Source organism: Cololabis saira, chromosome 11 (assembly GCF_033807715.1).
Source record: "Cololabis saira isolate AMF1-May2022 chromosome 11, fColSai1.1, whole genome shotgun sequence".
NCBI lineage: Eukaryota > Metazoa > Chordata > Actinopteri > Beloniformes > Belonidae > Cololabis > Cololabis saira.
The window spans coordinates 26789442-26933620 of NC_084597.1; the positions used below are offsets into that span (position 1 = coordinate 26789442).

General features: G+C 39.7%; 8 protein-coding genes across 12 annotated transcripts; 7 read left to right on the plus strand and 1 right to left on the minus strand.

Moving 5' to 3' along the window:
• The first annotated feature begins 14745 nt into the window (after nt 1-14745).
• Nucleotides 14746-17700, plus strand: nfkbil1 (nuclear factor of kappa light polypeptide gene enhancer in B-cells inhibitor-like 1). The gene is made up of 2 exons (XM_061733181.1): nt 14746-14824; nt 16762-17700. The coding sequence occupies exons 1-2, from the start codon at nt 14746-14748 to the stop codon at nt 17325-17327; spliced, it is 645 nt and encodes a 214-aa protein (XP_061589165.1). The 3' UTR covers nt 17328-17700.
• Nucleotides 17701-19804: 2104 nt separating this feature from the next.
• atp6v0a2a (ATPase H+ transporting V0 subunit a2a) lies at nt 19805-36193 on the plus strand. Its single transcript, XM_061734235.1, has 20 exons — nt 19805-20521; nt 21462-21540; nt 21743-21840; nt 23264-23401; nt 27171-27268; nt 27358-27484; nt 28147-28229; nt 28313-28406; nt 28495-28707; nt 30451-30601; nt 30712-30851; nt 30942-31099; nt 31189-31279; nt 31352-31470; nt 32811-33021; nt 33110-33229; nt 33315-33428; nt 33720-33837; nt 33955-34126; nt 35231-36193. The coding sequence occupies exons 1-20, from the start codon at nt 20411-20413 to the stop codon at nt 35331-35333; spliced, it is 2538 nt and encodes an 845-aa protein (XP_061590219.1). The 5' UTR covers nt 19805-20410; the 3' UTR covers nt 35334-36193.
• A 3595-nt stretch (nt 36194-39788) lies between these two features.
• On the plus strand, nt 39789-58182 carry osbp2a (oxysterol binding protein 2a). 2 transcript variants are annotated; one of them, XM_061734236.1, is made up of 14 exons: nt 39789-40202; nt 42272-42477; nt 45846-46096; nt 46215-46383; nt 48844-48964; nt 49072-49132; nt 49286-49423; nt 49556-49801; nt 49970-50090; nt 50226-50329; nt 52331-52426; nt 52808-52992; nt 53116-53336; nt 55006-58182. In XM_061734236.1, exons 1-14 carry the CDS (start codon nt 40042-40044, stop codon nt 55146-55148), a joined length of 2223 nt encoding a protein of 740 aa, XP_061590220.1. In that variant the 5' UTR covers nt 39789-40041; the 3' UTR covers nt 55149-58182. The 2 variants fall into 2 exon arrangements, with proteins under 2 accessions (XP_061590220.1, XP_061590221.1); XM_061734237.1 differs by lacking the exon at nt 39789-40202 and having other exon boundaries at nt 42280-42533.
• A 4349-nt stretch (nt 58183-62531) lies between these two features.
• slc35e4 (solute carrier family 35 member E4) lies at nt 62532-70236 on the plus strand. Of its 3 annotated transcripts, none has more exons than XM_061734239.1 (3): nt 62532-62570; nt 64258-64865; nt 68678-70236. In XM_061734239.1, the coding sequence occupies exons 2-3, from the start codon at nt 64277-64279 to the stop codon at nt 69208-69210; spliced, it is 1122 nt and encodes a 373-aa protein (XP_061590223.1). In that variant the 5' UTR covers nt 62532-62570; nt 64258-64276; the 3' UTR covers nt 69211-70236. The 3 variants fall into 3 exon arrangements, with proteins under 3 accessions (XP_061590223.1, XP_061590222.1, XP_061590224.1); XM_061734238.1 differs by lacking the exon at nt 62532-62570 and adding an exon at nt 62585-62901; XM_061734240.1 differs by lacking the exon at nt 62532-62570 and adding an exon at nt 62585-62746.
• Nucleotides 70237-74274: 4038 nt separating this feature from the next.
• On the plus strand, nt 74275-76919 carry smtna (smoothelin a). Of its 2 annotated transcripts, none has more exons than XM_061734241.1 (8): nt 74275-74428; nt 74972-75073; nt 75257-75332; nt 75420-75548; nt 75633-75687; nt 75877-75991; nt 76108-76259; nt 76406-76919. In XM_061734241.1, exons 2-8 carry the CDS (start codon nt 74987-74989, stop codon nt 76551-76553), a joined length of 762 nt encoding a protein of 253 aa, XP_061590225.1. In that variant the 5' UTR covers nt 74275-74428; nt 74972-74986; the 3' UTR covers nt 76554-76919. The 2 variants fall into 2 exon arrangements, with proteins under 2 accessions (XP_061590225.1, XP_061590226.1); XM_061734242.1 differs by having other exon boundaries at nt 75880-75991.
• Nucleotides 76920-79608: 2689 nt separating this feature from the next.
• On the plus strand, nt 79609-97092 carry LOC133455284 (phosphatidylinositol 4,5-bisphosphate 5-phosphatase A). Its single transcript, XM_061734243.1, has 13 exons — nt 79609-79706; nt 81218-81793; nt 89646-89753; nt 89918-90026; nt 90120-90236; nt 90646-90821; nt 91200-91311; nt 92534-92643; nt 92767-92977; nt 93061-93198; nt 93289-93354; nt 93437-93541; nt 94421-97092. Exons 2-13 carry the CDS (start codon nt 81222-81224, stop codon nt 94907-94909), a joined length of 2313 nt encoding a protein of 770 aa, XP_061590227.1. The 5' UTR covers nt 79609-79706; nt 81218-81221; the 3' UTR covers nt 94910-97092.
• Nucleotides 97093-99062: 1970 nt separating this feature from the next.
• mat2aa (methionine adenosyltransferase 2Aa) lies at nt 99063-111737 on the plus strand. Its single transcript, XM_061734244.1, has 9 exons — nt 99063-99359; nt 102739-102816; nt 103450-103572; nt 105013-105125; nt 105215-105358; nt 106577-106795; nt 108058-108240; nt 108532-108665; nt 109199-111737. Exons 1-9 carry the CDS (start codon nt 99263-99265, stop codon nt 109299-109301), a joined length of 1194 nt encoding a protein of 397 aa, XP_061590228.1. The 5' UTR covers nt 99063-99262; the 3' UTR covers nt 109302-111737.
• A 96-nt stretch (nt 111738-111833) lies between these two features.
• On the minus strand, nt 111834-116522 carry LOC133455287 (prosaposin). The gene is made up of 10 exons (XM_061734245.1): nt 116394-116522; nt 116238-116293; nt 115727-115801; nt 114502-114624; nt 114265-114378; nt 114076-114156; nt 113799-113982; nt 113016-113074; nt 112855-112920; nt 111834-112765 (listed from the first exon to the last, which is right to left on the minus strand). Exons 1-9 carry the CDS (start codon nt 116443-116445, stop codon nt 112864-112866), a joined length of 801 nt encoding a protein of 266 aa, XP_061590229.1. The 5' UTR covers nt 116446-116522; the 3' UTR covers nt 111834-112765; nt 112855-112863.
• Between the last annotated feature and the right edge of the window lie 27657 nt (nt 116523-144179).

Sequence of the window (144179 nt, forward strand, 5' to 3'; positions counted from 1 at the left end):
TATATATATATATATATATATATATATATATATATATATATATATATAATATATATTCATTCATTCATCTTCTCCAGCTTTATCCGTTACCGGGTCGCGGGGGCAGCAGCCTCAGCAGGGATGCCCAGACTTCCCTCACCCCAGACACTTCCTCCAGCTCTTCCGGGGGGAGTCCGAGGCGTTCCCAGGCCAGCCGAGAGACATAGTCTCTCCAGCGTGTCCTGGGTCTTCCCCGGGGTCTCCTCCCGGTGGGACATGCCTGGAACACCTCCCTAGGGAGGCGTCCAGGAGGCATCCGGTACAGATGCCCAAGCCACCTCAGCTGACTCCTCTCAATGTGGAGGAGCAGCGGCTCGACTCCGAGCTCCTCCCGGGTGACCGAACTCCTCACCCTATCTCTAAGGGAGCGTCCAGCCACCCTGCGGAGGAAACTCATCTCGGCTGCTTGTATCCGCGATCTTGTCCTTTCGGTCACTACCCAAAGTTCATGACCATAGGTGAGGGTAGGGGCGTAGATTGACCGGTAAATCGAGAGCTTCGCCTTTCGACTAAGCTCCCTCTTCACCACGACGGTCCAGTACATCGACCGCATTACTGCGGACGCTGCACCGATCCGTCTGTCAATCTCACGCTCCATTGTTCCCTCACTCGTGAACAAGATCCCGAGATACTTGAACTCCTCCACCTGAGGCAGGACTTCTCCACCCACCCGGAGAAGGCATGCCACCCTTTTCCGGTCGAGAACCATGGCCTCGGTCTTGGAGGTGCTGATTCTCATCCCTGCCGCGTCGCACTCGGCCGCAAACCGCCCAAGCACATGCTGGAGGTCCCGGTCTGATGAAGCCAACAGGACAACATCATCTGCAAAAAGCAGAGATGAAATCCTGAGGTTCCCAAACCGGATCCCCTCCGGCCAGATGAAACGACAACAAAGTCGATCATTGACCTCCGGCCTAGGGTGTAGGGTATAAATATATATATATATATATATATATATATATATATATATATATATATATATATATTCAATTCAATTCAATTTTATTTATATAGCGTCTAATACAACAGAGTTGTCTCTAGACGCTTTACAGAGACCCATACCCAGAACATGACCCCCGAGCAGTTATTACATAAACAATGGCAGGTAAAAACTCCCCTAGTGGGAGAAAAACCTTAAGCCAAACAGTGGCAAGGAAAAACTCCCCTTTAGGAGGGAAGAAACCTTGAGCAGGACCAGGCTCATCAGGGGGGACCCTCCTGCCGAGGGCCAGACTGGTGGGTCAGGGACGGCAACAGCACAGCAGGCAGGTGGAAGCAGCAACGGGATGACCGGGGGTGGGGACCGCAGGCCAGCACACAGCTCCCGAAGCTCCGGCCCAATCAGCAAGTCCCAGGTTGGGGTGCAGGGTCAGGAAAAGACTTGTGCTCCGTAATGCAAGCTACAAGCCACCCACGGCCACCTGCAGGACAAAAGAGAGAAAAGGGAGGAGAAGGGGGGGCCAGCAACGGGATGACCAGGGGTGGGGACCGCAGGCCAGCACGCAGCTCCCGAAGCTCCGGCCCAATCATCAAGTCCCAGGTTGGGGTGCAGGGTCGGGGAAAGGTTGAGAAGGGGCAGGGCCAGGGAGAGGAGTCTTGAGGGACGAACATTCTCCCCCGCCCAAAAGGGGCCGTTACCCTGCCCCCCTCACTCCCACACTGCAGGTTCCGGTGTCCGGCAAAGGATGCTGCAACATGGACAAAAGAGAGAAAAGGGAGGAGAAGGGGGGGCCAGCACAAGAAACCACAGGAGCGACTCTGACACACTAAAGTTTACACTACCTAGAGATTTACCAACACCAGCTAGAGGTTTACTAAACACTAACTATAGGCTTTACTAAACAGAAATGTTTTAAGTTTAGTTTTAAAGGTGGAGGTGGTGTCAGCCCCCTTAACCCAGATTGGAAGTTGGTTCCATAGTAGTGGCGCCTGATAGCAGAACGCCCGCCCTCCAAATCTACATTTAGATACTCTAGGAACTACGAGTAAGCCTGCACTCTGAGAACGGAGAGCTCTGACAGGAACATAAGGCACTATCAGGTCTTGCAAATAATGCGGAGCTAAGCCGTTTTGGGCTTTATACGCAAGTAATAAAATTTTAAATTGGATTCTGAATTTTACGGGTAACCAATGGAGCGACGCTAACACTGGAGAGACGTGGTCTCTCCTGCTAATTCCTGTCAGTACTCGTGCTGCTGCATTTTGGATCAGCTGGAGCCTATTCAGCAAATTACTTGGACATCCTGCTAACAACACATTACAGTAATCTAGTCTAGAAGATACAAACGCATGAACTAGTTTTTCTGCATCACTCTGCGAGAGGATTTTCCTAATCTTTGCAATATTACGGAGATGGAAAAAGGCTATTTTACAAACCTGATTGACATATGGTTTAAACGACAAATCCTGATCGAAAATAACACCAAGATTTCTCACAGTTGCACTGGAAGCCATCGCAACACCATCTAATCCCTTCCTAAGATGCTCTGGACCAAGAATGATAACCTCTGTTTTATCTGAATTTAGAAGCAGGAAATTTCTGGACATCCAGTCCTTGATGTCCCTAAGACATGCCTGAAGTTTAACTAACGGTTCTGTTTCATCCGGCTTCATAGACAAATAGAGCTGCGTATCATCAGCATAACAATGAAATTGTATGCCGTGATTCTGGATTATACTTCCCAACGGCTGCATGTATAAACTGAACAAGATTGGCCCTAGCACTGAACCCTGCGGAACACCATAACAGACCCTTGACTGTTCTGAAGAAACCTCATGTACATGAACAAACTGGAACCTGTCAGATAGGTATGATTTAAACCAATCATACTGCGGACGCTGTATGATTGTACAATTGACTCATAGTACAGTACTATGTACATACATGTATGTATGTACATAGTACTGTTCAGTACTATGTACATACATACATACATAGTATGTATATATATATATATATATATACATACATACATACAGAGCTGGGTAGTAAGGAGGTGTAGTTTTGAATCACTATACTTTTGAGTAGTTTTTTGAGTAGATTTGTGAAGAAGAAACTGTTACTCTTACTCCGCTACATTAGGCTGCGTTGAGCTGTTACTTTTCTTTTATCCCTTTTATCCACGTACGCGTCAATCTCATGACATCGCAGAGTGATTCTTTGGGAAAAATGTTTGTTTTTGCATGTTTTGTTACATATACACAGACTCAAACACACACAGAGTTTCATGGGCTTGGTTTATTGACTTAAAATCAGTGTTGGATCATAGTACTACTCGGGTTGCATGAGATACGCCTCTTGATTTTTAATTTCAAATCTGTTCATAATTTTTATTAATATTTATATGTATAGAGGGGTATTTCATATACAATATTAGCATTTTAGCTCAATAGCTTCCAGGTAATTTGGTCAATTGGCTCAAAATCAGTGTTGGATCATAGTACTACTCGGGTTGCATGAGATACGCCCCCTGGTTTCATATTTCAAATCTGTTCATAATTTTTATTAATATTTATATGTATAGAGGGGGATTTCATGTACAATATTAGCATTTTAGCTCAATAGCTTCCAGGTAATTTGGTTTATTGACTTAAAATCAGTGTTGGATCATAGTACTACTCGGGTTGCATGAGATACGCCCCCTGGTTTCATATTTCAAATCTGTTCATAATTTGTATTAATATCCAATGTATAGAGGGGTATTTCATATACAATATTAGCATTTTAGCTCAATAGCTTCCAGGTAATTTGGTTAATTGGATCAAAATCAGTGTTGGATCATAATACTACTCGGGTTGCATGAGATACGCCTCTTGATTTTTAATTTCAAATCTTTTCATAATTTTAATTAATTTTTATATGGAAATAATATCATTTTAGCTCAATAGCTTCCAGGTAATTTGGTCAATTGACTCAAAATCAGTGTTGGATCATAGTACTACTCGGGTTGCATGAGATACGCCCCCTGGTTTCATATTTCAAATCTGTTCATAATTTTTATTAATATTTATATGTATAGAGGGGGATTTCATGTACAATATTAGCATTTTAGCTCAATAGCTTCCAGGTAATTTGGTTTATTGACTTAAAATCAGTGTTGGATCATAGTACTACTCGGGTTGCATGAGATACGCCCCCTGGTTTCATATTTCAAATCTGTTCATAATTTGTATTAATATCCAATGTATAGAGGGGTATTTCATATACAATGTTAGCATTTTAGCTCAATAGCTTCCAGGTAATTTGGTTAATTGGATCAAAATCAGTGTTGGATCATAATACTACTCGGGTTGCATGAGATACGCCTCTTGATTTTTAATTTCAAATCTTTTCATAATTTTAATTAATTTTTATATGGAAATAATATCATTTTAGCTCAATAGCTTCCAGGTAATTTGGTCAATTGACTCAAAATCAGTGTTGGATCATAGTACTACTCGGGTTGCATGAGATACGCCCCCTGGTTTCATATTTCAAATCTGTTCATAATTTTTATTCATATTTATATGTATAGAGGGGGATTTCATGTACAATATTAGGCTTTTAGCTCAATAACTTCCAGGTAATTTGGTCAATTGGCTCAAAATCAGTGTTGGATCATAGTACTACTCGGGTTGCATGAGATACGCCCCCTGGTTTCATATTTCAAATCTGTTCATAATTTTTATTAATATTTATATGGAAATAATATCATTTTAGCTCAATAGCTTCCAGGTAATTTGGTCAATTGACTCAAAATCAGTGTTGGATCATAGTACTACTCGGGTTGCATGAGATACGCCCCCTGGTTTCATATTTCAAATCTGTTCATAATTTTTATTAATATTCATATGTATTGAGGGGGATTTCATGTACAATATTAGCATTTTAGCTCAATAGCTTCCAGGTAATTTGGTGTATTGACTTAAAATCAGTGTTGGATCATAGTACTACTCGGGTTGCATGAGATACGCCCCCTGGTTTCATATTTCAAATCTGTTCATAATTTTTATTAATATTTATATGTATAGAGGGGGATTTCATGTACAATATTAGCATTTTAGCTCAATAGCTTCCAGGTAGTTTGGTTTATTGACTTAAAATCAGTGTTGGATCATAGTACTACTCGGGTTGCATGAGATACGCCCCCTGGTTTCATATTTCAAATCTGTTCATAATTTGTATTAATATCCAATGTATAGAGGGGTATTTCATATACAATATTAGCATTTTAGCTCAATAGCTTCCAGGTAATTTGGTTAATTGGATCAAAATCAGTGTTGGATCATAATACTACTCGGGTTGCATGAGATACGCCTCTTGATTTTTAATTTCAAATCTTTTCATAATTTTAATTAATTTTTATATGGAAATAATATCATTTTAGCTCAATAGCTTCCAGGTAATTTGGTCAATTGACTCAAAATCAGTGTTGGATCATAGTACTACTCGGGTTGCATGAGATACGCCCCCTGGTTTCATATTTCAAATCTGTTCATAATTTTTATTCATATTTATATGTATAGAGGGGGATTTCATGTACAATATTAGGCTTTTAGCTCAATAGCTTCCAGGTAATTTGGTCAATTGGCTCAAAATCAGTGTTGGATCATAGTACTACTCGGTTTGCATGAGATACGCCCCCTGGTTTCATATTTCAAATCTGTTCATAATTTTTATTAATATTTATATGTATAGAGGGGGATTTCATGTACAATATTAGCATTTTAGCTCAATAGCTTCCAGGTAATTTGGTCAATTGACTCAAAATCAGTGTTGGATCATAGTACTACTCGGGTTGCATGAGATACGCCCCCTGGTTTCATATTTCAAATCTGTTCATAATTTTTATTCATATTTATATGTATAGAGGGGGATTTCATGTACAATATTAGGCTTTTAGCTCAATAGCTTCCAGGTAATTTGGTCAATTGGCTCAAAATCAGTGTTGGATCATAGTACTACTCGGTTTGCATGAGATACGCCCCCTGGTTTCATATTTCAAATCTGTTCATAATTTTTATTAATATTTATATGTATAGAGGGGGATTTCATGTACAATATTAGCATTTTAGCTCAATAGCTTCCAGGTAATTTGGTCAATTGACTCAAAATCAGTGTTGGATCATAGTACTACTCGGGTTGCATGAGATACGCCCCCTGGTTTCATATTTCAAATCTGTTCATAATTTTTATTCATATTTATATGTATAGAGGGGGATTTCATGTACAATATTAGGCTTTTAGCTCAATAGCTTCCAGGTAATTTGGTCAATTGGCTCAAAATCAGTGTTGGATCATAGTACTACTCGGGTTGCATGAGATACGCCCCCTGGTTTCATATTTCAAATCTGTTCATAATTTTTATTAATATTTATATGTATAGAGGGGGATTTCATGTACAATATTAGCATTTTAGCTCAATAGCTTCCAGGTAATTTGGTTTATTGACTTAAAATCAGTGTTGGATCATAGTACTACTCGGTTTGCATGAGATACGCCCCCTGGTTTCATATTTCAAATCTGTTCATAATTTTTATTAATATTTATATGTATAGAGGGGGATTTCATGTACAATATTAGCATTTTAGCTCAATAGCTTCCAGGTAATTTGGTTTATTGACTTAAAATCAGTGTTGGATCATAGTACTACTCGGGTTGCATGAGATACGCCCCCTGGTTTCATATTTCAAATCTGTTCATAATTTTTATTAATATTTATATGTATAGAGTGTGACAGGCTCACAAGGAGGAACCCAAGAGCGAGACAGTGGTGGAGTGAAAAATGAATTTATTTTAGGGAAGGGGAAAAAGGGGGTCCGGTGGGGGCAGAGGTGGTTGCTGGCCCGGGGAATGGCTGGCGTGGGGAGGAGAGGATGATGGAGGACTGAGTGGAAGCCAGGGGTCGCTTGGAGCTGGAAGGTGGCTAGGAGAACAGGCTGGTTGGTAACTGGAAGATGAGAATGGTCCTGGGGGAACAGCAGAAAAGGCAGTCAGTAACAAGATCAAAAAATAGCAAGAAGCTTTCACGAGGGTTTTCACTGGGATCGGCCTGAAGTGCGCACCACGGAGGTTTGACAACAATCTGGCGAGGAGTGGTGGAAAAACCAGTGTAGATATACTGCAGTGGAGATGAGTTGATGGCAGGCAGGTGTGGAGACTGAGGGAGCTGATGAGCTGATGGCAGACAGGTGTGGAGGAATCCAGGAGCTGAGTGTGAGTGGCAGATGACCACACAAAACAAAAACACAGGGAGTGACACAAGGAAACACAAGGGAGGGGAGAACACAGGGAAACACAGGGGAAGAGGGAGGTACAGCCATGGCTGTAACAGTACCCCCCCCTCAACGGGCGCCACCAGGCGACCCACCAGGCTTGTCAGGGTGCTCACGGTGGAAGTCCCGGACCAGGGACGCACCAAAAATATGCCGACGAGGAACCCAGCAGCGCTCCTCAGGCCCATAACCCTCCCAGTCCACCAGATACTGGAAGCCCCTGCCGCGGCGGCGCACGTCCAACAACCGCCGGACAGTGTAGGTCGGATGGTCATCGATGACGCGGGGGGGTGGGGGGGCCGCAGCTGGAGGAGACAGTGGGCTAGTGGAGACCGGCTTCAACTGGGAGACGTGAAATGCAGGGTGAACCCTCATGTGAGGAGGAAGCTTGAGCTTGACAACGGTGGGATTTATGACAGAAAGTATCTCATAAGGGCCAACATAACGGGGTGTGAGTTTCTTGGAAGAGGTTTGCAGAGGGAGATCCTTAGAAGAGAGCCATACTTTCTGACCTGGTTTGTAGTTAGGGGCCGGTGTCCGATGGCGGTCAGCAATGCGGCGATTGCGGTCAGCAGTGCGGAGCAAGGCAGCACGGGCATCCTTCCAGACCTTGCGGCAACGGCGAAGATGAGCTTGGACCGAAGGGACGGAGATGTCCTCCTCCAAGGCTGGAAACAGAGGTGGTTGGAAGCCCAAGGAACATTCAAAAGGTGACATACCCGTGGCGGCACTTGACAGGGAGTTGTGTGCATACTCAATCCATGGCAGGTGGGTGCTCCAGGAGGAGGGGTTCCTAAAAGCAACACAGCGAAGCGCAGCGCCCAGGTCCTGGTTGGCCCGCTCCGTCTGACCGTTAGTCTGGGGATGATAACCGGACGACAGACTCACCGAGGCGCCGAGGGCCTGGCAGAAGGCCTTCCAGACCTGCGAGATGAACTGGGGCCCACGGTCAGACACAATGTCGGAGGGTATGCCATGGAGGCGGAAGACATGGTACACCAACTGGTCAGCGGTCTCCAAGGCTGTAGGGAGCTTGAGGAGAGGCACAAAGTGCACAGATTTAGAGAACCGGTCCACAATGGTTAGTATAGTGGTATTACCTTGTGAAGGTGGAAGTCCAGTAACAAAGTCGAGGGCTATGTGAGACCAAGGACGAGCTGGGACTGGCAAGGGACGGAGTAACCCGGCAGGTGGTTGGTGAGAGGCCTTGGCACGGGCACACACCGTACAGGCGGACACAAAGGCACGGGTGTCAGAATCCATTGAAGGCCACCAGAAATGCCGCTTAAGGAGGGACAGGGTACGGGCAGTTCCGGGGTGGCAAGCAAACCGGGAAGTGTGCCCCCACTGGAGGACTTGGGAACGGGCAGAGCTAGGCACAAAGAGACGATTGGGAGGCCCGTTACCTGGGTCCGGCTGAGCCTGTTGAGCATCCCTGACAATGGATTCGATTTCCCATGTAACTGCTGCCACCACACACGTCTCAGGAAGGATGGTGTCCGGAATAGAGGGCGTCTCCGCCGAGGAAAATTGGCGGGAGAGAGCATCTGGCTTCAGATTTCGAGAGCCTGGACGGTAGGTAAGTATAAAAGAGAAACGGCCGAAGAACAAGGCCCAGCGAGCTTGACGGGAGTTGAGGCGTTTGGCTGTCTGGATGTAAGCCAAGTTCTTGTGGTCAGTCCATACGACGAACGGATGTTCGGCCCCCTCCAGCCAGTGCCTCCATTCTTCCAGAGCGAGTTTGACAGCCAGCAGTTCCCGGTTCCCAACATCATAATTCCTCTCTGCCGGTGACAGACGGCGGGAGAAGAAAGCACAAGGATGCAGCTTCTGGTCGGTGGCAGAACGCTGAGAGAGCACAGCCCCCACTCCAGAGCTGGATGCGTCGACCTCCACAATAAACTGACGAGTGGGGTCTGGGTGGATGAGCACAGGCGCAGAAGTGAAGAGCCTTCTGAGACCAGAGAAGGCTGCCTCGGCCTCAGGGGTCCAAGAAAAAGCAGTCGCAGTGGAGGTGAGTCTGGTTAGGGGTGCGGCCACCCGACTGTAGTCTCTGATGAAGCGGCGGTAGAAATTAGCAAAGCCAAGGAACTGCTGGAGCTGCTTAACAGATGTGGGTTTGGGCCAGTTAGTCACTGCCTGGATTTTAGCAGGGTCTGTTCTCATTTGTCCACCCTCAAGGATGTACCCCAGGAAAGAAACTGAACTGGCATGAAAATCGCATTTCTCTGCCTTCACAAAGAGTTTATTCTCTAGGAGCCTCTGGAGTACTTGTCGGACATGTTGGATGTGTTCTCCTGGGTCTTGGGAGAAAATCAGAATGTCGTCAAGATAGACAAACACGGTTCTGTTGAGGAAGTCACGGAGTACATCGTTCACTAGGGCTTGGAACACAGCGGGGGCATTAGTCAGACCAAAAGGCATCACAAGGTACTCGAAGTGTCCAAGAGGGGTGTTGAAGGCCGTTTTCCACTCGTCCCCTTCCTTGATCCTGACAAGGTGGTAGGCGTTTCTCAAATCCAGTTTTGAAAAGACAGTGGCTTTCTGAATGGGTTCGAAAGCTGAGTCGATGAGGGGTAAAGGATACTTATTTTTGATGGTGATGGCGTTGAGGCCTCTGTAGTCAATGCAGGGGCGGAGAGTGCGATCCTTCTTGGAAACAAAGAAGAAACCTGCTCCAACTGGGGAAGAGGATGGACGGATGATGCCAGCAGCCAGCGATTCATGAATGTATTGCTCCATTGTCTCTCTCTCTGGACGGGAAAGTTTAAACAGACGACTAGAAGGCAGGGGAGCCCCAGGGAGGAGGTCAACAGAGCAGTCATATGGGCGATGAGGGGGAAGGGAGAGAGCACGCTGTTTGCTGAAGACCTCACCCAAATCGTGATAAACAGCTGGGACTGTTGACAGATCTGGGGGTTCCGAGGGGGGAGGGGAAACAATGGCCTCTACTGGGGCAAGAGCAGACTGCAAGCAGGTTGAATGACAAAAGGGACTCCAGCTAACCAATTTGCCAACAGACCAGTCGAGATGGGGATTGTGTTTCTGGAGCCAGGGGTGACCTAAGACAATGGGGGCACTGGGAGAGGAAATTAGATGGAACTGGATGTACTCATGATGATTACCAGACAGGATGAGATGTACAGGTCTTGTACGGTGTGTCACAAGGGCGAGGAGATGGCCATTGAGGGCATTAGCCTTCAGGGGAACGTCCAGGGGCTCGCTGGTGATGCCTGTTTGAGCAGCTAGAGTGGCATCCATGAAGCTCTCGTCCGCACCGGAGTCCACCAAGGCGGGTAGAGGCAGGGACAATTGGTTCCAACATAATGTGGCATTGAACTGCATTCGGGGTCGGGGTTTAGGAGGGGAAGAAGTTTGGCTCGACAGAACCCCCACTGCTACTGACGAACCTGTTCCTTTTGGCCGATGGGGACAAGAGGCAAGGAAATGACCCTTTTCGCTGCAATAAATGCACTCTCCAGCTTGCATTCTCCTCTGACGCTCTGTTGGGGAGAGACGAGCCCGACCCAACTGCATGGGTTCTTCAGGGGGTAGAGAAGAGGAGGAGCTGGAGGAATCACTGGAGCGGGACCTGGCACAGGGGATGGCTCGGGGAGCTAAGCTGGGTTGAGGCACAGGCAGAGGGCATGACATGGGAATTTGTGGACGGCCTGCTTTCTCCCTGCGGCGCTGCCGCAGACGGTTGTCAAGACGAGTAGCCAGGGAAATAAGGGAGTCCAAATCCTCCGTTTCATCCCTCGCCGCCAGCTCATCCTTGATGTAATCCGCCAAACCATTCATATATGCTCCCTGCAAACTTAGCTCTCCCCACCCACTTTCTGCTGCCAATATCCGGAACTCAATGGAATAGTCCGCAACAGACCTGGAGCCTTGACAGAAAGAGAATAGCTTGCTAGAAGCTTCTTTGCCTTGGATGGGGCAGTCAAAAACTTTCTCTAACTCCGCCACAAACTGAGGGTAGGAAGAGAGCACGGGGGACGCTCTATCCCACAGCGCTTTAACCCACTGCGCTGCTCTCCCGGAAAGCAAACCCATAATAAAGGCAATGCGTGACTGACCTGAGCTATATGTTGCCGACTGCTGCTGAAACACTAGAGCACACTGGAACAAAAACTGTCCACAAGCTCCCGGCTCGCCAGAGTATCGCTCCGGGGTCGGGATGTGAGGTTCCTGGGAAGGCGGAGCTGGAGCGGCCTGAGCTGGGGGTGAATCAGGGTGAGCAGTGACTGGAGGAGCAGCGGGTGATGAAGCAGGGAGTTGGGAAATACTGGTGGTTAATGCCTGTAATGACTCCCCTACTTCACGAAGAAGCTTGTCATGTTGTCCAAGCAGGGTCCCCTGGGAAGCCAGAGCACGACGGAGTGAATCCACGTCCGCTGGGTCCATACTGGCCATATTGTTCTGTGACAGGCTCACAAGGAGGAACCCAAGAGCGAGACAGTGGTGGAGTGAAAAATGAATTTATTTTAGGGAAGGGGAAAAAGGGGGTCCGGTGGGGGCAGAGGTGGTTGCTGGCCCGGGGAATGGCTGGCGTGGGGAGGAGAGGATGATGGAGGACTGAGTGGAAGCCAGGGGTCGCTTGGAGCTGGAAGGTGGCTAGGAGAACAGGCTGGTTGGTAACTGGAAGATGAGAATGGTCCTGGGGGAACAGCAGAAAAGGCAGTCAGTAACAAGATCAAAAAATAGCAAGAAGCTTTCACGAGGGTTTTCACTGGGATCGGCCTGAAGTGCGCACCACGGAGGTTTGACAACAATCTGGCGAGGAGTGGTGGAAAAACCAGTGTAGATATACTGCAGTGGAGATGAGTTGATGGCAGGCAGGTGTGGAGACTGAGGGAGCTGATGAGCTGATGGCAGACAGGTGTGGAGGAATCCAGGAGCTGAGTGTGAGTGGCAGATGACCACACAAAACAAAAACACAGGGAGTGACACAAGGAAACACAAGGGAGGGGAGAACACAGGGAAACACAGGGGAAGAGGGAGGTACAGCCATGGCTGTAACATAGAGGGGGATTTCATGTACAATATTAGCATTTTAGCTCAATAGCTTCCAGGTAATTTGGTTTATTGACTTAAAATCAGTGTTGGATCATAGTACTACTCGGGTTGCATGAGATACGCCCCCTGGTTTCATATTTCAAATCTGTTCATAATTTTTATTAATATTTATATGTATAGAGGGGGATTTCCTGTACAATATTAGCATTTTAGCTCAATAGCTTCCAGGTAATTTGGTCAATTGGCTCAAAATCAGTGTTGGATCATAGTACTACTCGGGTTGCATGAGATACGCCCCCTGGTTTCATATTTCAAATCTGTTCATAATTTTTATTAATATTTATATGTATAGAGGGGGATTTCATGTACAATATTAGCATTTTAGCTCAATAGCTTCCAGGTAATTTGGTTTATTGACTTAAAATCAGTGTTGGATCATAGTACTACTCGGTTTGCATGAGATACGCCCCCTGGTTTCATATTTCAAATCTGTTCATAATTTTTATTAATATTTATATGTATAGAGGGGGATTTCCTGTACAATATTAGCATTTTAGCTCAATAGCTTCCAGGTAATTTGGTCAATTGGCTCAAAATCAGTGTTGGATCATAGTACTACTCGGGTTGCATGAGATACGCCCCCTGGTTTCATATTTCAAATCTGTTCATAATTTTTATTAATATTTATATGTATAGAGGGGGATTTCATGTACAATATTAGCATTTTAGCTCAATAGCTTCCAGGTAATTTGGTTTATTGACTTAAAATCAGTGTTGGATCATAGTACTACTCGGTTTGCATGAGATACGCCCCCTGGTTTCATATTTCAAATCTGTTCATAATTTTTATTAATATTTATATGTATAGAGGGGGATTTCATGTACAATATTAGCATTTTAGCTCAATAGCTTCCAGGTAATTTGGTCAATTGACTCAAAATCAGTGTTGGATCATAGTACTACTCGGGTTGCATGAGATACGCCCCCTGGTTTCATATTTCAAATCTGTTCATAATTTTTATTAATATTTATATGTATAGAGGGGGATTTCATATACAATATTAGCATTTTAGCTCAATAGCTTCCAGGTAATTTGGTTAATTGACTCAAAATCAGTGTTGGATCATAGTACCACTCTGGCTGCATGATATACGCCTCTTGATTTTTAATTTCAAATCTGTTCATAATTCTTATTATTTTTTATATGTATAGAGGAGTATTTCATATACAATATTAGCCTTTTAGCTCAATAGCTTCCAGGTAATTTGGTTTATTGACTCAAAATCAGTGTTGGATTATAGTACTACTCTGGCTGCATAAGATACGTCTCTTTATTTTTATTTCAAATATGTTCATAATTTTTGTATACATTATGATATTTAATAAATATAGCTTGTTAGCTCCTAATCAACTCTAAACACAGTATCTATGCTTATATCTCACATCTACATTTTGAAAACATGAAGTCAGGACAGCTTCAGCCTTTTTCTGCGTGCATGTGTTTACTGTAAAGTCTGTAATACGTGCGCATTGGAAATGTTCGCTCAGAGCCGCGCAGAGCCGCCCTGGACCCGCGCAGAGCCGCCAGAGCGCAGAGCCGCCCTGGACCCATGAGAGGTTTGCGCAGAGCCACCAGAGCGCGGTTTACCCAGAGCGCAGACCCGCCAGAGCGCAGAGCCGCCCGGACCCATGACAGGCGAATGTCTGTCGAATATCCAACGAATATCCAACGTAAAACTAACTTCACCGCGGTATATTTTGGTATGATAACCCTTCCTGAGTGGCAGCTGTATCATAGTTATCAGCTCATGAAGTTACCACCCCCTTCAGAACATTATATATTAGCTGCTGCTGCATATCCTGGTTTAGACTCGTGTACAGGATATCTGTCAATGTTTTACAATATTGTCTTTGGTATCATTTTAAGCATTCATTCAAGCTAGGATGTGAATCTTTCTGACCAATATAGAGGTCACTGCAGCTCTTTAAACTATAAACAACACACATTTTTACACAATGATATACTATATTTTATCCCTGTGTCATCTAGGAACAACAGAGACACACAATACAAAAACTGGAATACTCATAGGACCATAAGGATTCAGGAAATGTATCACATCTTAGCTTGAATGAATGCTTTAAAGGTCCCCTTTAAAATGATACCAAAGACAATATTGTGAAACATTGACAGATATCCTGAACATGAGTCTAAACCAGGATATGCAGCAGCATCTAAAGTGTAATGTTCTGAAGGGGATGGGTAACTTCATGAGCTGATAACTATGATACAGCTGCCACTCAGGAAGGGTTATCGTACCAAAATATCATCTGTAGACATGGATATTTTCAAAAATTATAAGCAAGTTTGGTCACCTTGAGTGGTACTGACAAGTGAAATTTTGGGCTCTGGCCCATGGACTAACGGGGCCAATGTGCTCCCCGAGGAACCGCGGAGGAGACACGGTGCTGCACGTAGCGGCGAGCAGGGCGCTCAAACACGGAGAAGCTGGTGAGCAAAACGGGGCTTTGATAACAGCTGCAGGTTGTTGATGCACGTTGTTTTAACTGCTGTTTTCTCCAGGCTCACGATGATATGGTCGTGCCTCTCCAAAAAGTATGTCCTGAAGCTTTAATGGCCCCAAACAGAGCTGGAGTGACACCACAAGACCATAATTTTCTCCTTTGTGATCTTGTCATTAAACTCATGGTTATACTGTTCACCCAGCATTTCTTCGAGTTTACACACAGAGATCCTGTTCACCATAGCCAAGGGAAGCTCCGCCTCCGCAGCACCACTGGTTCCATTCAGTGGACCATTATCAACCCATCCCAGCACTGTCTTGATGGCATATGGGTCTTTCCCGCAACTGTTAATAACCTCCCAAGGTTCCAGTATCTTGGGAGCGTTGGTTCCAATTAACAGGTCGACATTTGCTTTTATGCTTGGGATGTTCACCTTGGACAAATATGGCCATTTTGCCAGTTCTTCTGATGTCACCATGTTATCAATAGTGACTGGCATTTTCATCTGGGTGAGAACTTCTGGGAGACCATGAAAGTTATTGCTGTCCAGATCAGATACCTCCAAACCAGCCAATGAGTAGGCTGGAACAACAGTTTTTTGCCCCATTGTGCTCAACAGGAAGTTGGTTCTTCTGCCTGTGACATTCAGCTTCCGCATTAAATGCTCTGAGCAGAACGTGACTGAACTACCTGGGTCCATAGGTTTTTATGATCTGATTTCCCTTTGCACTTTTAACCTTCACCGGGAGAATGGACAAAACACACCGGTCCTTACCGGCCCCTGTATGTCCACATGTTTTGAGTAATGTTGTCTGGCTAGATGCATCCAACGTATCCTGAGCTGGTTGTTTTCTGATGTGAAACACAGTGGGGTGAGTTTGACCACATACCTTGCATGTTAAGCGTCTCTCACACTCACGACTCATATGACCAACACCTAAGCATGCAAAGCAAACCCCCTTTCCTTTCAGAAACTGAATTTTTTCCTTGTGTTTCTTTCCCTTGAACTGTTTGCACTCTTCCAAAGAGTGGCTACGAGCACAGCAAAGGCATCCAGCTCTATCAGCCTTCCCCAAGTCTGATATCGGTGGCATTTTAACTCCTTAAGGCACTTCCATAGATGTTACTGTGAGTTGTGATTTACACCCGGCGATGGTCTTTATCTCAGCAACACCAGATATTGGATCCTGTATCTCCCCAAACAGAGGATCAGAAAGAATTCTGACACAACACTCAATAAATATTACCAGATCCTTGAAGTGAGCTCTTTGGTTGTTCTCCATTATGTCATGAGCTAAGGTTCTCCATTGCTCCCTTAATTTGAATGGCAGCTTTGACATAATGGCTCTCATATTCACTGGCATATCCAGCTCCCACATGTACTGGAGCTCCTCCATTGCATTGCAGCATCCACACAAGAACAAAGAGTAGGCTTGTAGAGCTTTGACGTCCTCAGACTTTATTGTTTGCCAGGCCAAAGCCTTTTCCATATATGCACTTGCGATTTTGTAGTGATTTCCAAAGTGTTCCTGCATAAGTTCCATTGCCACTGTGTAGCCACGCTCAGGTGCCATATGCTGGCAGCTACGCACCCTCAGTGCAGGGCCCTCTCAGGGTCGGTAGAGGATGGCAATGCCCAGGACTGTCAGTAGGTAGGAGCACTGGGTGATAAAATGGGGGAGAAAACCGGGATAAAAAAATATTTAAAAAAAAAATATTTAAATAAAACGAACTGTTCTCTATACATTTCAACAGACTGCAGACAACACCAACCGTCCAACAGAGAGGGGATGGCAGGAGAAGCTGTTTGTCGAGTGCGAGGATTCATTTTTTGAAACTTTTGTATATGATGGTAAATTCTAAAATTCTTCTTTACATTTGATTTACATTTGATTTTAACACTGCCACATTCTGTTTCCACAGCTGATGATTTTCTCCCTGTTGATGAGGATGATGAAGGGTTTGGAGACCGGGCTGATCGTATCAAAAAAGAATACTTTGAAAAGAAACACGCTGAAGCTCAAAGACTTGCATCGTTTTCGAGATTGAAAAAGTTGAAAAGGCGAGAACAGGAAAAGGAAAGCCATAAGGAGCTGCATGAACGACTGCAAAGAGCAGCACGTAAAGATGAAGAAACTCTGCAGGGAAGGAAACGTCAGTATGATGAGAAGTGTGCTGCTACTTTTAATGGTTCTTCCTCATCAGAGAACACAAAGCTGAGCTACAGTGACATCCCCTGGCCAGCTCCGAGAGGCACAGTTCAGGAGATGGTGGATGTGATGCTGCACGGCCTGGATCGAAAATATGTGTGGTTGTTTCGCAAAGCTCTAAGGAAGCAGCAAGTGCTTTGGCATCCAGATAAATTTGCCCAACGTTGTGAAGCTCGGTTATTGGAGAAGGACAAACGGCACATCCTGGACACAGTCACAGCTCTGTCTCAGGAGCTTAACAAACTGGCTCAGAAGTGTCGGGCCACAGCCCTGTGTTGAACATGGAAAGACTTAATTTAGATTCTGAGGTCTAGGTCTGAGGCCCAGCATAGTTAACATATTTAACTAGTTTAGTTTTACGTTGTGAGCCAGACAGCTGATCCCGTCAAAACTGTGTTTATTACCTAAGTGTGTTTGTTTATTTTACTGTTTGTCTACTGTTGCATCCACGTTGCTGGATCTTGATGACATGTTCTTCCTCTCCTACTAACCCATTTATTCCAAGTGTTGTTTCACTATCTTTTAACACTTGTGTAAACAAATTCTGATTCATTTGAATTAGAGATGTTGTCATACATTTCTTTAGAATAATCTGATTCTGATTAACTATTTCCAAGAAATTCATCTAGAGTGTGGTTCTTGGTTCTTAAAAGCTGAGTGAAAAAATTTAATTTTTTATATTTATTAAAAAAAAGAAACAAATATAAAACCATGGGTGGCCTTTGTGTTGAGTCATGTCTACTAAAAAAAACATGCTGTTACGCCTTTATTGCAACATCAAAATAAGTTATCCCAAGTGATGTTTTAATCCGATTGCCTTAAAATAAACAAAACACCAAAATCACATTTAAATTTGAAGATTTTTTTCACAAAGAACAGAAGATGTTCGGCCTTTTTTCACGGATGAAACAGAATAAAAAGATGCGGTGGTTGCCAGGTTTGCAAGTTAATCCCCATAAAGAGAAAACAAGGATGCCATTCGCGCTTAATTTAAAAACAAGAAAAAGGGTAACTGAGTTGCTAATACACTAACATATATAGGCTATATTTTAACGAGTTTTAGTCCAAATAAGAAAACATACAATCATTAACACACATGAGTTAATTAAAGCAAACTAGGGACATAATCATATTTCTGCAAATTAATTGGTTACAAATGTTCAACTCTAAAGTGAGTAGAAACATTAACAGTCGATATTCCTCAATTATCTCCTGGTTGCTTCTTTAATCTATCTGTACCGTTTCGGTTTCGTCATAAATTACTTTTTTCCCTTCTCTGCGTCACAAAAAGGATGTGATGTGTGAAAAAACGTGTAAACTACGTGAGTCAAGATGAATACGTGCCGCAAATGCCCTCATTTTTATAACATGGTTTTATATTTCACCTGCTTGGGCCACTAAACTCTCGTATCCTCAGTTCATGAACATGTTAAGAAACGTTGAATACTTAACGATACCTATAAATGATTAAGTGATGGGCATGGGTCGAATTACGTCAAACAAACCTATTTATGGACAGATATACGCAACATTTGTTAACTCGACTGTTTGCTGTAAAATGAGTATCTAAATGGCCACAGGTTAAATTATCGCCGCTCTAATGCCGCGTTCCATTTGTCCTCGGAAGTGGGGATTTCCTAGTTCCCAGTCGGAATTTTCAACTGGAACGCCCCTTGAAGTGGGATTTCCCACTGGGAAAGTGGGAGAGCAGTCTTCACCACCCCCGAGCGAGTTACCATTCCAAGATGGCTGCCCCGGTTGTAAACAGTAGAAGAGAGCTCTGTAAAAATCCGTAGCACTTCATTCTAGTTTTGGTCACACTAAATCAGTCGTATACAAGTATTGTTTGGCATATGCTGCTATAGTGTAATTTACATTTTTCATGTGGTATAAGTACTCGAGTTGTAAAAAAGAAATCAGGGGGGATGGTGGATTTTATCATATGGGGACAGATAATTTGTGCTGATTACAAATAATATAATATATTACAAATAATAGCAGTGACCAAAACACCTGCAGAAATACTGCAGGAATGACATAGCAGCAGTTAAATGCAGCATTATGTAAGCTTTAAATATCCACTGGGCTTACATCAAATACATCAAAACACAACAATAAAAAACACTTTTCTGAACTTATCAATATGACTGTCCTTCACAGGATAAGTAAAATGGATCACTGCAAAAACTCACAATCTTAACAAGAATATTTGTCTTATTTCTAGTTAAAATGTCTCATTTTAGTAAAAAAAATCTCATTACACTTAAAACAAGACTCATCACTGGAAAAAACAACAATTTTCACCTGTTTCAAGTAGATTTTCACTTGAAATAAGTAGAAAAATCTGCCAGTGGAACAAGATTTTTTTGCTTGTAATGAGAAGATAAATCTTGTCCCACTGGCAGATTTTCCTACTTATTTCAAGTGAAAATTTACTTGAAACAGGTGAAAATTGTCAAATAAGTTATTTTTCTGGTGTTATTTTTCTGGTGATGACTCTAAATTTTGAAATAGCAGTAAAACGACATTCCTTGAGGAAATGAAATAAGGGATGGAAAGGGGGGGTAGCAGTTTTAGAGGGGGGATGATTTTGACCGTTTTTATTTCAGGGGGGATGCCATCCCCCCCTCATCCCCCCTCAACTCCAGTACTGGATATATGCAACATTTGGTTAACTCGATTGTTTGCTGTAAAATGAGTATCTAAATGGCCACAGGTTAAATTATCGCCGCTCTAAATGAAGAAAAACCCAGTCGTTTTCCGTGGACGCGACAAGATCTGGCAACACGCGGACGCAATCTGTGTCAATTGCTGGGCGACGAAGAGCGAATAAAGGCCGTAGCCTATTTCTGACTGGGGCTTATTTATAACGTGCAGACTGCTTTTAGGCAGACTTGTCTACACGGCGGGTTGATGATTTATTTTCTAGCGTGCATGTCGGTCGTTTATTTCCCCTCGACGCATAGCCATCGTGTGTTGTGCGCCGCACTGACAGGTGTAAAGGTAAAGCTCCGACAGGATGACGCCTTTCTCTCCGGCGGCTCCACGGAAAAGCAGCATCACTGAGGGCTTTCTCTTTGTGTTCAAACGCTTTATTCAATAGACACCAGGAGACTCCAGACTGTGGGAAATAAACCCGGCGCGACGCCCACTGACCGACAATGAGGACAATTACCCCTCTGGAAAGCGTTATTTTTAAAAATAGACAATAATAATCCTCGAGGGGAAAGTTAATTGGATAAAGAGGTGGTTTGATTGAATCCTGTGATGTGCTGCTCTGGTTTGGAGTGAACGGCTCGTCGTCCAGGTTCATTGGGATACACAGATTATCAGGAGGAGCGCAGTCTGTCTGGTGGATAAAGATGGTGTTTCGGAGTGAGGAGATGTGCTTGGCGCAATTGTTTCTGCAGTCCGGCTCTGAATATGACTGCATCAGTGAGCTGGGAGAGCTGGGGCTGGTCGAGTTCCGAGATGTAAGTAGAGAGCCTAATTCGCCACAGAAATACGAGTTTTTCTATTAAAAAAAGACAATGAATTAATGTTATCCCCTTCTTTGCCAGGCGCCCATGCATTTTTACATTTTTTTTTTTTTTTAATGGAGGGGGTGAATGGGCTATCCCTCCATCCATACATCTATTCACCTGGACAATAATGCTGAAATGTTAAATATCTGCTTGAAAGATAAAAACTGACTTCATATTATTCATTAAGAGTACATATGAATGAATGAATGAATGAATTGTTTATTTCGGTTACATTACATTATTTGCAATTCAAACTGTGTGTGTGTGTGTGTGTGTGTGTGTGTGTGTGTGTGTGTGTGTGTGTGTGTGTGTGTGTGTGTGTGTGTGTGTGTGTGTGTGTGTGTAAATGACAAAACACTTTCATACAAGTTTACACTCATCAGTTTCACACAAAAAATAATAAACTCTGTAACCGAAAAAGGAATAGGCTGAAGCCAAAGCTTATATTTGCCTACCCTGTACTTCCCAACAGAAAACCCAGATTATCTGCAATATGAAAAGAAACAAAAAGAGAAATTTCCCTTTAAATTGTTCTGCTTAACCAAATTATACTCCAATCATTTAGCATTGTAATCCTTAATTATTTTACTTTTCAATATTTTTTTAAAATTCAACAGGGATTTACTCAGTTTCAGTTCATCACTAAGTTGATTCCATAATTTGACTCCCAAAAATCAAACACATCTATATTTAACATTAGTCCTCACACGACATCTTTCAAAGACCCACAGCCTTCTTAAATTATAATTTGTTTCTCTTAATTTAAAAAAATGCTGAAAACATAACAATATCAGAACTACTTAAAGGCTGTTAAATCCTGCCACTTGTTTTCCCTTTTGGACATGAATTGGCAGCAGCCACCTGACTTATGATGCTCCTCTGGTTTCAGCTCAACCCCAGTGTCAGCTCATTCCAGCGGCGTTTTGTCAGCGAAATCAAGAGATGTGAGGAGATGGAGAGGATTCTGGGTAAGACAGCATCCGCCACCTTGGATGTGGGTGTAGCCCGAGCATAACACCTTGATAATTAATCATCTGCATTGTAGCAATGTATCCCTTTGCTGGTTACATTTTCTAAAATGGTCCCTCAGAGACAGGGATTTCATGCAGTTCAGTCTGAATTATGTTGTAATTAGAAGATACCGCACTATCAGCTATTTCTTTGTAACAGGCTACCTTCTGAGAGAAATCCAGAAGGCTAAAATAGCTATTCCAGAGGAAGATGAAAGCCCACTTGCTCCTCCACCCAGACAAGTCCTTGAGATCATGGTAGGTGTTCAGAAGTGCCCATAATGTTTGCTCCTTTTTGTCTTTAACTTTGTGCTTTCATATCTGTACTGAACAGATAATATTGTTCAGGTTTATGTTTGACAATATCTTGGGGGCAGCAGCCTAAGCAGAGAGACACAGACGCCCCTACCAGCCCGCCTCCTCTCTTCCAGGGAAATACACAGGCGCTTCGAAGCACGTCCGAGAGATGTCATCTCTGCAGCATGTCCTGAGTCTGGCCTGGAGCCTTGAAACACCTCCCTGGGGAGGCGTTCTAATCAGATGCTTCATTTTTAATCTTCAGTTGTTTTACAGCCAATGTGATTTTCACAGCAATGATTTGTAGGCATTAAACTAAATGAATGACTCCCACTTTCAGTGAAATGTTTCCAACAAGACTGACTGATGAACATGTCCAAAACATGCTCAATCCACCCATGTTTGACAATTTTTTGTTCGTTTTTTTGGTACTACTGTGCCACAAGATTATGATTATAAAGGTTATTAACAGCATATGATTAGGTACAAAATACTGATTAGTAAGCCAAGAGTTAAAAAGAGGAGTGGTGGCGATGCACTTGCCAAATAGTGATCCCACCTGTCTTTCACTTGTCTGTGTTACTAACATCAGTGCTTACTTTCTGTTCTCCGTCTGCCAGTATGTTCTGGATTTTGGTTTTTCAATGAGACGACTCATCCTCATCAATGCTGATGTTTCATAGGCATTCCTTGTCATTTATCATTCACATATGTGTTATTTCCATTCCATTTCCAACAATCAAGGCTAGGCTACTTTTGGGGGGGGGGGGTTACTATCTAAGCCTATTGTAAACTGTCCATAAACCCTTTCTAAAAGTGGTTTCATTTTCATAAAATAATGAAACTGTTTTGTTCTTGATAACCTTTATATTGAGATTGACATTTTCACATGAGTTTCTGCAAACGGTGCCATCTCTCTACGCTGATTCATCTGCTGTCTTTTGTTGTCTTTTGCATTAATTAGATTTGTTTTTCAAGCAAACAAACAATTATTTCTACATTTTCTTAGTTCTCCAAACCTTTACTGTTTTGGTGAACTGTAATTTCTTAATTGCATCACATACTGAGAAAATAGCTACCTGGAAAATCAAAGATGTCTTCTTAAAACCCTTCTCTGGTTTGTGACTATTGATAATTCTAATTTCAGAGTGCAAGATGTACTGCTGAGTGTATGGGTAGTAACATTTGAAGAGTAAAAAAGAGATTGTCCCAAATGTTTGCATGCCACTGTAAATGGCACTAGTCTAGAGTTCATACTGTGGAGCTGTGACCATACTCTGGCATCTGTAACATGGCCCTGTTTTTACTTGACTTCCAAAGTCACATGAATGAATTATCCTGCTCCTGAACTCAAACTGAGGCTAGTGTTGACTGTGATTTCCAGGAACAGCTACAGAGGCTGGAGATGGAGCTCAGTGAGGTGGCAAAGAACAAAGAAAAACTGCAGCGGAACCTGCTGGAGCTCACTGAGTACACACACATGCTGAAGATCACGCGGACCTTCATACACAGCCGCTCCAGAGTGAGTATTAGGCGGGTGCAGTTATGGTTTGACCCCAAAAAAATTGCAACAAAAGGTTTCTCAATGGTTTATTGTAGTATCAGGTGTACTTAATAACATATCAAAAGTCTGCCAAAGTCTGACCACTAGAAAGGTCCGATTTTCAAAATGGCCGCCGCCAGTCTCTAAAAATACCATTATTCCCTCATTATTCATCCTAGACAAGCAATCTTGGTGTCTAACCCCATGATTTGATTATCTAGAATTAAAATAAGCATATACAAATCATAGTGAAGTGATTGAAGTACAATTATGTATAAAAACAATTGACTATAAGCGAATATGTAATGAAATATGCAGTACATAGACATGAAAAAAAAACAAAGAAAAACATTTCAAACATAATCTCCTTTTTCCACATGCCATAAAAAAAGATGTCACAATGCATGGGGAAATGAGGTTTCTCTCTATTCACATTCTGGTGATTTCTGGAGATTAATTTTTATACTAATGAGGAATAAATCAATTATTACTACGTGGTACTGTGAAATTAGTCTAAACAGGGCTGCAACGTGAAGGCTCAGTACCGCTAGCCCCTTTTTTATTTTATTTTTATTTATTTTTTTAGTTTTTTTGTGTTTTTTTTTTCTTTTTTGTTTTTTTGTGTGTTTTTTGTGATTTTTTTTACCGTCTTACTTATATTTTTTCATTTCCTTTTTTCCACTCCGGAATAACAATTAGTCATCATCACACTCTTCCTCCCATAATGCTTGATTATGTGGATTCTCACAATTTTCCACTTGGCATGATCCACAGGCAGGCATGCAGGGCAGTCCATATCTTCTACAACTACAACGTTGTGTACGGCAAGCAGTTGTGCAATTACAGTGGACCATCTGCAAGAGGCTCTCTGGGGCAGCAGCTTTTTTTGTCATAACTGGCAGAAAACGATTGTCCTCCAATTTCCATCCCCAATCAACAGGATTCATATCACTATCCATTTCAGTCCACACCATGATCTGGTAATAAACTCTTTGGCAATGATATGTCGTTGAGGACTCTGTAAGAGGGAGATGTTCTGGGGTAACAAATGCCTTCGCAGACACAATTTTCTTGCTGAGAAGATTGTAGCGCAAAGATGCAAGTGCATCGGTATTCTTGCCACCAAACATGACTGCCATCGCCTTGCTCCCAAGGTCCTCTATGGCAGCTTTTGCTTGCTTTGGTAGTGCAAATCCCTTCGCACATGCCTGGATGGTCGTTTCCCCATTCACAAGTTTCTGGAAAGCAGTTTTCTTCCCAACACCAAAAATGCGTGATGTTGTATCACAGCCTGTGATGGCATGAACAAACATCAACTTGACAACACAAGTCTTTACCCAGGACCTTTTGCATCTCGCTGATGTCATACACCTTGGGTACTTTTGACTTATCTGAACGAAAATAAAGGCCTCTATTGCTCGTCTCACCATAGTAGAGAAGAAGAACAAGTAAATCTGTATATTCTTCTCCCCTTGTGGGCTGATGTTGTGACGCTTGTACTCCAGCCTTGATAATGTCCACATCTGCATCCCCTGGTGCATTGATGACAGTACAGCCCTTCTTCTGCAGTTCCTCAGTGACAAGAAGAATAAGCCCTTGTTTGTTACTGGATCTGGATAGGAAGTCATCCTTTCTTCCCACAAACTCAGTATTTGCATCCAAGCTAATAACCGGGTGTGCATGTTGCCCGCGCCGCTGATGTGTATTGTCTTTGATAGAAGGACCTTCACTATAACCATCAAAGACAACAGTTGCTTTATCATAATGCTTTATCATAATGCTTTATCATAATGCTTTATCGTAAAGTCTGCATATGACTGTGCAATGGCACCATAACTGTCACCCCTCTTCCATGGCAAGCAATGAATCAGGGAGCCACCATCAAGGACATACTGTTCAGTTGGTGGGATAGAATCCAGGACACTTTTCTTTGACTTCTTGCCTGTAAATTCAGCGACAGCCTGTGCCAGTTGGGGCTTGTTGGCTTTACGGAAGATTTCTTTGGCTTCGAACAGTGCTGCAGGGAATGGACTGAGCTCATAGCCCATGACATCTTCAAGAGAAAGTTGTCCTGTTTTTGACATAATCAGAAAACGTTGGAACAACAGAGCAGGATCAATGGTTCGGTCTTGGGTGATTTTGATGCTGCAATCATCTGCAAGAGTTTTTGCCCTGTCATTGCGTTTGAATGAGATTCCAAAAACTGGTTTCCCAACCATTTTCCCAATGATCTCATTCCCAACAGACTCAAACTCATGAACATTGACATCAGGTTTGGCGACAACACCGGTAACAATGTTTCTCAAAGGTGGTTCTTGAGAGAATGGTTTGCAAAAGGAAAGTTTTTCCTTCATTCTCTCCAGGTCAGCATGATCTCTTTTGATCCTTGCCTCTGTCGATTCCTTGTGTTGCTCACTGGTCGTGTAGGTCAGCTCATTGAATTCCTGCATGGCATCGTTGTACTCGGACATGATGGGTGTGGACATGGTCCACAATGCACGCATTTCCTCCGTCATTCCACTTCCATGAGTCAAGCCTCCACTGCCCTTCAAAGACCGCATCAAGGTCTGATCAATGACAAGGTCAGAGCTAAGTCCTGCCCAGAATTGGTTGCTGCGGCGTATAACATGGAACCCCCTGGAAAATGTGTCATGTACATCAGGGTGTGTTGTTTCAAGTTGGCTCATTTCTTAGACATATAAATATGCTGATTTAAGATAATTATAGTGCCCAGCTGCAGCGAATATTGGCAGGCAGTCCAAGATTGCACGTAAGTGCAACAACCAAGATCCTGTGCGATCAGCTTTAATCAGAGTTCGTGCTGTCTGCAGCATTTTCTGGTAGCTTATCCACAGCTGACTGGTTTTTGACTTTCCGCTAAGTTCTGCCTTCTTTTCATCAATCTTGTCTTTGATTTGTCCCAATATCTCCGACCCTAGAGCACTGTCCAATGTATTTTCTTTTACTGCTAAAGATGAATACATTTCTCCTGCCTCGTCCACCATTGACTCAAACTGGGGATTATCATCCAGTAGTTACAAAGATACAAAATATTGGATTTCATAATTATGTAAGTGTATCTCTGCAGTTTGGACAAGACCAGTGGATTCCCAGGCCTCATAAACATAGGATTAGACACCAAAATTACTTGTCTAGGGTATATAATAAAGGAGCTATACACATTTTAGGGTGATTTTGACCATCTGGGACGCCATATTGAAAATGACACCTTTCTAGTGGTCAGACTTTGGCAGACTTTTAGTATGTTATTAAGGACACCTAATGCTACAGAAAACTGTTGAAAAACCTTTTGTTGCAATTTTTTTGGGGTAAGGTGCTTTTTTTTCATATCTGCACCCGCCTATATGTTTTTGCTGTTTGGCTGCTCGTTTTTCCTCATCACTTGTCATGTATACTGCATTTTCTGGTCCTATTCTCTCGGTGTGTTTCCTGAGACGCCTCCCCTCACCTTGTTAGTTGTTTTCTACTCCCTGGCATGCTTAATTTCCCTCGCTGACAGAGCCAGGACTGATGCTGGCTTTAATTAATGACACGGTCACATTACAAGCACCACCTGACTCATCCCCGCTGTGACCACTGCAACAGTTATGTCTGTGTGGGACAGGCAGTTGGCTTGATAAACATTACAGTCCCTTTATGGGTCAGTTGCATCATATTTGTGTAGTAGAGCCATGCAAGGAATGGTTAGTGGCAGTTGTTTATGAAACATGTTCTTTTTTATAACTAGCATGAGGCTCTCGGTCCCCAGTACGAAGAGTTCCCCACTATGGACACAGACTCAGTCACTGGATGCACTGGTATGCAAAGACTTGGAGCCAAGCTGGGGTACGTTGCAGTATCAGCTACAATGCTTGGACTTCATAGTATGTTTAGAAAACACATCATAGACCTTATCTGATTTCTTCTGGGTGCAGCTTTGTTTCAGGACTCATCCAGAGGGTGAAAGTTGAGGCCTTTGAACGCATGTTGTGGCGAGTGTGTAAAGGTTACACCATCCTCAGCTACGCAGAGGTGGACGAAAGCCTTACTGATCTTGACACTGTGAGTTGAAGTGTAAAAGTCTTTTTTTTCCCCAACATTTTATGACTGCTTATTAGGGATGGGCGGTATGGACTAAAAAATGTATCACGATAATTTCTGGCATTTATCCCGATTACAATAAAAATGATGATAAAAAAATACCAATTCAACTCCACCTTTTTAACTATAAATCTATCTCGCTCTCAGATGCACCATGTTTGTTACACAAAAACGTCAACAGGAATTTTTCATCCTTTCTTTCTTTCTTTCTTTCTTTCTTTCTTTCTTTCTTTCTTTCTTTCTTTCTTTCTTTCTTTCTTTCTTTCTTTCTTTCTTTCTTTCTTTCTTCCTTCCTTCCTCCCTCTTTTCTCCCTTCCTTCCTTCCTTCCTTCCTTCCTTCCTTCCTTCCTTCCTTCCTTCCTTCCTTCCTTCCTTCCTTCCTTCCTTCCTTCCTTCCTTCCTTCCTTCCTTCCTTCCTTCCTTCCTTCCATCCATCCATCCATCCATCCAAAAATCAGCTTTACACAAAAACATCATCAACGGGAATTTATCGTTTTTACCTCGAGATAACAAATTCTTATCGTGAGGATTTTTTTTTACGGTATATCGTGAACGGTAAAATATCGCCCATTCCTACTGCTTATGAAGTTTCATGACAACTTTACTGAACCATGTGATTTCAGGGTGAAATAAGCAAAAGTGTTGTATTCCTCATCTCATTCTGGGGAGACCAGATTGGACAGAAAGTTCAAAAAATCTGCGATTGGTAAAAAATACCTTCATTGTATGATTTTACAGTTAAGTGCTTAATGTATTCCCCTTCATTATAAGTGTCTTTGTCACCCTTAGTTACCACTGTCACATATATCCTCACCCCGAGAATGATGAAGAGCGCGCAGATGTGTTGGACAGCTTAAGAACACGCATCCAAGATCTTAACAATGTAGGGCTGAAGCACATTGGCTTACACAGGAGGACGCAGCAAGCACACAGAGTCTCAGTGGGTTTTTAGTAATGGTTTTATCTTGCAGGTGCTTCATCGCACTGAGGACTACTTGAGGCAGGTTCTGCTGAAGGCCTCAGAGTCAGCATACACCTGGGTTCTCCAGGTGAAGAAGATGAAGGCCATCTATCACATCCTTAACCTCTGCAGCTTTGATGTTACCAACAAGTGTCTGATCGCTGAGGTTTGGTGTCCCGTCAGTGACTTAGCAAACCTGAGAGGAGCGCTAGAGGAGGGGTCGGTGAGTAGGATGTTGTCAAAATATGACTCTCATCTTTTGGAAAACTGTAAATAATAATTATGGAAGAGATAATCTCTTCCATAAGCACACCAACGAGAATAATTCTGATAACTAGTCAAGCTAAAAACAGAAACATCTCTTTCTAAGTTCACTGTCTTGTGTATTCAAATCAGCTATGACAAGGGTGTTGTTTCTACTAAAGGAAAGAATAATGATTTAAATGAACAGAATAATATAATAAACCCTCTTGAAAAGTGAACATATTTCAAAAGAAATAAGTGGCTTTTGGCACAATGTACCTTCTGAAAAACCTTTGTTTCTATGTCTACCTGTGAACTTCGAGGGGAAATCATTCAAGAGCAGACATTATCTTTGTGAATATGAGAATATTACTAAGCAGCATACATTTATATCAAATTACATCTTTCTTATGCGAGAGGGAAGACACGGTATCTCATATCTTGTTAGTTCAGTTACAAAGTGTTCGGGTAGAACAAAGTCACACAGTAACTCTAGGTAACTGATTATTGTAGCAGTTGACCTGTAAGTTTCCATGTGCAAGGAGGTAAAATCACTGTCTGTCAAATCAATGGGATGACTTTAGAGAGTGCAGTTAGGCTTCACCCATGTCAGCATTTGTTTTTGACAGGATGCTATCCGATGAAAAGTGTCTGACAGCATGTTTATCTTGACAGTAAATTACCTTTTATAGTGAATTCAAACAACACATCAAATGGTGGATTACTTCCGAACTGCCTCCCCGTCTGCAATTTTAAACACACCTTTTAAACACACGGCAGTTTGTTTAAACTTTAACGAGCTTTGGTAAAAGTAGCTGCAGTTGTGTTTGAGAAAACAAAAGACAACTTCTGAGCTTTCTTCAAACATTTGTGAATATTTGAAAGTTTTTGAATTTGAACAGTTCTTCTGATTGAATGTTAGTAGGGAAGTGAGATTGGATTTTTCTTTTTTTATGATTCAGGCAAAGGGGGGCAGATGGACATAAAGGGTTTCACTGCCTAGCCTAAAAAGCATACACCACACTTTTAATGTAATTGATTGATGCATTTTATGACACTTCACATTCTGTCTTCTCACAGAAAACCTTTTAACCCAGTTTTTTTTTTTTTTAAAGCTGTGTTGATATAGTTTAGGTTTTCAATCAGTAAACCAGACTCCACGACACTAAATCACTGACCTTGCTGCCAGTAAAGTTTAATTTTTTTAGGAGCTGAAATACCAAATACACTTAGCAATTTACTGATTTACTTACTTACTTACTTTAATTACATAATAATTGATTTTATATTAGAGTAAGATATTAAAATTAAAACTATTAAGATCAAACCTTTGTACTAGGTCGGATCTTATTGTTTTCCATTGTATGAAAACTTGCATCAGTTTTGTGGGTGATTCCCTATCCTGGGTCACTTTCATGTTACTTCTTTTCTCATGGTTAACTGTAGTATTTTTATGCAGTTTGCATCAATAGGATTCATTTTTTTTGCTGTACATTATGTGTCTGATTGAATCAAAAACAGGATAAATTGGTTGTTTTCAGCTGTAATTCTTCTTAAAGAATGGACTGGAAATAGGAAAAACCTCATGATCAAAAAAACAATAACTTACTTTTACATGATATGCTCTAAAAGAACCTCACAGTCCCATGTTGCCTAATGTAAATATTTGCGAACATGCCCATCCACAGTAATTCCTTATTTTGCTACATCTATTCATCATCAGAGAAAAGGTGATGCCACTGTGCCATCGTTTGTGAACCGCATCCCAAGCACTGATACTCCACCTACCCTACTAAGAACTAACAAGTTCACAGCTGGGTTTCAGAGCATTGTGGAGGCTTATGGGGTGGGGGACTATCGCGAGGTAAGCCCAGGTAAGAACTATGTTGGGTTTTTTTTTTGTTAAAGGAACATTGAAGTATCTCTCTGTTTACTTTGGAGAACGTATAAAAAACTTGTACTGTAATATTTCCCTTTTTGGCAGCTCCCTACACCATCATCACATTCCCCTTCCTGTTTGCTGTGATGTTTGGGGACCTTGGACACGGGATGATAATGAGTCTCTTTTCCTTGTGGATGGTGCTGACAGAGAAAAAGGAGAAGAAAAAACGATCCAGTAATGAGGTGGGGATGAGTATGTGGTTTCAACCATAAAGCAGAGTTGGATTATTGTAAATTAGTTTTATCTCATAGTCATGCTCCTGTTGGTCTCAGATATGGGCAACATTTTTCCACGGCCGTTACATCATCCTGATGATGGGGATTTTTTCTATCTACACTGGGCTCATTTACAATGACTGCTTCTCCAAGTCTCTGAATATATTTGGCTCTGCATGGAGTGTTAAGGCTATGTTCACAAATCAGCACTGGACGTAAGTATCAGCATAAAGTATGCTTGCTCATAAAAGTGCACGTGGCGATTTAGTGCTTTCTGACGTGTTCGAGTGGTTTTATACTGCAGAAACAAAACACTCCGAACAAATGCTCTGCTCACATTGGACCCTAATGTGAGTGGTGTCTTCAATGGACCTTACCCACTTGGCATTGATCCTGTAAGTAAATAGACTCAGGTCAATACAATTCTCAAATAATTTTGCCTAAGATACCTTTTAATGCCTCACCAGATGTGGAACATGGCGGTGAACCGGCTGTCCTTCCTCAATTCATACAAGATGAAGATGTCTGTCGTCATTGGGGTCATTCACATGAGCTTTGGAGTGGTGCTGAGTGTCTTCAACCACTTGTAAGTGACTAGAGCCCACCTTTTCTCTTCCATAATTATTGTAATTGTTAGGGGTGGGTATTGGGAAGGACCTCACGATACGATACGCATCACGATACTTGAGCCACGATACGATACACATTGCGATATCCCGATTATGCGATATCCCGATTATTATATTCTACATAGTTCACCGAAAAATTTAAAAATGCATTACACATCTTAAAATCCAAGTTGTATATATGTACATCAGATGATAGTGATGGATCTTAAAATCCGAGTTGCACGTTCATCAGATTATAGTGACAATTCATGGGACAAACTGAGTCATTAACATTAAATTAACATTAAATTTAGTATGAGGTTGCTTTAATTATGTGGCAAATGATAATAAACACAAGAAAGATGGGTACTAAAACCAAGGACAGGCACAGTGATCAGTCAGTATAGATATAAATCCATAAATAAATAAACCTCTGTCCATTATTTTTCATTTTTTAAGGACAGGCAATTGTGTTATATAAAAAATAAATTATAAAATGAAATAAAACGTGAAATAAAACCTGAGCTCAGTGCAGGGCCCTCCCAGGGTTGGTAGAGAGTGGCAATGCCCAGGACTGTCACTTAGGTAGGAGCACTGGGTGATATAATGGGAAATAAATCGGGGATAAAAAAATAAATAAAAAATCGATATTCAAATTTTGAATATCGATATTGAATCGGCTGGAAAAGTATCGCGATATATTGCCATATCAATATTTTTGCCCACCCCTAGTAATTGTCATTAAAAAGATGTTGATTTAATTAATTAATTTATTTTTCATTATACTTTAAAACTGATGGAACATCCATGTTCCTTGGTCTGAAATAAAGAGTGAGGTTCCTCCAACGATCCATTGTTGTTTTATCTGTTTGTTGTAAAGTGTCCTTAGGTTTCATGAAAGGCGTTTATAAATAAAATGTATTATTATTATTATTAGTAGTAGTAGTAGTAGTAGTAGTAGTAGTATTAGTAGTAGTAGTGGTAGTAGTAGTAGTATTATTATTGTGTTTATTAAGGGGAATAGAAGATTTTAAAACAACTACCACCAGGAGAGAAACAAAAGCATGTCTGGCAGTCTTGTCTTTCAAAGTTGGAATTCTGACCTCAGGGTGCTTTCTAGTTGAAATTTACAACTTTGAACTCTAAGATAGATTTTGACTTCTGAGTACAAATGTGATAAGTTTAATGGTCTTCTGTGCCAAGATGACATTTAGCACCTTTGTTTATTATCTATCGCTCAAAACATTGTCACTCTCCTTATCATTCTGCGCATGTCTTATCATTTTCTTCATTCCCAAACTCTTCTCTCTCCCTTCAGGCACTTCAGACAGAAATTTAACGTCTATTTGCTATTCGTTCCTGAGCTGCTTTTCCTGCTCTGTCTCTTTGGCTATCTGGTATTTATGATTTTCTACAAGTGGTTGGCATTCGGGGCCCGCGACTCCAACCAGGCTCCCAGCATCCTCATCCACTTCATCAACATGTTTGTCATGCAAGGGAAAGATATGGCTCCTCTCTACCCAGGACAGGTATCTGTTGACAACACCACCTGCTTACCAGCTGCATTCATGGTGCTTGCTAAACCATGACTTTATATTTGTTACCTTGATTCCACAGACTGGGCTGCAAATATTTCTACTTGTGATAGCTATGCTGTCCGTCCCTATACTGCTGCTAGGCAAACCCCTTTATTTATACTGGCTGTACCGTGGAAGCAAAGGCCTGCGAAGACGCAGAGTAAGTTGATTAAAAAGCACAGCAGTTGTCTTTTTTTTTTATTTAATTATCGATAGTTCACTGTAATTTTTCTGTATCAACCCAGGGTTATGAGCGGGTTAGGCGTGTAAGTGAAGATGACAATTCCATCACACCATCCTATGAAGATGATGAAGAAGAAGGACAAGAAGAACTGACCAACAGAGAAGCTCCTCCCAAAGTCAGAGCACAGTCACCTCTTTCATCAGAAAATCTGTCTGTGGTCCTGCATGTGTTCATGTTTCTGTCAGCCTGAAATTTTTAACACTATTTACACATTAGGAAGCAGAAAGTAGGACAACACAAAAAGAGTCTGCTGTGGAGCAAGTTCAGTGTCATGTGAACATGCTGCAATGTTCAGAGACACTGAAGCCTGTATTAAAACTGGAGAGACAGTTTATTTTAACTTCATTTTCATCATTATGAATTATGAAAGTGTGATATCTTACGTTCTCTTTAAACTTTTTTGCAGTTTGACTTCGCAGATGTGCTCCTGCACCAGGCCATCCATACTATAGAGTACTGCCTCGGCTGCATTTCTAACACCGCGTCCTACCTCCGACTGTGGGCACTCAGCTTAGCTCATGCTCGTAAGTGCAGCTTGGAAAAGTAGTGCACACTGTGCCTCTCTGCTTCCACTGACTCATCAGTTTTTTTTTAGACTTAAAGCACTTCATTTTCTGTGTCTCTGTGTGATTTGTTTTTAGAGCTGTCAGAGGTGCTGTGGGCCATGGTGATGCGCCTGGGTTTCAGGATCACTACAAAAGTTGGGGTAGTCTTTTTGGTCCCTGTGTTTGGTCTCTTTGCCATCCTCACCGTGTCCATCCTTCTGGTCATGGAAGGCTTGTCGGCGTTCCTCCATGCTCTCAGACTTCATTGGTGAGTATAAAGTTAAGGGAATCTCAAAGAAATACTGTGATGTGACGGTTTAAACGGTCTTGAATTGTTGGCACGACCTTGAACGGTTGTGCCAATGCCCCACATGTGGAGGTTCAGGTCCTGGCCTGGTGGTCTTTACTGTGTTTTTTATCTTTCTGCCCAGGCCACTTTAGCCTAAAAATCTAAAAAAAAAAAAAAAAAAAAAGCTTAAATTGGGGATTCATATTATGTCGCATTGATACTTTTCTGAATGAACATTTTAGATACAGGGGATGGGACGAAACTGGACATGGGGCAAATTAAACACAAGTTGGGATGTAAAACACAACACATATCGAGCAAAAGAACAAAACAATAAATTGAAAGACAAATGTTCACTTAAGAGAAGCAAAACTACACATTAAGCAACATTTAGGGAATACAAAACCCCACAAAAGGTACAAAGTGATTAAACAAAGATTTAAAGCAAAGCAAACTCTTTTGTCTTTTTCTCTTTTTAAGGGTCACCACAGCCAAAAATTAAATACTTAATGAAAAATCAAAAGTACTACAACAAAGAGGAGAAGAGAATGTCTCAAAATGGAAGCAACATTACCAAAATAGGAAGGGAAAAAAGAGCTGAACAAAAATCAACCAAAACTGGGTCAAATAGTGACAACAAATAGAAAAAAGTTTCACAAGAATCTACTGAAAAGACAGCTTGACACAACCAAAAATTGCATCTGCGTGATTTGTGGCCCTGCATATTTTTTCCCTCTGTGAAATCAGTGAAGGGTCCTTTATAAATCTGTGTCTGGTGCACATTGTTTTATTTGCTGTTCAAGTGAAGCTGCAAAACACTCCACTTGCTATGATGTAATAATAAAGGATTAACGCTAATTATAATAATAATAATAATAATAATAATAATAATAATAATAATAATAATAATAATTAAGACTGCTGTGGAATGGACCTGTTTACTTTTGTTTAAAATGTTCTCTGATTACATTTTGATATTTGTTTGATTATAAATGAAGATTAATTAAGCATTAACTGAATGCTTCTTTTCAAAAGTCTTACATTCATTGAGATGCTTTTGTTTGCTTTACCGTTTATTTTCAGGGTGGAGTTCCAGAACAAATTCTACCATGGGACTGGCATCAAGTTTGTGCCCTTTGACTTCTCCCTTCTGCCCTCCGTTTTTGAGCAGGATGGCTTGCTTTAAACCCTCTTAAGTAGTGCATATGCTCGGAAGTGCGGATTTTATAACAGGGCAGGATGCTTGGAGCTGGAACAATAGACACTGTGATAATGACAACAAACCTTCAAGACGCAGAAATGAAACTCATTCTTGTAGCAACGTTTTTCACCTTGATGGTTTTTAAATGTTATCGACTCTGCTGACTGCCTTACTGCTGTACCCAGCGAACCTCTGAAAATACAGAGGTGTAAAATTTTTCTTCCATTAATTATTTCCTTTTGTCAGTGAGATATTGTTCAGCACTACTTGTCAAACCAGCTGGGTGAAATTCAACATTTTATTTGCATTGTGCTGTGTAACTTAGTTTTGTATTCTTTACAACATTGTATTAAAACAGTTATACAGTGCAATTTGAAATCAAATTAAAATCATATAAAGCATCCTAATGTAGTGCCATAGAGATATATTTCTGATGATGATATGGGGATGACTTTTTTTTCTCCCTCATGGGATGGAAGAAAAAAAATAGCTGGCATCATTTGAAAACAAACATTACAAACCTTTTGTGAGATGTATTTTCACAAAGCACTTTGCAGAAATGATTGTACAATTTCAAGTTTTCACTAATGACTGTGATGATGCCAAATAAAATTCAAATGTTTGCTCAATTACTTATTAATGCATTTATTTACTTGTAACCTACCCAGTACTCAATAGAAAAGCATCAAATACTCCAGAATAGGTCAAAAAGCTCTTGCTCTTTCTTTGATTATTCTGCTTATTGTATTTGTTGATACCATTTCATTGTATTTATCTAAATGATCGTCCGCAAAAGAGTCCAATATTTTACCATTCTGATGTGTTAAATAAAGGTTTCGAGAAATGCAAGCAAATAAAGCATTCATTGTGGTTTTATTAGCTATGTCAATCATCCATGCACTTATTATTTATACCCACGCTTTCCTATTCAGGTTCACAGGGATCTCCTGAAGTCTATCCTAGCTCTCTTCAGGTGAAAGGCAGGCATACACTCTAGACATGTTGCTAATCAGGGCCACATTTAGACAAACAACCACACACACATGCTCACACATAGACAACTTGCAAAAAGGCTCCTAGCTGTATTTGAAACAGGAACTCTCATATTACTTTCTTAATACTAACTTTATCAACAATAATGTTACTTTTCAGAGACTATGAAACAAATTAAACTATTTAAATTTTGTAATGTATTTATTTAGATACTAAAGAATGAACTGTTTAGTGTATAAGCTCTATTTCCTGCTCTCGGCGAAGGCGGATGCTTTTCTTCTCCTGCTCCTTCCCCATCTGCCCTGCTGCTGCTCTCTGTCTTCACTCTTTTGGAGCCTCTCTTTTCACATCCTCCGAAACTTTCTAAAATCATGGAATTGGTTAGCTGGTCTCTCAGCGCAATTGACCACATTTTCTCGATGAGAAGACCGGGCAGAGGGGAGCCCTCTTGCCCCGACGAGACATTTGCTGCTGGATAGGCTACACGATGGACTCCTGGAAGATGTGGATGATCGTGTGTCTGTCTATACTGTCGGTCAAGGATGTTGAAGATGCCTTCATCATTGGATTTCTGATAACACGATTTCTGCTTTTTGGAGCTGGGGGTTACCTGGCATATCAACAAATTCAGAAAAACGTCGACAGCTATTTTGGCCCTTTCAGAGCTGCCTGGTGTAACTGAAGAGATAAATTGTAAACACTCAGACTCAAACGTTGGGGGAGCAAAATCACAATTCTTGAACAGAATCGTAGGCTAGCTGCGGTTTTGGATCTCATTATGGAAAAGACCTTGGAGAAGTTGGAAGCTCGGCTTGGTGGGAATTGACCACAAATTCGTCTGATTGGAGTCGCCATTGATGAATCAGACACTTAAGGTGGACAGAAAATTACTGTAGTTGGCCTGACCCCAAATGCAATTGTTGATTCAACAATCTGACCTTTGCAGGACGGCCTGGAAGGCCAGCCTGGTCACAATCTCCCCGGATGAATGAAAACAAGACGCTCTGGTCCCACTAGCCCTCCCCTTCCCCCCAGAACATCTGTGGACCTGTATCAGAACTGTACCAAGCCGTCTGATAACGTCAAGGACAATAGCTGAGAAATAGCTCTGGGCAGAGTTCACAAATGTACCACTCACACACACATGCACGTAATGATAAATAAACTTCCCTCATTATTCAACGCCTTCCCTGGCTCCCCCCCTTTCACCCCTCCTAACACAGCTACCAGGGTGGAGAGCCGCGCCATGAAGGCTGCGGTACTCACTTGGATGGCCTGTGCTGGGAACCCCCCCACACACACACACACACACATGCAAGTCTTCATTATGATGTTGTTACATTTGTTATGTGTAAGTTGCTTTTCTGGTGCTGAGGTGTTTTTTGCACTTTCACACCGTGTATTTATACACAGTGTGAAAATGCCTTTTTTCCCCTCCTCTATCCCAGTGTCATCCTTTCTCAGCTAATTGCACCAGTGTAGCCATGTCATTTGTTGTCATCTGATTTGTCTTTTTTCTGTTCTCTTGATGGGTTATACTGGCAGTAATTTCACTGTGCCAGGACGCTAGCTCAGCGCGAATAAAGCTCTAATCTATCTATCTAATCTACAATTTAGTAATCTGCTGTATTTAAATACAGCTTGGAGATACTTTGAGCATAGTATATGTTTTGGTCACGTTCATTTTTGACTCCATTCCCTTTATTTACATTTTTATTAGATTTTTTTTTTTAGATTATTTAGCAAAATGTGTGAAGATCAAATGATTAAATGTAAAAATTAACATACAAATTCAAGATCTATAGAATACATCTGGAAATGTGACATATGAGCATATAAAACATAGTGCATGGTGTTATATGAAGTCCTATTGAAAACATTTAATTAGTTGCATCTAACCAACTGAAAATTGCAAAATTGTTCTTTAATATGAATGCAGTAACTCTATAAATCTATAGATATTGGGTGAGAGTTGTAACATGGGGCATTTGTGCGCGTTGATTATTTACTTTACATATAGTGTATTTTAAATCTTCGTTTGAGAGCAAGGTGAAGACTTCAGCGTCATCTAGTTGTTTTGATCTGTCATTACAACTCAGTGCCCAAAATTTTGGGTGGATACTGGATAGGGTATAAATTAATTAAGTGCAATTAGTGTTTCAATGCTCTAAAAAATTAATATATAATAGTAATTATTTATCAGTGTGACTTAATCTTTGTCTGGTGTTAGCTTTCTGTTACCATCTCCGATGTTAACGGGTCGGTTTTGGCCCGAGTTTTAAATCCTCTCTAAAATACACTAAAAACAATTATCCATCAGCAAATTTGTTTCTCAATATCTTGGTTACATTGTTAGGCTTCCTTATCCATGAAAATATTGGTTTTAATATTTTTGGTGTGGGAACTCTGTCTGGGCCTTTTTTGTCAGTAAAATGAGCCTCAAGAGAATCATATGAATAAATAAAAGGTTGTTGTGTTACCTGGCTATTACTGAGGGGTATTACAACCAGTACTCGAGTTGTAAAAAAAAAATCAGGGGGGATGGTGGATTTTATCATATGGGGACAGATATTTTGTGCTGATTACAAATAATATAATATATTACAAATAATAGCAGTGACCAAAACACCTGCAGAAATACTGCAGGAATGACATAGCAGCAGTTAAATGCAGCCTTCTGTAAACTTTAAATATCCACTGGGCTTACATCAAATACATCAAAACACAACAATAAAAAACAGTTTTCTGAACTTATCAATATGCCTCTGTCCTTCACAGGATAAGTAAAATGGATCACTGCAAAAACTCAAAATCTTTTACAAGAATATTTGTCTTATTTCTAGTTAAAATGTCTAATTTTAGTAAAGAAATCTCATTACACTTAAAACAAGACTCATCCCTGGAAAAAACAACAATTTTCACCTGTTTCAAGTAGATTTCACTTAAAATAAGTAGAAAATCTTTTGCTTGTAATGAGAAGATAAATCTTGTCCCACTGGCAGATTTTCCTACTTATTTCAAGTGAAAATTTACTTGAAACAGGTGAAAATTGTCAAATAAGTTATTTTTCTGGTTTTATTTTTCTGGTGATGACTCTAAATGTTGAAATAGCAGTAAAACCACATTCATTGATGAAATGACATAAGGGATGGAAAGGGGGGATGGCAGTTTTACAGCGGGGATGATTTTGACCTTTTTTATTTCAGGGGGGGATGCCATCCCCCCTCATCCCCCCTCAACTCCAGTACTGATTAGAACACATCTTTTAAAAGTAGCATTTTGCCTTAAGTCTCAAAAGCTAAGATGTAACTGCTGAATTAGTCATTTTTGCTTCATTTATTTATTTCAAAACTATTTCAAAATTGTCCAGATCACGGCCGCGCGCGCTTGCGCGCACACTGCGCGCTCCTCTCCCGGAATCAGGACGTCATCATGATGCCCCCTCTCTCCCGTCCGCGGTCCTCACAATCACGCCGCCAAAGTGCAACATTTGCGCATCCTTCCGCTGTAATGTGACTGGCCCGTGTCCTCCGAGCTGAAATAGCAGACTGCGATATTTCCAACAACTCCCTGGGAGCTGCGGAGCGTGCAGGAGGAGGCGGCTCGGTCGCTGCTGTAGAGCCGACGGCACAGCTGCGCTGACGGGCAGCGGCTCTGCGTCCATCCCGCTGGAGGGGCGACCACGGCCCAAGAGGGGCAAATGAACGAGCTGGTGAAGTGTCTGCCCTCCCCAACTCTCCCCGGGCTGCACTTCACGTGTCTGGACGCCCATAAAGGCTGGCTCTTTAAATGGACCAACTACCTGAAGGGCTACCAGCGGCGGTGGTTCGTCCTCAGCAACGGCCTGCTGTCCTACTACAGGTTGACGCACCGCCAGAGTTGCTTAAGGTTGTTTTATGGTCCCGCGTTACACCAACGCAGAGCTACGGCGTAGGGTACGCGGCGACGCGCACCGTACGTTCGCGTCGCCGCGTACCTTACGCCGTAGGCTAACGCCGTACCCTACGGCGTAGGCTCTGCGTCGATTTAACGCAGAACGATAATTCAGGCTTTAGGGCTCCAGCCCACCCCGCCTACCGTTTTGTTATTTTTACAGTCGACAGCAGTGGCGTCAATTCAGTGGAAGCTAAGGTATGGCAAGGTTACGAGTTACAGAACTTAACTAGAGTATCAATCAACACGTCCAGCAAATACTCATCACAGAAGTCTGCTATGGAGCTTATCTGTGTGGTCAAGAAAATTGGAACTTTTTCAAATGCAGTCTCGCTCACTGCAAAAACTCAAAATCTTACCAGGAATATTTGTCTTATTTCTAGTTAAAATGTCTAATTTTAAGTCAAAAAATCTCATTACACTTAAAACAAGAGTCATCACCAGAAAAATAACTTGTTATTTGACCATTTTCACCTGTTTCAAGTACATTTTCACTTGAAATAAGTAGAAAAATCTGCCAGTGGGACAAGATTTATCTTCTCATTACAAGCAAAACAATCTTGTTCCACTGGCAGATTTTTCCACTTATTTTAAGTGAAAATCTACTTGAAACAGGTGAAAATAGTTGTTTTTGAATCTTGTCTTAAATGTAATGAGATTTTTTTTGACTAAAAATTAGACATTTTAACTAGAAATAAGACAAATATTCTTGTTAAGATTTTGAGTTTTTGCAGTGTATAATAACTAGTGAAATCGATCATGTTGTTCTGATTTGCATTTGTAGTTATTCTATATGTATTAAGTAATAGAATAATCAATACAAATAGACACAGAGTAATTCCATAAATGTATTTAAAAAACAAACATTTACATTTTCCCTTGAAGCCAAGGTGTGGCGGCAGCCGTACCTTGCCATACCCAATTGACGCCCCTGGTCGACAGTAAATGTATTTCTTTGCAGCATGCTTACGGTGCTACATGTAGTCACCAGGTTTCTTTTAGGACTTGGATTGATCATGAGTTTTGTCTTCTGGACTTTATGGGTGTCTCCTTACTTTATCTGTATCATCTCCTTTGGCTTTCTGCCATCAGTTAAGTCTTAGTTGTGATGCTGTTTCCACAGTAAACTGCAATAACAGATCTATTTGTGGACCTGGACCTAGGAGGTAGGGTTGCCAACTCCCTGAAAAATAAATAAGGGACACCTCATCGACAGCCTTCATCCTTTCTGGTGTGGTGAATTTTTTTAGCCCCTTTTTTTGTGAGTGAAACGATTTTTTAACTATTTGACTAGAACCTGAATTGAATTAGATGGATATTTTTGAATGCCATGAACACATAGAAAACAAATTATTATCCAGCAATCTACAAAATAAAAAAACGAACTGAATAAAATAAGTATCTTTCTCAAACAGAAACCTGTCCTGCTTAACTTAAAATTGCATAAATTAATATAAAACAATAGAAAGAAAGGAGAACATCCATCCTGTAATAGTGCACATTTTTAGTGCAATAACAAAAGTGCAAACAGAAAGTCTGTAGAAAACTTGTAAACATATTTGTGCCTCAAAGGCCATGACTGTAGGCTGCAGTTGTAGTAAAACAGAAAAAAATATCTTGTGAACTCACCAGCTCAATGCCATTTTCCATTGGCATTTTATGACTATTTTTTGACTCACAGTAATTCGGGACAAAGTGCGTCCCTTTTCAGCTCAATACGGGACGCGTACTTTAGTTTATGAATACGGGACGATTCTGTTTTTCAAGGGACGGTTGGAAACCCTACTTGGATTGATCCTTTGTTTTGTCTTCTGGACTTTATGGGTGTCTCCTTACTTTATCTGTATCATCTCCTTTGGCTCTCTGCCATCAGTTAAGTCTTAGTTGTGATGCTGTTTCCACAGTAAACTGCAATAACAGATCTATTTGTGGACCTGGACCTAGGCGGGGAGTTACGGCTGGTCCTAGTTCAGTTTTTGTGTTTTCTTTCCCCTCAGGACTCAGGCTGAGATGGCACACACCTGCCGGGGCACTATTCCCTTGGCTACAGCACACATTGAGGTGGGGGAAACCTGCCACTTAGTCTTGACCAGCGGGGGCCGGAGCTACCACCTGAAGGCCACGTCTGAGGGAGAGTGCCAGAGATGGGTGGCCGCTTTGCAGCAGGCCAAGGCCAATGCCACCCTCCTTATGCATCACTCAGGTGGAATGGATATATTATACTCAATGTGGTCCATAGAGCCTTTCCAGTACATTGTGGTAAATAAGAAAATATTCACATAAATGTTGAATTGTGGGGCCTGACATTATCTTTCATTCATGACTCTTTCATTTGTTATTTTAGAGCCAAAGATTTGTAGTTCTGACCTAGAAAATGTGCTTCAAAAGAGCACGTGAAGAATGCCTGTAGTCAGACTAATTTTAGATGTAACCTGAATGCAGGCTCTTGCAAGCAAGACCCACTTCCTAAAAGCATATTATATTTCCTCTTAGCCTTTTAGTGTCATGTAGACAACAGAACACTAGAGGGCAGTGTTATCCAATGCTTCCTTCTGGGAGTACTCTGGTGGGACAAGGGTGTGATTAAACACAAGGAGAAAAAAGGTGTATTCAATCATGTCATTTTAAATTACATATTCATCAGCTGTGATCATCGTAATGCTTTTTTTTTTTTTTAAACCTCCAGATATTTAAACCAAGGAAAATGCTTTGAATCCCAAATGAAAGAACACTTGGTATTTGCTGCTGCCCAACCTTTTATTTCTTTTTTCTGGATTTTTTTAATGAAAAAAAATCAAAGATATGCAGATTTTTGCACACATGCATCCACCATTTCCCTCCCTCCCAGTATCCTTCAGCACCACAGCAGCCAGTAGTGGTGAATGAAATGACCTTCCTCTAGACTCCTCCTCCTGTTCTGGTAGCAGAAAGGGTGGAAAGAAAATAGAGAGAGCGCGAAAGAGAGCATGCGGTTGTGAGGATTTTCAGTGAAAATATTTCCCACCAACAAATCAGTAAGGAAACACGAGTACAGCCTTTTCAGTGAGTCTCACCTTGTAAGTAAGCTATCCAGTTTGTTTTTTTGTTTCAATTTTTATAGACAGCAGAATAAGGATGAATCTAGATGCTGTGTGTTTGCATGTGTTCTGACACGCGTTTGTGTATTTGTAATTGTCCCACACTGTCTCTTGTTGTTGATTTCAGTAAGTTTTGTGATTTTGGGTTCAATGAAAATGCCATTTGGTTTTAAAGTTATCCAAAATGAAACAGTTATTTTCAAAGTCACTGCAAATCAGAAAAGCAGGACTGCACTTGACTGACTCAGTTATAAATCTGACATCTTCACAGGTTATTGAATACAGCTTCTACAGCAATAGTGCTTTTAAAAATGTTTGCAACTGCAAGATGTAAATCTATGCTTCTTTTCTCTCTTGTCATATTAGCACAGTGAGACCTTGGTTGCCATGTGAGGAATTTAAGCTGCATTTACTAGCAGACTTTGCCTTAGTGGTAGTGATTACAGCTAAAGTTGTAATCAGGGTTTAAAAAGCTTAGCTTTGCAGACTTGCACTTGTTCTGAGGTTTTTGAATTTAAATACACTGTTTGTTTTGTCTGCACTGTTTGCTGTTCATTATTTTGATCGTAATAATACATACATAACTTGTATGTCAATGTCTTGTATTTGGTTCATGTACATTTGGACAAGCTTAGCTGCTGCATGCCTTACGCAAGTGGAATCTGAGATGCAAATCCTTGTGTGTTGTGGGGAAGTGATTACAGATTATTGATGCATTAACGTTGATGGGTTTAGCTGCTGAGCAAATTAATTGGCTTGAAGAGAATTTCAACAGCAGACTAGTTAAATGCGATAAGACCCCATCATGCAATAGCTGTCCCAAGATTCTCAAATATTTACAAATAAGTATGTTGTGACTTCAAAATAGAGCATAGTGTGAGAATGAATGAAAACATCTGGATGCTGGGTGGTATACCTTACACTACCTTACACTTCAGCAAACACTCAACATACCGTACTTTAATTGCTGTCTCTGTTGTAGGCAGAGGATTTGAGCACATTCTCTGACTTTAGACTCTGACTCCTTCTTTCCACACTGTCCATAATAATGATCCGTCTATCACCTGTGGGTGTCTTTTTATGATTCAGCGATGAGTCACCGTCTGATCTCAGACACTTCACTGTCCTGTGTGGAAAAACAAAGCCTCACTGCACAGAAAAGACCAGTATGTTTTGTTTCTTTACATGCACACCATCATACCTTGGATGAGCTTTAAGGCTTTGCATCTCAGTACGAGCCTGTTGGATGCCAGATGGCCCCAGATTTCAAACTCTAATGTCTTACCACCTTAAGCAACAGAAGTCTGGTATATGTGGGTCATAAAACTATTACAGAAGCCTGAAGTATTTTTCACCCTCCCATTTTTTAATCTTCATCTCCAGAGAATTTGCCTATCCAGTTTGCCCTGATTGTTTTTATTTCTTTTTTCCATTTTAATAGGGTGTAGTAGTTTGTCTTCATGCTTAGCCACTCACAGCCAGTGATACACTGGCCTAGTTTTAGAAGACATGCTTGTAGGCTTTGAGATTTAACATACAATATTTGTCTTAGCAGAGAATGTGTTGACCTAGAAAAGTTTCATAACATTACAGGATGGAAGTAGTTACATATGTTTCATAGCTGGATTATTTATGATGACGGTACATTTATAACTGAATGGGAATGCAGTGTATTTTTCATCTGATCTCTTCTTCACGTGCAGCACATTGTGGCCAGTTAGTCAGAGTTTCAAGGTGTATTTGAAATGATATTGTTGGAGGTTAGGCTAAGTTTTAAAAAGACAAATATATCCAACTAGGGGAAAAAAAAGCTAGTGATTCCATGTGATGGTAAGAGGTTTACGTAAAACAGCATTTTTAAAGACAAGCAATTGAGGTTAGATACAGAAAATGTATATAGCCTAACTTTCTGTATTTTAAGGGACAAGAGCTGTGGTAAGGGGAATATTGATTACCTCATTGTTGAAAATAGCAAGAAAACCTCAAAATTCATGCAAAACTAATTTCTATTCTAATGCCATGTAGTGATTCCAGTTTTCCTGTAACTCAACAAAAAAAGACTCGAGACTGACGGTTCAGCTCATCCCAACAAGGGGTAGAGAAGAGACAGAAAGAGAGGAAGAAAGGGGTAGTGCGTCATCCTTTTTTCTCCCTCTAAAAATAGCCTTGCCTCCTGATTGCACAGGCCTGCGTTTCCAGGGCAACAGTGTTCATTCACAGCTTCTCGATATTGTAAGGGAAGGACTTTAGGAAACTGTGGTGTGAAGTGTTATTATCTGCTTCCATCCATTCCATGTTAAAAGACTTAAACTCATCTCTACCTTGATTTAAAAGATTCAGAATAACTTTCCCAGCCTGTCTTTCATTAATTATCCATGTGCTGTTTAATCTCTGCTCTATCAACACCTAAACTGTTTACATACAATGAACTCTGTTATTTTTGTTAAATTGTTAATCTGGTACAACACATTTGCTTTTGTGTCTGTGTGTGAAGATGACTCAGGGGATGAAGTCTCTGTACCTCAGGAGGACCGTGTGCTGAACCAGGGGGTGCTCAAGACTCTGGCCAGCAAGCTGGATGATCTGAGCACGTGTAATGAGCTTATAGGAAAGCATGGGGCCGCCCTCCAGCGCTCCCTGAGCGAGCTGGAAGATCTGCGTGGATCCACTGACAACACAGACAAAGTGAAAGCTGTTAATGAGCGAGCCACCCTCTTCCGCATCACCTCCAATGCTATGATCAATGTGAGTTCATACAGTCTGAGCCTCAGTAGACATACAACCACAGGAGATGTCTCCTTTAATGATGCAACTTGACGTTGCATTCTCCGTCCTATGATGTGTGTTTTTGTTCACACCCCAGGCTTGTCGTGAATTTTTGGATGTGGCAGAATCTCACAGCCAAAGGTGGCAGAAGGCTCTGCACTATGAGAGAGAACAGCGTCACCATCTGGAGGAGACCATCGAACAGTTAGCCAAACAGCACAACAGTCTGGAGAGAGCCTGGAGGGAGAATCCCACCTCATATACAGGTGAGACATGTCACTGTCATTGTCCTGTAGGCAGAGGTGGACAAAGTACTCGACCCCAGTACTTGAGTAAGAGTACAAATACTACTGGTCAAAATTTACTCCGTTACAAGTAAAAGTAGCTCAGTCAAAATATTACTCGAGTAAGAGTAGAAAAGTACTTGCTTTTAAAGGTACTTAAGTATCCAAAAGTAAATGCTTTTGAATTTACTTTAAGTAAAAGTAAGAGTAAGAGTAAATTTCTTATTTTTACATCAGTAAATTACTATATTTTTTCTAAAGGCTCTGTCTTGACTTGTTGCGGCTCTGTCTTGACAAACGCAGGCTACTTTGGCGGTATTGTTTTGAGGAGGCTTGACGTATTTCCGCTTTACGTACATCCCAGTGGAGAGCGTGCACTGTGATAGGTCTCCTCCTTTGACAAAAACAGCTTGTGTCCAATAGGATTTTAGGGAAGAAGAAAAAAGAGCAGACCTGAAAGTAACGAGTACTTTTCAGCCTTCCTAGAAATTTACTCGAGTAAAAGTAAAAATATTTGTCTTGGAAATGTATTCAAGTAAGAGTTATAAGTACCAAAGAAATCTAATACTCCAGTAAAGTACAAATCCTCTGGATATGTACTTAAGTACAGTACTCAAGTAAATTTAATCCGTTACTGTCCACCACTGCCTGTAGGCAGCCTGGGTAGTTATGGTGTGAAATGCAAAGAAGAATATGGCCCTCTTCTGGTTACTACAGGTGATACAGTCACGTTCAGACGAGTAATCAGATGGTTAAAGTAGTGTCTTAGACAGTATCTTGTTGAGATTATCACTATCATTTGTTCGTTTTTTAGATCATATTTTGTTGTCTGTGAAGTAATTATCTTACTAATTGTTTTGTGGGTGCTCCTCATTTTTCTGGACAGTATTTTCTGTTTCTGTTTCTTTTTAGATGTTTTCTTAGGGACATTACATCTACAACAGCTGGAAATTACACTCTATACTGTAATATGACTTCTGAAGTTGTTTCCGAACTACTGGGTCATCATCTAACACTAAGGGCCTGATTTACTAAAGGTTTGCGTGTGTAAAAACGTGTGCAAACTTGACATCACCCGCAAACCAAAGTGCCAGCTGATCTACTAACAGCGTGCAAAGAGGACTGCGCCTCTCAAATAAGCAAAATAGCACACGCTATTCATTTAGTACTTTTGCCCTGATGAATAATCAATATGGGGCGTACCCACCAGAAATCGCTAAATACTGGGAGGGGAAAATGCAAATATGTCCTTTTACCACACGCAATGAGATTTACCAAGCCTGAAAGTTTTTGCGTGGATTGTGATTGCGTCTGTATTTAATACGTTCGAAAGGAAGGTGCTAATCTGCCCATCATTACGCAGGGATGCTTGTTGGTGCCTGATTTGAGGACTGGGGTGGGGATTCTCCACATGCAAAAGGAGAAATATTTTATTTGAATGTTAAATCGAGTATTATTCAGCAAAAGGTTGCCACAGGAGGCACATTCATTTTTTTATTTGTGATAATAAATAAATCACGTGTTTTCATGGAGAAAAAAGTGTTTCTTATTGTGCGCCTGTTCTGCAGTCATACCCCGGTGTTGTGCCGTATTCAGCACCCCTGCCGTGAAAAGCACCCCCTCGTCTGACAAAAATGATATTCTCATTCCGTGTCATGTTCTGTTTAGCGTCCAGTTTTGTGTTAATGATTCATGTTAAAATGCGCTCGTGGATTCCACAATAGTCATACTTTCCCACAATCACAGTCACAGATAACAAAAATCGGGTAAATGGTTATTGATGTCATTAATTAATAGCCTGCTTACTGTGTTGTCTTCCATAATATTTGTAAATATATATATAATATAAACTCCTAAGTATGTGTTTGTGTGAGTGTGTATATATAAATATATTGAAGTGTCAGTGTGTTGTTTTTTTTCTTGGTCTACTTATCATTGAATATACGAGGGGGTGCTTTTCACGGCAGGGGTGCTGAATACGGCACAACAATTTGCCTCTTCCACTAATATCTCTAACTCCAACTCGTCAAATTTCATTTTGCGCTTGCAACTATATCCTGCTTTCCATCCAGACTCTCCATGGCGCAAAGTTTGCGCCGCAAACCGTAAGACGCGCAACACCTCATTTAAATACTGAGGTTTGCACCTGTTATCAATTGCGCACGCAATCTTAGTTGATCACCCGCAAAATACACAACAACAGCACGCGCGAACTTTTTCAGTGCACACGCAATTTAGTACTCTTTATTTAGGATCTTAGTAAATCGGGCCCTAAATATTGAAACCTCTCTGTGATACCGTAGTCCCCAAAATAATAATGAGGACTGTAAAGGCTTTCAGAAAGAGGCAATGATGTATTCCTTCTGTAATGAAACACTGTGTGTGCAGCAGCATTACAGTGTGTACAAAACATTTAGATTAAATATGGGTCTGTTTCCATAGGTGTGGAGCGGTCTCAGGAGGGAGATGTGAGTGATGAGAATGAAGAGGCAGAGTTCTTCGATGCCATGGAGGATTCCCAAGCATTCATAACTGTAACTGCAACCAGCAATATACAGCACAAGTAAGAGACACAACATTCATTACATACTGTACATTGTAATTTCAAAGCTGTGTTATAGCCAGGAGAACAACTATTTTTTTTTTTTTAAGTGTGTTACTCTCTCTTAGGCGTTCTGGGAGTAATCAAAGTATGATGAGTGGAGGACTGCCTGGTGACTGGACTGAGAATGTATGTACAATCATTAAAAATAACACACACACACACACAATACACTTTACACAGATATGTTTTACACAAATATCATCTTCATTTATTACTCTTCCTGTTGTGTCTGTTTTAACATAAGTTTAAGCTTTGTGCCTGCTTTTTTATTTTTTACAGGAGACTTCTGGCACAAATCATGTGCAGCTACGAAGAACAAGACGCAGCCGTATTCCTGACAAACCAAATTACTCCCTTAACTTGTGGAGCATCATGAAGAACTGCATTGGCAAAGACCTCTCCAAGATACCCATGCCTGTAAATGAAAAACATATTTGCATGTCTTAAAAAACATTTCACAGATGAGCAGTACATGAAATATATTTCTGTGCATATGTAAGCAATTTTTTTTAATTCACCTGAAAGCTTAGCAAAAATGTATTTTTGCAGGTAAATTTCAACGAGCCATTGTCGATGCTGCAGCGTCTGACAGAGGATCTGGAATACAGCGAGCTGCTCGACCGGGCAGCTCGCTGTGAATCATCCATTGAGCAGATGTGCCTGGTGGCAGCCTTCTCTGTCTCCTCCTACTCCACAACAGTCCATCGGACAGCCAAGCCCTTCAACCCTCTGCTGGGGGAAACATACGAACTTGACCGACTAGAGGAGTATGGCTATCGCTCCATCTGTGAGCAGGCAAGACGAAAACATATCTATCTCATCAATCATATTTCAACATCCTTACATATCCAGACACATAGAGATCAAATAACCCCACGGGACAGAGCTTAAGCATAAAAACAGTGTGATAAATCTTCAGTACATTGCCTCTGGCTGACTCCAGCTGATACCATTTACTCCCAGGTCAGTCATCACCCGCCAGCTGCTGCCCACCATGTGACATCACAGCGTGGATGGACTCTGTGGCAGCACATTACCATCGATAGCAAGTTTCGTGGGAAATATATTTCTGTCATGCCTTTAGGTGAGAGGCAGTCATTTGGGGGGTTGCCTTGATGCTCTTCGAGCTTCAGTCAGCATGTATTAGCATAAATACCGCCACAAACTATGAATACACCCAAATAACCAGGAGGGGTTTATACATTTTTCTTTTCACTAGGTAACATTCACCTGCAGTTCCACTCAAATGGAAATCGCTACGTGTGGAGCAAAGTGACATCAACGGTGCACAACATTATCGTAGGGAAGCTTTGGATTGATCAGGTGAGTTCTTCTTATGCCAAACACTTTTCAAAATCAGTTTCACCAATTCAGAGACCAATTTAGACCAATTCACGGTCTGATGAGTGGACTGTGGCCTTGATTGTGTTTTAGGGCAGAACTTATTGTGAGGTAAAATTAAGTTGTAAAGACTCATTATAAACAGTTAACTCAATAAAGAGTTGGTAGTAAAATAGAAATTATTATTTAGACTGAAAAATGCGAAGCTCAGTCACCCGGGAGGAGCCCGGAGTCGAGCCGCTGCTCCTTCACATTGAGAGGAGTCAGCTGAGGTGGCTTGGGCATCTGTACCGGATCCTCCTGGACGCCTCCGTAGGGAGGTGTTCCAGGCATGTCCCTCCTCCCTGGGGAGGTGTTCCAGGCATGTCCCTCCTCCCTAGGGAGGTGTTCCAGGCATGTCCCTCCTCCCTAGAGAGGTGTTCCAGGCATGTCCCACCGGGAGGAGACCCCGGGGCAGACCCAGGACACGCTGGAGAGACTATGGCCCAATCTCAATACTCCCCCTTCTTTTCTCCACTCGCCCTTCTTTTCTTCCCTAACCCCTAAAAAAGAAGGGGGAGATTTTAGGGCACTTGAAATCTAGGGCACTTGGCCCAGGTGCCTGTCCCATTTCTCCTACTCCCCCTCGTTTTCATCCCTAACCTGAACAGGAAGCAGAAAGCCAAAAGCTGTTTTAATTTCAGCTGTAGCGCTGTTAATATGGCAATTTATTAAGTTTTAATATTTTTTCAGGTATAAAGGTAACCTTAAGATCCGCAACCTGGGCTCAGTTTATCCAAATAACGCCTGTTAAGAAATTTGACCCGATGTTTTCGGAGATGAGAAGAGCCGCCGCCCCCGGGGAGCAGCCTCAGCTCACAGCCCGAGAAGAGACGTGTCCGCCGGGTCAAGCTGCTGCGTCAGCCCCGGGAGAGAAACTCTCTCTGGGACGCAGCTCTGTTGAGAATTACGCTGGCTGAAATAAATAATTTAGGAAGATGTTGGTTTAATAGATTAAATCTAACAGTTGTAGCTACGCCTGTTAAGAAATTTGCTCCGAAATTTAGAGATTTCTGTCTGCCGGCTCCGGAGTTTAGGTCCGCGTTAAATCGACGCAGCCTACGGCGTAGCTTATGTAACCTATACGGCGTCGTTTACGTAGGTTACGTAACCATATTCCGGCGCGATCTTAGCGAACAACGGACAAAAAAGGGATTATGTACATTCACTGAGTGAATATTATGAAAGTAAAATATTGGTTTGCGCCGAGAAATGTAATCAAAATGCATTTTTATGCAGAAACTAACTCAAAATATAGATTTTATTCCCCAAAAAATAAGAAATGTCCGCCATGTTTTTTTTTTGATTCAGTCCGCAAATGACGACGAAAAGCATTCTGGGAAATTTTCATACCCCCTCGCTCGCCAAGTGAGCATCTGCAAACCCTCGATTTGAAGGGGCTATTCTCAGCCCCTAGCCCTCGTTATGCCCCCTCCCCCTTGGTGAAAAGAGGAATTGGGACACCACTACCTTCACGGGAACGCGCAAAAGTTAGGGTTAGTGAAGAAAACGAGGGCGAGGGGGAGTATTGGGACGCAGCCTTTGTCTCTCGGCTGGCCTGGGAATGTCTCGGACTCCCCTTGGAAGAGCTGGAGGAAGTGTCTGGGGGGAGGGAAGTCTGGGCATCTCTGTTAAGACTGCTGTCCCTGCAACCCGGTAACTGATAAGCGGCAGAAAATGGAGGGATGGATGAACTGAAAAATGTACACAGTCTATTATCAAAATGAATTCCGTGTGTGTGTGTGTGTGTGTGTGTGTGTGTGTGTGTGTGTGTGTGTGTGTGTGTGTGTGTGTGTGTGTGTGTGTGTGTGTGTGTGTGTGTGTGTGTGTGTGTGTGTGTGTGTGTGTGTGTGTGTGTGTGTGTGTGTGTGTGTACCTTGGTAGCCTAGAGTTTTAAATCACGTTTGTTCTTCTTCCTGGCTTCCTCCCTGACGCTTCTGTCAGTCTGGGGACATTGATATTGTGAACACCACCACAAAGGACACCTGCCGTCTCAAATTCTCCCCATACAGCTACTTCTCCAGAGACGTCCCACGCAAAGTAAGCATACAGTAACAGATAACTAGCATCTTTCTTGGTTGTCTTCATTCAGATCTCACACAATTTTATACTTTTTATGCAAACAATTCTGTTTAAGCAGCTACTATGTAGATTTACTCTTGATATCCCTAATAGTAACTGTATCCTATACGCTTCATGCTTACCAGTCCAGATAATCCTTATGTCCTCATGTACTGTATCTGCTAAGTCACAGGTTCACCAACTAGTGACAAACCTACAATATATACTTATAATCACAAAAAAATGATAGCCCTATTGGGTGTAACATCATCATTACTATCTTGACTTTATAAGTGACTATCAGATTGCCAATGTAACTGATCTCTTGTCCCATGCGCTTTTTTTTTTGTGTGTCTGCAGGTTACAGGAGTAGTAGAGGACAGAGAGGCCACAGCTCATTATATCCTGTCAGGAACCTGGGATGAAAAAATGGAAAGTGCTAAAATAGTGGAAAGCAGCCAAGGATGTGGAGGCTCTGAGGGCAAACAAAAGATGGTTTATCAGACTCTTCAACCCAAATTGTTGTGGAAGAAATATCCTCTCCCGTATGTTTTTATTTCTAACAGACTTCTACTAAATCTTCATGTCTGAATATGCCAGTTTTCAGTAACTTGTGACAAGTCTATACTGATATCTATTTTCCCTCTGTGTATCTCTCACCGTGTCAGAGATAATGCAGAGAACATGCACTTTTTCTCCTGCCTGGCCCTGAGCTTGAATGAGTCAGAAGAGGGCGTTGCTCCCACTGATAGTCGCCTGCGGCCAGACCAGAGACTAATGGAAGCAGGTCTGTGGGATGAAGCAAACATCCAGAAGCAACGAATAGAGGACCATCAAAGAGTGGAAAGGAAAAGAAGAGACGCACAAGCTAATCAGGCCCTGGAGGAAGGTGAGTACCACGATACCAGCAAGAATTGTGATGACATGGATTTTGACTTTTATCTCTTGTACTTAAAGGGGACCTATGATGAAAAACACGCTTTTTCTTGCTTTAACATATATAAAGTGGTCTCCCCTCAGCCTGCCAACTCAGAGAAGGAGGAAAGCAACCAAATTCTGCAGTGTCTGTACAGCCGCCCGGAATGGCCGTCCAGTCTGATGTGGCTTCTACGAGCCGTTCAGATTCTGCTCCTGTCGTGACATCATGACAGGAGCAGAGGTTGGCCTCCGATGCGTGAAACCACGCCCACAACTATAAAACCGTGTAACTGCATGAGAGCGTCCGACTATTGCATCGCACTGCGTGACATCGGATGCTCTCTGTCCATCTCCCCCCAGCCAGCTGCCACTTTGAGGTTTTTGTAGTGAAATGAGGAATTATCATAGAGATAACTTCTCATTTCAACTAACTGGATCAGCCATTCCCCATCCATGACCGCTTTCAACCGGCTTTCAACGCGAGCGACAGGAAGAAAATAGAAGCAGGGCGTCCGACAAATGTTCAGCTCAAAACGGTGCGCCGCGTTGTGCTGCGCAGCTCTGCGTCGCTGCGGCCAGTTAGGACAGTCCAATAGAAAATAAAGCAGTGGAATTGATTTTGTCGCTGACGCTCGCTCGCATCGCATGCATGACACGGTGTAAAGGCTGATTTATGGTTCCGCGTTACACCAACGCAGACCCTACGCTGTACCCTACATCGTAGGGTCTGCGTCGATTTAACGCAGAACCATAATTCAGGCTTAACTCCCCGGGTCGGAGCTTCCGCCATTTTTTCATAGCGGTGTTTCACGTCATTCAGGCAGCCAATCAGCACAGAGCCTCATTATCATAGCCTCCCCGCCCACTCAGAATCCTGCATAGAGAATGAGGTTAGAAACGGTAAAGATAAAGACATGGCCCAGAGGCTGAATTTCTCATTTATATAGAAAAAATATCAAAAGATTGTTTTTAAGACATTCAAGGCCTGTTTAAAATATACATTAAATGCCATAATAGGTCCCCTTTAAGTTGTACAACCTTTAGTATTTATTGAAGTTGAAAATGTATGAACCATAAGAAATGTTTTACCTTTCTTCATAATAAAATAAATAAATCTGCCCCGCACATTAAACTATAAGTCTTCCATATTTGCTTGGAGGAATTTTTACCAGTTCCTCAGTTTCAACTCTGATATGTTGACGGGTTTCTTTCGATTAAAAAGGTAACTTTTAGCCAGTGTTCATAGGTATACCGATGATAAAAGATTTTAAAATTTTACAGACTTATAAGGACTTGTCATTGTTCTTTGGTGTCTTTTGTCAATCGCAAAATGTATTTTTTTTGTAGATAATAGACAAAAATGAAGACACGAATTTCACTTATATGTTTAACTGAAAATACAAGACATTTAACCATTTATTAGATGTTCAATGAGCCGTCATTCAATCAAATGAGGAAGAAAAGAAAGGAATTTCATTATTGTTTTTAGTATGAGTTAAGCTATAGATTTAGCAGTATCACGTAAAGGCTTTTGTATTTAGAGTTTATGGAAAATATTGTCATATTCTCATAAATATTATTTGCTAAAACTGAAGTGACATGTTTTTTTGTTTTGTTTTTTTGTTATTCTTTGTCATCAGGTCAAGACATTGAGGGTTACCAGCCACTGTGGTTTGAAAAGAGAACGGATGATAGTACAGGAGAAAGCACCTACATCTACAGAGGAGGCTACTGGGAGGCCAAAGACAGACAAGATTGGAACCAGTGTCCTGAGATCTACTAGGACAAGATTTCCCTCACAGTGTGGGTTTGGCGTGGCTTCTTCTTATAAGGATACTCTGTTAGATGTTTATGCTAGTGGGTTAGTGAGTGAAACAGCAAAGTTCTCCCTGATTTCCAAGCACAAAACTCCTGCTTCTACTTTCTGCACTGTCATAGCTGTGTTTCCTGAATGCATGGCTTCAGTTCCTGTGTTAGCGTCAATGAAGTAAGGAACTAATCTTTGTGAACATTTTATGTTCTGCTTTCGTGCGTGTGTGCGTGCGCGTGTGTGTGTGTGTGTGATTGACATGTGGTTTTTAGAAAGCTCTGCATTATATCACACCTGGTTGAGTGTGTAAGTAATAACTTGGGGGCATGAAGTGCTCTGGGAGCGTGGGAAAACTACCAAATGTCTTGTTCTGAAAGCTGGAACAACTTGTTCATTGCTGAGCTTTCACAGAGACACTAGGCTTTGAAAGGAAAGGAGAAATCCTTCTTATGTGCTTTAAAGGTATCCCAGCAGAACTTTATTCACTGATCCCCTAGATTTGTGGATGTTTTTACCATCCTATATTTAAAAAATACACAAATTGTACTCTGAACAACTTACACTCATTTGCTGACTGGCCTGTAAAGAACAGCTACAAGGACAAGGAAACTCAAGTTGATGTCAATGGCTGTGGATGGAAAACTGACTAAGAACACGTTTTTTCAGGTAATGCCTGCTTCTCCCATGATTACAATTATGTTTCTATTTCTGTTAAATGTAGATTTTGCTAATTTAACATTGTCAGTTCACTTTTAAATGGAAACACTAAACACCCTGAGAGAGCACTTTTATGTTTCTACTGACCATAGAGCAACCTTGTTAAGCCTGTGAAAATGGCTAGAGGAAGATCCTTTTTGTAGCCTTAGTTTTTATGGTAAAAAAACAAACTGTGTTGCAAATTCGAGGTTCTTTAAAGTTTACCAGGCTTGGGGGTTCTAAGTGAAGATACTGCTGAGTTTAATTACGTTAAATTATGGATGAGCATCCTTCATTTTAGGAGGTGATCAATATAAGTGACTTAAAGTCGGGATAATGCTGCTTGTGCATATACCTGTTTGGGAATTTCTTTTCTTGTTCATCCTTTATGTGCATTTCAGAATTCTCCCATATTGCAATAGATAGTACAGGTCTTTATTTTCCACACACAATATTTCAAAATTACAAAGCCAAACAGAATTTTATAGTTTAATGGAAGCAACAAGCAACTCTACGTAGCAATAAACTTCTGACCACACGGGGGCAGCATATCTAGATAAGGTGGATGTGTCAGCCCCCTAGTGTAAGACATAAATGCACGCTGGACTGTCCCAACTCATTAGTACAGTATTGTTAATGTTTACATGGTCAACACAATAGATCTATGTGCCCCTATGTGTTCATAAATTATATTGCAACATGAAATGTCTTTAATTAACTAAACACTCCTCTTTTTTTATGTTTTACATCTTCATGAGAAGATGTGAAAAATGTTTTATTCGCATCCCACATTTAACCATAAGCAACTTTATCAGCAGCAGTGTATATATGGCTATAATTGCTCAAAAGCGCAAGTCTCCATTATTCTTAAGTGGAAAATGTTTAGAAACCCCTCAAAGGTTTCCTTGATGCGCTGCCCAGAAAAACGATGTCCCAGGTCAAATAGATAACCGACAAGCCAATGGTGGCACCAAACAATATCCAGAGTTTTTTGTGGAAAAGGGAGAACCATCATCACTCCAGGATTTGATCTTTACGCACACAAGCCTTTCTTACCCTAAATGCTCATAAGAGTTTGTTACCAAACTCTTAAATGATTCTCAGACACCACAAAGCAAAAGTATCTGACCTGATGAAATGAAGATTAAAGTATATGGCCACAATTTCCCTGTGTGGAAGAAACTGAGTAATGGGTTTTATCTCATTAATACAATCTCTACAGTTAAACGTGATGTTGGAAGCATCATTATGTGAATCTTCACAGTTTTCCTCAGCAACAGATAATATTGTTGCTTAATGGCAATTTTAGCCTTAATTATGTAACACATTGATAAGTTCCTTGTAAGTATTATAAATATATATATATAAAAAACATTTTGCACAAACAATAGCAATCTTTTTTTTCAAACATACATGTATACTTTGGGGTGTTTTTTTGTGATAAAACTTACTCTAAATACTGATTAGTGTTTATCATATTGGTAAGTAGCAACAAACGAGTTTCCCCGACACAAGTAAAGCCATCTCCGTCAAGGTTATATATGCGTAAAAACTGTGTCGCTTCATTTATGCGCTATTTGTCAGCAATAACACCATATGAACAGCTGTTTAAGAAAAAAAGACTGTGAGGTCAGAGAGGTGTTTTTATACAGCTAAATATTAAGTTATTGTAAAAGAACTCCCTTACATGAGGACTTCAGTCATAAGCTAGAAAACGCAGAGTAAGGGTTACATACATTTGCGAAGGTTTTTGTGCGAGCATGTGCTGGCGTATATTAGGGGTAAATATACTCTTATGAACAATAATTACCTGTTTATTTATATCTTCCTGTATATTATACCAGGGCATGGTGCACATGTTTGACTGCCTGTATATAGCAACAATATACTAGAAATAGAATTACATTGGTTATAATTACTGTATGAAAGTTTCATTTGCTATTACTTGAACATTCTACACACTGTTTAATCTTTTGTTGTGTACAAATAATCAAAAATTAAGTCAAGACTATAAACAATTTATGAGATGCTGGGGAAACTAAAATATGAATATAAGATTATGAGGTGTGGTACATTATATTTATTATGGAAATAAGATGCTATTCAAATAAAGCACAAGGACATGTTTACTTGACGATGATGAAAATGTTTCCATATCAACATATAGCTATGCATGATTTTAGAGTGCTTATTTACTTCTGCAGTGATGACACACACAGCTAATAGTTTATGATCACTGATACATAATGTGAATTCACCTTTTGTGCCCAGTTACCTCAAAATGTTACCTTTTGAGTTCAAATAAATAATATACTGCTGCCTCTGTGTCTTTGGTTACTGACAAATCAATGTTATTTAAAACGTCTATGTTACAAGGTACAAATGATTTTAAAACATTTTTTTTAAGCACAAAACACCCCACACACACACACACACATCCAGAACAAATATTGTTGTTGACTGTATCAATGTCTGTAAACCAACAACACATTTATACAAGGAAAGTATCTCTGGTCTGGACTAAAACAACATCCAACAATGTTAGAAAACAATGTCATCAATCCGAAAGTGGCAAACCAGACATTAGTAACTCCACAGTTGACAATATGACCATTTTAAATTTAACATGTATTTAATACATTAAAAGAAAAGCTGGTAGGAAAGTAATTCCGCCCTAGTAAGGAGATGGAAGGAAAAAAATGAACGTTGATATATAAAAAAGGTGATATGTATTGTAATGCAGAATACCAGTCATGAAAGGGTTGGTCTGAGGAGCAATGATGGACAGAGGATCTCCACTGTGACAATGAATGTAAGAGAAAATCATTGAAACATTTGAAAATAATGTTTCTCAAAGAAAATGTAGAAGAAATTTGCAGAAAGAATACAAGGCAAAAGGTGCTTTACTGGAAGCTTCAGCTGCTGGAAGATGTAGAAACATGAGCTAGATGCAATTTCAGTTGGTATCATCTGGTGGAAGCCTTTAAACCCTTAGCTTAGCTTTAACCCCCAAACCCTTCCTGACCAATCCAAAACCCACTGGAGTAGTCTCTCAGGGCAGTTAACAGCACAATAAACCTTATGTTAATATTTTGCACACATCCCTCTATGGTATTTGTAAGTTCCATTTGAATGTGCCTCGGTGAAAGAGGGTCCTTTTGCGTCCGTAAAGTTATCTAAAACATCTTGGGATAAGATTTTCATACAGGCCTAGCTTCAGAATGGCAAACTGCTCATAGCCTCCTTGTCCTGACCCCCTGAACATAGACTGTAATTTACTGGACAGACAATCCATGATGTCACCCACAGCTTTTCAGACTACTGTTTTGAAGCCTCTTTTTCTTCAATGTTGCAAATGGTATCCTCAAGGCCTAAAAGTCTTTGTGTCGTGAGAAGAAATGACAACATTGCAAGTGGTAAAATCTTTACAATTCCAACTTTTATAGAATGTGTTGCATTTTAAATAAAAAAGGGTAGGCCAATATATTAACATATATAACTGTTATTGAGGAAAAATACATAAAATATACTACTATACTATACAACTGTCTGTAAATCAGAATCAGAATTAGGTTTATTTGGTCAAGTCAGGTCAAACAAGACCTCGCTCACTGTACAGTAAATAGACAAATGACAGCTCTTATTAACATATACGAATTTTTTTTAAAGTGAAAGGTGCAGCTGTATGAGGTAAACATGGTTATTGAAAGGTGCATTGTTACAGCATATGATTGTGGTTATTATTATTATTATTATTATTATTATTGAACAGTGATTGATTACTCTGAGACGTTATGAGTAGGGTTGCCAACTCCCTGAAGAATAAATAAGGGGCACCTCATCGGCAGGGCCGGCCAACCCGATTGCCTTCACCCTTCCTGGCGTGATGAATTTTTTTAGCCCCTTTTTTGTGAGTGTAACGATTTTTTAACTATTTGACTCAAACCTGAATTGAATTAGATGCATATTTTTGAATGCCATGAACATGAATTATTATCCAGCAATTCACTATTACATAGAAAAAAATATTTAAAAAAAATAAAAAGTCCAAATGTCGACAATAATGTTGAAATACAATTTCAAGAATAAAGTCAAAATTTCGTGAATAAAGTTGAAATTTCGCCTTTTTTTCTCAACATTTCAACTTTATTCACAAAATTTTGACTTTTTTCTCGACATTTCAACTTTATTCACAAAAATTTGACTTTTTTCTCAACATTTCAACTTTTTTCTCGAAATTGTACTTCAACATTAATCTCGACATTTCGACTTTTTTCTCGACATTTCGATTTTTTTCTCGAAGTGCATAATGAAAAAAAAATCTTCCTCCTCTAAAATATTATTTTTATTTTTCTCCTGCCTGGCCCTAATACTCTTCCGTACTAGTCCATGGGCCAGAGCCCAAAATTTCACGGTGACCAAACTTGCTTATAATTTTTGAAAAGATCCATGTCTGTAGATGATATTTTGGTGTGATAACCCTTCCTGAGTGGCAGCTGTATCATAGTTATCAGCTCATGAAGTTACCCATCCCCTTCAGAAAATTACATTTTAGATGCTGCTGGTATATATATATATATATATATATATATATATATATATATATATATATATATATATATATATATATGGTTATATATATATGGTTTAGACTCAGGATATCTGTCAATGTTTCACAATATTGTCTTTGGTATCATTTTAAAGGGGACCTTTAAAGCATTCATTCAAGCTAAGATGTGATACATTTCCTGAATCCTTATGGTCCTGTGAGTATTCCAATTTTTGTATTTTGTGTCTCTGTTGTTCCTAGATGACACAGGGATAAAAGATAGTATATCATTTAGGCGAAAATTGTGTAAAAATGTGTGTTGTTTATAGTTTAAAGAGCTGCAGTGACCTCGATGTTGGTCAGAAAGATTCACATCTTAGCTTGAATGAATGCTTAAAATGATACCAAAGACAATATTGTGAAACATTAACAGATATCCTGTAGGCCTACATGAGTCTAAACCAGGATATGCACCAGCATCTAAAATGTAATTTTCTGAACTTCATGAGGTGATAACTATGATCCAGCTGCCACTCAGGAAGGGTTATCTTACCAAAATATAATCTACAGACATGGATATTTTCAAAAATTATAAGCAGGTTTTGTCACCTTAAGTGTTACTGATATCTGGCCTGGACCATGGACTATACTGGTTGTGTACAAAATAAACTCCAGAACTTTCAATCCTGCAAACAAGAGAGTAGTATAGGCCGTCAGGTCAACCACGTAAATGTCTTTAGAAAGAGGATCTCGATCCCACCTCTGGGGTGTACATTATTTTCACTTTAAAAAAAATAACTATTTATGTTAAGCATAGGATAAAAAGTTGAACTCGGATTTCTAGGAAGTATTTTTCGTTATTTTAATAGCGGGACTATTTCCAGCGGCACCTGTGTAAAGGAGCGCTGCGGCTGCGTCACGTGATCGCGCTGGACCAATAACAGCGGCCCCTGATGTAAACAAACCTGACGTAATCCAAAGTGGATGCCACCTTGTCTTCCCAAATATGTAGAAAAATACTATAATGAGCCGAAAAGTGCACAAAAATGACTAAAAACAGTGTTATATGATGCCACAATGAAGATGAATTATAAACTAAAGTGAAATAATAAAAAGTGCCCATAATGTGATTTCGTTTTTTATCATTGTGTGTATCTTTCTCCTTAGACATCTCTATGCAAAACTATCCCATTAATGTCACGACCATGATAAGTAATATACCTAACTTCAAGTTAATATAAAACCATCTCTTTACACATGTAAAGTATATTTATTTGGGGCTATTTCAGCATATCTTGATTAAAATTAAATTAATAACAATCGTGGCCCTGTCAGTGAAATGGATTTGATCTACTTACTTAACTACACCTACAGGACTGTCTCAGAAAATTTGAATATTGTGATAAAGTTCTTTATTTTCTGTAATGCAATTAAAAAAACAAAATGTTATACGTTCTGGATTCATTACAAATCAACTGAAATATTGCAAGCCTTTTTTATTATTTTAATATTGCTGATTATGGCTTACAGTTTAAGATTAAGATTGCCAGAATATTCTAATTTTTTGAGATAGGTTATTTGAGTTTTCTTCAGCTGAAGATGCTGAGATGAAACGAAAAGGTGGGTGACCTGACGGCAGAGGTACCACCGGGGGGGGGAGTAAAATACTTACTTTCTTTAAGTATTTCCGAGCCTAATAATAAAATAAATAAATAAAAATTAAAAAATAAATAAATAAATAAAAATATATATATATATTAATAAAATATATATATATATATATATATATATATATATATATATATATATATATATATATATATATATATATATATATATAAGTATAAAGTATAAAGTATTTCTGAGCCTGTATACTACAACAGTATAATAAAATCCTGTAATGATGGCTTTTAGTTTTGGTGTCCACCCCAAGAATTTAAGTGGACCCATCTGGCCCCCCCTAGGAAACATTTTTGGAGGCGCCCCTGCCTGACGGCCTAGTAGTGGGAAGTTTGACGACACAGTGGAAACGGCGGCGTTGCCCTTTAAATGACACTGACACGGAGGCGCGTGGTCGTGTGTGCGGTTCAGTGACGTCACAGAGCCACTGGCGGAGCTGCGGATGCTGTCAGTGATCTGGGGAGAAGAAGGTAAACACACACACACGTCCCAGCGGGGAATGTAGCCCAGGCGTCTGGGGTTGACGCGAGACGAGTAGCGGCGATTTCCACCCGAGGAGGAGAAGAAGCAAGTGCTGCCTTGCTGGGTTTTATAACCTGCAACCTCCATTAGCTAACAGGCTTGAGGGGTCAGTGCAGGAACACAGGTGACAGCTGGATCCAGATTACATTTCACTTTATTACACAACCAGCTGCATTGGTCTCACCGAGTCAGCCCTTTGCTCCACTCATGGAGCGGTAACTTTAACCCAAAGGCTAAGCTAAGGAGCTGGGAGGACCTGCTCTTTACACCGGCATGAAGGTGACAATAATCATAATATTAGTGTCTTTATGATAATAATAACGCAGTGTTGTCGTGTTTAAACCGCACACACGTGATGTTTACTTAACATACCTGGCAAGTTTGGGATTTAAAATTACGGGACATTTTCCACCGAGGTCCAGTATCTTACATTTTAACACAGATTTACGAGAAATCTTATGTGGTCGTAGCCTGATAGTTCTACCTTTGTTGACACATTCCTATGTATGTAATTCCTATAATAGTGCTTAAATGAAAACACAAAAGTGGATTAAAGCGCATTTATTTATTTTTAATATTTTCCGTTTATATAGGCTACACATCGATTGTCTTCAAGTGAAACATTTACATTTTATTTTAAGTTGTCATTTTCACTCGTGTGGCTCTCTGGTATTCACTGACTGATTACACAGATTCATGTTTCTGTGTCTTTAGGAAAGTAAATTTGATTTCCCATTTTTAAAGATATTTACACCAAGTCTTCTTTTTTGTCAGAATGTCTTCTCTCTTGTTACATCCATCTCTGATTTGTTTTTCCGAGTTTGCTTCAGTTGTCGCCACTAACCTCGCGAGAACTGCCACCCATAATGAGGCAAGCAGCAGTTCTCGCGAGGCTAGTGGCAATTCAGTTTGCTGTTTATTATGCCGCGTTCCATTTACCTCGGAAATCGGAACTGGGAACTGGGAATGGCAGCCATCTTTGAATGGTAACTCGGGGGTGGTGAAGCTTCTCCCACTTTCCCAGTAGGAAATCCCACTTCGAGGGGCGTTCCAGTTGAAAATTCCGATTAGGAACTAGGAAATTCCGACTTCCGAGGACAAATGGAACGCGGCATTATTATATAATTATTATATTATAAAACGGGCAATTTACGGGAAAATACTAATATGGGAGTACGGCGGGAAAGAGGGGTAAAATACGGTATTTCCCCGGTCAAAACGGGAGACTTAACAGGTATGACTCACAGCTGTTTTTGATGCATCACGCTGTTTTTCGTTGCTGCTTCGTGGGAAATAGAGTACTATAGAGAGAAACAACCAACCCGCGGAGTCGCAGGGAAAACGCTGTCGTTTCCCCTCTGATCTCCTCCTCCTCCCTCTTCCCCGTCTTCCCTCAGCCCTTTTACCGACTCAGTCAGGGCATGTTACGCAACCAGGCCGTCATGCAAAATACAAACACGTGTCGCCATAGGCGGTGCTGAAACAGACAACAGAAGACTGGATACTGCTGGAAGAAAAGAAAGAGCCGGGTCTTATGTGCTTTACATTCGTGATTTAGCTTTAAAAACCACCATTTGATAACAGATATGACCTGGGGATAATAGGATGGACATTCAACGTTTGTTTCCCCTACAGAGAGGACAATGATACGAACATGATCAGCGATGGCTTCTCCAAATACGAGGCGACTCAGCAGGAGAGAGGCCGGAGGAGGCCGCCCGCAGAGATGCTGCATCTGCTCTCAGCTGTGATTGTGTGGCTGGTGACTGGCACCACCATCTCCAGCCTCAACAAATGGATATTTGCCGTTTACAACTTCAGGTACCCTCTGCTTCTGTCAGCACTGCACATGCTGACAGCCATAGTGGTGGACTATGGGCTCATGAAGCTGCGGGTTATCCAGCACAGAGAGGGAGCTGAGCAGGACCTGACCCCCAGTGCTAAATGTAAAGTGTTCCTGTTGAGTCTGACGTTTTGTGCCAGTATCGCCTTTGGGAACGTGGGTCTGAACTATGTCCAGCTGTCATTTGCACAAATGATCTACACCACCACGCCGCTCTTTACTTTGGCCATCTCTACTCTTATCCTGGGAAAGCAGCATCACATCCTCAAATACACAGCTATGATGCCCATCTGCCTGGGGGCATCCTTCAGCATCATGGGAGAGGTCCAGTTTGATCAGACGGGCTGCTTCTTCGTGTTTGCAGCAACCATGCTGAGGGGTGTCAAATCCATTCAACAGAGTAAGTAGCTATTTCTTTTTTTTTTTTGTCACTTTGTGTTTATTAGATTTTCAGTTTTTTTTTACAACTGCACATTTTTACCAGATCTGGACAATTTTAAGTAACTTCAATTACATTTTTTTACAGTTTTGAAATAAATAAATGAAGCAAAAATGACTAATTCAGCAGTTACATTTTAGCTTTTGAGACTTAAGGCAAAATGCCACTTTTAAAAGATGTGTTCTTTTTTTTTGGTCACTTTGTGTTTATTAGATTTTCAGTTTTTTTTACAACTGCACATTTTTACCAGATCTGGACAATTTTAAGTAACTTCAATTACATTTTGAAATAGTTTTGAAATAAATAAATGAAGCAAAAATGACTAATTCAGCAGTTACATTTTAGCTTTTGAGACTTAAGGCAAAATGCCACTTTTAAAAGATGTGTTCTTTTTTTTTTGTCACTTTGTGTTTATTCGATTTTCAGTTTTTTTTACAACTGCACATTTTTACCAGATCACAAAAATTATCTGTATATTCACTGTGCAACAAACAAACAAATAAGAATAAAAAGTAGAAAAACAAACATAAACTTGTGGGTTAGCACATTAATAATCTATCCAAAAAAAGAAAAGAGGAAGAAAAAAAAGAGGCCCGCATCCTTATGCTTTCTGTAGATAAAATGTCCACTTTTGCCATCTCTTCTCAAATAGTCCTTCCCTCAAACTCAGGATATGGGTCAGTCTTTCCATCGTCCATATTTCTTTAATAATATCCAGCCACTGTTTAAAAGTAGGCGATTCAGGTTTATACCAAGCTCTAGTGATGGTTTTCCTAGCAACTGTAAGGAGTGTCTTAACCAACCAGTGATGCTCTGCCTGCACTACCGTTGCAATATGACAAGTATAAGACAGTACATGTTAATGGAATCTCATATCCAAGTACTTTTGTCAAAACTGAATGTTCTTTCCAGAAAAATTTCAATTTTTCACAATTCCAAAAAATATGAGTATGTAGCTATTTCACTCTCTCATTAAAGTCTGCTCCATTCTGTTTGTTTATACGAATATTTTACTTCTTTTTTTTTTATCTGTGATTTGACTACTTTTTTTTTTTTTTACTTGCTCCTGACATCAGATAGATTATTTTTAGTTTTCCTCCAGAGACTGCAGCAGTCTGTGGTCCTGGAACTTTTTACTATGTGGTGATTCACTCTGCAGTCCATAGACACACCCTCGCATAATGTGGAATGGTACAATAACATACTTTTACTGGTTGCTAAGGAAACAAAATATCCACATTAATACACGTCTGTGAGTGTCGTGGCCTGGTTTCGCTGGTCTGAATGTTTATGTTGGATGCTGCTGACCAGAAATGTTCAGGAATGTGATCTTCAAACCTATGACTCATGTTACTGATAATAGATGTGGCTTTACTTTACAGTTACTTTAATTTGCTGTTTTGTTTTCTGAAGGATGCTGTATGTGCAGAGAAATGCCTAGAAATTAAGAAACTGCTCAGGAACAAATCAGAATGGGATCACTAAAAGGATATGTTTTCCATCAGAATTGAACAGTCTAATCAAACGTGTTATGTACCCAGAACAGTGTCCATTTTTTTTTTAAACGAGCAAACATACAGGAGATAAAAACACTGTGAGATTAACACAACAGTTTAGATTACCGGTAATGCTATAAATCAGCGTTTCCCAACCCTGTTCATCAGGACCCCCTGTCCTGCATGTTTTAGATGTTTCCCTGCTTCAGCACACCGTGATACAAGTACCTGTGTCATCAACAGAGTTGTGCAGACCTTGGTGAGAAGCTAATGAGGACCATTAATTAGAATCAGGTGTGTTGGTGCAGGGAAACATCTAAAACATGCAGGACAGGGGGGGCTCGAGGACCAGGGTTGGGAAACACTGCTATAAATAATGCAACAGATTGTTTTCTGAAATGATCTCATGTGAACTAGCTAGTTCTTTCTCAAACTAATTATATCCACTGTGCCCATTTATCTAATGTCCTGTGCTCCTACTGAATTATTTGTTAGAATAATTACTTTCAAGCTGGTCTCTGGAAGTATATTGCATCACAGATGGGTGTTTGTGGGCAGTAGATTATGCTTGCTAACTTCATTAGTCTCCACAGCGCGCTGCTAGTTGTCAGAAGAAAATTGTGTTTTCTACAGTTGTTTTCACAACTGCATCACAGGCTTGTCTTTAATTTGTAACAAAACACAAAAGCAAATTGATCTAATGAATGTAATGCTACCGGTACATATTTTAGTCCTGGAGATACAGAAGGACATAGTTAAAGGGTAGACTGGGAATAGAGGACTCATCTCTTTGAATGCTTTATTGACAAACTGCAGTAATTTGCTTGTTTGCTCCATCATATACGGTAAATACATAATGGGGAATGTAAAGTGCTGTTACATTTGTATCAGATGGATTAAACAAATTCCAACTGTTATTTTAAAGTTATTTTCATCCACTCACTTCTTGATATAACAGTTTCCCTGAGTTTTTTTCTTTTCTCTGACACTTTGTCAAGTATGTACCTTTTGTTTATAGTGAAACTCTTAGTTTTTATGCCATATCCGCTCCGGTACATACCTTTTAAAGTTTTGTGACTATTTCTTCTGCAGCTGTAATAGTATCATGCAATCATACAAAAGAAAAAATATTCTTATAGATAACCATCCAAAGTTTTGTCATAAAACATGAGACTTGTTCTCGCTATAATTATGACTCCAGGACTACATTTTTCTGTAATGACACAGACGTGTTTTTAAGGTGAAAACAACGGCAGTTATTGTATCCTGCTGTAGATAATACTCAGGACACTGGTGTGTTTTACTTCATACATGAAGGCATGTTAATACAGAGCTCCACAGAAGAGTTTTGCATAATGTCCTGCTATTTTCATGCTGTAAAACAACTTTACAACTTGTCTTTGCCTCTTGAATAGCAGTTTATCAGTTTGTTCCTGTTATTGTGACCTTAAAAACACAGGAACCAGCTGTTGTCACCTAAAGAGTACTCTGAAATACATGGGGTTATATTTTTTGAGTACCTTAAGCAGGAAAAGTGACTAAATTGTATTTTCAAAACTATAATGTCTTAACTGATTTGGAAAAAAAAAATATATAGTTCGGCATGTCCCTGTAACTTTTTTGTTTACTTACCTAATGCAAAAAAGGACGAAAAAATGAATATGTTATTATATATTATTAAAATTGTTAGTGTTCGTTATATTTAAAAAAAAAAAACAACAAATGGTTATAACATTCGGCTCCCTTTGTCGTTTATTTTTGCATTATCATAAAAAAAAAGATTTTCATCTTTGCTGAAGTTGTCAGCTAAAGCATTATCATAAACATTAAATGCAAATTTCAGTATTATTTTTGACAGCATGTTAAGAATGATTTGAAGAGTATTATCAGTTAACTCTGCGTTAAGGTGGGGTTGCCTGAATTTAGATGCTTATAGTCCTAAAAGTTAAAGGCATTTCCTGTTTTCATTTAAAATGTCCTGTGGTTATGTTTGCATTTCTGCTCATCCCTGTTAACTACACCCAAATTATCAATATTCAATGACTTCTCTTATTGTTCTTTGCGCCTGTTACCTGCGTAGAATGTGCACCTCTTAAAGGTCTTTCTCATTTGCTTTCTCTCATCTGATTATTTTTCCTCATAAAAATCTTTTATTTTAACACGTTTCCTTCACTGGGACATCATTTGGTAGCTGAAATCTTTTTCTTTAATTTCACAGATTTTGTAATAAAACGGGCATAAATACATGGTTATTTATTTTTGTGTGTGTTTTCTCAGGTATTTTACTTCAGGAGGAGAAGATCAACTCTGTGTTCTTGCTCTACTTGATGTCCATCCCCAGCTTCTGCATCTTGGCCGTGGCCGCTCTGGCTTTAGAGAACTGGGCTCTGCTGGAGTCACCGCTGCATTACGACCGCCAACTGTGGGTCTTCATCCTTCTCAGCTGCCTCGGCTCAGTCATGTACAACCTGGCCAGCTGCTGCGTCATCACGCTGACCTCAGCCGTCACTCTGCATATCCTCGGCAACCTTAACGTGGTGGGAAACTTGCTGTTGTCTCAACTACTTTTTGGCAGTGAGCTGTCTGCGCTCAGCTGCGCCGGGGCGGTGCTCACATTGTCCGGCATGCTTATTTATCAGAACTCAGAGTTTATCGTCAGCTACCTGGACACACGCAGGGCTAAAGTTAAACATCCCGAACAGACCCGTTTTCACACCGCTGGTCGAGAGGACTCGGTCAAACCTGGGACGTCTGATAAAACCCGTCAACAGCACAGAGCGGATGTGAAACCAGAAGACAAAATGAACTGAACTGAAAGTTTTAGGTAGACGGTACAATAAAAAATTTAAACTGGATACACTGTAATTTGTGTTGTGCACACTTTGTGTGATAAAGTTGCCAAGACGAGTTAGTTTGACCATTTACAGCCATTGTCACTGATGTAGTGACAGCTTTTGTTCCTTTCTTCCTCATTGTGCCAATTTATTTGTCTTCTAGTCACAAAAACTGGAGTCTGCAGAGAGGAAAGGGTTGCTTTTATGCTAAACAGTGATGGCTGAAATCAGTATTTTATCTGTAAATCACTTCCATATGCCTTTATAGAGGTATATACATGCATGAGCACACAGAACTGTTTGATACCTCAGAAGGTATTCACTCCGCCGCTCACACTACTCCACTGTGAAAATGCTCTCTGTTTCCGAGGGCACTAATCAATGTTTTCGGTTGCTTTTGTAAACATAACCTGCTGCAGTGACGTAGAGGGTGGATGGCGCTTAGAAAGCACTTCGCCCTAAATTTGAACGGGCATAATTTGTATTAGAAAAGATATATTTATGGTACTGTTACCTTTTATTCACCTGGCCCTATCACGCTAAAGGACTGGGGTTTTCGGCAGCTTATTTATTGGTATGTAAAATAGGAAACTGATGTTGTAGGGCTAAAACTTTGGCCTTGATGCCGAAGTTGCAATGATGGAACATTTTTTGTGCAATCAGATGTTTTTTCTCCTTGACTGAAGCACATTTTTATTCAGAGGCCTGAGCTCTGTGTTTTGTCCTCCACTATGAACCTTGGTCTGACTTTCCACTGAAGGCCTAGATTTTGTTCTCATGCCAACCTGAAAAGACCGTCTCTGTGGAATTAGTCCAATTAGTTCCATCTTTACAACAGTGTGTTCCTTTCTTTGCAATATACCTCCATAATTAGTTTCACGAGTTCTCTAAGGAGTTTCACTCAACTTTAGCCCATTTTCTTTTATTTTTTTCCATGTGGAAGAGTAAAAAAAAGTATATTTAAAGGCTCTTCCTTAATCCTCTTTTCTTTTTTTTTTTAAAGTTCAGGAATTATTAAAAAAACAAAAACCTAAGCTGGGCGGTGGGTATATTGGCATGAAACGTAATGTCCCAACTATTGACCTTTTTTGAAGGTCAATATGGGATTCTGCTTTTATTTTCCCCTTTTACATGATAAAGATCATACCTATGCCCATACAAAGCATTCATTGCTTTCGTTTCCCTTAAAACACAAAACTTTATTAGCATTGTCCCTTACTCAAATGTGTTTTTACCTGCAGTTGTCCTGTTGTGGTTGGCTGCTGAAATCCAAGACATGCGTTATGGAATAGCAGTATGACATAATGTGATTATGGTTCAAAATAATATTTAAAGACTGTACAACCAAGATCAGCATACTCCGCAAAACTTAATTTACATTTTTGCCTCCCCCAGATGTAACCTTGTTTTAGTTAGGGTAGTCAGAAAATGCTGCTTACATGGCATTGTCTTTTTCAGAGTAAGCTCTTAATCAGGTTGACATTGAAACATTTCTGTGCCCATAAACGTACAGAATGTGGCCTTTTTCTGTATTCGGAAAGCATTTTATTGGCATAATTTTTGATTTTCAATAAATTAATGTTATTTGTGTGGAAGAAAAGATTTATTCATGTTAAGTCCTTGGTAATCGTTGGCTTTAAATGCTGTAGGTTCTTGTCTTCAAGTGAGTCACAACTGCAAAATGTAATAAATTGACTGTATTTCTCTGACTTTTTCCCCCTTTTAAGAACAGGATGAGGCAGATGACTGCATGCTACCACTCCCAAAAGCATCTTTGATGTCAGTTACAGTTTCCAGCCTGTATTGTATGCAGAATGTTAACATTTGACGGCTCCGTCTTTATGTTTTGTGGTAACACAGGCTCATTACGCAGACACAGTTTGAGATTTCATCAGATGGCACAACAGCAAATTTACTCATGAAAGTTTTTTTTGTTTTATTTCTGAACACCCACTGTGTTTTTTGGTAGGCGACAATGCTTTTGGATTCCATGTGTGCCATTGACAAAGATAACACTGATTGTGAAACTATTTTAAATAGTTATTTGTTTTTTTCCCCACTCAACTGAAAATTGTGGAAAATATCATTTATGTTTGGATTATTTTCTCTAATGTTTCAACATAGTCTGTTTCAACTGTTAAGATAATGTACAACACATAATCCAACCATTTAACAATAAATACCTCAGGTATTTAATAGGACTTGCAACATCCTTGTTTGTTCATTGTTTACTATTAAATGGGGTCAAGCAGCTTTTTAACAACTACAAGGACTGTAATAATTCTGAATATGAATGATTTATTTTTCAGCAGAAAAATGTGGCTACTTAACATTAAATACATGTTGCCATGGATATCACGTTGAATAGATCAATAGCTGGGGAGATGCTAATGTTGTACTGACAGGGTACGAAGATGCTGCCTTCATTGCCGGTGGTTCTTTTGTACATATTGTTTTTGATTGTTTGCAAAGCTAGTTGGATGTACATAGTTATTTTATTATATTTATGTATTTTATAGGCAGTTTAAACTATACTGGTTCCAGACTAAAACATTTGCCTCATGCCTTATTTGGACATACTGTACATAAGGTGGTTCTGTTCAGGGGCAAACTTCATGTAAACATCATTTGGTATTGCATGAAAAAAATAATTGGACTCAAGCAACAAATAAACAAATAAACAAACCCAGGTACTGTGTCACTGATTCAGAGTTTTTCACACCCCTGTATCCTTACAATACATTCCCCACTAACTGACTATTATACAGGGTGTGGTAAGAAAAAAGAAGATTAAAAAATGAATGTGGATGTGAAATCTAACTATGGAGATCAAAAATATGTTTCTTTCTGCTGCAAAACTAGACATTTTAACATGGCGGGTAAATGGATATCGACTTGGTTTTTGGACGCTCAAATAAACGTGGCTTCAAAACCAGTCTTTGTAAACCAATGGGTAACATGACCTAATGTTTCGTCCACTGTTTTCAGCTGACCCATGAATTTTCCTGTGATATGATGCCCCCTTGTATTCTGAAGTGCTATTGCTACACGGGATGGCTTTAATGTTTGCTTTTAGTTAGGGCAGGAACAACAAAAAACTTGTAAACGAAGATATCAAAGAATTAAAAAAACAAACCTTAAAGCATGCTAATGTTTTTGCAGGGAAATTGTAGACGTTATCTTATACATTATCAAGTATATGTATGTGTGTGTGTGTGTCTGTGTGTGTGTGTGTGTATATATATATATATATATATATGTATGTATATGCATGAATGTGTATGTATGTATGTATATATGTATGTATATATATATATATATATATATATATATATATATACAGTGGGGCAAAAAAGTATTTAGTCTGCCACTAATTGTGCAAGTTCTCCCACTTAAAAAGATGAGATATACCTGTAATTTTCATCACAGGTATCAACTATGAGAGACAAAATGAAAAAAATGAAAAAAAATCCAGAAAATCACATTGTCTGATTTTTAAAGAATGTATTTGCAAATTATAATGGAAAATAAGTATTTGGTCAATAACAAAAGACGACAAGTTGTGTTTCTACCAAAAAGTTCTATTTTGGTTTCATCCGACCATATAACATTCTCCCAATCCTCTTCTGCATCATCCAAATGCTCTCTAGCAAACTTCAGACGGGCCTGGACATGTACTGGCTTAAGCAGGGAGACACGTCTGGCACTGCTGGATCTGAGTCCTAGACGCGTAGTGTGTTACTGATGGTACTTTGTTACTTTGGTCCCAGCTCTCTGCAGGTCATTCACTAGGTCCCCCCGTGTGGTTCTGGGATTTTTACTCACCGTTCTTGTGATCGTTTTTACTCCACGGGGTGAGATCTTGCGTGGAGCCCTAGATGGAGGGAGATTATCAGTGTCTTGTATGTCTTCCATGTTCTAATAATTGCTCCCACAGTTGATTTCTTCACACCAAGCTGCTTACCTATTGCAGATTCAGTCTTCCCAACCTGGTGCAGGTCTACAATTTAGTTTCTCACGTCCTTTAACAGCTCTTTGGTCTTGTTTGGAGTGTGACTGTTTGAGGTTGTGAACAGGTGTCTTTTATACTGATAACCAGTTAAAACAATTGCCATTAATACAGGAAATGACTCTGAGTGGAGGAGAGAGGAGCCTCTTAAAGAAGAAGTTACAGTTCTGTGAAAGCCAGAAATCTTGCTTGTTTGTAGGTGATTTCTTGGATTCTTTCCCCCATTCTGTCTCTCATAGTTGAAGTGTACCTATGATGAAAATGACAGGCCTCACTCATCTTTCTAAATAATGAGAGAACTGTATATATATATATATATATATATATATATATATATATATATATATATATATATATATATATACATATATATATATATATATATATATATATATATATATTATGCGTGTGCTTCTCCTGCTGCTGTCGATTCAAAATGTTAAAGAACAACCACACGTTCCAATTCATCCATTTCCTGTACCAGCAGTTATGAGGGTTTACCACTGGGTGGAGCTGTTGGTCTAGTTTCTGATCTATTAAATACATCTGTGTATTAATCTTTAGCACTAAATCATCACAGCTGAAGTAGGAGATATTTGACTAATTATGTCTACTTGCATATTTTTGAATTTATCTCCCAGAATATGCTATGTTTTTTATTTTCAAGTGGCTTTTTCTTCTGTAAACAAAGCTCTTGCTCAGGCTTTTGCCTGAATAAGGCAGTGTTCCTAACTGTTTCCCTCACTGTTAACTATTTAAGTTCCATCCAGCTGTTTTCTTTCCTGTTTCTTTCAAAAGGAAAAACAACTGTGAAATGTGTGCTCAAGACAGAGAAGGTTTATCTAACAGAATGTCCTGGGAGTTTTGACACAACGTCAACATCTGGTGACGGAAGGATCAGGGACTTTACTAAAGATGACAGAGATGAATGGACCTTCTTTCTCCACCTCTTACTCCTCCTCCATCCTAATTTGGATGGATCTTGGAAGCATTCTCCTCTCTCTCTGTCTCTCTCTCTCTCCAAGCAGGCATCCTTATGAAGCACTGTGGTGTGAGGTGGGATGTCAGGGCTGAGTTCTCACAGCTCTCTTCACACAAAGTTTCAAGGAGTAACAAGGAGAGGTGAGAGGCGTGCAGAATTCAAAAGATCACCACAAGACACATCTGTATGCATCCTGGTAACAGGTGAGTCGGACCACGCTTCAGTATGATCAATTTCCAATCTTAAATTCATTGCTTTTTATATATTGTTGCTTTTTTATCTGCCTGACTTGTGACATCAAGCACAAGATATTTTCTCATAGTGTTGCCGCATAGTTTCACCCTGTTATCAACTTGGTTTAGCAGTGGTTACATTACTATATTTGTACGTGTTTATACTCTTTCTTTCCTGCAGTCAGCCAGTTGCTGAGATACAAGAAGGGGGTACTTCAACAGTACAAACATTTCTTTTGCACGGCTGCTCAGTTTGTATTTGTAAAGACTCACGGTTGTATATGTTCCAGATACTGAACACCCCAAAAGTAAAAAAGGCTTTATGGGTGTTTATACTCTTATTTGTGACATTTACATCACTCTCTATCAATGAGAAACTTTTGGGGATCAGAATAAAAAGTTGTGACATTTAATTGCCTTGTTTCTTTTGGTTGTTGTCAAATAAGTATTCCCAGTAATTTGCTTTTTACTTAGTATGTTTTAGAAAAGCTAATATTGATTTTAATCAACCAGATTCACTCATTAGACATGGAGTCAAAAACTGAGAGTAAACCAGCATCGCTCACCGCTGAACAACTGGCTGCTGTTGAGGATGAAGAGGTTCTCAACAAGATGGTGAGACAGTTAACTGTGATTTAAATGTTTAAAAATGAAAATGTATGCAACAAATTTAAGGTTTTCATCTCAGCCAGATGTTATGCTATCTTCTATGCAATGAAAGGAGTTCATTCAACACATTATACCTACTAAAATTACTTGTTAGAATCCCGGTATCCTTTTTATGCATTTATCTCTTAGCTGGACAGTGCAGCAGACTTTGAAGAGAGGCGGATGATTCGTGCTGCATTGAGGGACCTGCTCAAGAAAAAAAGAGGTGAAATCATTGCAGTGTAGTATAGTGACTTTGATGGTATTTATTACATTGTTGACTTTGCCTCTGAATACATGCTTTTGTCATCAGAAAAACGGGAGCAGGAACGAGGGTCGAGGCAGCAGGACCTGCGACAGCAAAGTCTGAGCAGAGGAGGAACAACAGGTGGAGCTGGTAGTGTTGGAAGAGCATCCAAGAACCTGCAGCCACCAATTAATAGTGAGGAAGATGTACTATTTTTTGTTTGCTTGCTTTTTAATTTCTATTTCAATACTTTAAATGTAACTCTACTTGTGTTCTTAGAGGCAACAGGTCAGCAGTCTCCATCATACACTCCACTCAACAGGACAGCAGGAAGGTGAGTTTCATTTTATTATGGTTCATTTTACATGTTGGGGTTCATTGTCTGCACAAATGTAGAGACTATGTCCCAGATAAAGTATGTAAGCAGTTCCAGACATGTTTAGGTTAGTGTTGTTGGTGCTGCAATATTTAAAAGATGAGATAGGCCTTACTTTCTCATGCATATCTTTTCTTCTCTGCCTAGCAGGCCTAGTCCTGCTACATCAGCCCAGAAATGTCCTCCTCCTGCAGCACCCAACACTAAAAATGTCAAACAGATGCTTCTGGATTGGTGCAGGGCCAAAACAGAGCCATATGAGGTGAATATCCCCAACTTGCATTGAATTATTGCCCAGTGGAGTTAAACATAACTCTCTCCCCTTGTGCCCCATTTGCCACTTATCATCTAAACTGATACTTCTCTGGTATGAAACAGGGGGTACACATCCAGAACTTCTCCTCAAGTTGGAAAGACGGTATTGGTTTCTGCGCCCTAGTGCACCGATTCTTCCCCGATGCATTTGAATACTTTACCCTTAACCCCAACAAGCCCAGGGACAACTTCCAGCTGGCTTTCAGCACTGCAGAGTGAGCTCTGGTTCCTTATATGAAGAAGGAGCTTTATCTAAAGTAGTACATTTCAAATAAGAACAAGTTGACATCATTACATCTGACAGCACAGCTTGGGTGTCATTGTTTGTGTCATGTTGTCCTTATTGGCATCCTGTCTGCAGGAGGCTGGCAGGCTGCCCCCCTCTGCTGGATGCTGATGACTTAGTCCAGATGGAGGAGCCCGACTGGAAGTGTGTGTACACCTACATCCAGGAGTTCTACCGTTGCCTGGTGGAAAAAGGCCTTGTGAAAACCAAAAAGCAGCCTTAGACTAAGAGAAGTCAGACAACAGCCTTTAGAAGTCGCAATGATTTGAGTTTTTTTTTTTTTTTCCAGTTGATGCACATATTTTCACAAAATGAAGTCAAAGAAATATGTTTTCAAATGAATAGTAATTTCTAGTATTTGATTCTAGGGATTTGAATGTAAATGCACAGTGAATAATTGGTAGTATTTGTATTTGCATGTGTGTTAGTAAGGACTTATATATCTGTGTGGACAGCTGCTGCTTAGGATCAGTACATTCCACTGAGATTACACATCTGTATTAATCCCACACTGAATCTGAGCACAGCCTTTAAAATGATACTGTTCAGGGCACGAGTGTATGAGAATTAAAGGTCAATTTAAAAAATACACTGTTGTTCCATGATTATAACCAATATAATCAACTCTTTGGAATTTACTTGAAAGGCTTAACTCAATTTGTAATAACTGGCTATTTTGGACAGTTAAAGAGCGCGCCAGCTGACAGGAAACTCAGAATACTTGCCAAGACTTGGATAGGTTGCGATTTATAAAAAAGTGTAAGCTGTCTGATGTCTCACAAAATAACGCTCCAATAGGGAGTGACCACATCTTGGTTTTAGCTTTAAGATACAAATTCAAAATGAGGTATTACTTATTGTAAAAATTAAGTGTTAAGTGTGATGACAGGATCCAGTGTTTTGTAACGGTCAGCAGTCACGATATGAGCCAAATCTGACCAACGCATAACATGCAAAACTGTTTTGCTGCATGTTGGCCACATTTGGCCCTGACAAAACGGCCTTAAACTCAAATGGATTGCGATTTTGAGGCAAGTTTTGACCTATGTAACCTTTGTCATTGCAAGTACGGAATCATAATGCCATGGGGCCAGATAAAGCCCCAACTAGTCTACTGTCTGGGCTAAAACTGCAGTAAGTAGCTTTGAGATAGCTGACTTTTACTGCACTTTTTTTTCTTTTTTGACATTATTTAACTCTATTGTGATGTTTAGTAGGGGAATAATTTATTTTATACTTATAATTTGACAGCATAAGTATTAAATAATAGGATTAAGATTTAATATGACAAGCTTAAAAATGTTTTTCAACCAAATTTCAAATATTTTTTATCCCTTTTGGCCTTTGACTTTGAAAATTTTGTCCGTATTTTATTTCATTAAACAATAATGGAATAGCTCAGCAAAAATCAAATAATCCTGACAAATGAAAACAGATTTCTACAATCAGAACTTTGTTTTGTCCACTATCCATCTCACCAGATCTAACATTTGCTGCCACTGTAAAACTGTGCTATGTACTATTTATAAAAGATCACACTCACAATCTCCAGCACTAAACACGCTGCTCACACAACGCGTTGATAATGTAAAAATGTTATTTGTGTCAGTCAGCCACATTTCTCTGCTAGTATACCCTGTGTAGTTTTTCAGAGGCCTGATTTTTTCATGTATGAGTTGTACTTGAGAGTTCTGAGCTTTCAAAATGAATGTGTAGTCCCCTTAATGTAATAGTACATTTACATGATCACTTTCAGGTAAGTTAAGGATGCACATACTTTCCCCACTGCTTGTGATAATACTACCTCGGCTCTGACTGTCAGAATGATTATTGTGATTTTCTATTCTGTGCACAGAATAATTTGTGATGCTACTTCAAATAATTATAACCAGCGGTTTGCTTTAAAACCAACCAAACAACAAACAAACAAAACAGTCTGTCTGACCAAACGGAAGTATTTTGAGGTCGCAACATCATTTTGTTGTTGCAGTGAGAGCAGGGGCGAAAATCCCGTTTCATAGTTGGGGGAGACAATAAACAGTAACATTTTAGAGAATAAATCCAGGGGGGGACAAGGAATAAAAGTTTTAGCCTTCCTTTAATACAGCATTTTGACATTTTCATCTCTATCTCGCAAACAGGCAGAAGACCTTTCTTAGAGTAATACAAAACAATGGTATTAGGTGGAAGGTGGCAATAATACAGCACATCTGACATAATACACTGCAAAAACCCACAATCTTAACAAGAATATTTGTCTTATTTCTAGTTAAAATGTCTAATTTTTACTTAAAAAAAATCTCATTACACTTAAAACAAGACTCATCACTGGAAAAAAACAACAATTTTCACCTGTTTCAAGTAGATTTTCACTTAAAATAAGTAGAAAAATCTGCCAATGGAACAAGATTTTTTTGCTTGTAATGAGAAAATAAATCTTGTTCCACTGGCAGATTTTTCTACTTATTTCAAGTGAAAATCTACTTGAAACAGGTGAAAATTGTTGTTTTTTTCCAGTGATGAGTCTTGTTTTAAGTGTAATGAGATTTTACTGTTTATTATTATTTTCGATTTTGGTTTCGGCCTCAAATTTTCATTTTGGTGCATCACTATTAAATACTACTGCATTGATCCAAAATTTTTAATTCTGTCTCAAATTATTCTAGGGGGGGACAGCTTTACTAATGAGGGGGGACTTGTCCCCCCTGTCCCCCCCGGGATTTTCGCCCCTGAGTGAGAGTGAAGTCAGCCTGTGTGGTATTGATATGTAGATCAATTCTTCTCACTATACTGGTGACGCACTCCTGGCTGCGTCACCCAACGAGCAGATGCCCCGCTATTTGTGATGGGCTGCACTTAGATGAATTTTAATTTACACGTAGTGCTCTCTCTGCCCGCCCCTGAGTGCGTGTGTTTGAGCAGGGGAGGGAGGAGGAGGGAGATGGAGAGCTGTCGGGTCGGTGTGCGGGAGGAGCAGGCGGTGAGCTCACACTTGCTCCGACCAAGCTGCGAGGGAGGCGCGCAACATTATATGACGTAGGCTGGAAAAGCGTCTATAGACGGCGATGATGATTGGGATGAGGATGAGGAATCATCAGCAGTTTGCATTCGTAGCACAAACAGAAAGCACGCCAGGGTGCGGGAGCATCATGCGTGGCTGTTCTCTGTCCTGACAGCCCGGCCAGACCTCCTGCTGCGGTCCGTCTCCTCCTCATCGATCCATCTCACCTGGGATTGACGGACTGATCGCTTTCGGTGGCGCGAGAAAGGGGGTGGAAGGGGAGGGGGGATAGATTACTATTTTTCTCCTCTATGATTCTGTGAGATCACCCTTGCGGTTCACCTTGGACTTGTAAAAAAAAAAACCGCACAAAACGTAAGTCATGTTTTCATAAGGTGTGAGAGGCAGCAGTGATGATACTGTTTATTGTAATCGTGTTGTAGTCGTTCATATGAGCTTTTTACCTTCACACATGGACCTGTCTCTCAGATCTGCAGGTTCAAAAACTCAAATGTTTTTTTTTTTTTTTTTAAAAAGGCCCACTTGTGCTCAGTGGCGTCAATTCAGTGGAAGCTAAGGTACGGCAAGGTTACGAGTCACAGAACTTAACTAGAGTATCAATCAACACGTCCAGCAAATACTCATCACAGAAGTCTATGTAGTTTATCTGTGTGGTCAAGAAAATTGGAACTTTTTCAAATGCAGTCTCGCTCACTGCAAAAACTCAAAATCTTACCAGGAATATTTGTCTTATTTCTAGTTAAAATGTCTAATTTTTAGTCAAAAAATCTCATTACACTTAAGACAAGAGTCATTACCAGAAAAATAACTTGTTATTTGACCATTTTCACCTGTTTCAAGTAAATTTTCACTTGAAATAAGTAGAAAAATCTGCCAGTGGGACAAGATTTATCTTCTCATTACAAGCAAAACAATCTTGTCCCACTGGCAGATTTTTCTACTTATTTTAAGTGAAAATCTACTTGAAACAGGTGAAAATGGTTGTTTTTGTCTTAAATGTAATGAGATTTTTTTGTACTTTTCAGTTTTTGCAGTGTATAATAACTAGTGAAATCGATCATGTTGTTCTGATTTGCATTTGTAGTTATTCTATATGTATTAAGTAATAGAATAATCAAAATAAATGCATAAATGTATTTGAAAAAACAAACATTTACATTTAACCCTTGAAGCCAAGGTGTGGCGGCTGCCGTACCTTGCCATACCCAATTGACGCCCCTGCTTGTGCTCTATTTTAAGCTCTGAAAGTTTTACTTTCAACGTGGGTGCACGGCAAACCCATTACTCACTGCTCTGTTTACTACTGAGGTCAGTTGAATGCTCTGTTAGAAAGATCTGCATTTGCATGCTGTGAATTATTAAAACAGAGGTGTATGATTTCTGTGCTGGAGGGGACATAAGCAAAATGGAGGGAGGCTCCTGTCCTCCTTTAATGTCAGACAGCCTCTATTTGTTGACATTGTCTGATGTGTTTCATGATCAGCATGCCCATGTATCACAGTCTACACACTGAAGTCTTTGAGCACAGGACCGTATGCTATCCAAACTGTCTTTCTTTTGCTTTGAGGGAGGACAGGGGTTAATTAAGGTTGGGATCTTAGATGTAATCCAGGACGTCAGCCTAAAGTTAGTTCCTCAGCCCGGCTGTCAGCTCATGATATAGTCAGTGATGCCTGGGAACATTAGGCTATGAGCACAGGTCGTAAAGAAATGCTTCCTGTCATCCATCCACTATAGGTGTATCTTTTACTTCATCAAATGTGCGCTGATGACTCAATGATTGATGCCATGCTTAATATTCTCAGCAGGTTACAGTGTCTTGTTTTATTATTAAGATAAATATTGTTATATACATTCTGTTGCAGGCTGATGGATCACCTGCCACAGAAAGAAATCAGCACGGATCTTTGTGGTCCTATTGTGCGACTAGGATCGTGTGCATTAATCGGAGGCGGTCCAGAATTACCTCCACAGCCTGCAGTCCAGCAGTCACCTCTCATCAGCCCAATAGAATCTGGACCTACAAATGTGACAGACCAAATGCCGGCAGGGCATGCTAAGTCTGGGTCCACTCCAGCAACACTGTCAAGCATAAGCCGGCCCAGACCAACTGCTCTTGGAACTAAAGCCACTCCAAAACCAACCAGAATCCCAGTCTCCTCCAAAGAAATAGATTTAATCCCTGTTTGCATTCCAGGACCTCAAAGTGCCAAGGTCCTGCATCATTCCCAGTCAGAGACTTCGTTCCCTCTTCACAGCCCCCATAGTCCCCAAAGCCCTCAACCTTACCTTAACCCCACACCCAGCCTTCCTCCGTCCAAGCCCAAGCCCAACCTGTCCCCCAGCCTCAGCCCCAAACCAAGCCTCAGTCCTCAACCCTCACCTGGGAGCTCCACACCAGCTCAGTCTGAGAGGCCAAGAGCAGAAAACAAAGACTTCAGGTGAGACAAAAACAACATTTTTTATAACACTGTCATGTTCACAGTAGGGATGGGCGGTATGGACTAAAAAATGTATCACGATAATTTCTGGCATTTATCCCGATAACGATAAAAATTACGATAAAAAAAATACCAATTCAACTCCAACTTTTTAACTATAAATCTATCTCACTCTCAGATCCGCCTTCTTTCTTTCTTTCTTTCTTTCTTTCTTTCTTTCTTTCTTTCTTTCTTTCTTTCTTTCTTTCTTTCTTTCTTTCTTTCTTTCTTTCTTTCTTTCTTTCTTTCTTTCAGGCTCATTTCCTTCCTTCCTTCCTTCTTTTTTCCCTTCTTTCCTTCTTTCCTTGTTTTCTCCCTTCCTTCTCCCCTTTCCTTCCTTCCTTCCTTCCTTCCTTCCTTCCTTCCTTCCTTCCTTCCTTCCTTCCTTCCTTCCTTCCTTCCTTCCTTCCTCCCTTCCTTCCTTCCTTCCTTCCTCCTGCTCTCTCCTTCCTTCTTGCCTTCCTCCTTCCTTCCTTCCTTCCTTCCTTCCTTCCTTCCTTCCTTCCTTCCTTCCTTCCTTCCTTCCTTCCTTCCTTCCTTCCTTTCTTCCTTCCTTCCTTCCTTCCTTCCTTCCTTCCTTCCTCCTGCTCTCTCCTTCCTCCTTCCTTCCTTCCTTCCTTCCTTCCTTCCTTCCTCCTGCTCTCTCCTTCCTCCCTCCTTCCTTCCTTCCTTCCTTCCTTCCTTCCTTCCTTCCTTCCTTCCTTCCTTCCTTCCTTCCTTCCTTCCTTCCTTCCTTCCTTCCTTCCTTCCTTCCTTCCTTCCTTCCTTCCTTCCTTCCTTCCTTCCTTCCTTCCCGTACGTTGTGCGTGGATTTAACGCAGAACCATAAATCAGCTTTACACAAAAACGTCATCAACAGGAATTTATCATTTTTACCGCGAGATGACAAATTCTTATTGTGAGGAATTTTTTTGACGGTTTATCGTGAACGGTAAAATATCACCCATTCCTAGTTCACAGGTGCTTTAATCTCTCTGAATCCTGCAACAGAGGCAGTCCTGCAGTCAGTGGCAAAAAGAAAGCTGACATGTGTGTCAGACCATGTCACAGTCATCACTGCAGCCAACTGTTCTGTTCTGAAGCTGACAGAGTGACACAATCACATTATGCTGGCAGATTTCCCAGGGGCACTTTAGTTGCGTTTCTAACACATAAACAAAGACTGCTTGTAAAGACTGTAAACATTTTTGGAAGTGGGTTTATATGGAGAATAAAACATGTTGACTGGTCTTTGATAAAGCAAATTTTGCCAGTCCTGCTGCTTACACACACACACACACACACACACACACACACACACACACACACACACACACACACACACACACACACACACACACACACACACACACACACACACACACACACACACATGCGCAAACTCAAAAACACATCTGCCTTCTTGAAAAAAATGAATAATTTATACCCAATTTTTAGGAAGCCATTGATTTGCATGTGATTTTTTTTTTTCATGGTTTCAGTTATCACTTGTGAATTATATTGTTAATAAAGCAATAAGAAATCAAAAACATCTTAAAAAGGGGGTATCACAATATCTTTTAACAGGTGTGTTCAGAGTGTTGTGAACTTTGATATTTAGCAACAACATATGCTAGCATATTGCAGCTGTTATTAACATGAACATAAAGTGTTGATTAATTTGAAAATGTAGGTATATTTTAAATTCATTTAATTATAAGATACTGTAACATGAAATTAATTTAGTTGTCTGATGAAAAAAAAGCTACTGGAGAGATACAATATCAAGAAAAAATATATAAACTCTTTGGAATTAACCTATAATTACATTTTCAATAAAAGATTATCTGATATTCATCTAAGTCACAATGCTAGACAGAAACCATGTGCTTAAGCTGGTGACAGACAAGCAAATATCATTTCTCACAATTTTTTTGGACACACCCAATACATATTTACAGTTCTTTTGGAAAATGTAAGTGAACCCACAACATCATAACTTAAGTGAGCAATGATTTGAGCAAGAAGTTTGTACATCTTTATGTACGGAATCAATGAAAGCTGTTCAGGAAGAGTACTAGGTTACTTTAACCGGTAAATCATAGGAAGAATCTATTCATGTGAACCATATCTTTTGAAAACGAGATCTCTAAAGACAAGCGTTCAAGAGTAGTTGACTTGCATAAGGCTGAAAAAGGATACAAAATTACCTCAGAATGTTTAGGCATGCATCAGTCCAAATGTTGACAAAATGCCTATAAACAGATAGTTTGATACTGTGGCTACTCTTAGAAATAGGCGCACAGCCAGGATGACTCAATTCAGTCCTCAAAAGTAAGTACAGTCCAATTCAGGACAATTTAGTCCTGAATTAGCAGTTTAGTCCAATAATGTTCTGATTCATTCCAATTCACAGTAACTGATTTAATCTTATTATTTCCAATAGATTTCCATTCAGTTCAGACTCAAAATGTATATCATGCCAGTTCATTAAAAAACAAACAAACAAAAAACACTGCCATCTTAAGTAATGCAACTGATTGCATCAAATATTTACTTCCTGAGCAAGCACAAGGCACAGTAGAGATGAAAAAACCTAATCAACGTGTGTTACAACCAAAAACGTAATAACGGCCAATAATGTAATAACTGCCAATAATGTAATCATTTTGGCCATTTCAAATGTAATAAAGCCAATAGTGTAATAATGTAATAAAACTTTTGAGTCAATAATGTAATAACTTTTTGCCGATAATGTAATCATTTTGTAATAATTTTTTAATACCAGGCCAATAACGTAATAACCAGCCAATAATGTAATGCCTTATTACATTATCGGCAAAAAGTTATTACTTTACTGGCTCAAAAGTTTTATTACATTATTGGCACATTATTACACTGTTGGCCTTATTACATTTGAAATGGCCAAATTTATTACGTTATTGGCAGTTATTACGTTATTGGCCATTATTACGTTTTTGGTTGTAACAAACGTGGATTAAGAAAAACTCCATCAGAACTAAAGTCAACATTTAATTTATAACCCGGCTTGTTGGGGGTCTGAGATGAAAGGAAAGAAAGGTCATCAAACACAGAGAGATTAATCCAGGGATGTTTTTCTATGAGACATAAAAGAGAACAATGTTAATTGCACAAATAATAAAATAGTAAAGAGAGCAGACTGAGGAAAGAGCCCAGTACATCATGAGAAGTCCACGAGCCGTCTATAGGCTTATTGCAGCATACAGTAACTAACGAACGGGTCAAGGCACCTGAGGCAGCCCGAAATATAAGATTTATCAAAAAGTGTTGTTTATTTATTTAATTATATAAAGGTAATATGTATTGTATAAAAGTAAAATGTATTGTTTAAAGCCTATACTGAAAGACAGGAAGTGTGGTTCACCCTGAACAGTAACTGGGAGCTGGTTCCACAAGAGAGGAGCCTGATAACTATCTCCCGTTGGACTTATAAAACCTCCAGGAACCACAAGTAAGCTTGTACTCTTTGTGATAATATGGAACAATGATTTTGTTATGATAAGAAGGAGCTAAACCCTGAAAGGCTTTATATGTTAGAAAAATGATTTAGAATTCTATCCTGGATTCGACAGAAAGCTAATAAAGGGAAGCTAAGATTGGAGAACTGCGATTACTCATGCTAATCTTAATCAGAATTTGCTGGAGCATTTTGGATTAACTGTTTGTCTCTGTAGAGTACTTTTAGGAAATTCTATCAACAAGGTATTGTAGCAGTCCAATCTTGCAATTGCAAATGAAGGGACTTGTTTTTCTGTAACACTGAGATAGGATTTTCGTTATTTCTAAAAGGTTATGACTGCGGAAGAACGTAACTCTAGAAACTTGCTTTATGTGCGACTTTAAGGACAAATATTGGTAAAAAAAATTACTCAAAAATTCCTCACAGTGTACTGGATACAAAAGTAATGCAGTCTAGAGTTCCTAAAGGGTCCAGATAACAATCTCAGTCTTAATTAAATTTATAAGCACAAAGTAGCAGTAATCTAGATCTTTGTGCCAATATGATGTGTTTGAACTTCATGTAGCTTATTGGTCCCATTTTACTTATTTACTTACTTACTTACTTACTTACTTACTTACTTACTTGAGTCATTCTATAATTAGGGGTACATGTCATGTCCATGGGCTGTATTTATCAATTTACTAAATATTCACTTAAAGCAATGATCAACTTTATATCAGGGCACATTTCTCTTTCATTTAATACAAAAATGTCAACAGATTCCATCATTTATTTAAAAAAAGATGCTTATTCTATACTGGATTTTATTGTTTTTGTGCTGTCCGATTTGCTAAATGTCAGGTTTTGCTCTTCAGATTAACACAAAAATACATTTTTTTGTATTTAATTTCCATAATTATTTGTTCAAAATAATCATTAAAATATGAGAAAGGTGTTTTAAAACTATTTGGTTCATGCATGTACATTAAATCATCCACTTTGTGTGTGTCCGAGAAATCTCTGTCAACTGTGTTACCCATTGAAAAAACCCCTATTAATCAGCAATGGTTTGCTCCAAAGTCACATGTCCAAAATTATATGATGTCACTTCCTTCAGGGAGGGAGATTTGAAGACGGTGTGGTACATTTCTACTCCTCCTCTTCAATATTTCATCAATATTATTGTGTGCATATAGAGTGGGTTAATTGATCGTCAACTGTGTTATCAACATGTTCTTGTGAACTTGCTTTACATGTTATTTTTACAAAAATACAGAGAAACTGTATAAAAACATGAGTTGATCAAGGCCATGTAGTGACAGGTCCAAGGTCTGCAGTTAGCACAAGGCCCTAAAATGGCCGAAATGTCAACTGTGTTACCTGTCAACTGTGTTACCCACCTGTGTTACCCAACTGTAACACAGTTGACAGGGATTAACACGGTTGACAATGTTGGCAGTTTATTGTCATTTTTTATGCTTATATTGAGTGTTGTTGATAAAAAAACATTCATGAACTATTGTTATAACACAGACATTACATAGTAATTACATAGGAGTTGTCTAATTACATAGTAATTTTTGCCTGTCAACTGTGTTATGAATGGTTTTTGTGTCATATATCTTTTAAATATTGACTAAACTGTAACAAAAAAGATGGGGGGATATCTGTAGAGAGGGAGGTCTTACATAAGATTGGTGAATAACTCTAAATTCAGTGTAATATGCATTTATTTTGAAAAAAAATATTAATCCCTCCTGATAACATCCCATAGAATGTCCATTATGAAGCTCAAAATTCATATTTTTAAATCAGTTAGACAGGCAACCTTAAAACCCCTGGTGAATAGACTCAAAACCTTTCAAACAAATGTATGATCAAATGTGTAGTACCTAATTCTTGTTGTATATGACACAACATTTGTCCGTAACACGGTTGACAAAATAATGAGTCCAATGTTTATTTTCATTAAAATATTTAATATGTAATTAGAGTTTAAGCTTGGCAATTAATGAATTTAGCACATTTAGGGGGTATATTATGGAAACAACTAGATTATTTATCAAAAAAGAAAAGTCATTTTGTCACTTTTGGTTGATATGAAATGTACCCCTAATTATAGAATGACTCACTTACTTACTTACTTACTTACTTACTTACTTACTTACTTACTTACTTACTTACTTACTTACTTACTTACTTACTTACTTACTTACTTACTTACTTACATATTATTTGAGAGGGACCATGTGCAATTAAAAACATAAATGTAAACATTTGATGCATTGCACCAGAGTTAGCCTTAGGCTAATTTGCATCTGCAGTCCCTTGGTACAAATAAATACAGCACAGATAAAAAACATCAAACATTATTCAAGGACATGTAGTCTGGCTTCGTGGATAGGTATATCTGAGGATCATCTGCATTATAATTACATTTTATGCCATGCTACATACTAATACTACCTTGTAAAAGCATGGACTGAAAAGTGACAGCCTAAGTACAGAATCATGGTGTATGGAATCAAATCAAATCAACTTTATTTATATAGCACTTTTCACACACAGTAGCAAAAAGTGCTTTACATAATAAAATCAACACCAACATATTACAACTCACACATTCATGGTTAAAAACACATATCAGGCCATTTTCACACACATCCTCACATTGACCATCTCCCCAACATATACATGAAAACATAATCATAAACATCATAAACAGGATGACTCCTTGTTAACATAAAAAACTAGAATATATCCGGTAAAGATCACTCAAATCAAACTTCAACATCAAAGTTATTCCTCAATGAGGTAAAGAGACTCAAAGAGAAACAGGTTTCAAGACTTAACTGGAACTGGCAAACACTTCTGTTCAAGAGTTTACCATGAGCTAGTCAATGAACGGGGTGTGTCCATAACGGAAAACCACAGTATAACAGTATAAAATTGCTGCAATCTGCATTTCTGACATTTGTCAAAGAACAGTTTAACAATTTATAGTGCTAAAATGTTTTTCACACTGATGAAGCAAAAGTAGAATTGCTCTATATGCAGCATAAAAGCTACACAGCTTTCCAACGTCAAAGCATTATCCCACTGGTGAATTATGGTACAGGATGCATCATGAAGGGCCTGGATCACTTGCTATCATCAAGGAGAACATAAATTTCCAAGTTTGACAAAATGTTCTACAGGATCATGTCAGGGTAATTGTCTGCAGATGAAACTTAGTACTAGCTGGGTGATGCACCAGAACAATATTCTTGATCATGGAAGTGAATACATCACAGAATGGCTTCAGATAATCCATGTTTTTGAGTGTCACAGTCCAGACTTCAACCCCATAGAGATACTATGGAGTCACCTCAAAAGAGCCATTTAGATCAGAAATCTTACAATCTGTGTGAGTCTGAACTGAAGCACTTCCCCCAGCCCAGCTTTGTATGTGGGGCCCAAATGAAAAATAATGTGACTTGAGGATTGTCCATGGTTTTCCTATTGGCTTCATGTGAATTGCTTCCAATAGATGCTCAAGTACATGGTTTGTGAATGAGCATGGGGGCAAAATGGTGTCTTATCTGGGTCCCACTTGGGCCAATCGCAGAAGCAAACCCATGTGGAAGCAGGGGAGAGTCCCAAATGAGGCCCCAGATGGGTCACACATACAAATGTTGACAGGGCTGTAAAGCTAAATCATCAAAACATGCAGGTCTGATCCAGAGCTACCAAAAGAAGTTGAAGTTATTGCTGCCAAAGCAAACGGCAATGAACTAGAGTTAACAGTGAGCAAATATTAAGTAAATCCAGGGAAATTACTTGTGTATCATTATTTTTTATCTCATATTGTTATTTAGATGGAGATTAGATTACCTTTTGTTTTTTTGTTGATACTTTATGAAAATACAATCTCTCTCTCCTACTTTTGGACTGTGATGGGCCGGCCATCCTCTGCTATCTCTTGATATTTGATTGACAAAACAATAAAATTATAGATTAGAAAAAAACAACATTATAATAATTTGTATTAAAACCAATGTTTAAGCACAAGGTTAATCAGCAGTTTCTCTAATCAAATATTGCAGCTGACAGTTCAATACAATCGTTAGCTCATGCATAATCTTTAGTTTTCTATGTGCTATTGGTCATGTCTGTCCAACCTCAAATAAATACTGTGACAAATAATACTTAATATCCACTGAGGTGCTTAATTGTATTTATCTTCTTTTCTATATACAGAAACCTAGATTTGAGCTTTGTTTTCTGAGGATTATATAAAAGGATTCAATTCTCTTTCAACCACATTGTAGAACTTAAATCTAATACAGCACTGTTGTCTCCTTTTGTCAGGGTGTACATTGTCACATGGAACGTGGGCTCAGCTGTCCCACCAGATGACATCACATCTCTCTTTGGACCAAATGTTTCGGATGGGAACATTGACATGTTCGTTATCGGGTAAGCAATTATTTCTGCCCAGCTCAGCAGTGCCAGAGAGACAGCCGGGAGTGCCCACTCAGACATCTGCGATCCCCCCATCTCAACTCCTACCATCACTGTCCTTTTTGTCAAATTTGGCTTTTCATTCGTTAGTGACGACTCCACTTTTTATCACCCTCCAGTCTGCAGGAGGTCAACTCCATGATAAACAAGAGACTGAAGGACGCTCTTTTTTCAGACCAATGGAATGAGCTTTGCATGGACATGCTCAGTCCTTTTGGATATGTTTTGGTCAGTACTTATATTGTCCTTCATGATGTTACGGGCCATTATAAAACGTAGTTCACCCAGTATGTTATTTTTTCGTCTTTCTCATTTGCTTAGGTGGCGTCCCAGCGAATGCAAGGAGTGTTGCTGATGGTTTTTTCAAAATTTTGCCATCTTCCCTTCCTCCGAGCCATGCAGACACAGAGTACACGCACGGGACTTGGAGGATATTGGGTAAGTGCTACTCATTAAAGAACGCTGATCTGAAACTAGCAGAGAATTATGAAATTCACAATGGGTCAGTGTCAGGGGAGTTTGGAGGGATAGAGCTGATCAAGGTAGTGTGTTTGTACTTCATCCTGCTGGTAGGTGAATGCACACGTGGGTGCATATGTCAGTGTCTGACCTTCCCATGCAGTTTGATGTCAGCATCACCCTCTGGCTGCTGCTGGTGCAGTCTCCTTCTCTTTGAGGTCAGTGCAGCAGCAGGCTGTCTGGCTTTCTGGTGCTGTTACTCAGTGTCCGAGAAAGAAGAAAAAAAAGTAATCTCTGAACATGCATCTGGTTAATGTGTGCTGGTGGTCTTTTACTCTGAATGTTTCATTTATCACTGTATTCTTTTGTCCTTTTCTGTCTCTTTAAGGGGAATAAAGGCGGCGTTAGTGCCAGAATGACAATCTTTGGCCACCCAGTGTGCTTTCTCAACTGTCACCTGCCAGCTCACATGAGAAACCTGGAGCAGCGGATGGAGGACTTTGAAAGCATCCTTCAGCAGCAGCAGTTTGAAGGTGGAAACGCTACTGGTGTCCTTGACCATGAGTGGGTGATTTAATTCTTCTCAGACAAGTCAAATGAAATGAAGTACTGATCTTTCTACATGTATAATCATATAATCTATCTATAACATAAATTCAAATATAAATAATTCATGTTTTTTAAATTTTATTTCAGCTGTGAATGGTTATACAATTGTTAAACAGTTAAATGGCCACATCTCAAGTCAAGTCTTCCTGTTCCATCTTTTATGTCTCCTTAGTTTAAAGAGACATGAATATTATCTCATTTCACTTTACAATATTGCAGTTAAATTTCTTCTTTAGAAATAGAAATAACACAATATCCAACTACTGTATGTTAAAATATTTGTGTTTTCGCCACACACATCCTCCAGTAAAAGCCTGTCTGTTGTCTCCACAGTGTTGTGTTTTGGTTTGGGGATTTGAATTTCCGAATTGAAGACTATGACATCCACGTGGTGAAATGCGCTATTGACAGCAATAAACTGCCTCTTCTGTGGGAGCGGGATCAGGTAAGACAACTTCACCATTTTAAAAGAAAAACATGCTTCATGACCAGCTTTTCATCTGTTGATCATCACCCACAACCACCAGAGGGCGCTGTAGTACAAAGTAAACGCACCACCTCCAGCTAAATTGGTCTGACTCACTTTACACTGGAACCATCTCCACCGATGTCTAGTTGCAATAATCAAGGTGTCAAATTTTAAAAGGAGACTGAAGCAGCTGTGGTTCAGAAGGACGTTATGATCAGTCCTAAGTATATATTGTGATTATTTTGCAAATTGTAAGTATTTTATAAATTTAATAGTAAATATATTCTAAATTACTGTAGTCTATGAGTGTATATATAGTATAGTAGTATAAGTATATTATAAATTATAAAGTCGTTGCAAACTATTTTTGTTCAAAAATGGATACAGATCTGGTGATAGTAGCAAATATTGTTACTTAAGATGTGGAGGGTTTTGGTTGGTTACTTAATCTTTTATTTTTGTTTCAATTTATTATTTTAGGAATTCTAGTGAATGTTTTTCACCCTTTTTGAGTTGTGATTATTGTAATCTTTTGTATGTCTATGTGTGGACCCCAGGAAGAATAGTCTTCCCATGGTGAAGACTAATGGGGATCCTTATTAAATAAACAAATAAACTCACTTTTATTAATATAGTGCCAGTTCAAAACAAAATTAATGTTAAATGTAAAACCACCAAGTTAATTATTATCCAGTATCAATAATATTCCTTTCAATATGGTTAAATTTAGAACAATAATATTTATAACATGCTGTTTTATAAAAGGACCTCAATTCTGTACTTTGATTTATTTCCGTTTCCTAAGCATGCATGGGGCAGTGGATGACAGTGAAAATAAAGAGCGCTACTTGGAAAGAAAGAGACATCCAGTAAAACCGGGGGGGGGGGGTTTCTACATCCGGGCGGCCCAGCCTTTACATATTTTTAAATCTCAGTTAAAGACCCACCTTTTTTCCCTTGCTTTTAATTAGTGTCTTTTTATATTGTCTTATTCAGATTTTTTCTCTTAGCCCTTTTCTTGTCCTTTTTTTATTTCTTCGCTGTTTAAGCACTTTCTGTGAAGCACTTTGGTTGTGGCTCAGCCGTTTGTTTATGTGCTATACAAATAAATTTGACTTTGACTTTTGACTCATATGGGGCTGAATGAAACTCATCTAGACATGGGAAATGTCCCCCCATTTATTCCTTGATGCTACAGCTCAACATGGCTAAAATCACAGAGTCCATCCTGGAGGGTTTCTTGGAAGGACCCCTCAATTTCCCGCCTACTTATAAGTTTGATGTGGGCACTCACACGTACGACACCAGGTACGCTCCATCACAGACTCACTCATTAACAATTTTCCCAAAAATTAAACACCAATAAAAAAAGGTCTCAGCCGTGCTTTAAAGTCTTTGAGCATGTTTGTGTTTGTACTATACTTCTGTCAGTGCTAAGAAAAGAAAGCCTGCCTGGACAGACCGAATCCTCTGGCACCTTCGTCGGACTGGTTCCCCAGTCCCTACCCATAATGCATCATTGCAGCGCGGTCTCACCTCATGGTTGGGTGGGGCAACTAAAGTCACACAACATGTGTATCGAAGTCACATGGGCTTCACCATCAGTGACCACAAACCCGTGTCTGCGCTATTTTCACTGCATGTGAGACAGTATCCCTTCTTTACTTTAAATACATTTTACCATGTTAAATTTGATTTAACTATAAGTTGGACTTTGTCTTCTAGTTCCCATTCAGGGTGGACAGCCCACTGGTGGAGCTGCAGGTGAACAAGGAATGGTGCAAAGTCTCAGATGCCACAGTCAGATTTACTGTTGCAGCAACGTATCAGCGCAGCTCCTGGGACTGGATAGCAATATACAAGGTGGTGATTAAAGTAACTCGTAAAATCCATTCTGCCAGCTTTACCCTGCCACTGACAACTCTCAATTACAATTTCCTTTCCTCTGAGCAGGTTGGGTTCAGGCATCACAAAGATTACCAGGCCTATGTGTGGGCCAAAGGAGAGCATATAACACAGGTGTGCTCAATATTCAAATTCACTACTGTACGTTCTGTTGCAACTGAATGCAAAGATAATTCAATTGTTTCTGTTTGTCCAGGTGACATTCTCAGAGGAAGATTTGCCTAGAGATGATGGTGAATATTTCCTGGGCTACTATAGCCATAACATGAACATTATTGTTGGACTGTCACCCAAAATCCAGGTAAGTCAGAAACATAACGCAGCAGTGAATAGAAAGGTATATAATGTGCATAGAAATGATCCCATTCAGGGTGGGATGTGGTATTATTACTTTTAACTGTGAAGTCATTGGGCATCATCAGCAAACTGCGAAATCTCGTTAATATTTCTTGCTTATTAACTCTGTATTATTCTATGATTTATCCTTATTTGACTTATGGTAATATTGTTTGGGCAAATACATACCCTTCCAGTCTTCATCAACTTTATTTAATGCAAAAACGATTTGTAAGACTGGCAACTTTTTCTAACTCTACGGAACCCTCTACTCCTTTGTTCAGAAAACTCAAACTTCTTTCAGTATATGACATAAATATTCATCAGATATGTGTGTTTTTATACAAACATATGTTTTTGCCTTTTTCTTTACCACTATCGTTTAGTAATTTTTTCACTTATAATTCTCAAATACATTCATATAATACTAGACAGGTTAATCATTTTCATTTTCCTTTTTATAAAACTAAACACGGCCAGTTTTCCCTCAGATATCGCGGTGTACAGATATGGAACTCCAAATCTCACATTATCAAAAGCTCTGCTTCTCTAGAAATTTTTAAAAGAAATTTATCATCTCATTTAATTCACATTTAAAAAATGTCAAGTTTTCTTTGTTTTGTTTTTTTTGTTTGTTTGTTTTTTTTTTGTGTGTGTGTTGATGATCTGTAACTATGTAGTCAAACCTTCTTTGTTTTTGTTTATAGTCTTCGTCTTGTTGTTTTTGTTTTTTGATTTGTTTTACTATTTTGATTGCAAGTGTTAATTTTATTGTGTGCAAACTAATAAAATAAAAAAAATAAATAAATAAATAAACTACAAATGTCTATTTCATCCTCAACAGATCAAAGTGCCCACTAATATCCCCACTGTGGCCCACTCCGACATCTCTGATGTCAGCTCAGAAGATGACAGCACTCTGGTGCTGCTGGCTCCATGCTCCCGTAGTCCCAGCCCTAAAACTGGTAAACGGCACCACCGCCATCGCCGTAGTCGCAGCCCTGCGGTTCCTGCTCTTTCCTCCAACCCCCTCCCCTCCCTGCAGGGCCTCAGTCTCTGCTCTCGCTCCAAGGAGAGCCACACAGGAAGCCGCTCGCCCTGCTCAGCTGCTAAAAAGGAGCGTCTCGTCTCCCCTGACACCCTGCCATCTCCCATCAGCCCCATCAGTCCACGCAGCCCGGTGTCTCCAGGCAGTGGCGTGAGTGCGCCTGAGGCCCTGATTGTAGCCATCTTAGGTGAACATAGCCCAGCTCAGGTCAGCCCCACAGGGGTCAAACAAATAGGGAATCCAGGGGAGATAGAAACAGCAAAGAATGTAAACATGAAGAGATAAAAACAGATTAATTGCAAAGAGAACTGTGGTAATATCAGGCTCTGATCTGACCCCATACTGTCACTGTGCTAATGGAAGCAGCACATGTTACGAGCCTAATGTAGAATGCAAACATTCCATGTTGTAGACCTACAGATCCTTGTTTTTGAATCTAGCATTTTTTCATGCACTTCTGTACTACGTGATGTTTTTGGAGTCAAAAATGTGACCAGACTTTTGAAGTGCTTTCATAGTTTTAGTGGCTACAGTATATCAAAATATCAACGAACATGCTGAATGTTAAACCAAAGTCTGAGTAAGTCGTGATAAATACGGACAGTTGTTATTGACAGCCATATGGATCCATCTAAACAGTGTTGTATCAGAATGGGGACCCTGAACCTCAAACATTGATGATATCATCATTTAAAACTAAGAGAGGATGTATTTGTGCGTGTGTGTTTGTGTGTGTGTGCGTGTGCGTGTGTGTGTGTAGGGTTTATGTAAGCATATGTGTTAAAAAACATTAATTGAATGTTTGAAAGATGCATTTTGGACCTGATGGTGACTCTATAAGACTTGGTCTGTATTCATAAGTTTAATCTTAGGTATTAGAGAGCAGCGACAAAACATTTTATCACGCCAGCCAGAAATTTACATGTGACTCTGTGAACTTGAACGGTAATCCTAAACCAATGCTCTTATTCTTCTTAGCAGCTTTGTGAATACAGGCCCTGTTCGATAGAGCTCAGTATGTGGATGCTAACGTGGCTCTTTTTGCTTCAAGGACACGGAGCTCTTTAATTATGCAAGTGGGAAAATAAAATTATATATATATATATATATATATATATATATATATATATATATATATATATATATATATATATGATTTTATATATACGGTAGAATTAGATGAAAAGTGAACCAACTAATGCTGTTTACTGGATACTCATATTGACAAGTCTGTATTTTGCACATGTGTGCAGATATGCTGACCAAATTTATGTCATTTTAGAAAGACTTCAACCCCACATTATTACAAATAAGATCACTTGGACTTCAGTCTCTTTATGTAGAAGTACTTTGTTTGGTCAAAGATAAAAACAAAACCAATCATGTTGTTCTTCATTTTCCTGACAACTAATACCCTTTGTGCCTGTTCAGCAGCAGCCAAACATGCAAGAGGACGTCAGTAATCCAATTTCAGACAAGAACAAATATTTTGGATTTTGTCAATGACATCTGATATGTTATATTTTTGTTATTCACTATACAAATGTATGTTTAAAAAAACTGACTTGCAATGTATATAAAAGTGTAATTTACATGTTAAACAGGCCGTAGAAGTATTTTCGGAAGAGAGAAAGTATTTTAATGGACAGTGAAAGTCAATATCTTGGAGCATGCAAAGTTTAGATAAAGATGATCTGGTTTGGATAGGAGATTGATACATGTACACAGATTATGGGTTGCCCTGCTTTAGTAATAAAGATAATTACTCTCTGGATTACAAGCAGATCTAAAAGGAAAGACAGATGCCAGAGAGACAAAGCAAAACAAGCTGAGAGGTATTCCCCCCATAATAAGTTATATCAGAAGCCCGCTGCATAGTGGTTCCCTGATCATTACCGTAGTTTAAATAGAAATAAATGGGCAAGTAATAAATAGATAACTAAATAACGATTCTCATTTTCTGAAATTAGTCTTGTGAAAGTGATAAAGAACTTTAGGCTGATAGATATGATGAGCAGTAGCTGATAACACATAGTTGGAATCATGACTCCTTTCAAAATATTGTGGTAAATCCTTAATGTAATTGAAATAAAAATGAATTTTTACTCCCATGATTTAAAGATTTCCCACACAGGGGATGTAATATTAACTTAACACATCTAAATGTCTAAATGTTATTGAAATGATATGACCTAATTAAAACACACCTTTTCAAATCTCTAATATATTCAATCTTGAAATGATTGGTCGGTGTGATGGAGGAAAATGAAGAGGAAGGGGGAAGATGGGAACAAATTATCCATTGTGGTGATCCCCAAGGGTCTGCATTCAGCTTGTTAGTTTAATGCATCCATGAAATGTGTTTAGTTAACATTCCTAAACTGATCACTGAGGGCTGGTTCTAAATCTTCTTCATGTTAAAATGTCCAACTTTGCAGCAGAAATAAACATATTTACAGCCTGGTTCAAAAAAATGGTTTTGGTGTCCATAGCTAGATTTCACATGAATGTCGACTAAGCAGGCGGTATCTTGTTCTTACCATGTGTCAGTTAAACAATCTCATCTTTGCAACACCTTGCCCTGCATGAGGAAAAGACGCTTCAAAAGCAGTCTTTTGAGAAACCACGGATGATGTCACAGAGGCTTTGATTTGATACAGTTTATGGATGACCCAGTAAAGGAAAGATAAGAAAAAGAAGAAGAAATGAGTGCATGTTATACGGTGTTAAGGGAGACTTTATATATTTCAAAGACTGACAATTATCCGAAGTGTTAATAAAATGTCTGTGACATGCTTTTGTCAAAATACATAAACTACAGTACAAAAGCTCCCTTGTTAACATAACTTTACACCTCTGTTCATGGCAAGCACTTATAGTGGATTTTTCAGCCACTAAACTCGACTCTGTCCCTCTGGTCTGTGTCGGTCGCCTCTGTTGATATAAGTGCTCTAATTCTACTCAGAGTTGGTTTTATGAGACCCAGAGCCCTGCAAATCCCAACTCCTCATTGCGCAGACAATGTACAATTTTACAAGACAAATTATACAAAAAATACAAAAAAGATTAGGTGCACACACACACACACACACACACACACACACACACACACACACACACACACACACACACACAGTGGTGGACAGTAATGGAGTAAATTTACTTGAGTACTGTACTTAAGTACATGTCCAGAGGATTTGTACTTTACTTGAGTATTAGATTTCTTTGGTACTTATTACTCTTACTTGAATACATTCCCAAGACAAATATTTTTACTTTTAGTCGAGTAAATTTCTAGGAAAGCTGAAAAGTACTCGTTACTTTCAGGTCTGCTCTTTTTTCTTCTTCCCTAAAATCCTATTGGACACAAGCTGTTTTTGTCAAAGGAGGAGACCTATCACAGTGCACGCTCTCCACTGGGATGTACGTAAAGCGGAAATACGTCAAGCCTCCTCAAAACGATACCGCCAAAGTAGCCTGCGTTTGTCAAGACAGAGCCGCAACAAATCAAGACATAGCTGCAACAATGCTACGCCTGCGTCAGGAGAAGAAAGACAATCCGCTGAGTCGTCTGAGTCTGATAAGTAGCTCGACTCGGAGCAGGGACTTTCACAAAATCCTTGGCCGTATCTTAACTCAATGTTTGAGTTCGACTGAGTAAAAAACGAGGGCACAGACAAACCAGACATTTATTTTCAAATGTTTATTGTGTCTGCCAAAGCAGAACTACCTCTCTGCTTCAACAACTCAACATCGAATTCTCAGAAACAAGAGTTAAAAGATCCTTAAATTAATTTAGAAAAAATATAGTAATTTACTGATGTGGAAAATAAGAAATTTACTCTTACTCTTACTTTTACTTAAAGTAAATTTTAAAGCATTTACTTTTGGATACTTAAGTACCTTTAAAAGCAAGTACTTTTCTACTCTTACTCGAGTAATATTTTGACTGAGCTACTTTTACTTGTAACGGAGTAAATTTTGACCAGTAGTATTTGTACTCTTACTCAAGTACTGGGGTCGAGTACTCTGTCCACCTCTGCACACACACACACACACACACACACACACACACACTCATGCATATTATATACGTATATATATATATATATATATATATATATATATATATATATATATATATATATATATATATATATATATATATATATATATATATATTATATATATATATATATATATATATATATATATATATATATATATATATATATATATATATATATATATATATATATATATATGTGTGTGTGTGTGTGTGTGTGTGTGTGTGTTAACACACAGCCATTTCTTAACTTTGATCTATTACCAGAAGGGGTTACATCAGTGAAGAGAGGTCCATAAGCCATTTCTCCTGAGAGATATTGATCACGCCTATGCGCACCACGTGACCGGCGCTCTACAACAATTGGATGTGGGGATTGTAAATGACTTGAGGGCTCTGCAGCTCAAACACATAAATACAGCTGGCTAGAATACTCAATTCCACTCGGCGGATGTAAACTCGAGTAGGAACGGTCACATAAACCGTTGCTAAGCTGTTGTTTAAACAGATCCTTGTTAAACTCTGGCAGCTCTGACAGCGTCAGGTCGTTAGCCCTCAGCGTGGTCGCTACGATGAACGGTCAGCTGAGCGGTTTCCATGGCGACTCGCTCCATGGTGATGAAGACTGCTTCCTCTTCACCTCCGAGTCCGTGGGAGAAGGACATCCAGGTGAGTTTCATCACGGTGGAGATCAGAAACATCGCCCTGCTGAGCCGGGGGGTTAGCCTAGCACGCCGTTAGCCTCTCAGGAGAGGTCATGTGGCTCGCAGCTGCTTATTTAAGCCTGATTTATGGTTCCGCGTTAAATGAGACGGCGTACGGTGCGCGTCGCCGCGTACCCTACGCCGTAGCCTCTGCGTTGGTCTAACGCGGAACCATAAATCAGCCTTTAGCCACAACTGCTCACTTTTAAGAATTTCAGAAATTGTGAACAAACGAAAATGACAAGTGAAATGTATATATTTGGGGAGATGGTAGATGTTTTAACAACACAACATACGTTTATAAAGACAACAGCGTTGAAAAAAGGGAACAAAGTGACCAGTGCTGGAGTAATAAATGCTATAAAGTAAATATATCAACTTAGCTTGCTCATGAAGTACCGTAGTTTTTAATTTTAACAACTAAATGTACCATTTACATGTTGATTAAATACATTTTTACTTTTAGTGTGATATCAGTTGTATCATAAGAGAAATAATAGGGTTATATGGTTACTCTAACAACTGAGAGGACTGCTAGTGTCTGTCAATCAAACACAGCTCAATACAGGTCTCTTACAGTCTGTTTAAAATGCTATAAACTGTGTTAAGGTGTTTATATCAGTCTTAAGTCTGATAACAAGCTTTTTTTTAAAACATTTTTTTATTAACATTTCTTCATTACAACATGTTGTGCATCAAGTAATACAAATGTGTGCAAAAAATACCTGCTCTATAATTTAAGAAAAAGCAAAAACAAAAGAAAACAAATATAAATCAACAAAACAGGAAATAAATAAACAAATAAAAAAATTGCATATGAGAACACATGCCAGCATAGGCTTCCAAGAAAATAAGGAAAAACACAAATAATAAAATAATTCTGAACATGATAAGGAAACGCATCTAATATACATGCAGACAGGATAACAATGACTTCAGTCAAATAATGTAGAAGGCACTTATTAAAAATAACAGGTCACAAATATGTCAGATGCAAGGAGGTTAAGTCTGATAACAAGCTTACTTATTGTCTACAAATGTTTACTCTTTTGAAGCCCTGCTTAATTATTTTTCTAAATTTAGGGTCAGTTGTCGGGCTCTATTTTATGGTGTTTAGCAGTTGTTTCAGTAGGGATAGACTAAATACCCCCCAAATGACTCTAAAATAGTTCAACAAAATGTTGACCATTTTACTTATGTGTATTTACTGAAGTCATAATGTAACATACAGCTTTTATTTGAAGTATGCAACAGCTTGATATCCAATATGCTTAAGTTTCCGGTGTTTACAGTGGGGTTAGCTCTGCTTCAACACATAATAGGCTTACTACAACTCCTAAATATAGCTGCTGCAGGGGCTACTGCTTATCTTTGAGTGTAAACGAGTCACATTCAGACCATTTATTTGCAGGACAAAAAAGAGTAAAGGATATAGTTCATACTTCCCATTCATAAATGATGGATACAATATTGTAACACAACTATTCCTATTTGAATGTTCTTTAGTTTTCAACTAATTACAAAATGTGAACTTCATTTAAAAGTTAGTTGTTCCTCTAACCACAGACAATGTAAGAGTTGAACACTTTCAAATATGTTTAGATAAAGGGGTAGGGGGATTTAACTTAAAGATTTAGTTGTGTAGTATGATAGGTCACAGGGGCATTGGTCTTAAAACAATCTATAGAGCTCCCCCTCCAAATTATCTTTGCAAGCAGTTCTGGAGCTGCTTGCAAAGATAATTAGCTCTACGGCCAATCAGCAATGAACAAGGTGAGCACCGGAAACAAGTCAGTGGAAGAGTATGTTGTATAAAAGAGTAAATTAAACGTTTGCTGCAGCCTGTCAACAAATTGGGAAATACATCTACTCGTCAAAGGAATGATTTGAGTGCCATCTTTTTTCAGGGAAAAGTCAAAGTCTTTAACTGTTGATGCAAAAGCCAATTCAAACAAGGGCTAATCCCCAACTACAGCCAATCTACACTGTTTACATCCACATCCAGATTGCAACCCCGCAATCCCTCTCTCCCTGTCGTTATCAATGTAAACCTGCCCCTCTACAAGGATACGCATTTGATTTTGTTCACAAACATTTTTGGGCATAATAAATGATATTCAACTGATGGTAGCGAGACATACAGTACACACAAAGCAAGTTAAAATTTGCTAGCGATATATTTCGATTTCTGGCCGGAAAGTTGTGTGTATGGGTTGCACAATTTATAAAATGGGCACAAAAGTGTGAAGTTGCTCGTGTTTAAATTTTAAAAATTGCTTTTATTCATAGCCCTATAACATGGGGTTGTGCACTTTGCTCTTATGGCTTATTATGACCACATGAGGACAGTATATTACAAGAAATTGCGTGTGTAAAACAGATCAGAGTAGAGTAGAGTAGAGTAGAGTAGAAATAGTTTATTCCAGATAAGTAAAAAAAACAAAGCACAACCACAAAAAACTGAAAATGTATCACACAGTAGTGGACAGACATACAAATAAATTTACAAAGCATAAAAAAGATTACAACACATAATTAGTGGATTTTCCTATCTGAAAAGGAATGTGAAGAAGTGATACTTATTTAATCCAACCACCTATCAATGAGTTAAGCATATGCCATTGTTAGGCTTCCTTATCAATATTGAATTATCTATTTACTAAACTGTTATACATTATTTTTTTCTAATAAAAATACACCTCTGGTGGGACAAAGTTGTATTACAAGATGTTCAGTGGTTCGTCTGTCAATGTGAGAGAGATGTTCTACCAATTGGTCAGAAGTGACATTACTACATCTAGTGGCTTTAAATGTAATTTTCTCAAAAAACATCTTATTGAAGAAAAATAAAAAGTGCCACTGTTGAATAACACTGTAATGCTGCGTTAATGTCCATTTACAACCCTTACATTTGGACCGAGATGAATATAGATAGATAGATTTATTAATGCAGAGGGAAATTCAAAGTATTCAGCAGCTACCTAGATGCCCAAAAAGCAGGTTAGTATCAACCACAAACAGAAAAACTTGGTTAGTAACATTGTAACACAATAGTGCAGCACATCAATAAAAAAGTTCAAGTGTAGATTAAAAGACTAAATAAATAAATACGATGTGCAATGTATAAGCAGTTCTGATGTGAGTGTGGGTTGATCATGACCCTCCCTCGCCCCCCAGTGAGGAGTTGTAGTCTTATGTCTGTCATTACCATTAATGTCTGTCATTACTATTTTTATTGGTTGATTGTTTTAGTGCATTATATTTTGATTAACTGCAATGTCACACTGTAAAATTTTTTTATCATAAGTAAAACTTGTTTTTTATGTGTTTTGAAAATTTAACAGATAAGATTTGCGACCAAATCAGTGATGCTGTTTTGGATGCACACCTCAGGGAAGACCCTGATGCCAAAGTAGCATGTGGTAAGTATTTTAAAGACAAATCAGATTATAAAAGCAGTTTCAAACAGAGCCACTGAGTTTTCTTTGTTCCAGCATATTGCTTATAGCAACATGTAGGAAAAGTATGGGTGATGTTTGCTATATCAGTCATCTTCCTCTATTAAGTTTGACCATGTCGTTTGATGGTGTGATTATTCAGATAAAAGACCAAGCCAAATGGAAGCAGTGTGCTTAAATTTAATCAGAAGCTGGAACTATCCTTTGTGTGTTTCTGGATCTATGTTTGTACTTTACCCTGGGGGTATAGATGATGGAAGATTTTAAAGCTTTTAAGGTTTTAGTCTTCAATAGATTTTATATTTGGTCATGTTTTATCTGTGTCGGTAAGCTTTGGCCGAAGTCGCCAGTTTCTTGTGACAAAAAATTATGTCTTGGTTGGATCAGAAACATACTTTTTATATTTTGCTAGAAACATGGGCTAAACAGTTTATGAAATGACCAATACAGTCTTATGCTATTATTGCTGTTAATCTCACAATCTCATTGTGCTTCTTTTATATTTAGGTGAAATGGACTTTAAGAACAGTTTGCATGTTAAATTATGAAACATAGTCTCACTGTCATTGCTCACACTGAATGTTATTTTGTTTTCAGAGACTGTAGCTAAAACAGGGATGATCCTGCTGGCGGGGGAGATCACCTCCAGAGCCAAGGTGGACTATCAGAAAGTTGTCAGGGATGCAATCAAGGACATTGGCTATGATGACTCATCCAAAGGTACAGTGATAAAAGCAGGATTGCATGACTTGTGCAAATTAGAATGTAAAACTGCTCTATGTACTTGAAAATCTGACTTAAAAGGGAGACCTTCCACTGTAGATACGTTTTTTTTTCTCACAGCTAAAACAAATCATGCATTACAGTTTAAAATGTCATCAAGAGGACGGTGTGTGTGAACACGCGTGCAGCATACCAGCGGCAACAGAGGAGGCACAAAATTGATTTTTTTTTGTCGTTTTTTTTTACAAAACTACATGTGACATAAGACAAAAGTTAGAGAAACTGATTTCTGCATTTCTGTCTGCAGTGTGAGTGTAGCCAGAGAATTTCTTTTATTTTTTATTTTTTTTAAGGACCACCCTTGCTGTCATATAACTATATTCTCTTACATGGTACAGTAAATGGACTACATATTCTGCAAAACAAAATAATAATGTTCCTGTTTCTGAATATCTACATCTGGACCAGGACCATTCATTCGGTGAATATTATTTGAAGTGCATATCAAAGTTCATAACGGTACCCAGCTTGGAGAGCCGTATTTGCACAATACTACAAAGCAGCCTGAGTCTCATTAGATTTGTGAGATTATGATCACGAGGAAATCCATTTTAACTGGCTCCAAGCTATCCATTTTTGACCCCAACATAAGTTCATACTGAGTACTGTTTTGTTCTGGTTTCTTTTATGTGGCTAGAGTTTGTGCGGTTCATCTGATTGGCTCAAGTTTTACCATAATTTCAATCAAGCCTTGCTTAATCATATATGTATGTTTTTGTTAAGGTTATTTTTTTCCCTTCACTGAATAAATGCTTCTGTGTTGATAGTGGTAGAAGAAAATCCACTGATGCATTGAAGCCACTTCAAAATGTCTTGACCTCTTTCAAATTAAACTAAGATCTACAACTACTGAATGCTACAAATTCATACAGATCTTCGTCACAAACGGGAATTGCTTAAAATCTAACATTGCTATTTGAACAGTGCTATTTAAAAAAAAAAACAAAAAAAAAACAAACTAAGCTGCATCCAAATTTGTGGGACGAAAATTCTGCTAGAAATAACCTTTGCAGGTTGCTCTTATAATGGCTTTCCTCCTGCACATGCATTCAAATGCTGTTGCAGTTTTATAGAATGCAAAATTTGACTGCATAAAGTCAACAACAAAGTTAAGACAAGTGTTTAGTTCTGTCTCCACTTTATTATTTACACCATTGTTACAGTGTGTCTGAATTGTGCATCTACGTTATCATCCCCAAATGTTAGTTCTCCCCTTTTTAAAATTAGTCTAACAGTATCATTTACAAACTGAAATGTGGTCTGTAGCCAGATTCACTACAGTAATGTGGATACTAACCATTAAATAAAGGTTTTTTGATTATCTTCAAGGTAATGTGTGAAAATATATGACTCAAGCGCTCCTGTCTTGTTTTACAGGGTTTGACTACAAGACCTGCAATGTGCTGGTGGCCCTGGAGCAGCAGTCCCCTGATATTGCTCAGGGTGTTTACCTTGACCGCAAAGAAGAGGATGTGGGAGCTGGGGACCAGGTGTGTGGATGGCCTTTACCCTATATATCTGTCACACTCTGTTCTTCTCTAGATTTTCATGTTTTGATCTGTCACTGCACATCTGACAGGGTCTGATGTTTGGTTATGCCACCGATGAGACTGATGAGTGTATGCCCCTCACTATTGTCCTGGCTCACAAGCTCAATGCAAAGATGGCAGAATTACGTCGAAATGGGACTCTGCCCTGGCTCAGACCTGATTCCAAAACTCAGGTTAGACAAAGAAGCAGTTTCTAAACTTCCAGACAAAACATGTTAAAGCAGCACTATGTGACTTTTCTACCTTAATATCATATTTCCAGAGTCATTGTGATGGTACATCAACTTCCAACAGGTTTAATGACACCTCTGTCATGGTCTGAGGGGTCTGTATCACCTTCACTGGCACTATGTAACTTTGAGGTGCATGATAGGAACCCTGCCACACTAAAAAAAACTACAAATTTTACGGCTTTGATTGCTTTACGGCATACGTCACTTCCCCCTCCTTCCCGATTCGTAGTCGAGACGAAAGCTGGGCAGGGCGTGGAGCGCAGAGCTCAGCAGAAGCTGGTATCATGGCCGAAGCAGCGAAAAAACCGAAGAAAAAAAAAAGTTTTATCGGAGGATCTATAAGAATCAAAATTTGAATGTTTTCACATACAGGGGATTCGTCTTGGGTTCTAGTATTTTTTCCTGAGAACTGTAAAATTGTGCAGGGCTAATCTGCAAAATATAAGGAATGGGCATTCAGTTACGGGTATTCACAGGTTATAAAGTATTTTTTTATTTTGTCAGTAAGTATGTTGGACTACTAATTTATGATGAAGTCCCTCTAAAAAACGGCGCATTATCTCGCTGCAACTCTTCAATAATAAAACCAAGTTGAACTTATTGATTTTCAACATCGTCATATTATATTGTTTAGCCAAAAATAGATACATTACCTCTTTGCTATCCATCCTGCAAACGACCGCTGAAAACAGAAAAGTAGTTTTGAAAGTCCGTCCCGTCTTATTTCATTCACTATCAAAACAAATGCACGCGACGAGGACAGGATCTTTCCGGCAGTACGCGCTGGTGCTCATGGGAAATGTAGTGTTCTTTCTGGTAAAGCACTACTGCTTTTGTCCAAAGGAGCCGCCAAACTCAACAAAAGCTGAAAGTTACATTGTGCTGCTTTAACTGTAGCTGGTCATCTGGGCGGATACCTACTATTTTTATTTATTTTATGTTCCATTTTAACACAACATGAAAAGCATTTTTTTTGATTATTCAGAGTTACAAACATGGCAAATATTAAAAGCCATAAGAGTTGTGTGTAGGGGATTTAATAGATTACACTTTACAAGTGGAATGTATATTTTGTTTAAGGCAGCAATATAATGGTACAGAATATTTTACAGAAGCATGTGAGATTGTATTCAGCCTCCTTTCCTTCCCTTCATTCAGGTGACTGTTCAGTACAAGCAGGATAGAGGAGCTGTGGTGCCATTGCGTGTCCACACACTTGTGATCTCTGTGCAGCATGATGAGTGTGTAAGTTTGGAGGAGATGCGTCAAAGTCTGAAAGAACAGGTGGTGGAGGCTGTGGTTCCACCTGGGTACCTTGATGATGACACAATCTGCCACCTGCAGCCCAGTGGCCGCTTTGTCATTGGAGGTCCACAGGTGAGGGGACACCTGCACATTTTTGTTTTCCACATGGTTGGACTAAAATAAGTGACTTTTCACATGGCACTTATGCATAAATCCATTTCTTTGGATCTACATTTCAGTTTTAATATGTTGTGGACTCATTGCAATGTTTAATATAACTCAAAAATATAGTCTTATTAGTCTTGCTAATGTTTGTGTACAGTAGCTGTTAAAAAAGCTTAAAGGTATAGTCTGTAATGTTGGAGAGCTAGCAAGATTTGAAAGTGGCACCTCCTCTAAGCCCCTCCCCCTCCCGTCAGCGCTCCGTCCAAAGCCACGCCCCCACAAACTTTGGGGAACGTGCATTTGCAGGAGTCGAGGTTTCCAGGACATTTTGGACAGCACATTTTCAACAAAACTACCCCATGTCTCATTCACCTGTAAGCGAGGCCGGTTTTAGGGGGGGGGCAGGGGTGAGCTGTGCCCACCCAATCAAAGTTATGGGGATCCTTTATTTTTTTATAATTTTATTTTTTTATAAATATTAAAAAATATCACAGAATATCTGTACCGTTTCTGATTGGGTGGGCACTGCGCATCATTTTTAGAGAAAACAATGAACGCATACCGCAAAAGTTGTGTCTCGGCGGAGGGACCCGACGTCCCAGCAAAATGAGCACAACAGAGAAGTTCAGAACCGCACAGAGCACACACTGAAGGCTGATTTATGGTTCCGCGTTACACCAACGCAGAATGGTGCGCGTCGGCCCGTGGGAGACCCCCAGTAGCGGACAACCTGCGCCGCAGAATCGCACTTTGTCTGGCGAGCCGTTACAGGTAACGCTGGAGGTGGCATTTTTGGCTGCGTTTTCTCGTTTTCTGTGCCATTCTTCAGCAAACATGACTGGAGTGTGTGTGAAGTTTTCCAGCAAGATTTTCGACGTGACGAGGGCGCGCATGGGACAGAGGGGGGCGTGGGCGGGACTTAAAATGAAGGCATCTGATTGGTTCTTTCCCCCCTGCCAATCCTCTGGTCCTCTGACCAATCCGTGCCATTCGGTGCACAAAAAACAGATTGGTCAGAGTTTTTACAGGATTAAAGCTGTCAGAGAGGCCGGTTTTTATTCTTTCCTTTTTCTGAACACATTATTCACTGGCTACTCTCAGGATGGAAGGACCATTTCACCCAGTATAACAATAAATGTTTTTGAATACAATTACAGACTATACCTTTTATGTCAAAGTAAACAAAAAACATTTGATCTTTGCTTTAAAGTTTTTCTTCCTTACCACAGAGTGATGCAGGCCTGACTGGGCGCAAGATCATTGTGGATACTTACGGAGGTTGGGGAGCCCATGGAGGTGGAGCTTTTTCTGGGAAGGACTACACAAAAGTAGACCGCTCAGCAGCTTACGCTGCTCGCTGGGTCGCCAAATCTCTCGTGAAAGCTGGGCTCTGCAGACGTGTCTTGGTCCAGGTAAGCAAATGTCTTACATAAGTCACTTATGCACCACTACCCTACCACTTGTTGGATTCTGCATGCTGTAATTATGAATTTACCACTGGTGTATAGTACACATTTAAAAAGAAGGTTATGGTTTATCCAAACCAGGAATGTACAGAGCACCCTGATTCAAAACTCTGCTTTCTAGAGCTTCCATATTTCCCATATTTGATCAGTAATGTGTTGTAGTTCCAAGGTAATTTACACAATGATGAGGGTATTTTATTTTGTGTCTGTGTTCATTATCTATGAAAACTGTCTTAGGTGTCTTATGCTATTGGAGTAGCCCATCCCCTCTCTGTCTCCATCTTCCACTATGGGACGTCCCAAAAGAGTGAAAGAGAACTGTTGGACATTGTGAGGAGGAACTTTGACCTACGGCCAGGAATTATTGTGAGGTATGCTGTTGTATTTATAGTTGCATTCAAAACTCCCGGCATCTGTGTTGAAAATGTTCATCACAGACACACAAAGAAAGAAAGGGCTCCTAAGGACCTTTCCAGCTATTAATTGACAAACTGACAGTCGCAAAACAGGAAAAAGACTTTATTGGAAAGAAGTGTTTTTGTATCATGTTTCATAAATGTAGTAATGTAATTAAGTCCAGGAGCCAATATTAAGCTGTATATCAGTTGGCATTTTAAAATTAAAGCAGACTTGACAAACGGGCTTGCAGAAGCTGATAAAAGAAGGTCCCAGCCTTTTTCCTGACTCTTATTATTTAGTATTTTGTTCACTTTAACTTCATGTCTCTTAGAAATCATATTTGGTTCCCATTGTAACTTGTATTTACAAAAGGAAAAACTTTGACCCAATTTAATGTGCTGACATTTACATGCTCCTGTATTTTTATATCATTCATTCATTCATTCTTTTTTTTTTTTTTAATCATCAAACATGAAATTACAATCTCTTTTATTCCGTGTCTAAGGGATCTTGACCTGAAGAAACCCATCTACCAGCGCACAGCCGTATACGGTCATTTTGGTCGTGATGTCTTCTCATGGGAAGCACCCAAGAAGCTGAAATACTGAGCTTGTTCTCCGCCAGTGTATGTTAGATGCCCTTCCCTTGTCACCCTCCCTGCTGCTCCTCCCTTAACTGTCTCATACCCAGCCATGTTATGACAGCCACAGCAACATCACCCTTTGTCCACCTCTTGGTAAAGATCACTGAAAAGCAGACAACAGTTACAGTATATCAGTTTCCATGATACAAAGGTTTGAGCAGTTCTACCAACCTTTGTCAGTTTTTCTCTCCTGCTGGTGGCTTTTTCCTTTTCTTTTATCTCAGCAAATCTTAGAAGTATTATTGACAATCTATAATAGAACTAAAATAACACACTCCATAAAAGCCATATAAAATGTTAGGTATTCCTCCACCTTCAGTACAAACCTCACTGCGCTGTAGTTATAGAAATGATCACCGGGTGGCGTTTTCTTACATTTTCTTTCAGCGGTACAATTTCATGTCACTGCAAAATGTCATTTTAGTCTACACGATTGTAAAAACATCACACTCCTGAAATTTTGAAGGTAATAAAGATCTGTATTTTAGTTATTTATGTAGACCCTTCAGACCATTTATTTCTGACATTTTACAGAGAAGTCAGAAGCTGCTAATGACCTTGTGGTTATGTTGGGCTGCACAATTAAAACTCTCTCTCTTTCTCATTTTATTTATATATATATATATATATATATATATATATATATAAAAAAATTCTTTTTTTTTTTTTTTCTATTGTAGTGCCAGTGTTTTGAATTATGCGAAATGTGTCAATGTTCCTCTGACCAAAGTGGAGGTGAAGGGATCACCATTCCAGAGTGTGACCCTGGGTAGTAGTTACAGAGAAACCCAGGCTCCGTCACCTCTGGAGCTGCCTTTATCCCATTACAACAACCCGAAAATGTGATCAGCAGTGAGATATTTTTGAAAGTAAATGCCTTTGAGTGTCCTGACAACTTCAATTAGACCAGGTAGTGAAGTTGTGTGGATGGGTAGGGAGGAATTTAAAAAGTACACACTCATTTTAGTGAATGTAAATGGCGGTAACACTGCTCTTTTATTCTCAGAAAATGATTCTCGGAGCAGTCAAAATCATAGCATGCATTTCTGCTGAATGCTTCATCTATTGTCAAATTTATTTTAATCTTGCAACTTGAGCTTCGCTTTTAAAATGTTTGCTTTTAAAAAATCCAATTGATATGCTTTTTTTTTCGGGCAGCTTAGTGGTTAGCACTATTGCCTCGCACCAAGAAGGTGGTTCGACTCCCAGGCCCGGCGGGGGTCTTTCTGTGTGGAGTTTGCATGTTCTCCCCGTGCTTGTGTGGGTTCCCTCCGGTTACTCCGGCTTCCTCCCACGGTCCAAAAACATGCATAGTAGGTTAATTGGTGCTTCTAAATTTCCCGTAGGTGTGAGTGTGGTTGTCTGTCTGTATATGTGGCTCTGCGATAGACCGGCAACCTGTCACCTGTAATTAGCAGGCATAGGCTCCAGCAGACCCCTGTGATCCTGCAAAGGATAAAGCGGATATAGACAATGGATGGATGGATGGCTTTTTTTTTTCTCTGAGTAGCCCTACACTGAAAAGCCTCAGGGTTTGCTATGCTTGCTCATTTTGAACACTAGTGTGTGAATATACTTGCTGGACTATGGACAGACCTGAAATACGTGTATTGATACACGGTTAATGCCAGATTGCCTCCCCAGCTGTTCTCCCCTGTCAGTAACTTTCCTCTTGTCAGAATCAAAGTTAGTCACAGCTATATAATCCTGTAAGGTTAAACTGTGTCTAAAGCATATATGTAGGTGGCACTGTGTTTTTAAAAAATTATACTGAAAACTAAGATTTTTATTTTTATTTTCCCTTTTTGTATTTGTATTTATGCTTTGGCTTAGCTTTATGGCCCCCTACTGGTTATTTGAGTGCACTTCAGCTTCACTTCAAAGAAGAGCTGCATTTTCTTTGGGTGCAAATGGCTGGTGATATGACTTAACCACTCTAAGAAATCATTATTTACTTTAAATCAGCATGTTTGTGTCCTCCTTAATTAGAATCTGGTGTGTTAAAGCAGAAAACATCTACAACATGCAGGACATCGGCCTACGAGGACCGGAATTGAGGATCACTGCTCTAGCTCATCCACAGCTTTGACCAATGATTGGTTGGTGTTGTACAGAGAAACCAGCCTGTTTACACTGTCTCCTGTGAGGTGTTTGAAGAGCGTTTTATTTTTTTTTTTCCCCTTATAATTTTTTTGTTCTTTTTAATCAGTCAAATTTAGTTGGTCAGTGTGGTTGCTGAAAGTGCCTTTTGTCAGTCCCCATATTTCCCAAATACTCCATCCCTTACCTTGTTCCGATCATCCCATGTTGATATCCTTTGAGGTTGCTGATTTTTCCCTCCTCAGTGATTCCTACTGGTGTGCTTTATTGTTGAACTTCTCTGTTACATTTGTAATAAACTGCATTCTTGCTTTGTGTTTATGGACTGTGCTTGTTTTATATGCAGGTATATGGTATCATAGCAACCAGTGACTAACTTAAATTGAAAATAGCAGGGTTAACTTGAAAAGAGCAGAAGTGAGCCTCAAGGCAAGTTTATTTATATAGCACAATTCAACACAAGGTAATTCAAAGTGCTTTACATCAACATTAAAAGCGACAAGACACAATTAAACAGTAACTAACACATAAAATGATAAAAGAGGTAAAATAATAAAAAGCACAAGTTGTTAGAAAGTAAGGGCAGTAGAGTACAGCATGTAAGTATTAAATTTAAGAGTACGCTTCAGTAAACAGTAATGTGTTTAACCCTGATTTAAACCCTGTCTAAACATGTATTGAAGATGTTTTTGTCTTCAGGCAGGTTGTAAAATGGATACCAAGAACTAAAACTATATGTTTTTTTTTTCTCCTTATTTCTTCTCTTTAAGTATCAAATTAACAGCAACGCCATGCTATTATACTTGAGCACCTTAACCTGAAATACATTTCCATTACTTAACTTCATTAACACATTTAAATTCAAATAGAAAAACCATAAACGTCTAAATTGATCTCAGTAGTATACCCCTCAGTAAAATGTTTATGAAATGGAACAAGCATCTAATTAGTTCAAAGATGCTCCTGTCATTGGAAATGTTTTCTTTATAGCCAAATCACATATTACATTTCATGTATGAAAAATATATCCGTTTTATGCTTTATGGAAGCTGATGAAACCAGAAAGCTTGATACAAAAAAAGGCTGGTTAACACAAAAGTTGTATCATGTTTACAGGATAGCTGTGGAATATTGGATTAAAAATCCAGATAATCCCTATATTGGATTTCTTATCTCAGTGCAGATCTCATACTTTTATGAAGCAAAAATTACTAAATGCAGACCTAATGAATTAGGATACTAAGAAATAGTATCCCACAGAAATATTTGCAGTTTGGCGTTGAGCAGTTGTGGTCATCTGTGAGCTTAACACGAGCTTTCTGTCCGACCCTGTAAAGAACAACGTGGAAATATTTGGAGGTGTTTGGTTATATCAGTCCAGATATATTTTTGCAGTGTTGTCAATAACTGTGACTCACCTTAACATTTTAGATGGTATTGTAGTTCACAGACTTCCAGGCAAATTTCCGACAGTAGAAAAGAGTCTGCAGAGATGAGACGGACCAAAGTTTATCACCACTGAGCATCATTTAAGCAAAACCAGTGGTTTTATCATTCTTTGAAATGGCTGTTTGCTTACTCCACATGTGACAGCAGTCTTCATGTCTCGGCATCTATACGTTGTCAAAGTGCATGGATCTATAGTCATGTAAGAAAATATGGAAAATAAGCGTTTATTAATCAAAAGTTTCTGAATTTAGAAAACGGAATCAAATCCTACATTTAAAAATCTCTGCTGATCTCCATGTTTATAAGTAATATTTCTTCTGTGCAATATCTCCATACATTTACAAGTATTTTCAAAGACATGTCTACTAAACCAGATGCTTCCCTCCAGTTTTTCTATTTATTTTGTTCTATTTTTGTTTCTAGTGAAAAACTAAATTAGGAAGTTGAAATCTTTTATCAAGTTTTATCAAGAATTTTTTATTTACTTGGAGTCTGGCCTTTTTTAGGGATAATTATTTTGGGAGGAAAAAAATTAACGTTTTTTTTTTATACTAGGTGTTATAAAAATGTATTTCCTATTTTTCCCAAGTGAATTTTTATATTATAATTCTCAGTTTTTGTCAGATTGAACCACTAATCACATTGAAATGTCACCGAATCACACATAAAAACATTTCTTATTAACTAAGAAATAAATATTAGCTGGATATCTATAGAGTAGTTGCGATTGGGTAATCAATTCTGTTGTGGCATTCATACATATATTTGAGATAGCTTTATGAGTGAACTTATGAATAGCTTAAAACAAGCAAAGGTTTATCATTCAGGATTCTTAATGAGTGTGGTTTTCAAAACCTTGTAGCATTTTTACAGGCTAATTAAACAAATGAAAAACCAGGAGAGGCATACTGACCCACAACGAGAGCCTCTTGCCCTTTACACATGTGGATGAGAGCGCAGATGGCCTGAGGGGTTGCGTAGCCTAAGATTGCGTCCAGCACCGTTTTGCCGACCTTGTCAACGACGGCATCGCACTGTGCACGGTAGGAGGATGGCAATAAATGACAAATCTCTTCCACCAGCTTGATCACAGCACCCTGCAGAAGAAGAGCATAAAATAAGTGTGCATTGTGTTAACACTGTGGTCTGGCTGCATCTGAGCATCTACACGCAGCACAAAGATGGCTCACCTCAGTCCTCTCCTTAGGCAGCAGATCCTCCAAAGTCTTAAAAAGGAAAATGCAGAAGGCGCATTGTTTTGTAGGCAGTCCCTGTTTGAAAGATACAAGCAGCGGTAAAGTAATGCAAGAAGAGATAATGCTGAAGACACCTTTACATGTTTCTTTTAAATTTGACTCTATACATAATAGTTTACTGACATTGTCCACTGTCACGGCAGCCTGGAGAGCCTCCTTGATAAAGTAGCTGAGCATCTTCTCATGGTTACCGCAGGAGTTACAGAGCCCAATGATCTTGCAGATCTCTGCTGGTTTCTACAGAGAGGAAGGCCGTAATTGCCGTTGAGAATAGAGTTCTCAGTGCCTTTAGTTAAATGGTTTCTCTGTGTCAGTGAGGTTATTGTTCCAGTGAACTCAACGACTCAACCACCAACTTACTGCGACACCAGTCATAAAGGAGATGGCCACTGGAATCATCTTGTCCACCTCTTCTTTGCAGACTTTGGCAGCCGGCCCTGGTAGGTGTGCACAGAGACTGTCAATGTCGTCCATGATCTTTTTCTAAAATAAAGGGACCAAGATTATTCACCCGAGTGGAGCTGCAGCATCTACCCTCAACAAAACAAAGTCAGACTTCAAAATAAAAATAGCCTGTTGTCATACACACGACATCACTATCAGTTCAAGAAAAAAACATGTCCATCTGCACATTAATACTTAGTAATGTATGCGTGTGTGTGTGTGTGTGTGAATTATCATTTGCGACTGTGTTTCAAGCATTTATGACATGCTTTTTTTATTTAAATCCATTTAATTACATTGATTAAACTATGTGTAATGTAAGGTTACACAGCAGTGCCAGCCTAGGATTCTCAATCACCTTTCAGTCAGTAACCCACTGAGCATTTGGCCTGTATTTTATGCTTTATACATTATTTTGTATGTAAATATGTTCATGTTAAGCTAGCTGGCTGAATTTGGAGGGGAGGGATTTACTGAGAAGCAACCGAGTGGTGAAGTACCACAAATGGTACATTTGTGTTTGGTCTAAAAGAAAAGCAGACAAACAATCTTGTTATTTAGGTTTAATAATGTCATCGTAATTTCAGATATTGTTTAGCACTAGTTGGATATATTTTTTCATAATGTGCTCAAAGTAGTGGTTAAAGATTCATTTTGCTGTAGTATGTACAGTAGGGGTGATTGGACGCTTGTTGAAACTAGAAATTAATTAATTTATACTATCCGTGTTTGGACAGAGATTGTACTTTCACATCCCAGAACAGTTTCAAGGTCAGATATGGAACAAAGAAACTAATAACTTTCATTTCAACTTTTCTCTAGTATAAAAAATAGGAAGTGGCTTTTAAAAAAAGGAAACAGGAACATTCTTCTATGGTGTTTGTTTCACTACCTGTATTACAGATATCACACCATCTGTGTATGTGAGGAATGTGTTTTAGCTGATAACAGCCGATGAAAGAATACCTTCCGGAATGTAAAACATTTATTTTTATCTTTTTAATGTAAACTGTTCAACCACAGCTCAATGTGTGTGTGTGTTTGTTTTAAAATTGTGGCTTAAGTCGAGTCCATAATAATATCAGTTAGCAAATTTGAACACTCAGGTATGTGTTTACTCATCATTCAACACATTGCTCACCTCGAGGTCGGTGTTGGAAAGCAGGTCGATGAGGAGTTCAAATATCTGAGTGCAGTCTTTGCACACATCCCCAGTCTGAATGGGATAAAAATATAAATCATGAAAATAGATTAACGCCTTAAAAATAAATTTGTTAGTAGAATTCATACAGTGAATATTCACTTATATATATACAGTGAATATTCACAGAAACAATACACTTGAAAAGGTTTCCCTGAGATCTTTATGAAAAAGAATTCTTTACATTTCATCAAGTCTCAGCATATTGATACATTTTTCATCCATTTGTAAAGCGATGTTGATGATCTGTCATGTAGCATAGATATTACTCCTTTAAGAAGGTGATGGATGTATGCTCCAAATATGAATGTTTTCATTCATTATAAACTACAAAAATGGTTAAGCCCACTGTTTCACAAGGTTAAGAATTTTGTACAAGACATAATAGAGATCTTATATTGTAAGGCGTCTCATTGTAATTGAAATTAAAAATAACGAAATCTTCACTTACATTCAGGGCTTCTTGAGCACTTTGCAAACCTCTGATATCAAAAGTCTCGGTCAGAGCTGCCGGAGCAAATATTTGTGATTAAAAAAATCTTCATTGTCGTTGCACTTCTGTAACAGACTCAACATCTTCTAACAGTTCATATTTTCAGTGTCTTACCGCAGCCTTGGAGACTGATTGAGAGAATCAAAGCTAACGTAAGCAGGGCCATCCTCGGATATTTCTCAGCCTTTCGTTGAAACTCTTCTCTTCTCACAACTGTAAGGGAAGTGCAGGTGCATCTTATATCTGGCATCACTCACTGTAGCCCCCACCAAACAGAGGTGAACAGTGTTTCACCACTGCAGTGTCATTTTCACTCATTCACACCCAAGTGCAAAATTAGTTTTATTTGAAAGCAATGTTTATAGATGCATATTTTTTCAAGTACCATTTTATCTAACTTTTGTGCCCTTTCTCCTCTCTTTCCCTCTATTATAACTGTTTTAAAACACCATACCAAAAATTTGGCTTTGCAAACAATCCCTTACAGCAAACTGTATCACATCAGCAAATCACTTTTTTTATTGATATCTTTTACTTCGAACACAAGCACAAAAAATTTAAAAAAATAAAATAAAACAGTAAAACAATAAATAAAAAAAAGAACAATAATAATTACTAAATAATATGTGTCCTTCCTAAACAAAGTAGGCGACAATTAATGAATATAAATAAATACCAAATGCATTATGCTCGAAAAGGAGTATAGTAACAAACTTATCAAATCCAACCCCTAGTCTATAAACATACTTACATACATACAATTTACATACATGCATACAATTTACACATATATACGTCTATATACGTACGTCTATATACGTACGTACGTACGTACGTACTTACTTACTTACTTACTTACTTACTTACTTACTTACTTACTTACTTACTTACTTACTTACTTACTTACTTACTTACTTACTATTTTTCTCTCTTTGTTTTATTTTTATTTTGAAGCTGAAGTGTTTTCAAACTACCTTCACGTGCCTGATCTGATCTGATCTGACCTGACCCGGGTATAGTAAATAGAAATGGATTGACAAAAAGCACATAGTGTCCACATTTTCATCAAAGAAAAATACAATCTCAGGGTTGTAGCTACTCTTTCTAACTCTTGGCTTTAGGATTTTTACATACAGCTCAGACAAACTTCCACACTCTCAACTTCTGTTTTTCACCATACTGTAGCTGTCCATGTGATCTGCTTTAGTTCTTACTTCCTCATTTAGTAAACCAAAACCTGGCCTTCAAACATCTGATTCTCTGTTTTTATCTTTGGTATAGTTAAAAAAAAAAAAAAAGATAGCACATTATGACCTTCTTCTCTAAGAAAGCTTTTTTTTAAACTGCTTCTTTTTTCCTGATTTTCTACATTATCTTATTCAGTGTAGCTCGGTTACAAACAGGTGTCCTGCAGTCAAAAATAACTTGTTCATCACGTGATTAACCTTCGTGCAGAAAAACTGTTTCAATTCAGTTTGTTGGTTTTTACCCTGAAGGTACAGTGTTCCTGATTTTTACCCAGCAAACGTTTAGTCTGGAGTCTCTATTTTGTTATTGTTATTCTTTTGAGCCGTTTCAGACAAATAAAACTGATAAACTAGGCTGCTAAAAGGGATGAGCATATGTTCACAAGTACTAGTGTGTATTTTTCCATCAGGCTAACAGGATGACGTATTAAAGTGATATACCAACCTTGTTTGGAATTAACTAATTTGCCACCAACCCCAGCGTTTGATAAGAGTGTATGCTGTATATAATTCACTACGCTGTGCAGCTATAACCCAGTCTGACAAGGCCCCTTATAGCATAGCTCAGTATATCTGGGCGAGGCCAAGTGACAAAATACATTTTTTGACAACTCTGGAATGCTCTTATTTGCATGCTGTGACTTGCACATTTAGTTTGTGCAGAAATATCTATAAAAAGCAACTATCTGATTTACAGATACTTACCGTCATTCAGTCTGTTCTCTGCACTTCCATCACTGTCTGGTTTGGATCGGCCACCAAACTGGACAGGCACAGACTGCAACGGACAATTAGGTCTGCAGAGAGGATAACTGGGACTAACCTCCCATCTATTCAGGACCTGTACCGGTCCAGGACCAGGAAACGTCAGGTAACATCTCTGCAGACCCCTCACACCCAGGACACAGTCTGATTGAACTCAGCAGTTTCTTCCCCCAAGCTGTTGCTCTGATGAACTCTCATCACTCATAGAGTCTCAGAGTAATCAATCACTGTGCAATAATAATAATAATAATAATAATAATAATAATAATAATAATAATAATAATAATAATAAAAACCACAATCATATGCTGTAACAGTGCACCTTTCACCTATTTAAAAATGTTAATAAGAGCTGTCATTTGCCTATTGCCTATTTACTGTACAGCGAAAATAACTGAGTCAAATCCCCTGTCTTGTTTGACCTGATCTTGGCCAAATAAACATGATTCTGATTCTGAAGGAACTATCTTAACCAATAAACTGCCTCATACTGTGCAATATTTTCTATTTCCTATCCATAATGTTCCAATATTCCTTACCTATCTATGTGCAATATCCATTCAACTGCAATATTCCTCCACCCATTCATGTACATTTTTATCCTCCCATTCACTCTTTTTTTATAGTATATATATATATATATATATATATATATATATATATATATATATATATATATATATATATATATATATATTTATGTTTCCTTTTTTTTCATTTTGTTGTTTACAGTACTTGTTTATATAGTCTTTGCATGATGTGTGCACTTTGACGGAGCTGCTGCCTAATTTCATTGTACAAGTATAATGCTAATAAAGGCTTTCTATTCTTTCTATTCTATTCTATATTTTGGCGACGCACCACCTCCTGGGTGCAGTGATTGTGTAGCACCTGGAATAAAACTAAGTCATACTTACACAGCCAGTTAAATTTATTGTACAATGTGTTCTCACATCCGACACTTTAAAAACCCAATATTGTACATTTCTGTTTATATTGTTCACTTCTGTTTATACATTTTATCTGTCATCTGTCATCCTACGTCACTTTTTGTAAAGATTCATATCCGGCACTTTTTAATCCTCATATTGTACATTTCTGTTCTTTTCTGTTATACATTTTACTTTATTCTATCTCTTAGTTTATCTCCATATATTTGTTTGCTTTTATATTTTTATTTTTTATTTTTATTTTTATTTTTACTGTATTGCACCAATCACCACAACAAATTCCTTGTGTGTGTTAACAAACTTGGCAATAAACCCCCCCTTTCTGATTCTGATTCTGATTCTGAAAAGTGTTCTGGCCTTCGCCGATAGGGGGCAGTATAAGCGATGACAATGAGCAGCAGGCGGTACAGAAGGAGACGAGAGCTTTTCCACCGTGGTTTGACGTGAGGAGCTCAAATGCCAAAAGCTTGTAAGTTTTACCTATCCGACCGGTGAATTAATAAGCTCTACGTTTTCTACACCACTGAAGTCGTCAATGTGACCAAGCTGTGTACCAATTTGGAGGCCCCGGCGAGGATTTATGATTTCACGGCGGAGGACGAAAAAAGAAAAAAAAAAAAGGCGAGAAAAACGCGGCAAACTCGAGGGTTTAATAGTGCGACGCCGTCCCGTTTGATTGTTTTCAAGTGTTAAGGCTGATTTATGGGTCCGCGTTACACCAACTTTAACGCGGAACCATAAATCCGGTTTTAGAAAGTAAAAAGTTAATAACAAGATGTCGGAGCAACGAGAGGAGTTTCTTCTGGAAATAGGAGTAAAGTTGTCGGGACTGTACGTAAAGGAGCTACACGGAGTTTGTGAGCATGCACACTGTAAACTCTCTGGAAAACACTCCGAGGACATTAACAATAAAAGCGCGGGTTTAGCTTAAGTTAAATTTTGTGAACCTGACGAGTTTGTGGAGAGCAGGGTTGCCAACTCCCTGAAAAATAAATAAGGGACACTTCATCGACAGCCTTCACCCTTTCTGGTGTGGTGAATTATTTTAGCCCCTTTTTTTGTCAGTGAAACGATTTTTTAATTATTTGACTCGAAACTACGACGGAGTATTAGGGCCAAACTAAGACAAAAAAAAAAATTGAAATAACAAGAATAAAGTCATAATATAATGAGAATAAAGTCGTAAAATTACGTGAATAAAGTCATAATGTTGCGAGAATAAAGTCGTAATAGAATAAAGTCGTAATATTACGAGAATAAAGTCCTAACATTACGAGAATAAAGTCGTAATATTACGAGAATAAAGTCCTAATAGAATAAAGTCGTAACATTACGAGAATAAAGTCCTAACATTACGAGAATAAAGTCCTAACATTACGAGAATAAAGTCCTAACATTACGAGAATAAAGTCCTAACATTACGAGAATAAAGTCCTAACATTACGAGAATAAAGTCCTAACATTACGAGAATAAAGTCCTAACATTACGAGAATAAAGTCGTAATATTACGAGAATAAAGTGGTAATTTATGAGAACTCTAACAGGAAGAGCATCTTCTCCCTGTGTTAAAATGAGGAATATTGAGCATCTTGTGAAGTTATATTTATATATTATATTATATATTACGACTTTATTCTCGTAATATTACGACTTTATTCTCACAACATTATGACTTTATTCTGGTAATTCTACGACTTTATTCTCATATTATTATTACTTTATTTTCGTAATTTCCATTTTTTTTTTGTCTTAGTTTGGCCCTAATACCCCGTCGTACAAACCTGAATTGAATTAGATGCATATTTTTGAATGCCATGAACACATGGAAAACAAATTATTATCCAGCAAAACACTTTAATGCAAAATAATAAAAGGAATTGAATTAAATAAGTAGGCCTATCTCTCTTAAACAGAAACCTGTCCTGCTTAACTTAAAACGGTATACATTAATATAAAACAATAGAAAGAAAGCAGAACATCCATCCTGTAATAGTGCAAATTTTTAGTGCAATAACAAAAGTGCAAACAGAAAGTCTGTAGAAAACTTGTAAACATATTTGTGCCTCAAAGGCCATGACTGTAGGCTACAGTTGTAGTAAAAACAAAAAAAAAACGTATGAACTCAACAGCTCACTGCCATTTTATGACTATTTTTTGACTCCCACAGTAATACGGGACAAAGTGCGTCCCTTTTCAGCTCAATACGGGACGCGTACTTTAGTTTATAAATACAGAACGATTCCATTTCCATGCATGTCTGTGCTTTTGTAGCTGAACGACAAACTTGATGCTCTGCAAAAGAACAGGCTGGAGACCAATGACGCGGGAACAGCGTGGTGGACAACGATGGTGAGAGGGAGGCGGAGGATTCACACTCCATGTTGGAGGACAGCAAGGAGACGGCGCACCGGTCCTGTCATCGCTGGAGCAACAAGGAGCCCAGGAGACAGCGTGGGACAAGGGGACTCGACATAGAGGCAGACTCCTTTGGCAACAACTGCTGTGCTTCTTCTAGCAGTTTCAGAAAGGATTTCAGAATCAGCGGACATGTTGGTGAGTCAACCTCAAAAGACACCTCGAGCTTTAGCAGCCTTGAACCTACTCAGCGTGACTCGACTCGCCACGCCCCGGTTTTGCGCTTTTACACTACGGGTCGAGGCGGGTGGATACCGAGAAGATACTTTTTCTGTATCTATTCTGCCGAGGTTCTAAGCGTGCTGAGTCGGCCCTGTATCTGACGTCATCACAATACACCCCACCGATTGGTTGGGGGGCGGGGCCGTCAGACGTCTGAGTCCGGAGACGGAAATCAAGAGCGACTCGCGGCTTCTTCATTTTATTCGACAGGCAATGGGAGCGCAAAAGTCTTTTTCGTGACTCCAACTCGTGATCGCATGTAGATGGGCGATACGGAACGACCAGATCTACCAGGAGCTCTGTCACTTCATAGCTGCTCGTGGCTCCAGCTGACTTTTCAGCAGCGCCGAGACAAACAAACAAAAAAAAAAGCGTCGCCGCTTGAAGCTTCTCTCACTCTCATTTTTTAACTTGATATCGAACACAAGTCACAGTCCCAGCAGCACATCTATCATCTCCTCCATGTTCTACATCTTTATTGTTGTCTTCTCCGTTTAGATCACACAATCAAATACGTCACAGCAGCTTCGCTCCAATCCCGCCTACTTCTCATCTGGGTGTCTAAAAACAAACGAGGGCAAGGCGACTGGAGGCAAGTGGAGTCGCGCTGAGTAGGTACTAGTATAAAAGAGATGTTAGTTTACAGTCAGACATTCCCACAGCATGTTGAGGACTTGAGATCTGTCCATAACTGACAGGAAGTGTGAGGAATTAAGCTGAGGCCACACAAATGTGACCTGTTCAGAAATGAGGTGCGTTATGTGGGTAAAGTTATATCATCTTACTAGGGCTGGGGATCGATTAAAATGTCAAGAATCGATTCCGATTCTTAAGATTCAGAATCGATTCGATACCGATATCGATTTGGGTTAGTGTTATTAAAACAGTTTTTGAGCTGTTGCATGAATTATATGACTGTGTAGTTATGCAACATATTAATACTTAATACTAGTATTATATTGAGATTCAACAGCAAGTATTGGCAGCTAATGATGGCTGTAAGGACCAATCACCTCCCAGTATGCTGATAGAACTGCTTTCAGAAACATCGTGTGGGGCAGAATTATCAAACGGATCCAGGGCAGCAAACGGAGGCCCTATGAACTCGGTTTTATTTTTTCCTACATTCTGTTTAAATTTTTTTCATTTTCTGTATTTTTCCAGGGCTCCAGACTAACTTTTTCCACTAGGAGCACCAGTACTCCTTACTGAAAATTTTAGGAGCACCAGCACAAAATGTAGGAGCATCTATATCGACACAACATATTCATAATCTTTTCTTTATTAATTGCATTACTGATAATTTAGCAATAAACACAGACAATTTACAGTAATAGCAAAGTACTTCTTTTTCATTGCATCAGCAATAACACCAATGAACTGCGCACATGCTGTGTCGTTGCGGTAAGTGGGATTTATTTGAACTCATTTTTTTTTAACAGTTCAATCAGGCCCCTGAATTTTGTGAATGGCAACTCCTCCTTGGCGATGTGTACGGAAGCGTATTGCATTCACTTGAGAAAAAAAATCTGCTCTGTTTTTCTGAATTAACAAGATAATTATCTCAGAATTCCGAAAAAAGTTTTAAAGAAAAAAAAAAACCTTCTCTGTTTTTCTGAGTTAATGAGATAATTATCTCAGAATTCTGAGAAAAGTTTTAATGAAAAAAAAAAGCTCTGTTTTTCTGAATTAACGCGATACCTCATAACTTGCAAGAATCTGTCTTTCTCTTGAGAGCTCGATTTCATGGAAGCAAACATGTTCCGCCTGTCCAGTTTAATCCAGTTTTATTTTGCGTTTGGTTTGGAACATTGGGAGATACTCTTGTCTTTAAGTTATATAGATGGTATTGTTATTAGTTTGTCGACTTTGCGCAGGCACCTCAGGACTTTGCGGTTGTTCAGACGGAAAGCGATTTTTTTTCTTTTTTTTTCTTTCATTAAATCTTTTCTCAGAATTCTGAGATAATTATCTCGTATTTAATTTCATTGTCATTTCAGCCTCTTCTACAGACCTATTTTTACTTGCCTGCCTCTTAAATAATGTGGGCAGCGGTGCTTTTGCTCCATCATTGCATCTGTCCCTGCATAATTTATGCCTGATGCTGTTGTTGTGCTTAACCAGTCTATCATGTTTGAAGTGTGTGGTGGAGTCGGCGAATTTAGTTTTCCCGGCAAATTTCGGACTGCACAGAGAGCAGTACATGCAGGACATCACTTTCTTTTCTTTACAATATCTCAACCACGTAAATTCAGTGAGCCATTCTTGTCTGAAATGATAAGATCTTGGCTTTTTTGGTGCTGGGACATCACCTGCTGACTCGTCCTCTGAACTATCGTTGTCGGAAGTTTGGAAAACTGGCACAGGACCGACAGGAGCTTATGGATTATTTTGTCTTGTGAAAAATTAATCTATAGTTAGTTTCATAGCATCACTTTATGGGCAAACGACACAGCACATTCTACTTGACACCGACTCCTGAATCCTGTGACCCCTAATCTCGCGCACAGTGCACACGTACTAAAAATGCTGCACACACACACAGATACTTGCTTCCGCTCCTCTGCAAAATAATAAAAAAAAAGGAAAGAAAATGGGGGAGAGGGGTGGATTTGTAAGTCACGCTGGTGCTCCTAGTTAAAAAACTATGTCGCACAGCCTCCAGAAAAGGTTGCAAAATACGACCAATTGGTCGCAGTCTGGAGCCCTGCATTGGCATTTTATGACTATTTTTTTTAACTCCCACAGTAATACGGAACAAAATGCATCCCTTTTCAGCTCAATACGGGACGCGTACTTTAGTTTATAAATACAGAACGATTCCATTTTTCAAGGGACGGTTGGCAACTCTAGTGGAGAGCGAGGATGAAGGCATGTCTGTGCTTTTGTAGCTGAACGACACACTTGATGCTCTGCAAAAGAACAGGCTGGAGACCAACGACGCGGGAACAGCGTGGTGGACAACGATGGTGAGAGGGAGGCAGAGGATTCACACTCCATGTTGGAGGACAGCAAGGAGACGGCGCACCGGTCCTGTCATCGCTGGAGCAACAAGGAGCCCAGGAGACAGCGTGGGACAAGGGGACTCGACATAGAGGCTGCGCTTCTTCTAGCAGTTTCAGAAAGGATTTCAGAATCAGCGGACATGTTGGTGAGTCAACCTCAAAAGACACCTCGACCTTTAGCAGCCTTGAACACCAGATTGACAGTGGTCTAAGGAAAGGCTATCCTGAAGTGAAAGTCATGGAGGCAGTGATTTGTTCTGTGAACCCAGGATTAAAACTAAGGATTTAGAGGGTAAAGCAGATCTCACCTTAGCCACACAAAGGATTCACCAACATAGTATGGAAGAGAGCCTGCAAGGCTTCAGAGGCAAAGGATGCATTCCAGTCTTGAATGATGTCTTAGTTTACAGTCAGACATTCCCACAGCATGTTGAGGACTTGAGATCTGTCCATAAATTTTTCAGGTATGTCATGACAAACCGTGTGTTCGATAAAAGAAGAAACCAAACAAGCTATAGTAAATATTAGGAATGGGCATTCGATGAAATTTCCTTAATCGATGATCAGGGAAATTAACGATCAATTATCGATTAATCATTATGTTTTTCATATTACAAAATACAACAAATACAAAATACACCGTGTTATTTCTCAATCAAATATTTATTTTAAGAACAGTCCAACTCTTTGGGTAGATAAATTGGCAGTTCAAATTGCATAAGCAGCAGAGCCGGCGCCCGAAAACACAATAGATGCTTTTTTGTTCCAAAATAAAAAATCCAAAAACAATCAAATTAATGGTTCAATTAAATTAATCATGTCTCGAAAACCTTTGCCATCAATGGTACTCAAGGGCAGCATATCCGTTTCAATAAAGTTGCAGATGCATTGTGTAATTTTCTCTGCTCTGTGTTCATCGCAGCTCCTCCGTGCTAACATTGCGGTGATGGTAGCCTGAGAGCAGGACGCACCGCCACCGACGTTAAGCAGGGTTGCATGAACGTTGTTCAAATGGTACATCATTTGAGTTGCGAACATGTTGTATTCATACACTGCTTCGCAGTGTTTGCAGTGAATTTTGTTATTTTTCAATTCAAAATGCTCCCACGCGGACACGGTGGCGAAGCTGGTAGTGCAGCCGTCTCACAGCAAGAAGGTCCTGGGTTCAATTCCCACCGGGGATGCTGTGGGCGCTGAGTGCGTGTTAAGTTAAGTTCAGTTCCCCCATGACTTCAGCGCCCACACCCTGGGTGGGGTTGGTGACAAGGGCCTTTCTGTGTGGAGTTTGCATGTTCTCCCCGTGTTCCCTTGGTAGCTAATGAGAGCTACCCTCACAAAAACATGCAGCAGTCCTGGGCTATACATGCCCCCTCTGGCCAACAGATGGGGTGGGGAGGATCTGGCCGGAATAACGTGATCCTTCCACGCGCTACGTCCGGCCAGAGAAGCCCCACGCTAAACTTCGCCGTGCCCTCTTCATGATTCTTTTTCTGGAGTCTCCGGTAACTCGCGGATGTCTGAGTAGTGCTTTCTCAGTTGAGTGCCCCCCCCCCCTGGTGGTAAGATCTCTCACTGCTGGCACACTGTGAAATTCACTGCTTTGCTTGAAGAATCAGTGTGCCCAACAGTGGCGGCTGGTGATAAAAAAATTTTGGGGGGGTGCACTGGCGAATGGGGATTACAACACAACTATAAACTCTACTTGAACATACATTTTTTTGTTATTTTTTATTACATATCACTACATATACTACATATACATGATAGATATTGACATATATTGTCTGAAAAACAAAACAATGCTGTGCATTTGCCCTATTGTTACAGTTTGTAATGCTTTATAACTGTTTAAGTTTTAAAGAGAAAGCCAGGCCAACTATTTTCCACAAACTGAACTAAAAGTAAATGTCAGGTTTGCATTATGCATCTTCAGTTTCATACAAGTACAAATATTTTGCCACAAACTGAATAGTTTCTCTCATGTATGATTTGACTTTTTTCTTTTCCAGAAATTTAACAACTAAAATTAAATAAGTAAATAAATACATACAATTTGACATCATAAAAAAGATTGATTCATGCTCACCTTATAAGTGTAAGAGGAGATTTATTTTTGTTAAGAAGGTTATTTTGGTAATTCAGGGTTCATTATTTTATAAATATATTCTTTATATTCTGATGTAAATTAGGGACTATAATGACACTAGTCAGTTTATCTGTAGTTGTTAATATGTTTTAGATTGGGCAGAGTGATACGCCACAGTACGGCACTAGGTGCTGTGTTGATGTTCTAAAATCCTACACTGTTGAGGGACATTAAAGTACACTGGAACTCAGAAGAAGTTGTCCCGTGTTTATCCTACTCACGACCCGAAAAAAGGTCTAATTTAATAAGGTAAGGCTTAACTCTACACCAGCCTTACATAAGTAAAAGTTCAAAGCTCAAAACCCCCCAAGAGCCCCGTGATCGGGACCGCAAAACGGTACTAGTTTCTTCTGAGCGGAGTAAGATTTTGGTCCGCGGGTCGAGGCGCGGTCGGCACGCGCGTTACTAGTCAACACAATAGATAAATATTAATGACCCAATATCGCGATACACTTTGTCACCTCCACGACACGTATTGTGACGTTTTTGTGTCGCGAAATTTCGTGGCACGATATATTGTTACACCCCTACTATGTGGGATCAATAAAGTTCTTATTTTTGCCATCTCAGAAAATTTAATATATTATATTTGGTGCCTAACTGTTTCCCAAGTATATTAGTGCACGTGTGAATGAATAAATGAGACGTAAAACGTACATTTCTTTGTAGAAAGGCGCTTTATGAAAATAAGTCAATTTACTTGTATTCGTTTACAGCGCAGTCTTGCTACATCCAATATGGCGGCGTCGTTGACGTATCGCAGCAGCTCCATGGGGCGGATACGGATAGATATCTATGGCTGTGACTCCGTTTGTATGCGAGTGACAGATGCAGTCGCGTATCTACACTGTGGTGTGACTTTGATTGACAGCTCATGAATCAATCAGATTGGATGAAGAATGACAGAAAGCACGCTGATTGGCCACGGGCGCAGAGAGCTGCGCCCGGAGGAGAGTCTTTGAGTAACCAATTAGAGACCAGCATGAAGTCACATGAAGAAAAGTTTAAGTACATGCAATAAACACTCATTTGGCCGGCGCCCCTCGCCATTGAAACCTATGTATTTCGGTCTGCGCAAAAAACAAAATATATATAATAAACCCAGTATGGGATGGGAAGGCTTGAAAAATTAAGTCAGACACATTTTATGAGTGCACAGATGTGATAATTACTTTTTATTACGTAATTTATGTGTACTGTCTATATTTTATTTTTTTCCCCTGTAATTTTAATGGGGGCGGCGCCCTAGCGCCCCCTATTGACAAGCCGCCACTGGTGCCCAATACAACCTCTTTTGATGCCAGACTTTGATCGATAAGAAATTCACGTGATCGACAAAATTCTTAACGATCAGGAATCGATCGTCGATTAATCATGCCCATCCCTAGTAAATATAGATTATATGAACTTCATTGAACTAATACAAATTTTGAAATTCAAGCTGAAATATCCAAAGTACTGAACACTGGTTGTGCACGGTTGATTGTTTGTATGAGTGTGTCCGTGTGTTAGGTGTATGCCGATTCAATGATCTGCAGCTAGTTGTATTTTCCAGCAGTAACAGTCCTGGAACAGCTGCTCTGCCCGGTACCTGCACAGTAAATTTCGTGTGTGTGTTAAATCAACACTTAAAGAGTTGAATTTAACACTGCGTCCGAGTCTATTTGGTCCTTATCAGAATTGGTGTTAAATTAACTCTTTCCACATTGTTAAAATTTCAGAGTAAAAATAACTCAAAATTGAATAAAAAATTAACACTGGCTAACACTGTCAGTGTTAATAAAACGTAACACCTACAGGTTAAATAACTCTGGAGAGAGTAAATATGACTCCCAGCAGTGTTGATCATTTACTCTACTGTGGTAACAAATCAACTCTGACTCAAACACTCTTTAACACTGCATTGAGTTTTTGAAGATTAACACTGGAGGCTCATTAAACTCTGATAAGTGTTAATTTTACACACTACTGTGTAGATGATTTACTCTGTTGCAGTGAAAAACCAACTCAGAGTAAAATCCTAACAGTCTTTAACACTGCACAGATAAATATGTAGTGTTATTTTTACACTTCTGTAGTGTCAAATTGCATCTATCCAGAATAATTCAATATTTATTTTTAAAATGTATATGGCGCTTTTGCACTAGTCCTGCCTCAACTCGGTTCTACCCGCCACGGCCCCGTCTTGCGCTTTTGCACTAGGGGCTGAGGCGGGTAGAGCCGCTCCAAGCAGATACTTTTTCTGTAACCATTCTGGCGAGGTTCTAACCGGGCTGAGCCGGGACTATTTCTGACGTCACCACCCTCCGCGCCACTGATTGGTCGGGGGGCGGGGCCGTCAGACGTTTGAAACAGGAAGCGGGAGTCAGCGCGAGAGCGACTCACGGCGATCGATTTTATTATAAAGCGCAAAACGTCTGTTTGGTGATCCAACTCTGAGGTGCAGATGTTCATAAACCTGGTGGCTGTCGAGAGAATTAAAAAAGGGATGTAGACGGACTGTTTTAGTCTCAGCCGCTCGCGGCTCTATCTGATTTCTGATCAGCGCCGACACGAACAAAGCGGTTGCGCAATCGAGTACGTCACAGCAGCTTCACCCCAACCTGCCCACTTCTCACCTGGCTGTGGAAAAACAAACGGGGACAAAACGGGTAGAGGCGGGTAGAGGCGTGATGAGCCGAGTCGGGCTGAGTAAGTAATAGTGCAAAATGGCCATAAGAGTAAAAACAAGTTACCACAAAAATGTATTCAATAACAACTTTTTGTTGTACAAAAGCACTTTTTAAAAGATGCATTTAACATTTGTATTTTCAACTTTTAGTTGTACAGAAGCACTATTAAGGACCTGTTCACATGCTGCACTTAAAAAAAAAAAAGTGAATAGTTGTGCAATGTGTGTGCCTGCTGTGCCAGGCAACCCAATTCAACAACTTGTTCACATGCACAACTTTAAAACTTTTGGAAAGACCAGGCATCAGATTCTTCCGCGGATCCGTGGAATTCCGCAGATTTTGGTCTCAGCAAAAAATTTTCGCGGTTTCCGCGGAACGGGGGAAAAAAAAAAAAAAAAAAAAAAAGTAGGGTTACGGCGTAGGTTCTGCGTCGATTTAACGCAGTACCATAAATCAGCCTTCACAGACAGACAGCCAGGACGCGGCAGCAGCAGAAATGAAGAGGAGCCGGCAGCTCAGTTTAAAATACATTTTTGCAGCGGGACAAAAAAGCAGCAGCACTGCTGTGTTGCAGGTAGGCTGTGCAGAGATGAGTATGGGCTTGCCACCCGCCCCTTGAAATACGGAATTGTTACGTAATTGGGAATTAAAAGTTGCGTTCCGTATTGAACCAATACGGAACCCCTTTGCGCTCCGTTGCCTAGTTAAGCCTCAGTTATGGTTCCGCGTTAAATCGACGCAGAGCCTACGCCGTAGGGTACGCGTACGCCGTAGGGTACGCGTACGCCGTAGGGTACGCGGCGACCCGCAATTAGGTAGGTTCCGCGTAGGTTCTGTGTTGGTCTGACGCGGAACCATAAATCAGCCTTTACCTCTCACTGCTGCTAACTGCACCGACACATGCGACTTTAAACAAAAAAAAAAGTCAAGTCAAGATGTCTCCAGAGGCTCCAGACACCCCACCTCGTCCTAAAAGAGGAAACAGAGGTCTCCCGGAGGTGTCAGACAGCATGCTGCAGGAACCTTCACAAACGTAATATAACGTCACAGAGGAGCCAGGCATCTGTTGCACAGTTCCTCATACCTGAAACATCCCCTGAGCTTGATGTGGTGTGATATGGGACATATATTATGCTCTTATTTATTGGTCATAATATACAGGTGAAGGTCAGAAAATTAGAATATATTGCTAAACTTAATTAGTTTCAGTAAATTCAACTAAAGGTGAAACAAATATATTATTTCCCACTACATGCAAAGTGAGATATTTCAAGCTTTATTTGTTATAATTTTCATGATTATGGCCCACAGCTTATGAAAACCCCAAATAAAAAATCTCAAAAAATTTGAATATTTTATGAAATCAATAAAGAATTAAATAATCAAAATTATAACAAATAGTTCAGTGGAGCTCCTCATCACTGAACTTTGAGCAGATCTGTTCGGAGTTCCACACAGTTCTGAAAGACAAGGAGCTGCTTGTCTTTTGTCGTTTTGTCATTTAATTTAGGTGTGAAAGGGGGATTCTGGCCATTGTAGAAGTTTAAGATATAATTATCTTGATTTCAAGATTTATTCATGCATGAAGAATTACCCATGATGATGAATGCGTGTTATTATGTTATTAAAATGCATCATTCTTTGCAAAAATTCAGATTTTTTGTGTGTATTCTTGCATTGATAAAAGATGTGATTATGGAGCTTTGAGACCACCAGAATTCACCATTTTGAGTCTATTTTTCAAAATTTCCCCCCCTAGAGGGTTCGTCCGCGTCGAGAATTTTCCTCTTTTTTTTTTAGGACAAGCCATTCTGATGCCTGAAAGACACAAGCCACAATGTAACATTAAGGTTGTGTAACGGTGTGCTTGCCGTGCCAAGCAACCCAATACAACAACCCATACAAATCGGTCACATTACAGGGCTCCAAGTGAACTGTAAATATAACATTTATGAGGTAGATGGTTGCAGGTGTGCTTGCCGTGCCAAGCAACTGATCTCAAGTCTGCATAAAAACAGTATATAAAAAAAAAACAACAAACCTTTAGTCGGGCTAACAATGCCACCACTTTAAAACAATGGTCTAGGTCTGCATAAAATGGCTAATGCATAATAAAATATTATCTTACTGGTTCTTTGTTGTTACTAGTGCTGGCCAACGATTAAAATTTTTAATCTTAATTTATCCATGATTTCTGTAATTAACTGCGATTAATCGCATATTTATTTCATATTTATTCACACATTTTGTGCTGTTCTAAATTACCTCAAGGTATTTTTTTTAATGTTTTTAATACTGTTAAAGGAGCTTGAGGCCGGATTGTGGCAGGATTTATGAAAAAAAATCCGTATACATACAAGTTTTCTAGTAATGTCAGATGAAGCGTTCCAAACCCAAAAGAATGAGTCCTCTAGTGTATCTCTCCTTTGCCTTGAACAGGCTGTGTGCTGCAAAATGTGCTGCAATTCGGTCCCGAATTTCCCGCGCTGTCCTGCCGATGTGATGTCACATGACGCTGCATGTGCGTTCTCCCCATTCTCCCGTGCCGGCTTCACTGTTGGCTGCAGTACCCTCGACGGCCGTCGTGGTGAAGGGTGGCGCTAGAGAGTCTCATTTCTTAAAAGGAGCCTCAAGCTCCTTTAACAACCTGAGAAAGGGCAAATATGCTGCTTTATGCCAATGTTTACTCAATTTCCACAAAAAAATCTTTTGACCTGAATGTAACATTCCTTCATAAATACAAACACAATGTAGTCCCCAACTTTACACTTGGAAAGACTAACTTAAGATTCCTGTTTTAAGCAGCTCAGTGTAAAACAATGAACCATATGCATCACAAACATTGTACAAGAAGTGCATTGGTCAGTTAAATTTTCCCTGTAATTATGTCTCTCATATGGAGGAAAATAAAAGGCTCAAAAAATATCCCCTTCTCTTAAGTGGGTTAAAAACAGGGGGATACAAAAACTGAATTACAAACAAATAAAGTGCACATGTAACGGAACGGGAGTAACTCAGCCATTTCCTCACCTGAATCCTCAGTGCGAATCGCAGTGTGCGCACGTCTGTGCGCGCCTGGTGTGTGTGTGTGTGTGTGTGTGTGTGTGTGTGTGTGTGTGCGGCGGCGGCGGGGGGGAGCATTGTTGAGTTTTATGTAAAGCGCTTTGCGTTGCATTTCTTATTTTGTAAGAAAAGCGCTTAACAAATGCAGTTTGATTTGATTTGACTCGTCCTTTTTTGCAAGCTGCTATCCAGCGTTGTCTAATTTTGACGAGGGGGGGGGAGCGGAGCAGCGCTGCGCTCTCTGGTATTTGAGACTCAACGTACTTCGGTGGTAATTCATTTCAAATCGATGGTACATGTAAATAACTTCAGTCTTGTCCAGCGAACCATCTGGCATCTTTTTGAAAGTGAACTTGCTGTTCAAAAGTCGCTTTTCATTCTCTATCTTTCAGTTCACCAGACTTTTCCTCGAAATACGGGTACCGTCAAGCGCCTGAAATGATATGCACCTTTTTTTTTTTTTTTTTTTTTTTTTTAATCGTGTGCGTTAAAAAAATTGTTGGCGTTAAGAGAACGTTAAATTAACGCGTCGTTAACGCACTAACTTGGACAGCCCTAGTTGTTACATATATTTATTTATTTATTTTTTGTGTTTTGTGTTTGCTTCTTTTTTGGGTGGAAATGCTAGAAAGCATTTGTTGTAGAAAGTGTAAATAATAATAATGTGAAGGTTAAAGGGTAGGCATTTATAAGCTCAGAGCTTCAGCCTATTCTTTTTCGATCCAAATTATTACACGATATGCTATGAATGAGTGTATAATATTGAGCACAAGATCGAAACATATAAAATAAAAATATGGAACAACATATAAAGAGGTATCTGTTGTACCATACTTCATTTGAACTTGGTTTGAAGTAGAACAGATCATTTATGTGCAACACCTTTACAACCCTGTCTGGATGCAGCTTGACCTTAAAGGCGTGGTAATGGTGATCAAAACACGTGGTTTCTATCAATTTTCCACAGAGCAAAACACAGTCATCTTTTACAGCAATTGTCTCAATCTTACAAAATACAGGCATCTCAGATGCTACCTCAGTACAGATAACGAAATCACAACGGTACTCTGTACCAAGGCCTAAGCCATGGAGTCAACATTGGGGGGGACCAAATTTCTCTCTTATAAATATATACATTTCTCTCATATATAGACATATACACATATACACACACACACACACCTTTTTTTCTTTTTACCATAATGACAATGCATTGCGTTACATGTTATTACATTGTATTACTTGTGTGGGCACTGGGCAGGAGGGCCTTTACTGCTCTCTTCTCATCCTTTCTTCCCTTGCCAAGCTCCTGTGGTCCTATATTCTCCTCTCTTACTCTCCCGTCATCTCCTCTCCAGTCAAGTCAATTCAATTCAATTTGACTCAAATGTGTTTTATTGGCATGAATGTTGTGAGAACTATATTGCCAAAGCATCAGGAATACATGAAACAAAACAAATACAACCCACATAACCAAATAAACATAAAGATTAAAAAAGTATGTATGTGTGCTTATGTCCTCCTCTTCCTTTCCTCCTCCTCCTCTCCTCTCTCCTCCTCTATCCTCTACCCTCTTCTCCTTTCCTCCTCTATCCTCTCTTCTCCTCCTCCTCTCCTCTCTATCCTCCACCCTCTTCTCCTCTCTTCCTCTATCCTCTCTTCTTCTCTTCCCCCTCCTCTATCCTCTACCCTCCTCCTCTCCTATCGTCTACCCTCTCATCCTCCTCTTCTAGTCTCTCCTCCTCTATCCTCATCCCTCTTCTCCTCCTTTCTCTTCTCCTCCATCCTCTCCCCCTCCTCTCCTCTCTCCTCCTTCTCCTCCTCTGTCCTCTCCCCTCTCCTCCTCTCTCTCTCTTCTCCTCCTCTCTCCTATCCTTTCTTCTCTCCTCTCTGCTATCCTCTCCTCACCTCTCCTCCTCTCCCCTCTCCCCTCTCCTCTACCTAGAAAAGGCTTCCTCTGGTGCACATGACAGATAGCAACATGATTCAGCCTGCTTTGCGTCATGGAGAATCTGAGCCACGTCTTGAGCCTTCGTAGTGCGCTAAAGCTCCTCTCAGCCTCTGCAGAGGATGCAGGGATGATGAGCAGGAGCCTTAGTAAAGCCTCCACCTGGCTGAACAGACTTCGCACTTCTGGCACCATGTCATGCATAATGCTGACAACATCTGAGCTTGTTTCATAGGTGTAATTGGCTGCGAACATGGCCAGCTGAAGCAGTTGTGGATTCAATTCGGGATACTGGTCCACAACCTTATCAATGGTTCCCTGTAGAAGCACATTTTCAAGCTGCTGAAGTTTGTGGAATCCAGCTTGATCGAACCTCTTTATGAATTGAGTATTCACTGTGTCCAAGGTGTTGTAGAATTGGGCTCTGTAGAAGGACTGGGCATAAGGATGGATATGGGCTGCAGCCTGACCGGTGTAACGCTTTGTAGGTTTGCGGACATGAGGCATCTGAATTGGTTGCAGGTCCAACTTTGTTGCCATAGCAGTTGCTTTTGAGAACAAGACATCAAAGTGTTCCTCTTTTCGCTTTTCCTGCATGCTTGTTTTTACATGGTCCACAGCTTTCAACATGCCTGAAACTGTCTATTTCCTATGCTGCAGGAAGGTGTTCAGGCATTCCAGATCCCCCATCAGGTCCTCAGCCATTACAAGGCCGAGCACAGTGTTCCCTTTTAGAAATGTTCCATGAAGACCATTAGCCTTAGCTGACGTCTCAGATGAGCTGCTTGGTGTCATTTCTTCTAGGGTTGTCAGCACTGACTCATACTGCCTTAGAACTGAGTGGATGGCAGGGGAGCGAAAAGTCCACCTGGTTGGACAGAGAGGCTTCAATGAGGTGAAACCATGCTCTCGTTTGGCAATTTCCTGGAATACCAACTTGAACTTGCCAGATTGGTTAAAGAAGCCCCCCAATTCATGGACCGGAGCCATTGAATCTCTCACAAGTGGAGATGATAGACAGGCAGCCTGTGTAATTAAGTTCACGCAATGTGGACCACAGTGACAGTACACAGCCAGTGGTTGTTGTGCCCTTAATATGGCTTGCACTCCCTGCCATCGTCCAGCCATGTTTGCGGCACCATCATAAGTTTGTCCTCGGAGTTGAGATAGAGGAAGGCCTAGACGCGTCATCACATCAAAAGCCACCTTGGCTATATTTTCCCCTGTTGTTGATGACACCTCGTAGAGTCCCAGGAATTCTTCCTTTGGTTGTAGATCTGCATCTACAAAGCGCACACATATTGACTCCTGCTCAACACCTGACACATCCTGGGTTCCATCAATGATAAGTGTGAACTGGACCACTGGCATTGATGCTATTTCTGACACAATTTTTCTGATGATTGTATTGGCCATCAGCTGCAACAGTTCATTCTGCATTTTGGGACTGCTGAAATCAAATTGACGTTTTAGCCAGTTGGTCAGCTCTGCATCACCTTTTGCCTTGTACTTTAGAAGCTGGCTGAAATTCCCACTCTCCTTCTCATCGCCTTGAAAAGCCAGACCTTGCCGTGCCGAGTACTGCACACCCCTAGCAATCTTCATCAGATTTCTTCTTGCTTGTTGCTGCTGTCTTTCAATCTCACATGAAAGTTGCACATTAATAGTCTTTGGCTCCTGAAGCCTAGTCATCACAGCTAATTTGTGACACTGGCTGTCTTTATGTGCACTAAATTTCTCCAGTGCCTTCTTCCAATTGTTAAAGCCAGTCTTGACAAACGCTGAATCTGCTTTTGATGCAAGCTTAGACTTTTGTGCTGCTAAGTATTTAGCACAATAGTAACAGAGAACACCCTTTACAGAGGGGCTGTAATGGAGCCATGTATGATCTTTAAACCACTTCTCCTGAAAGTAGAGTGTTTTATTCGACAGGGTTTGACTTGGTATGACTTTCACATTTGGATGATTTGGGAAAGGTCCAAGCTCCCTCCCTTCCTCTCCAGTGCCCTCATCTTCACCTGTCTGGCTGCTCATTCTATCTCTCTCTCACTGTCAAACTCCCTCTACATGGGTATTATCTGAAATGCACGAGGTTGATCTCATCTTAACTTAACATTAGACTGTTAGGTTGTCATTAGTTGGTCTTAACCATTCATATTAGCTTCTTTCTCACTCACTTCCATGTCACCAGCACACGCTCTCCCTGTCCTGTCACCATTCTTTTGTTCATTCTCTCTCTCCTTACTCTGAACACACCACAGTGAACATAGATGAAATATTAGTAAACCATAGACTAGAAAGTCTAATATTTATACATGTTTTACATATGGGGGGGCAACACGAGTCTGTACTTTAACATTAGACTGTTATGTTATGTTGGTTGAACAAATTGCAACAGAAGCAGTGTTATGTATGCAAATTAGCCATACGTAATCAGGGCTGGACTGGGACAAAAAATCGGCTCAGGCATTTTGAGCCTAGACCGGCCCACCAGGTATTGATGGAAAGAAAATTAAGCCTATGAATGAAAAAAAACCTTCTTGTGACACCGCTTGTACACTGTCTTGTTGGTGTGTATGTTCTTGTCTAATAAACCTAAACCTACACCATCCCCCCCAGTCCCGTTATGGCACTTTTGCACTAGTCCCGGATCAGCCCGGTTCTATCCGCCACGGCCCCGTCTTGCACTAGGGGCTGAGACGGGTAGAGCCGCTCCATGCCGATACTATTTCTGTAAACATTCTAGCGAGGTTCTATCCGGGCTGAGCCGGGACTATTTCTGACGTCACCACCCTCCGCGCCACTGATTGGTCGGGGGGCGGGGCCGTCACCACCCTCCACGCCTCTGTTGGTCGGGGGGCCGGCAGACGTTTGAATCAGGAAGCGGGAGTCAGCGCGAGGGCGACTGGCAGCTCGCAGCGATTTTATTATAAAGCGCAAACGTCTGTTTGGTGATCCAACTCTGAGGTGCAGATGTTCATAAACCTGGGGGCTGACGAGAGAATTAAAAAAGGGATGTAGACGGGCTGTTTTTTTCTCAGCCGCTCGCGGCTCCAGCTGATTTCTCATCAGCGCCGACACGAACAAAGGAGTACGTCACAGCCGCTTCACCCAAACCCCCCCACTTCTCACCTGGCTGTGGAAAAACAAACGGGGACAAAACGGGTGGAGCCGAGCCGCGCCGAGCTGGGCTGATCCGGGACTAGTGCAAAAGTGCCATTATAGATGTACTTAGTACTGTTTCTGAGTAGACCAGCAAACTTGTATGGCAAGCCGTTTTAACATTTAATAGCTAGACTGGATATGTGTTGCAGATATCTGTAATTCAATTCTTCCTAGTCAAAAAGAACATTTCAGATATCTACAATGATATATTAACCCATTTTAAACAGGGGGAACGCATTCTGACAGCGTGAAATAATGCTGTCAGAATGCGTTCCCCCTCTGTTTATCATGGAGGGATGCTCGCACATCTTTCAAATTCATACTGCTGACTTCTTTCACCATCACAGATAAGTCCTGTGATTTTCAGGCTGATATCATATTTGACCATTTTAAACAGGGGGAATGCAGCCCTGTCTCTGTTTTTACTAACTAATGACCATGAATTGCCTAAACAGTGGGTTCTTCCAATGTATGTATATATAGTCTTTGACAAAGTCTTTGCTGCGATGGCATCACTGTAGGTAAACTTTTCTCCAAAAAGATTGATGTATTATTTCACCCACCCACTATTAATCACAGCATTATTAAAATTTAGTGACAATCACGAATCCAAACACCACTGTCCCTGTCAAAAAAGCAACTTAAATGTGGAGTTGCTAATTTAGTTTTATAGAATATATAAGATATTTAATATGAACTCATCATTCTTCAAATAGTATCAATAATAATATCAATAATAAGCCACTTGTCTAATGTTGTGACTGTGTCTATGAATTGGGGCAGACTATGAACCACACAGACATTTTGTTAGAAAAAGGTTATGTAATTGTTTTTGCTCAATGTTTCTAGTATTGACATAGGTAGGGTTAAAACAAGACGCAGTAACTTTGGGTTGAACTGTCATTTATTATATTAATGAAACAAAATTCCGGTCACGGTTTACATTTGAACAATTCTTCATGAAAAACACAATAAACAAACAACAAATAAACACACACACCAAATAAACACACACACCAAATAAACATACATACCAAACACACACACCAAATAAACACACACACCAAATAAACACACACACACACGTCAGGGTGGAATTTATTAGTAGACAGAAAAACTTCACTTTTTGCACAAAGTGCACTTCCATTGTTTTTTCTTCTTCTCCTGTAGCTCTTGTGTGTCCATTTGTAGGCAGTGGCAATGGAACCACCGACAACAGGTGTCACACTGAATCTGTAAAAATAAAAATGAGACATTGTTACCATGCAAATGTGGTCAAACATCGCAGTCGCCCCGTCGCCCCGTCGCCCTCCTCTCCCCGCCACCGGAGGCGCGGTCGTCCGGCCCGCCTCGCGGGGGGCCTCTGTCCAGCGCATGTCCAGCGGCGTTTGCGCGTCGTCGGGTGGGGGTCTTTCATGCGGGGCGGTGTCCGGCGCCGCGCGGAAGGCGGACCGGTGGGGGGGATCGGGTACGGCGGATGGCGGCGGCGGCTCTGGACGCGCGCCGGGCCCTTCTCGCGGATCTCCCCAGCTGCGGCGCCCGTCGGGGACCCGTTAACGCGGGCCCCCGGCAGGTCGCCTCTAGGTTTACCACCTTTCAGAAATAGAAATAAGGAACGCCTGATTTCAGCAGCGCATGCGCCAAAAAAAGGGACATCCCCAAAACTTCTAAACTGCATAGAAATATATTTATTTTATATGAAAAAACAAAATGCTTTAATTTAAAGTTTAGAGTGCTTTAATAGCCTTGGACTTGCACGACTGTACAGACAACCATACCAGTAACTGAAATAGTCTCCTATGCTATATGTCCACATCAGCCCAGATGTAGAATATAACCTACAGGTGAAGGTCGGAACATTAGAATATGGTGTAGGCCTAAAAGTTAATTTATTTCAATAATTCAATTTAAAAGGTGAAACTAATATATTACATAGTCTCAATGCATTCAAAGCAAGATATCCTAAGCCTTTATTTGTTATCATTTTGATGGTTGAATTGTTTATTGATTTCATAAAATCAATTTTTTGAGATTTTTTATTTGGGGTTTTCATAAACTGTGAGCCATAATCACCAAAATGATAACAAATAAAGGCTTGAAGTATCTTACTTTGAATATGGGTAATAAAATATTTGTTTCACCTTTAGTTGAATTTACTACGAATGAAGTTTTGCGATATATTCAACTTTTCCGACCTTCACATGTAGATTATGACATCAATAAATAAGAGCATAATGTGTCTGTATTGGTTCAATACGGAACGCAACTTTTAATTCACAATTACGTAACAATTACGTATTCCTCGGCCGGCGTCTAGCAGCTAAACTTAGAACTGGTGCGGACCAGGGGAATCCCACTGTTTAATAAAACAAAGCATCTCGAAGGCCCACGGGGGGTGTTGACGCGATTTTGAAAAACCTTCTTAATAATAATAATAATAATAATGACTTGGATTTATATAGCGCCCTTCAAGGCACCCAGAGCGCTTTACAGAAATCATTATTCATTCATACACATTCTCACCGGTGGTGGTAAACTACATCTGTAGCCACAGCTGCCCTGGGGCAGACTGACGGAAGCGTGGCTGCCATATCGCGCCTAACGGCCCCTCCGACCACCACCAACATTCATACACATTCAAACACATTCACACGGGGCAAGGTGGGTAAGGTGTCTTGCCCAAGGACACTACGACAGCAAACTGGGACAGAGCGGGATTCGAACCGCCGACCTTCCGATCATTGGACGACCCGCTCTACCACCTGAGCTACTGCCGCCCCAACTTCTTCTCAACAATAACATCATCATCTCTTTGTCTGCACTAACACCATCACTGATTGTCCATGAAACAGTCCAGGATGCTTTCATCACCTTGGCCAAAGCCTTGCCAAGTGCAGTGACATCAGAGCAGCCGGTCAACTGGATGAAGAAGTGCAGATTACCAGGTTGACTCAGATCTAGGAGAACAGGCCTAAGGCTTTAATGAGAGGACTGCACAAATTGATGTGGACTATAAATTAAAAGCAAACTGACAATAATAAAACTACTCAAAATCACCTTCCTCCTATAAAATGCTATTGGTCTCGAGTATTTAAATAGTGTTGGTTAAAGTCTTCTTACACCTTAAATGCTGTATTAGAAAACAGAAGGGCTAATACAGCATTTAACTTTTTTACTTGAAACTTTTGGGAAACGGCCGCACGGCAGAAAAGGGGCCATTCTTAAAGTGTGGTGCAGCGCATAGATGGCGGGGGAATATGAACTGGCATGAAAAAAAAATTTCAGTCAAAAATATTTTTTTTGCTTTAATCCCTGCACGCTCTGTGTCAGCATATTCACGCAGCAAGGCATCATGGAAGCTTTGGTAGCGTTGAACAAAGTCGTCCAAACGGGTCATGTGATCAGCTTGATCATGTGGCGTGCATCCATCATCACAAATACTTTCTCCCCTGGTACCGGTTGTGGAAAACTGGTTTTAAGTGGCTCTCGTGGGTCCCCCTTCAGGTCGCAGCCAAGTTGGTTGCACATCCTGATGTTAGTTGCGTGCCCATCCATTGTTGTGCATACAACCCGAATGCCCCGCACATGCAGTTCCTCCAATGCCTGTTTGAAGAGGACGCCTTGTGGTGCTGGAGAGAGAGAGTCCGTCAGAAAATATGCGATGGGAGTCTTCCAATGCCCTTGTAGCCCCACAGCCATGAAAACAAGTGCCTCGGTAGCAGGTTCTGTTTCGTTGCATCCGTCACCCAAGTCCACATAACCAGACCTTGACTCTGTGTGTGAGTTGTATTGCACATAGTGCTTGATTGCCATGGCATCTAGCATTGGACAAACGCATGCATATTTAGCTGGGTCTTCTTTACATCTCCTCTCCAGCATATCTAGCATCATCTTGTTGATTCCAGATTTGGCATCCACCGAGCGCAGCCACCTGTAAAATATAAAACATAACAAACCACATTTTATCAGGGGTGTGGGAAAAAATTTGAATTCAAATCGAATCAGTTCAAATCTAAGATTCAGAATTGATTTTCATTTTTCAAATATGGATTTTCTCTCTCAGACAACATATTGTTGTCTTGGATTTACATTTGTGTGTTTACATTATTGCAATCAGATGATATAACATTGTCCTTGACAATTATAAAAGCTTTTTACCAAAATCTACTACTCTGCTTTCATGTCAGCAGACTGGGGTAGATCCTGCTGAAATCCTATGGATTGAATGAATAGAGAATCCTTTTGAATTAGGAAAAAAAAATTGATTTTGAATCGGGAAAAATTGCTTTTGAATCAAGAATCGAGTTGAATCAAAAAAATCGATTTTATAATTGAATCGTGACCCCAAGAATCAATATTGAATCGAATCGTGGGACAACCAAAGATTCACAGCCCTACATTTTAGCCAAACAACAACAAGCTGGTTACCAGAGGGGTTGGGGGTTAGTGAGTATATATGGGTGGGGGGCAGTGCATAAAATTAATTTAGAAGTGCAAAATTGAGGGATGACATCATTCAGGACCTCATAGTGCACCATTAAGCCTACCTACCTCTGTAAGGATTGTGGATGTGGGAGGGGAAAACGGCGAGTTTCTCTCCGAAACTTGTATGCTTTTGGGCCATGGAGATGGAGCATCAGTGCAAACTCCCTGCACTCCTGTGAATAAACATTGCCCTGCTTTGGGAGGAAGTCCACGTTAAGATCTGAAATGATATACACAAAGATTAATAAGTCCCCTTCAGATAGTAAGCAAGAATTTTAATGAAGAGAATAATAAAGAGAGATAATAATAATATAGGATATCTTATGATATATAAGATAATAATAATATATACATATTTTTTCTAACCTGTGTAGAAAGATAGCTTCTCACTGAGCTCTTCATTAAGAAGGTTCTGTTCCCTCAACTCCCCCAAAAGACTCTTCACAGTCATCTTTGCCCTCTTTTCCCTAGAGATTGCATTCCTCTTCTCCCGTTCCAGACTCTCCACTCTCGCCATGGCTGCCTCGAGTTTGGCCTAAAGGGCGGTCGGAGAAGTAGATAAAGTATAGCTATGGTCCTAGTAGAAAGAAGGATGAACATGGTTTGGGTAATGTTTCACTTCACAAACATCACTATGACACAACAAGTTAATGGTCCACAGCCACATTCTTTCTAATAATCATCATAATCAATTTTGAACAAATAAAACACAGGGTATTTTGTCCAATTAACACTAATTTGTGACATTGCTTTGAAGGCTCAGCGCTAATTATGATGTAATATTTAGACAATAAATAATCACCTCATTGGGCTGAGGTTGCGGTGTTGCCATTTCTGGGGGATCATCAGAGACCACACACAGGCTTTCTTCAGCTTTCCTGGCTGTAGATGTAGCCTTGCCCTGACTACATGGAATAAACATCATGCACAAAACAACAGGACATGTTTATTTGGCAATAGAATATTTGTATGAATGCTGATATCCTAAAGATGATGCACCTACTTTTTGGAGGTGAACCGGAAAGTTGAAAAGGGATGGGATAACCCCATCTCGGAGTCGTACAATCTGGCCCGTGCGATCGAAATCAGCCTGCTTAAAATGTTGACTGCATATTATTGAATGGTCCGTTGCCACGAACCCTTCTCTTCTTAGGGCCACTTCCCACTTCTTTCTAAACTCAACATCCCGTGGAAACCTAAAAAAGTGTCAGATGTAACTTTTGGTCATTCCTTGTTGTTCATCATACATCTCCACCACCCATAGAAGGCTGCTACCAACAGTGATACGACTCAGTAACCTACGTTAGCCTAAGATGAAGTTCATAAAATGCTGTACAGTTTATTGTTTATCTTTACTTTAAACTTTGTTGTTCAAGTATGTTATGTTTTCATTTCCTTAATTTCAAGTCATTTATATTCTACAGGATGTCTATGGTTGAGGCCGAGCTGTCATCTGTCAGCTGCATAGATAGTACATAGTAACATCAGCTGTCATCTGTTAGCTAATCGGTCATTCATTACGATGTGGTCACATAGTGTTAATACGCCAATATTACTCTGCCGTTGCCCTCCGCTATTACTTTGTTGCTCAAGTAGCTTATGTCATGTTTTCATTCTCATTCATTCATTTCTTCATTTATTTAGACAGGACAATGCATATTAATGAACACCACATACAGCAGTGTAAATACACCGGATTTAGCAAGGATGCTAATTTCCACCTGTAGTCCCCACATAGAACATAAAAAACAACAACAAAAAACAAAGAAACAACTCAAGTGAACAAAGAGACAGATATGAGCATACAGCAAACAAC

What these genes read in the sequence shown, in the direction of transcription:
- mat2aa (XM_061734244.1), top strand. Translation starts at nt 99,263, where the DNA reads ATGAACGGTCAGCTGAGCGGTTTCCATGGCGACTCGCTCCATGGTGAT. An exon ending in TGATGCCAAAGTAGCATGTG is followed by an intron (nt 102,817 to 103,449) that starts GTAAGTATTTTA and finishes TTTTGTTTTCAG; the next exon opens with AGACTGTAGCTAAAACAGGG. An exon ending in GACCTGATTCCAAAACTCAG is followed by an intron (nt 105,359 to 106,576) that starts GTTAGACAAAGA and finishes CCCTTCATTCAG; the next exon opens with GTGACTGTTCAGTACAAGCA.
- LOC133455287 (XM_061734245.1), bottom strand. Translation starts at nt 116,445, where the DNA reads ATGGCCCTGCTTACGTTAGCTTTGATTCTCTCAATCAGTCTCCAAGGC. An exon ending in GCAAGAGGCTCTCGTTGTGG is followed by an intron (nt 113,075 to 113,798) that starts GTCAGTATGCCT and finishes ACATGACTATAG; the next exon opens with ATCCATGCACTTTGACAACG. An exon ending in AGACTGCTGTCACATGTGGA is followed by an intron (nt 112,921 to 113,015) that starts GTAAGCAAACAG and finishes TCATCTCTGCAG; the next exon opens with ACTCTTTTCTACTGTCGGAA.
- atp6v0a2a (XM_061734235.1), top strand. Translation starts at nt 20,411, where the DNA reads ATGGTGTTTCGGAGTGAGGAGATGTGCTTGGCGCAATTGTTTCTGCAG. An exon ending in ACCCACTTGGCATTGATCCT is followed by an intron (nt 31,280 to 31,351) that starts GTAAGTAAATAG and finishes ATGCCTCACCAG; the next exon opens with ATGTGGAACATGGCGGTGAA. An exon ending in AAGGCCTGCGAAGACGCAGA is followed by an intron (nt 33,230 to 33,314) that starts GTAAGTTGATTA and finishes GTATCAACCCAG; the next exon opens with GGTTATGAGCGGGTTAGGCG.
- slc35e4 (XM_061734239.1), top strand. Translation starts at nt 64,277, where the DNA reads ATGATCAGCGATGGCTTCTCCAAATACGAGGCGACTCAGCAGGAGAGA. An exon ending in TGTCAAATCCATTCAACAGA is followed by an intron (nt 64,866 to 68,677) that starts GTAAGTAGCTAT and finishes GTGTTTTCTCAG; the next exon opens with GTATTTTACTTCAGGAGGAG.
- osbp2a (XM_061734236.1), top strand. Translation starts at nt 40,042, where the DNA reads ATGAACGAGCTGGTGAAGTGTCTGCCCTCCCCAACTCTCCCCGGGCTG. An exon ending in GGCCTGCTGTCCTACTACAG is followed by an intron (nt 40,203 to 42,271) that starts GTTGACGCACCG and finishes CTTTCCCCTCAG; the next exon opens with GACTCAGGCTGAGATGGCAC. An exon ending in CTGGTGACTGGACTGAGAAT is followed by an intron (nt 49,133 to 49,285) that starts GTATGTACAATC and finishes TATTTTTTACAG; the next exon opens with GAGACTTCTGGCACAAATCA.
- nfkbil1 (XM_061733181.1), top strand. Translation starts at nt 14,746, where the DNA reads ATGTGCTCCCCGAGGAACCGCGGAGGAGACACGGTGCTGCACGTAGCG. An exon ending in GCTCAAACACGGAGAAGCTG is followed by an intron (nt 14,825 to 16,761) that starts GTGAGCAAAACG and finishes CTGTTTCCACAG; the next exon opens with CTGATGATTTTCTCCCTGTT.
- LOC133455284 (XM_061734243.1), top strand. Translation starts at nt 81,222, where the DNA reads ATGGATCACCTGCCACAGAAAGAAATCAGCACGGATCTTTGTGGTCCT. An exon ending in TTCTGTGGGAGCGGGATCAG is followed by an intron (nt 91,312 to 92,533) that starts GTAAGACAACTT and finishes TTGATGCTACAG; the next exon opens with CTCAACATGGCTAAAATCAC. An exon ending in ACTCACACGTACGACACCAG is followed by an intron (nt 92,644 to 92,766) that starts GTACGCTCCATC and finishes TACTTCTGTCAG; the next exon opens with TGCTAAGAAAAGAAAGCCTG.
- smtna (XM_061734241.1), top strand. Translation starts at nt 74,987, where the DNA reads ATGGAGTCAAAAACTGAGAGTAAACCAGCATCGCTCACCGCTGAACAA. An exon ending in AAGAGGTTCTCAACAAGATG is followed by an intron (nt 75,074 to 75,256) that starts GTGAGACAGTTA and finishes TTTATCTCTTAG; the next exon opens with CTGGACAGTGCAGCAGACTT. An exon ending in CTGGCTTTCAGCACTGCAGA is followed by an intron (nt 76,260 to 76,405) that starts GTGAGCTCTGGT and finishes TCCTGTCTGCAG; the next exon opens with GAGGCTGGCAGGCTGCCCCC.